This window comes from Leuciscus leuciscus (assembly GCF_965113295.1).
Source record: "Leuciscus leuciscus genome assembly, chromosome: 10".
Lineage (NCBI taxonomy): Eukaryota > Metazoa > Chordata > Actinopteri > Cypriniformes > Leuciscidae > Leuciscus > Leuciscus leuciscus.
In genome coordinates, this window is record NC_138734.1 from 5617124 (window position 1) to 5736933 (window position 119810).

The window sequence follows — 119810 nt, forward strand, 5'->3', positions numbered from 1 at the left end:
GATCTAAATGAAAAAGGGTAAGAATAATGGTCCATCATTAATAAGTAACTATGCAGGAAGTAATGCAGGACTAATGAGTAGTTCTACATTAACACTTCAGCTACTAAGGGATAGTTCACTTTGAAATTAATTTTTGGTATGTTTTAGCTTACCTCAAGGACATCCAAGATGTAGGTGTCTTTTTTTCCGCAGTAGTTTCAAATTTTTATATTTTTAGGTCAAACCGTTCTTGTCTGTCAGTCATAATGCAGGTCTATGGTCACGGTCTCAAAACACATGCACAGAGTCCAAATTAAAACAATTCCCCGTCGTCCAAATTAAACAATTCCCCATCGTAAGTACACATTGATGGCCTAAGACACGAAACGAGCGGTTTGTGTGAGAAAACGAACAGTATTTATATCGTTTTTACCACTTATACGCAGCCATGTCGAAGTGATCTGATCTGACGTGTACGCAGACTGGTGCATAGACATATACACTAGATGTCGCCTTAAAGACATTCGTTCAATGAACTGCCGTAGACAAGGCGACATCTAGTGTGTATATGTCTATGCACCAGTCTGCGTACACGTCAGATCAGAGCACTTCGACATGGCTGCGTATAAGTGGTAAAAACGATATAAATACTGTTCGTTTTCTCACACAAACCGCTCGTTTCGTGTCTTAGGCCATCAATGTGTACTTACGATGGGGAATTGTTTAATTTGGACGACGGGGAATTGTTTTAATTTGGACTCTGTGCATGTGTTTTGAGACCGTGACCATAGACCTGCATTATGACTGACAGACAAGAACGGTTTGACCTAAAAATATAAAAATTTGAAACTACTGCGGAAAAAAAGACACCTACATCTTGGATGTCCTTGAGGTAAGCTAAAACATACCAAAAATTATTTTCAAAGTGAACTATCCCTTTAACTAATATGGAAACAAGCTTAACTAATCAGCAAGTAATATCAAATTTAGGACTAAGATATAGTTACTTATTAGGTAATCAATAATTACTTAATGAGATTGGCATCATTAAGAACTAATAAGTAATTATGACAAAATTATAAAGAATTACTTATTGATTACTAATCACAACATTGAGACGTTAGCAATTGTCTTTTTTACTCTCAATGTGGTCTTAAAATGCATCACTAATCACTCAGGTGTTACCTAGTAACAACTACTAGTGATCTGGACCATTATTTTAAAGTGAAAAACATCTTTTTCACTTTAAAATAATGGTCCAGATCACTAGTAGGCTAGTTACTGCATAGTGACTAGGTAACACCTGGGTGATTAGTGATTACGTCTTGGACACACGATAATGTTCTTTATAATGTGTCAGTTAGTTAATAGTTATGAGGCTAATCTCATAACGTAATTATTGATTACCTAATAAGGAACTATATCTCCTAAATTCGATATTACTTACTGGCTAAGCTTGTTTCTTTATTAGTTAATAGTAGTAGCTGAAGTGTTAATGTTGTACTACTCATTAGTCCTGCATTACTAGTTACTTTGTAGCCTAATGAAGGACCATTATTCTAAAGTGTTACCTGAGAAAGCTCTAATGAATTATGTGTTGGCGCGTGTGCGTGTCCTCTTCGTGCGTAAGCATAAAAGCACTGACGTTATGCACGCTCGGCTATTGGTCAGCTGGTGGCACGCACTAGATTGCGGAGGCTCTGCGTTGCTCTGCCAGTGAACGCACAACGCAGCCTGCGCTATGAGGAGACACGGAGGTGTAGCGTGACGCTCACTTTAACGGAGCACATGAAACGTACATGGGATTAATAGCTTACGCTGCAAATCTACGATGCTCTGTATTCGGATATGCTGTCTTAAAACGACGTGGTGACATGGATATCATCATTTCTAAACAGTCCAAAATCCTCATGAAGGTTAAAGCTAAAATCCTTCAGCCCAGCAGCATCTTCTCAACCTACGACAGCTGGAATTGTGTGATTCGTGACATCGCATCAGCATGAGGGAAATGACTGGCACGCTGTAAAGGTAAGGTGATACAAAGAAACAAAAGATTGGTTGTTTATGATTTTAGAAGATACATATTAGCATATCAAACCACAAAAAGAATCGATGCACATAATCCCCCCTCCCCGAGGTTACATCTGTGTGGGCAAGTATTAGCCTAGTTAATGACAGAGATTTGGTGCAAGTGATGCGATCACGTATTGTGTGTGTAGACTACGTAACGCAGCGTCCTCCGATCATCGTGACATAGTTTGGGACATGCGAAATAAAATGTAAGAAAAATGTACAAGACAGTAATAGTATACGATATAAGATTAAAGTATTAAATGTACTAATAAAAAACATAATCAGATAAAACAGTCTGTATAAAATACAATTATAATTACAACATATTACATAGGCCTATATATATGCATACATTGATACATCTGTGTGTGTGTATGTATGTATATGTATGTATATGTATATATGCATACATACTGTAAATGTGTGTGTACACACACTCACTTACACACACATATAAATATAATAATATATATATACACATATATTATATAAACACATAACTTATGTTAGATGCGATTAATCATGATTAATCGATTTGACCACTAATATATAATACAATTTAAACAGAACAAAGAAAGAACAATCTTTTCGTGGTTTGATATGACAATATATTTTATAATAGTTGTAAGTATAAAAATAAAAACATTATACATATTGTATGTGTATTTTATTGAATATTACAATATTCTACAATTACAGTGTGTATATAACTATGAAACACAGTAAACTATAATAGAAATATAAACTACAAAATTGTAGTATATACAATAACAGATTAATAATTAAAATACATATTACAGTTATAATGAATGCAAGAAAATGATCGATTTCGATTTCGATTTTAATATATATATATATATATATATATATACATCCGAGTATATACACACACATACTCGGACATTGAGGACTGATGTGAACACAAGGCAAATTAATTTCGAATTAAAACGGCATAGTAAAGTAAAATTTATATGAAGACAATTTGCCATTAACTAAATTAATATTTGAGCTGGTACTTGTTTTTGTACTGACCTTTAATTATCAGATATCAAACTTACATAAAGATATATGCCATTTGTATTCCATGGCTAAATAATAAAAGATGTGATGTAACAGAAACATTTTAAGATTTTGACATCCTAAATGCCATTCTTACCCACCACAGCATCTGATAGTATTGCCCCAAGAAGAATGCTGCAACAGAACAACAACAATAACTGCTTGGAAATGGCCCATCGGGAGCTACTGCATGAATGCAGAAGAACCAATGTCTCGTTGACCAGTGCCCTTGAGTTTGGAGCCATACCCCTGATTAAAGGCCTGAGAGCGTGGGCTGTGAGTGGTGGTTACTCTAAAGCCAGGAGAAAGGCTGCTAATGGATCTCGGGCACAGAGCACATGCCAACAGCCTCCTGAAGACAGGGTGGGGCAGAGAAGCTGGTCAGGTCAGGTTAGCAGTGGCTATGGGCACACATTGGACAGTACAAATAGTGCAGCGAGAGCTCCTGGGGTCAGGCAAGGCGGCCTTGGTGCTCTTGTAACTGTGGCCACTTTGAAAGGCACTGAGGGGGGCAGGCAGACTCAGACTCGCTGCCTCTTTCTCAAGGCCCAGGGACGAGGCAGCTACATCTGTGCTGTTGGAAACCGAGGGGCTGGAGCGAGAGTCACAGGTCCACGGACTCACACTGTCATTCTGGAGGGGACAAAAGAAGAGCTTATATGTTCCTCTAGGGGGCAGAGGGTGAGCCATGATGGGACAGACGATGGAGGATTATTCAAAGCCAAGCCCAGGGCCATTAGAAAATGGAGGAAGTGCAGTAAAACGACAGGCTCAGCGGAGAGAAGAACAACAGCTCACGGCAAAAAGGAAATCGCCAATCAGCACTGTGAGCCGGAACATGGTGACCAAAAAAATGCAGTTATTACAGACACGCAGCCACTTAACGTAGCACCAGGTACAACAATAACACAATGCCAGAAAGGTACCAGTGCTAGCTATCCAAGTCAGGAAGATATCAATGAGTTGGGCAAAGACAAAAGGGCTCAATCCCCCATATCGATGAAAACTGTTGCACCCGAGAGCATGGACCCACAAACCTGCTGCTCCGCTGCCAAACCATGTGCCAAACCAGGTGAGCAGGTTGAAGCTGATATGAGTATTAATCAATCCGATAACTGTTCTGAAATAGATGAAGGATCCAGTTGTGCCAATGGTGATGCACAAGAAGACACTAAGGTTAGTAAATGTGACCTTGAATCAAATGATCACCAGAACAATCATAACTTTGTTGCTGATGTGCCAAACCTAGGATCACCTGTAGCATCTGAGGCTGCTCATACTAACTTGGAAAGTCTAGAAATAAAATCAGCCACAACAAACTGTAATAATGAGCCACGCATAGATCATTCTTCCATTAAAACTCCCTCTGAAGTCCCTGTCAGCATTGAGAAGAATCAAGAATCCAGGCCAGATGAGCGCCTAATGGAGCGTGAGAATCTACATTCGGTGGAGAATCGCGATCTCACAACTCAGAGAGACGGACCTCCAGAAACAAAGAGTACAGTCATGCCGGAGGGCCGCACTCCAGTGGGTGTTGAATGTAGCACTACGCAGAAGAAGTGGAGGCCGCCCATGTGCTCACCTCAGCATTGGGAGGAATTAATCACAGAGCATGGGGAACTTAAAGTTCAGCAGTCTGACAAATCCTCTTCACGAGGCTTTAGCACACCAACAACCAATATAACTGTAACCACTATTCACTCCCAGCCTAATCCTGCCCCTACCACCACTGCAGCCATAGCAACAGCCATCCCAGCATTAAGCAATGGGGAGGTGGGGGCTAGAGGTGGAGACTTGCTGCCTCTGGTGAACTCAGAGTCGCTATCAGAGCTGGCAAGAGTTGACGACAGGGACAAGGTGGCCACTGACGAGGGGTCTCCTGATGTGGGCGAGGAGGATGAGGATGAGTTTGGGGCTTTCATGCAGGCAGGTGGGATGGACGGGTTCAGTGACGTCCAACAGTTGGCTGCGGGAGAGGATTACAACTGTGGTAAGTAAACTGTCTTGAAAGTATGATTACATTAAGTCACTTAAGACGGAAAGTACAGTAAGTTCTCTTCTAGAACAGGAACCTGGCTTAGTTTGGGTTTGTGTGAGCAGATAAACATGCAGTTCCAGTGTTCCAGTACTAAACAGTCTGTCTGGATTGACCTGGATTCCTGCAGACCCCCTCGCTTCCCCCGACCTCATGTGAAGATATTAATTATTTAAAGCACTGCTTGGAATTCCTACCCCCTCATCCCTTCACTACCCCTGTTGCCGTGTACCAGCCTAAGGCAGGAAGCAGCATTAAAATGGCATGCAAACACAAGGCCAATGGGACAAGAGGAGAGGCCAACCTCAATAATGCCAAAGGCAGTGCGTCTAGAGGGAATGGCTTGATCAAAACAGAGGACAAACACAGCATTATTTATTCATATACTATGTCTTCTGCCCATAATTGTTGGTCAAAACCAAATACTTTTCCCCTTAATAATCTTCCGGGCTTAAATTCATTTTTGGCAGCCACTGTGCAATCATAATCCGCAGGATTAATCCTCCTCTCTAAAAAGGTGAAAACCAGGTGATTTAGGTAACATAAACAGGTTTAACCTACTTTTTATTTTTTAGGTCATGCAAGGAAATCTTTTATATGACAAATAAGTTATTTGTGGAAGGCATTTACCATCTCTTTTCATTGGAATAATGTGCCTGCCGTGACATTTTAGCAAAATGATGTGACTACTTGCACATTTCGCAATACTTTCAAGTTAAATGTTCAGTGAGTGGTGCTAAAAGCATGTTCAGTTTTAACTGAAACGGATGAACATGAATCTGGTAACGTTTTTTACATTTGCTGTAGTACGTTTCACTGCAGTGAGTGCTGCTAAAAGGTTAATGCTTAAGGTTAATTGCATTTGAAAATAACATCTACAGTACCATTTCAAAAACCACCAGCATTAAACCCTAAACCTTTAACCTAACCTATTGTGTTAACACAAGCAAGCGTTAGATAAAAACACAGTTTCTGAAGCAACCATGCCATCTAGACTGCTTATAGAAGTTTTTGAGCTCTTATCTGGGCTAAACTCGAATGCTCAAGTGCAATGCCATGTGAGCAACCAAGAAAGTTTACTATACAGAAAAGCCAAACCTATGGAGCCAGTAATGTGATGCAAACATCACAATGTATTAGTTTACAAATCATGCTCTCTATGGTAAGTGTTTTGAGTTCATAACATGCTAGAACCATGTGAAAAGTTGTTATTAATCAATGCTCTGCCCCTGTAATCATAATTTGTGTGAAATGGATTAAAATTTGTTGGTGTTTCACTGTATGTTGGTACTTGTGGCACATTTTCCCAAATGAGCCTTTGTTGTACCTTTCAACAATGGTCTAAAAATAACTAATTATTCACTTTGTTCAGAGAGGGTACAAAAACAGAGAACTGAAGAATGGTTAAACACTTTCACGTCCTGTCAGTTATTTCACATGTCAATGATGCTCGAGATTGTGAAACCTTTCCACCGCAGTTAGCAGAAGCTCTTTGCATTAACATTACACCTACTGGTATTGTTAGGAGTTTTTGCATGAGATCCAAGAAAGTGAAACTTTAAAGACTTACATGAACCCTCATCTCCTCTCAGAGGGATGCGCAAGTTCCACTGATGCAAATGAACCCGCATCCTGGGCATCTGATTGGACGGCAGACCAGTCATTCCAGCAGTCGGAGAGCACATGGATTGCCTTCAGCCAGGAGACTGTGGAGCAGAAGATAGTGCCTGGTGGCCAGTGGTGGCCTTCTACCGAAAAGCCAAACCTTTCCCTCTCTCCTCTCCATAATGTGGTAAAGATTTATATTTATATTTATGTGGTAAAGAGTTATAATAATTCTGTAAAAAAAAAAAAAAAAATTAGTGACTAATGCTGCCCTCACGTGTAATCAGAAATTTCCTACTTCCCACTTTTGAAGATTATGAGCTCGTCGCATTCAAATGCTTTGTTGTCGGAAAGAACAGGAATCATGGAGGACACCAGGTTTATTCTTGCCTGTTTATTGGGAATATCTTATTAGAGCCAAAATGATATTTAGCGTCTCATTCATTGGCAACCATATAAAAATTCACCGCTTACTGACAATTCTGGAATTTCGGTCAAATACAGGCTATTTCACTGTGTATTAAACATACAATATGCTTTAAATTATTATATGTAAATATGCACTACTTAAGGACAAGACAAGGCAATGTAGCTGTTGTGGAAAAAAACTAATGAAGAATAACAGTCACAGCATGAAGTCCAAAGTTCAAGTCCCCATGAAATCAAAATTTAAGTATTTTGGCTTTTAATATGAACACGTTAGCCTTACTGTTATCTGTGAGCTAGTGTGCTCAAAAATAACAACAAAATTCACATTTTGAGTTCAAAACTTAAAGTCTCTCACTTCCACCAATTTGGATGATGACATCACGCTGCACTTCAGCTTCTCATCAGATTTTCTGTCCAATTAAATGCTCTCTAGAATCTGAAGCTCCGCCCCCTACATTATAAAAGCTGCGGCTAAAATCAGTCACATTCACTATTTTCTACATGGTGATGAATGGCACATAGTGCACTATAGAGGGGATAGGGACCGTGTATTTCATCTCCCCTTTCCATTGGGGCGAATGAAGACTGATTTCACGTTAGTGACACTGAACCGCCACAGCGCACACAGTCTGCTCCGGTCCAGAGACACGAGAGCACAGAGCGGATCATATGTGCAAGTCGACACAGACCAGAAAATGTATCGGACCCATTTGAATTCTGCACAGAATGCTGTATTTCAAAGCGATATGGAGGAGATTAGGAGGATAAATGGTTCGAGATTAGGAGGAAACTTTACCAAGCTCAACGGCTCTAGCTGTGATATAAATTAAACGCTACTGGCTATTTAAAAAAAGGGAGGAGCTGTTCGATATGTCCCGCCCTGTCTTCCTGTTTCTGTGGAAATTACATCAACAAATTGAATAATGCTGTGCATTTTAAGGCACTTCAGTGGGCCTTTAAAGGTTATGACCCACCCAACTCAGGAACTTGGGTATCAAAATGATCCCTGAGGTTCCTAGTGGTAAATACGACTTGAGAGGGTGTTCATGTCCACTTTTTAACTAGGAAATCCATATTTACGATAATTCCCATAGCACGTGAAGGTAGCATAAGTATGTAGTGGTGCAGGGATGATGTCAGAACCACGAAGACTGATTCGCCAGTGGTTTATAATGGTTTTTTTATGGATCATTGATGACACTTGAACATTTTACTCTACAACTCTAAATTACACACACCCATATCGAAAACACGATTTCTGAAGCTGTAATTTTTATTTTAAAAAACATGTTTCTAATAAGTAACTAGATAAGAACGTTTGGGGGGGGGGGGGGGGTGCGCAGTTTACATTGTTGAGCAAAACGTTCAAGTATCATCAAGTTATGTTTACCACAGACCTCATTGTACACATAAATTGAAGAACCCTATAGTAAAATGTTGAGGGAACCACTGGTGAATTATGAGTTTTGACTGCAACCCCTTTGTGTAGGGGTCCCAAACATCCTGACATAATGAATGTTCATTATCCCACTTATTAGACTACTTAACAAATATAAATAAATGTGAAATTACTTTTTTTTATTATTATTATTATAACCACGTGATACCATGTGATATATGAAAGAAATTGTACAGTTGTACAGCCATGATACAATGACATACTATTTCTCATCCTCTAAAAACATTAATTAAAGGCTTGGTTTATGATTTAAGTATCATACTAATATATCTTTAAACTCAAGAATGTTGTTGTAAGCCTATAAATGTTAGTTAAACTCATTCAAAACTCATCACTGTTGATGCGTTGATGACTAATGATCCTCACTGTTTGTGTGTGTAGTCAAATGTCTTTCTAGAGGCCTTTCCCTCTGACGAGTCTCGCTGTGAAGATCCTGAATACATTCCTACACTAAAGCAGCTTCTGCGAGGACCAGCTGAAAACAGCAATATAGGGGAGCACAAGTATGTTGCATTATTTGTAGTTGGGCTGTGCTAATTATGGCATTATTATTTATAAAGTTATAATAGTTACTATTAGGGATTTTTCAGCTCGTCAGCTGGTAAGAAAAACATGCATAATGTGCAGTGCTTGGGAGGCTCCGGGAACAGTTTGAAAAGCCCTGACATATATAATAATCATCTATTGCCACCTTGTGGTAATACAAGATACTACTGCATTGCATCAGATATAAAACAAAGGCTTGACTGTTTTGCATGAAATTCTGCATTTCATCCTCTTGAGATGACAGAAAATGTAAAAACAAATCTTTCTTTGATGATTTCACGTATAATAATGGTATTTGTTTTTCTTGTTACATGCTTTAAAACTCCGGGTTAATCATTTTGCTTTGACCCCAAAGGGAACAGAGCTTACTTGATGGCCTCCAGGATCTGGACCGGATGATTGGTGTGAAATATAAGAGGGCGGAGTCAATGTCCTGTAAACTTCTCCTCCAGTCACTGCATTTGGAACGTCCCAGTTCTGTGAGTTTGCTGTAATGAATGATGAAAACACTGTAATATATTGCAAAAACTTGATATTAAAACCGAACCCTGTTGAGCTTTTGCCACATCAATCCCTTGTAATGTTATTTAAAGTAGAACATATTATATTTATATACAGTGTATTTACCTTAAACAGGGTGCATTTGCAGTATAGTATAGTGTAGTATAGTATATTTACTTTGTATATTTGTATGTTTTCAATATTATAACCACTAATCATCCTTTTCTACCTCAGGAATGTGTGACAGTTCGACTGAAGACCAGTTCCAGGTTTTCTCCAAATCTCCCAACATCCAACCAGCAGTTAGCTGCTAATGCTAAGAGAAGACTGTCATACGACTTCAACAGAAATATCAAGACTTAGTCTCTATATCTGCTGAAACATCTTTGACCCATGCTTCCTTGAAAAAAAGGAAATTCAGCGGAGAGGAATAATAATACGTGTTGAAAAACTGAATTTCCCTGGATTGAATTCTATTCTAGGTTTATTTAAAGTGTATCTCTTCTTTCAATGTCTGTTCTCACTCAGTGTCTGGTAGATTCTGTTTCTCATTCAGCTGTGTATCCAGAAACACAAGACTTGCGTTCAACCAAATATATGTTTTTCAGTATGTCAGCATATTAGGGTTAAATTAGGACAAATATACTCAAATGTCAAGTAAAAAAAAAAAAACTTTGTCTAATTGTTTAGTTCAGGTGTAAGGAGACTTGTGCAGCATTGAGTCTGGTTATTGGACCTATTTTTATCAAATATTACAGTATGCTGTTTTTGTATTGCTTTCAATCTATGGATTACATTTGCTAGAATAAGATTATTTTGCTGGAGCCATGGCGAACATGTAGATTAAAATATGGCCTTTCATGTCGGGAAAAAGAAATGAAAAAAAATTAAATAAACAAAAAATATATATATTTTGATGGGGGGAGAGAGAAAGATTACAAATAGCCTACTTTCTGCCCCCAAAAGGCTCACCTTCACCTGAAAATTGTCAAAAGCTAGCAAATTTCCACAAAATGTATTTTCATACACCTCCTCACAGAGAAATCCATTTTCTTGTTTCCATGTCTTTTCTCCCTGTGATTGAAGTACTAAATATGACACTGTAGTGTACCATTTTTAACTCCTGAAGAATAGAGACCATATTTTCAGAAGTGTTTTAAAATGAATGTTAACATTTTAAATTGAACCTGTAAGCTTGTTTGTTGATTGATGTAATTAAAACACCTTTGAGGACTGAATGAAGCCGATAACTGAGGGTTCAACCGTGCAATGTTTCGTAAGCGGCCTGAGCAGATGTGAACTGCATCAACCAGATGAACACAACATAACGTCAGGTCATTTTGATTATCTGCACATATTATTTAGTTCCAGTTATGCCATCAAAACACTTGAGGACATCTCCTTTGGACAGAGATGTAACAAGAGGAAACTTTGGAAATGAATTGGTTAACTTTGACTAATCAGAATGACTTGGCTGGTTGTTTACCAGGATAATAGTTCACTGTCTCCAACTGTTCACACTGCTGTCCTCATGAGTTTATATGAGGTCTGTTTATTTAAGTGTGGATATGAACAGAAATGCACTAAACTGTTTTGACTGAGACTGTAGCTATTTCTGTCCCCTCAGTGACATGTGACTCTCTCCCTCACTTCATCTTCACAACAGACTTCATCACGGGTTTGTTTTTCTTTCTGTGTTATTTTGTATTTCAAGGTCTCATTGACGTCTCATTTATTGGTCTGAACTAAGTGTCGTTGTGACGGGCGCAGTCACAGTGCAAAACATATCCCATATTGCTGTAATACACCCTATGCAAATTAATCCAAAACCCCTGCATCAGTAACTTATGAATAAACTTTTACAGCCTATCTGTAAAACCAATGTCTTCTTAAGGCAAGACACCCCAGGTGAATATGGTAAAAGGGTAACTAATAGATATCACCTTACTTCCCCATTGATTACATTTAGAATCCACCAATTTGCATCCATTTCTAGAACAAAAATCTGAACTTTGGGTAAAGCCAGGTTCAAAATTCTTGTTTCACCTGCTGAAGTGGAGATTTCTGACTCAGAGTAAGAGAAACAACTCATTTTGAGAAAACGGCCTTTAAAAATGTGCAGTGTAATTGAAATCTACAGACAAAAACAGATAAAGTGCTATAAAACATACACTTAAAATTGTATTTTGGATGTTTTCTTTCCACTAGTCAAAAAAAAAAACTATGAAAAGCTAAAAAGCTAAAAAATCTCAAGTCTCTGGAAGCTTGTTCCCGCCACAGAATAGAAAAATAAAAAAGGTAATTGAATTGGATTTTATTTTGGAAGCTTGTTTCCGCCACACTGAATAAAGCAAAGAAAAGGTAATTGCGACTTTTTATCTCACAATTCTGACTTTTTTCGTACAATTGCGAGATATAAAGTCAGGATTACGAGAAAAATTTAGAGTTGCAAGATATAAAGAGAAAAGTCAGTGATCTAAACAATGGTGGAGCGAAGAAGGGGCGACCAACTCCATGTAGAACAAAACAGCTTTTTCCTAGAAGACTGAAATGACTGAAGACTTCATCTCATGTATTTCATCATTTCATCTCATCATTTTAATGAGAAATACTATTCATTTCTGTAGTAGGTGTATTACTTTTAAAAGTACTGAGTACACCTTTAAGATTCTTGGCACTTGGGAGCACTTGATAGTAATCACACCATGTGTATAATGGATTTCTCTGCTGGGTGTAAATGAAAGAGCTCGTGTGAAGTTTGTTCTGCACTTTACAAACCCACAAAATTCAAAGCATGAACCCATGTGACTGAGCGAGTACAGTTATTTCCTGGCCACCGTGGCCAACTTTTGTCAGAGGGTGGAGGATTGTGATAGGGTGGAGTTTAATCAGCCTAACACATCACTGCAACAAATTAAGAATCACTTTCACCGCGTTCCTCTCAAACCCCACCATGTCCACGGCGTTCAGGTCCTGCTTTGTGCTCAGCGGCTTCATCCTAGCGTACATCACTTACTTGATACTGGGAGCGCTTGTTTTCTCTGCCATCGAGCGGCCCGTCGAAGAGACCCTGAAATCAGACCTGAACTCCCTGAAAGCTGAGTTCCTCAACCTGAGCTGCATCAACGCTACGGCCCTTGAAGGTTTCTTAGAAAGAGTTTTAAAAGCGAATAAATACGGCGTGTCGATCCTTGAAAATGCCTCGCTCCGTACAAACTGGGATTTGGCGTCTTCTCTGTTCTTTGCCAACACGATGGTCACGACAGTGGGTGAGTTTCACATGAACAAAGTTTGATTAATTGATGTTGCTCGTCTTTGATACATCATATTGGATATTTATACGTTTAGTAGCCCCTTAAATCTGACTCGAGTGTAGAACAACACAAACATTCGAAGTTCTGCAAAACAACGTTCCAAAGTTCGCCAGAACTGAACATCCTAGAGTCTACTGTAACTGTGCAAACAATAGAGTGGAGTAGCATTTTTATTAAGAGCCGGTTTCTTCAGTCATTCCTATTATGTAGTGCTTTTGAAATCTGTTACTTAATATTGCCTACATAAAGGTGTAGCAGACTTCTTAGGTACTTGACGACACACAACTTTTTTTACAGGATGTTTAACAGGATGGAAATGTTGGCAAACGCTTTCAGGCCCCTTTTGTGTGGAACCTCTTTCAAAAATATAAATGCAGAAATGTATTTTAATTCAACAAATAATTCATTTTTTTATTTTATAAAATTGATTAATCCCATGATTTTTTACCATTGTTTAGACTGCAGAATAAAACCTCAGCCTAACAGGATGAAAATGGAGCATGCTTTTTTTTAAAGTAATATTTCATATAAATAGGCAGTTTTTCCATCTTAGTATTGAAAATAAATAAAATCCATATTTGGGTTTGCACACACACATTTTATATACTTTATTTGGTTCCACATTACAAGTCAAACTTCATTAGGAATATTTTTTATTTTTTTTTATAATCCAACAGATTAAAACAAATCAGCACATTGTTATGGATTAAACCGTTCTAAGGGTACAGGAGGCATCGCCTTTTCCAAACAAACATGCTTCCTATAGTTGTTGAGATTGAACAGTACTTTGCCAACTGTTAGGTTGTGTGTGTTGGCGCATGCGCACACACACAAACACACACACACATATATACACAAGCTGGAATCAGATTGTAAATCAGATGTTGAATGAATGTCTTGCTTGGCACACAACCTCATTTCTATTTGTCAAATAGATACATGTGATGGATGTGTATGCAATTCATATATTGTATCCATGCCTTAAAATGTCAGTATTTCATAAAAATAAAAAAAGATACTGATGTGATGACAACTCCGTTATTAAAAGGGTTATTTTCATAATCAGTTTTTTTAAATAGGCTATTACTGGTTTAATGAGATATTGAAGGTCTGTGTTTAAAGATCAATGCACGTGATTGGTCTTGTAATGGAAATTAGGCTAGTGTGGAATTTAGAGTGCAGTGTGTACATAACTTAAATATGTTTCATGTACTTGTGAGGGGAGTTTAATTACATTAACTTACACATGTTTTTCATCCGTTTTAACTTTAGCTGTCACCTGCACCCAGAAGTGCTGCTGTTGATAGAGGAAGTAAAACAATTTGCATAGGAGGCAAATGTCAAATTGTAGTGTGCAGGAGAATCTATTACAGCTCTGACAGACCGTAGTTCCACATTTTAATCTATACGCGTTCTCCATAAAAGTGATTTTTAAGGTTATTTCATGATATTTGTTTTTGTCAAACCCACATACGTCTCTTTTGAGTTTAGGCAGAGTGCAGTTTGCTTTAACTGGGCTTCTCCTGCAAATAGTATCATGGGAAATCAATCCTTTGACCTGTTTGTCTGTATAAAGCTTTCCTTTCATCGAGCATGTTAACCTGTGTAGCTGACCCGGCTCTGTATTAGATTACACTAACAGCTTTATGCAGTCAGGAAATCACATGCGTTGCAGAATTAGCAAGATAAAGGGGATATTTCAGCCAAAAATAAAGATTCTGTCATCGGTTACTCACACTCATGTCATTTCAAACTGGTATGACTTTCTCTTCTGTAGAACACAGAAAATAGATTTTTTTTTTTTTTTTTTCATACGTCAGTGGGGTCCAAAGTTGTTTTGTATGGACATACACAGTTCAGTATATCGTCTTTTTTGTTCCACTGAAGAAAAAGTCATACAGGTTTGGAACATCATGAAAGAGAGTAAATGATGTAAGAATCTTACATTTTGGATGAACTCAAGCTCTCCCAGATTCAAGTCAGAGCATCTCTCATTAAAAAAATGCAAAATCTTTACCAAGATATAAGTAATTTTCAAACACAATAAGTAATATCACCACAATATAGTTCTTCTGGCTGAAATCAGAGATGTTACTAATTAAAATGAAAGCCAAACCCTAGATTTTTCAAAACCGTCTCTTAAATGACTGCTAATTTCATTTGGGAAATGTTATTATCAGATTCTTGTCAAAAACTCATATCAGACTCTTTTGGCGCTTTTCCACTACACAGTACCAGCTCGCCTCGCCTCGACTCGACTCGGCTCTGTTTGGTTGGTTTTCCACTGTGTAAAAGTTGTACCTGTACCTGCTTCCAGGTACTTTTTTTCGTATCACCTCCGGCGAGGTTCCAAGCGAGCTGAGGCGATACTAAAATGTGACGTGAAAACACGGCAGACTGCTGATTGGTCACAGAGAATCGTCACTATTCACTGCGTCATCATTGCACGCGCCAGACGGGGTATCCTGAATAAAAAACAGCAAAAACATCCAAAAACAGCATACACTCGATTTCCTCCATTGTCCTGTGTGTGTGGGTAGCGGGTGTGGAAAAGCGCCAAAATGACAACCAGACAACTGATTGTATATTCATTGATGCTTTTTGAGAATTGTTTACTCTACAGTGAAACTGACTGACCATTATCTAAAATCTCCTGATAACGTCAGCCTTTTCACCTGCAACATCCGATCATATTCATTAATACTTCATTAACATCACTTATCCTCAAAAATACTGGCCAATATGTAAATATCTTAATTGCCTTCAACGCTCAAACGTGTGCCGGGGACGTGTGCTAAATACAATATAGCTAGATCTAAATCACTCGTATCATATCGTCATATGGCCCAGTCATAAAACTTGCTCTATATGGTGAAGCACTAAGACATTATATACTATTATGACTTTCTGTAAAGCTGTGTATTCAAATAAATTTGACTTGACATGAAGTGTCGTTCCTGTTGGAAACATTCCTCTGCATTTCCCACTCTTCCAGGATACGGCCACACTACGCCGCTCTCTGATGCGGGTAAAGCGTTCTCCATCGTGTACGCTTTGATCGGGGTGCCCTTCACCATGCTGGTGCTCACAGCCTGTGTCCAGCGCCTCATGCACCCCCTGACCTACGGGCCGATCTCCATGTGCCAGCAGCGGGCCGGCCTGCACCCCCGCGCAGCCGGTGTTGTGCACTTCATCGTACTGATGGTCCTGGTGGTGCTCGGCTTCTTCGTGATTCCTGCGCTGGTGTTCAGCGCCATAGAAGAATCGTGGTCTTTCTTGGACGCCTTCTACTTCTGCTTCATCTCCCTCTGCACTATAGGACTGGGGGACTTTGTGCCAGCAGAAAAGCCAGGACAGAGACTCAGAGCTTTGTACAAGATATCAGTCATGGGTAAGAGACTCGAATCTCCTCGAGTTTCCTTTCAGAGACCTTTTGGTTGAGCTCAAAGACAGGTGAGGGGTGTGAAAGGCTTTAACTAAGGGCTTTTAAAGTTTTCAACAGACAAGGCAAAAGTTCCCTCATTTAACAAAACATCATATATAAACATTAAAATGTACTATATTTAAGTTATATATAGGTAGTATAAATTAATAATTTGTTATATACACGCATATATACATACACACATATATACATACAAACACACACACACACACATATATACATGCATACATATACATACACACATACACATGTATACATACATACACACACACATGTATGTGTATGAATGTGTGTATATATCCATCCATCAAAATGTCCGATGTCCAACCCGGGCTGCAGGCATTTAATATATGGTTCGTATAAGCGGCTCATGGCTATATAAAAAATGTCTAGGTAGAAGGAAAAATATTAGGTGTAAAAAGTGAATTTCACCGTTGTATCCAAGCAAGTCTCCTCTAAATGATTATTAAATATGATACATTAATACTAATTCAGCTGCACAATTAAATGTTATTCTTTGCTTATTTAATGTTTGGGTTTTATGGTTAGTGCCTGACCTCACAAATGCTCTTCTGGATGACTGGGCAAATAGTCCCACAGAAACACTCCGGAATCTTGTGGAAAGCCCGGCAAAGGGGAACCAACTTCATATAAATGTCTGTATTTAGAATGCGATCTCATGCATTTACTGTGTGTTTATCTTTTCAGCAAAGGTCTTAAACAATATTGTAACAATTTACTATAATAGTTTTTGCCTATAGATTGCTAAAATTCTTTCTTTTCTCTTACAGCGTATCTGTTTTTCGGTCCTTCGTACAATCCACAAACTTGCTAATATAATATAATCTATCCGAGGAAACTTGGATGCCATTGTGAAATTTACCTTTTACCCCTAATATTTTATCCATGTGCTTGTCAATGTTATTATTGCCATTGGAAACTTATACATATCATACCAAGTGCCAGTGGGCTGGCGTTTAATATATATTATATTATAAATATAAATAATTTTTCCTTTCTACAAAGCTCTGAAATATTTCAGCTTCCCTTTGTAAGTACTTGAAATGGTTATCTAAAATGAGTTCTCGTTCTTTTCTCTTCCAGTGTACCTGTTTGTGGGCTTGATGGTCATGTTCCTGGTCCTTCGCACATTCCACAAGCTTGCAGATGTGTACGGGTGGACCGCTTTCTTCCAGCTGCCAAGCTGCGAGGAGGAAGATGAGGATAAAGAGCCAATACTAGATCGCAAACCTGATGACGAATCGCCCGAGGCGGAGAAGGCCTCAATAAATCAGCGGGATCCCAGCTCTCAAGTGTCCTACAACTCCATAAATGGATAAAATACTAGATCTTTCCTCATTCACATAAGATCACTTATTGTCGCAGTGTCCTGCACTTGTAAATTGTCTTTACAGCAGCTCTGCAGAACCTCCGAGGTCGAGACAGTCGAGTGTGAACACGTGCAACACAACACACCTCACTGTTGGGCAGAACAGCTTCTGATGTTATCGTGGAACAAAAGCATCCGGGTGGATTGTAACATTTTCATGAACCAAATGATGTCGAAATTTGATCTTCAAGACTTTAGTAATGTTGCCATTCTTTTAGGAAATTGAAAACTTGATCATTGTGTCCTACGTGTGAATCTTCTCTAGCGTTGTTTTGTGTAGGATTTGTAACTGATTGCTATTTTCATATTCAGATATATTTCCAGACTATTCAATGTTTTGTGTTTTTGTTTTTGTTGCTTGGACCAAGACCTCTCAGTCTGGACAATAGACACAGGAAGACAATCCCGCCAGCCGTCCAGTATTGTATTGTATTCATCGATGAATTTGAAATGAAGTGAATCATTGTTTTCAGGGCTAGTTGATGGTGGTTTTTGATGTCCAGAGGTGTGGAGAACTTCAGATGCACTTTATAACTGGCTTTTTACACTTTATTATTGACAGCCACTGACTGTTATGCAGTACACAGTCTGTTTGTCTTTATTGTAGTACTGTACATTCATTCATTATTCTTTGTATCATTGGATGGTAGGGAACAAAAAGGGTGCCTGATATTCATGTCAGAACAAAAGGTGTTTTAAGAAATGCATGCACAGAAAAAAATAAAAACTGTTTTGGTACTTTGTGACTGTGTGATTTAAATGTATCATGAGTCTGTGTAGCTGTGGAGTTACAGGAAGGTTTCACTTCACACATCCTGTATTATTTCTTAAAGGGATAGTTCACTTTGAAATTAAATTTTGGTATGTTTTAGCTTACCTCAAGGGCATCCAAGATGTAGGTGTCTTTTTTTCCGCAGTAGTTTACATTTTTATATTTTTAGGTCAAACCGTTCTTGTCTGTCAGTCATTTAATGCAGGTCTATGGTCACTGTCTCAAAGAGCATGCACAGAGTCCAAATTAAAACAATTCCCCATCGTCCAAATTAAACAATTCCCCATCGTAAGTACACATTGATGGCCCAAGACACGAAACGAGCGGTTTGTGTCGCCTTGGCTACGGTTTCGTTCCAATGAACTGCAGTAGCCAAGGCAACTTCTATTGTATATATCTATACCCGCCCGCGCTCTCAGATCACTTGGACATGGCTGTGTACAAGAGGTAAAAACGATATAAATACTGTTTGTTTTCTCACACAAACCGCTCGTTTCGTGTCTTAGGCCATCAATGTGTACTTACGATGGGGAATTGTTTAATTTGGACGATGGGGAATTGTTTTAATTTGGACTCTGTGCATGCTCTTTGAGACAGTGACCATAGACCTGTATTATATGACTGACAGACAAGAACGGTTTGACCTAAAAATATCAAAATTGAAACTACTGCGGAAACAAAGACACCTACATCTTGGATGCCCTTGAGGTAAGCTAAAACATACCAAAAATTAATTTCAAAGTGAACTATCCCTTTAAGCACTTTAAATACAGGGGTTGGACAATGAAACTGAAACACTGGCCAACATAGTGTTGGAGGTTTCACACCAGTAGATGAGTGGCCTGAGTGTGAAGATTGCAATAGCACAACTGTACATGAACTATTGCAATCCACATAATGGGAAACATATCAGTGTTAATAAAAAGAGGACAAATTGTTTTTGTCATCTGACCAGGACAGCAGGTCTTAGTGGTGTATTGAGAGCTATGGTATCTAGGATAATGTTGTCATACCATTTTGTAGGACGAACCACATACGGCAGGAGTAACTGTCAATGCAAGAAGAAGATGTCTGAAAGGGATGTCCAAAGACAAACCTGGATTGTATCCAAAAAACACACATCTGCCCAACTCGACACTCCTGTTTCCACCAAAACTGTTGGTCGGGAGCTCCACAGAGTCTATATTCATGGTCAGGCTGCTATAGCCAAACAATTGGTCACTCGTGCTGTTAATTTTAAACACCTTTAACCTTATTTTAATTATTCTCAGGTTAGGTAAAGTAAGTCAAATCTGTCCTAAATAATAAGCATTTGAATTTCCATACTTACAATATTTAGATCACAGAAGACTTCTCCGTGGTCAGTTCAGCTCAATCTTTTGTAAAACAGAGACTTATGGCAGGCGAGCTTCTTAATTTCTATTATTTATATATTTTTATTAAATACAGATGAACTAGTTTACATAAAAGGTACTAATATATAAAATAAAAGTAAATCAAAACCAAATAATTTACAAGCTTTTAACTTCATGAGGCACAATGGCAAGGCATCTAACACCGGAGAGGCCGTCCTTGGTGAACCAGCGTCTGACTGGACATGTCATTCCAGCTCTCTCCTGGGAACTCCCTAAAACTTGTTCATTGGTAATCCCCTCCTGGAAACCCCCTAGGACTTGGTCATTAAAGCCTTTGCCTCTTCGTCCTCCTTCTTCTGGACCTTTTCTTCATCGCTGTATCTTCTGTATCTCGTCCGCAACACATAGACTGTAATGATTGCATCCTTCTCTTAGTATTCAGTAAAATGCTTTCTAATACATGTTACATTTCTCTCTACTCTACTTTTTTGCTTACTAAATGACTTCAACATTCAGTGTGGTATTTTTCTTTATAAACCATTTTCTCAATAAATGATTTTACAACAACAATTGCAGTGTTTTTCTTTATAAACCCTTTTCTCAATATATGGTTACATACAGTACAGTCTTATACAGTATATAACACTTTCTTAATAAATTGTTTAAAAACAACTTATGGTACCTTTCTTTATAAAACCACTTTTTAATACAGTTACAATTGTGGTTTACTATGACCCATAAGTACTTCATATACCAAAAGGCATAATTAGAATAGAATAATTGCATATTTCACAACGGTGCCAATGCCAAGAGTTGGTTTCACTGGTCCCAGCTGTGCAAATCTTGGGCTGTGGAGAACATGAAACATGTATTTCTCTCTGATGCACCTTCACTGTCTTTCCCACATCCATGGGAGTTACAGTATGAAGAAACACTCTGTTAACTGTTAACACTCAGACTGTTGCATTCCCAGAGTGAAGCACAGGCTGGATCAGTGATGGTTTGAGCTGCAATATCATGGCATTCCCTACTGTGCTTAATGGGCACTGCCAAGGACTACCAAACCATTCAGGAGGACCATGTGCACCTAATGGTTCAAACATCGAACACCCTGAAGCTGGAGCCGTGTATCAGCATGATAAATGCACCAATACACACAGCAAGACTTGTGATAATGGTTTGATGAACATCTCCCATGGCCTTCACAGTCACCAGATCTGAATATTATCGAGACACTTTGGGATATTTTTTGAGGAGTGAGTCAGGAAGTGTTTTCCTCCACCAGCATCATACCACTGTTCTGGAAGAGGAATGGCTCAAAATCCTTCTAGCCACTTATAAAGCCCTAAACGGCTTAGCTCCAGTCTATTTAACGGATCTTCTATCACCCTATAATCCATCGCGCTCTTTAAGATCACTAAATTCAAGGCTTTTGGCCATACCTAGGATATCCAGAACCACCAAAGGAGGGAGAGCATTTTCACATTTGGCTCCAAAACTCTGGAATAGTCTTCCTGATACTGTTCGTTGCTCAGACTCGCTCTCCCAGTTTAAAACTAGATTAAAGTCGCATCTCTTCAGCCAGGCATTCATATAATCCTACAGTTCAAACTACAATCCAGCCTCTAGCTCATAAATGCCAGAGGAGAACTGGCCCCCGACTGAGCCTGGGTTCTCCCAAGGTTTTTTTTTTCTCCATTAGGTCACCTGATGGAGTTTTAGGACACCATTAGGTCACTTGATGGAGTTTTAGGACACCATTAGGTCACTTGATGGAGTTTTAGGACACCATTAGGTCACCTGATGGAGTTTTAGGACACCATTAGGTCACTTGATGGAGTTTTTCGGTTCCTTGCCACTGTTGCCTTTGGCTTGCTCAGTTGGGGATATTTTGGGGATATTTAATTTAATTTTATCAATCAATAAATTCCTCTTGAAACAAACTTTGTTGTATTATTTTAATTTAATACTGTGAAGCTGCTTTGATACAATCTGTATTGTGAAAAGCGCTATACAAATAAACTTGACTTGACTGTGAAGGACCCGTATCTGTCATTCCCAAGACGAATTGATTCTGCATTGGCCGCAAAAGGAGGCCCTACTACACCATACTAATAAACTACTGTGGTCTGAAACCATGAGTTTGAGTTGTATTGTCCAACCCCTGTAGGGTTCGAAAGCAGCTGTAATAAACATGACACTTGGTAGATACGTTTACTCAATCTAAAAAATTAAAAAAAACCTTATCTCTCCTATACACAGAAAAAACAAGTTTCCTTCCTGTCCTGTTCCTTCCTGTTTTTGCTTAAGACTAATAATAGCAATTCTAATAGTGATATATGAAATAAAGCAAATTTTTTTTTTTTTTTTATGTATTTTTTTAAGATTGTTTTTAAATGTGTAATTTTTCCACCACTAATATATTTCATAAACTCTAAAGGCTAATCCTTTTCCTGTAGACTTCTAATGGCTTTACAATGGTATGGATGTCTTGTTTTGTAATTTCTTAAGCAAGTTTGTCTAAACGCCTTTCATACATGCAATCATTATTCTCATTAAAATATGTAGTCATCTGCATGGCATTTGGTTCAGAATTTCACTCTTGTGATTCACGTTCATGAACACACTTCCTCATTTAGCCACCTGATGTCACCAAGTTCAACTTTATTTGCCATATAACAATAGAATACAAAGAGAGATAACATTCACATTATAATTTCATACTGTCAATAGTAAATATTTTGCATAGGCAACTACATGTTTTCTCTGCTGAAACAGCACCAAGTATATTCACATAATGCTCATGTAAGACAATTACTGCATATTATAATATCTTTAAAGTAAAAAATATACACAATCTCATATTTTAATGACCTTAGTCCATCTAAATCCAATCTTCAGGACAGAACGACATATCAAAGCATCCATTCTAAAATTTAGGGATTTGATTTAATGGAAAAGTGCATCTCTTTGAGAACAATATCATTTCTAAAAGTAAAAAATATATCTAGAGAGAGAGAGAGACATTTGTAAAGGACTTCAAAACAACGGTTTAAAAGTCATCTGGACTTTTTCTGCACTTTGGAATGAATCTTTTCATTTCTCGCAACAGAACTAGAGATATGGCATATCTATATTTCATCAAGAGGACTAATGACTGCTATGAACTATCAGCTGACATTGAAACGAACTACGACAAGCTGGCAAACATGAGGTAGCAAATCATAATCCGGTAGAGAACAGTCTTATTCAATCTCTTGTGCTATTTCAATGGAAATGTCTTCAGTAACACCTCTAAAAACTGTTTTTATCAAATAACTCCAGCCATTACTTCAACATCAGAAACATGATATCATCATCATAATCAGCTTTGCGGGTACGTTCGCATTAGGATGTCCATAACATGCTCGATCTCCTGGATTTCCCATGTGGCCTGACCATGAGAGTCTAAAGATGAGGAAGAGGATGCTGATGGAGATTTGGACAGGGATGGTAGATACTTCACTAGATCGTCGGCCGTGACGGAGAAACCTTGCAGAAGATTCACCTCCGGTTCAAACACAGACGCGTCGATGTCCAAGAGAAGTTTATCTAAAGCTACATCCTGAGGACAACCTAGACACGCCGCCTCTGATTTGATGGACGGCACCACGTTGGACGTTCTTTCAGTCCTCGAACTCGACTGCGTGAGCCTGGCATCTCCCGTTAGATTCTCTACAGAGCCGAGCGGAGCCCGAGGAGGCGCGCAAGGCCCTTGACCGGCATCTATGACTGTATCTAGATCTTTGAGAATAACAGAGATGGCTGAAGATAAAGAGAAATCCTCCTCTGAAGTCCAGGCCATGACATCCTCCTCCATATTTTCATCATTCAGCGAGAACAGAGGAGCATTATGCTCTGTCGAAGGGGACCCGCTGGGAAAATCGGGCTCCAACCCGGAGTGAGTTTGTGATTTAGTGGGAATTTTTACGGCGGAGAGAGATTCTACCTGCGCCCGGACCTCGGACTGAACCTGCCGCAGTGTGTTGTTGATCAGAACCGAGCGTAATAAGCTGGGCTCCACGAGGGCCTGGTCACGGTGGAACTTCTCCATGGAGATGTCCAGCACAGACTGCAGCTGACTCTCCCACGCTCCTCCTCTTCCCTCGGCCTCCCGCTGGAGGAGCTTACGCTTCTGTCCTTTGGCCACCATTTCACACTCTGCAAAACAACAGCGAGTTTGAGTTTATAGTGCAAATATAAGACCGCTCTTCTGAGGAAATGTTCTGGTGAACTGCTCCTACATCAATACAAAATAGACACTTTTTACTGTAGAGTAAAATGCCCTGCTTAAGAACAACGTGCATTTACTTTTAAACTGTAACATATTTAGATACAGGTTTAGCATGTGCAGGTTGGATGATGATACATCAGCTAATGTGTTATAAAGAGAAATAAATAAATAACTTTTTTCTATTTTAGCAGGGTTTATTATAACTAAAATAAATTTAAACTGAAATCAAATAAATTTTAACTGAAAACAAAATATACAAAAGTTAAACTCATTTTATTTCAGCAAGTTGCCAAAGCAACACGTCTCTTTAATTTAGTTTAACTTTCATTTAGTTTAACTAGATGTAGGCCGACTACAATAACTAAAACTGAAATAGAACTAATAAAAAAAAACTATTAAAAATGACAAAAACACACCAGAATTACAAACACATTCAAGTTAAAACGGAAAAAAAATAAAAAAATAAAAAACGATTAAAAAATATTAAGAAAAACTATAATAGTATCTAAATGATATTAAAAATAACACTGGGAGAAGCTGAAGCCCACTTATACAGTATTCGTGACTTTTGATATCATTGACATAAAATACTGAATTAACTATTCCATTTAAAATTGTGTTTTGGCAATTTAATTGACAGAGTAAAAAAGATTTACTATTATTTTTCTATAACTTACAGGTATATGAATATATTAATATTTAATTGCCCATATTTTAATTAATAAAATAATATAATATATAATGAATTGTGAATTCTAATTGAACGATTTTTACTCAATTAGCCTATAGGTTTTAATGAACAGCAATGATGTATGAAATGAACATCTAACTCACGGAATTTTTCAAAAACAACCCAATGAATTATAATAAGTAATCAATTAAAAAATAATAACATAACAGTATTAACAACATGCCTTCTGGTCCAGTTATCTTTACAATCCAAAAAATAAATAAAAATAAAACCACAACTCTAAAAACAAATATCAATGTGACTACAAATCCTTCATTAACAAATTCACACTTTGAAACTTTGATATTCAACATAATGTCACAGATCACAATTTTCCACAGGCACAAAATTAGATCAATTAACCTCAAAACTGTTTTGACTGACTAACGTTAAATCACACGAATTCAGATAAAATAACAATAATAAATTGAGATGAGATTTTGTGCCAAGAGAAAAAAAAATTGTGGGTGGGGGGTCATTTTGACCTATAATATTTCATACAATTTAATACAATTAATTTACCTAAAACGCACCTAAACTTCCGGACAGAATGCATCATTTAAAAAAAAAAGAAAGAAAAAAAAGAATGTAACGTATCATGTTTAACTAAATTAGACTTCTTTCGAACTGTATTTCGAAGTCGACATTGGCCTGTATATTTTGCGATAACCCAAGAATCGTTTTTAATCCTGAATTTTATATAAACAGTAACTTAATTCGTTAGAAAAAATAAACTAGGCATAATAAACACTAACTTTACATCTGCCCGTTTCCAGAAGTTTGCGAGCAGAAATCAGTGCGCTAGCTTAGCATGGTAACTATCCACTATAACTGTCTGTATCACATGTTTTACTCACCTGTAAAGTATGTAAACCAACTCCAAACTCGATGTAACTATTGTAAGTTTATACAGTAATTTGACCCCTAAAAATTGTATAACGCTGCCGAAGAGTCGGAATCGTTTGCTCTGCTGGAATTTTTTTGTCCCGCCAGTGATTCAATCAGTTCTGACGTCACGCGCGAGTCCGGAATGCTGGGTATTGTAGTTGTGTAAGTACTTACTAGTTCTTAAAGGTACAAACACCGAAAAAAATTGACTTTTTTCGCCACATAATAATACACATAAGTAACAAGAAAAACGAGCACGAAAATCTTTATTTTAAAAACAGAAAATAAAAAAAAATCTGTTTTATAAGGCAAAACAAAAACAGAGAGTAATTTTTCCATCCAACCATCTGTTTTTCAGTAAGTAAAAAATAACATGTTAATACATTTCTTAACTAAAAGTACAATTATTGCTTTGCAGCATATGTGTTCATGAAAAAAAAAAAAAAAAAAAAAAAAATCTTTCTCTGTTAACATAATATGTTGCTCACTGCAGAGCCAAATGATGTCCAGCTCCCCCTCTCTGGACATAATGGGTGGAGCTTGACTTCTGTTTAGGGTTAGAGTTCTGTTTATGGAAAGACACTTTCAAGCTCCACCCATTACATCCAGAGAGGGGGAGCTGGATGTCAAGTTCTCCGCAGTGAACAGCCTCTCAAAAATAAAGTCATTCTGGACAGTGAAAAATACACTAGAATTACTGAGTGCACTTAAACAAAGCCCTGAGTAGATTAACTATATTCTCCACTAACTCCGACTGTCTTTCCATCCCATTCAGAAGTGGAAAGGCACTTGACAAAGAAATGGCCCAGGTCATATTTGGAGATGACTCTTCCTTTTAACATGTTCTCAGTCACGGTGTATTTTTCTGTCAGAGGCTTGTCATCTGGAAAGACAACAAAAATTAATCAAAGTATTTATTGATCAACTGTTGGTGTTGAAGGTCCTGGCAGCAAAATATAACCAACCAAAACAGCAATTCTAAACACAATTAAATTCTCAATTTTAAAAACGGGTTTCAAAGTGCAAGTTTCTGAAAACGATGTCCGTGTAAACAACAAAAACGTGAATCTCTGAAGACAATGACGTCATGCACATGCTTATTACATGTTCAGTCTATAGCGTTTCATCGCCATCTAATGGCCTGGCAGCAGAATACAGCGGTTTTAGTCGTTTTCACAATGGTGTCGTCTTGACTCAAAGGAAAAACTTCTCCATTCAGAAGAACTCTGATAGCGCACTGCAGGACTGGCTTACAGCAAACAATGAACCAGACTATTTAAATGTTGAGAAAGCAATCTCATTGGCTGCAGGATCAGCAGAAGCCAATCAGCTTGTGCCTTGTGGCAATGATGTGACTGCTTGCAAAAATTAATGTAAGGACCTATCAGCCTGCGCCATCTAGAGTTTCATGACTTAACTGAAATTCATATTTTAGGGATGTAGGTCACTTAATGCTAATTACCAGCAATATGTGGAGGCATGACTGCTATATAGTCCAGTCCTGACTGCTTCAGGACAGTGTACATTCTGTCATGATCTTCAGTGACCGGCACCAGACGAGGAGGAACTCTGGCACGATCCCACAGGAGGAACGCTGTGAAAAGACAAAGAGAGAGCGATGACAAATTCTTCATATGCACTTACACACTAAAAAAGGAGAAATATGGATCGAAACACCTCAGACATTGATATACCTGACATGCATGCAACAACTTTGCGGATTCCACGAGCTTTCATGACCTCCAGAATGTTCCGTGTTCCCTCAGACATCATTGTTGTGGGACCAGCAAACAAAATTTCATAGAACAAGTTAATAATGTGCAATTAGTTCACCGGTAAACACAATCAATTCCTAATGGATAAAATCAAGTCCCGTCCTACTTTTTTATTGTAAAGGGTTTGTTCACACTTGGCATCTTTTAATTCAATTCAAACAGACCCTGCTGTGATTGCTTTGTTAGTGCGTTTCTTTGAACATGTGTGAGCGCTGTCATGTGAACCCTGGTGCGCACCAAACAAGCGGACCGAGACTCCTGAAAAGATGGGTCTCGGTCCACTTCCAAACAAACTCTGGACGGTTCGAATGATAATATGAACGCAAAACGGGACATGAAGTCACAAGATGCGACCCTAAAAAAGACAGAATGCTCAAGCACACCTGTTTTTTCTCATCATAGTCACGATGATGTTGCCCATTACAGTTCAGTACAGGCATCAGAACCGCGTCTCCCAGCAGCAGATCTTCGTTTGTGTGTGACGGAGGGATTCCTGTCGCTGTTTTGACTCCTTTACACATTTTATAAGCTCTTCACGAGTTCTCAGCTGGTCAGAATACCATCACATGTAGCTACGCACACACAACGAGCGCATTTAGCCCAGCACACAGCATTGTTTTGGATGTTCGGTAAGGTCTGTTGCAAAATATACAGTACGTAATAAAAATCGACCAATCAGGTTGTGAACATAACCCTATGCCTTTAGGTTCGGTGTTAAATTGCCAATGTGAATGCTAAGCGGACCAGGACAAATTTTGTTTTGGTCCGGACCAAACGAACCGAACTACAAGTGTGAACACACCCTAAATTACATCGAATTACGTAAATAAAATAGGGTTTTCATGCTGACGTTACTTAACATTTTTAGTACAATTCATTCTTGTCTTGTAATGGTGTGTATATAAGGACAAAAACAGCTACATTACTAAGTGAATTTGTTTTTAGGTTAAGTAAACTCACTGAGATCATTTCTTGTCCCCAGAATGATGATGACTGCATCCTGACCCTCCAGGGTCTTCTTCACATCTTCTTTGTTCAGAACATCTCCCACTACCACTCTGGAGGCCTTGTGGTCTGAAGGAAGCCTTGCAGCGTCTCTCACCAGCACAGTCACACTGTAACCTGGAACCGCAAATAATCGAAGACGTGAGAAGAATCGGCAAAATAGATCATGCAAGATGTCTGTTTGGCCAGGATGATTATGCCAAAATATTAAATCCTGATTAAAACATTTTAGTTGAATGAACTATAAAAGTAGTTGAGCAAACACACTTTTTTAATTTGGGCCAACTAAAAAATACAAATTTCAAGAGAGAAATTGAGTGAACATAAACAGAACATGGAACTAGTTACTAAATAATAATTAGTTGAGACAACTTTAAATTTTTAATCATTTATTTTAAAAACCACTCTTATGAAATTGAGATTATCATATTTTCACTGAATGTTCACAATTCTCACCAATTCTCAAAATTTTCACAATTTTTTCACCAATTTGTATCATATTCATGAAAACTGAAAAAAAAAAATTGATTTTCATCTATAGTTATTTACTCTAAACAAAAATGACAATAATCCAGCTAAAGTAGAGGCAAACGGATTCAGACCGCTGCAATGTCCAGATAAAAACAGACAAGAAGGTGTAACTTATGCTTATCTTTAAAATGCATACTCTTGTGACTCAGCAGATTAGTTATTATGCATGACTAAGAGGTTTCGCAAAAGTCTCGTGATCTCAATGCATAAAGTGGGAGCAAAACAACTAAAACAAATAACTTTAACAACGAAATGCCAATCCACAGAACATGCAAGTTCAACACTTGTTAACATACAACTCATAAAGACAATGTTAATCCTGTTTTCATTCACATTTTCATTAAATTTTCATCCTGTTTTCATTATTAAATTCAACTTTCGACACAACAGTTTCTGTTTTACAAGGTCTTTGCTAGGTCAAAGCCAGCTGCTGCACTGAAATATTGTGAAGCACAGGAGAAGTTTAAAATATCAGCTGTGTCCCAGATGTCATCGTGTGTGTGAGTGTTTACCTGCGGTCACTGCGATAGGTAAGGTCGCTAACCCCGTCATCCCCGTGCAGCCGAATATTGCCACATTTTTTATAGCATCAGACATATCGGCGAGTAGAAAGGCTCTTGGTCGATTCCACTTGGAAACAGAGATTTTACTGTACACGCTCAGGCACTAGCAGTATGTCTAGCTGAAATCCTGATCTTGAATGTTATGTCAGTGCTGTCATGTAGGCTTCGTAACTCCTCTGTCAGAAAAACTAAAGGGGCGTTTTTTTGTCCCCACTAGAATTCTGATAAGACACGCCCTTGATTTGATCTCTGTTTGCTGTTGTTTCTACGGCTACATAAATGACTTCTGATCTGTCCAATCATTGAATGCTCGTAACTAGCGCTAACCAATCATAGCAAAGAATGACCGGGTTAAGGGCGGGACTTGTCGGTGGGTGGGTGAATGAATGTAACCAAACCATCTCTGATGTAACACACGCCTATAACTGAATCGAGCTCCTCTTAAAACGTTTTTAAAGGTGAAATGACTTCTAAATAGCTCACTAAAATATGACTTCGTATTTTGACTACCTTTCAGAATATAATGGGTTATTTATAATCAGTCATTAAATGTAGTGGTTTTTGGACTTTTCACACTTGTAGTTCATTTTAATACCATAATTTATAACTAGCTATAGATTAGCATAATTTTGTGTTGTCTTGTTCCTACTGTTCATACTGTCTAATCAAGGATGGGTTAGTAAATTACAATGTATAGGGTAGCCTACAATGTGGCTAAGGCGCACCTTAAAAGAGTGTTCACCCAAAAATGAATATTCTATCATTAATTACTCTCCCTCATGTTGTTCCAAACCTGTAAGACTTTCATTCATCTTCAGAACACAAATGAAGATATTTTTTGATGAAATCTGAGAACTTTCTGTCAACACCTACGCAACTGACACTTTGATGCTTCAAAAAGTTCATCAAGAGATTGATAAACTAATCCATATGAATTGAGCGGTTTAGTCAAACATTTCTGAAGAGACACAATCATTTTATATGATGAACAGATTTAATTTAGGCTTTTATTGACATTTTAACATTGATCAGCGAACATCAACAGAAGCTCAACTGAACCTGCCTGACGAGAATGAACCTCATTGGTTCTTGTGGAAGCTCAAACGTGCTGCGTAACACGAGAATGAACCTCATTGGTTCTTGCTGAAGCTCAAACGTGCTGCGTAACACGAGAATGAACCTCATTGGTTCTTGTGGAAGCTCAAACGTGCTGCGTAACACGAGAATTAACCTCATTGGTTCTTATGGAAGCTCAAACGTGCTGCGTAACACGAGAATGAACCTCACTGGTTCTTGTGGAAGCTCAAACGTGCTGCGTAACACGAGAATGAACCTCACTGGTTCTTGTGGAAGCTCAAACGTGCTGCGTAACACGAGAATGAACCTCATTGGTTCTCGTGGAAGCTCAAACGTGCTGCGTAACACGAGAATGAACCTCACTGGTTCTTGTGGAAGCTCAAACGTGCTGCGTAACACGAGAATGAACCTCACTGGTTCTTGTGGAAGCTCAAACGTGCTGCGTAACACGAGAATGAACCTCACTGGTTCTTGTGGAAGCTCAAACGTGCTGCGTAACACGAGAATGAACCTCACTGGTTCTTGTGGAAGCTCAAACGTGCTGCGTAACACGAGAATGAACCTCATTGGTTCTCGTGGAAGCTCAAACGTGCTGCGTAACACGAGAATGAACCTCATTGGTTCTTGTGGAAGCTCAAACGTGCTGCGTAACACGAGAATGAACCTCACTGGTTCTTGTGGAAGCTCAAACGTGCTGCGTAACACGAGAATGAACCTCACTGGTTCTTGTGGAAGCTCAAACGTGCTGCGTAACACGAGAATGAACCTCACTGGTTCTTGTGGAAGCTCAAATGTGCTGCGTAACACGAGAATGAACCTCACTGGTTCTTGTGGAAGCTCAAACGTGCTGCGTAACACGAGAATGAACCTCACTGGTTCTTGTGGAAGCTCAAACGTGCTGCGTAACACGAGAATGAACCTCATTGGTTCTCGTGGAAGCTCAAACGTGCTGCGTAACACGAGAATGAACCTCATTGGTTCTTGTGGAAGCTCAAACGTGCTGCGTAACACGAGAATGAACCTCACTGGTTCTTTTGGAAGCTCAAACGTGCTGCGTAACACGAGAATGAACCTCACTGGTTCTTGTGGAAGCTCAAACGTGCTGCGTAACACGAGAATTAACCTCATTGGTTCACACACGTCAAGAGAACATGCTTGAACTTTCGTTTACCACAACTGATGTGTGCATTGATGAATGTTTATTTGTGAATGAAAGTCTAAATTCAATCTGTTCATCATATACCGGTAAAGGGATCGTGTCTCTTCAGAAAATTTGGACTAAACTGCTCTTAATTATTTTTTTTTACTTAAAAAATAATAATAATTTACGGGTTTGGAATGACATGAGGGTGACTAATTAATGACAGAATATTCATTTTTTGTTGAACTAACCTTTTAACAAAAGGTGAATGTTTGTGCCATCTAGTGGTTTAAGGAGAGTTAAGTCAGTTGCTCCTTTGTACCATCCACATACTAGAGAGGATGGCTTTACAAATCAGGGTTAAAAATCATGTTTTGGTTCTTCTATATACAGTTCATAGTCAATATAGGCTATTTGATTAATATGTTGATATGATATATTAATATAGCCTACCAAACTAGAATCTGCTTCATACCTTAAATATAGTAGCCTACTATTTACCCCATAACAAAGTATGATAAAAAAGAGGACCAGATGTCAAGATGACTGATCCTTGTAAAAAAAAAAAAAAAGAAAAAAAAGTGTGCTTAATTGTATCAAATGTGCACGTGTAGGCTATACGCCAGGGGCTACGCTACTTTAAAAAAAAAAAAAAAAAGTAGCCTATGTTTAAAAACCTGTTCTTTCAAATATTATAATATTAATGGAATAAAAGGTGTACTTAATAAAATTAGACTTTCATGACTATGTTTATAAATATACCAAATAGCCACAAATATAATTTGATAGCAAATGTATTTTACATAGAAATTACTTTAAATAAGTATATTTTAGTTCACCGCATCCAAGACTAAGTTTTAACCATGTTTCAAAGACATAGCAGAAATTATGAAATTGCATACATATCGAAGTCCATGGGCTAATTTTAGAGGGATTTTGGGGCAGTTTTTTTATTTTATCTAGCCAGTCTGTGAAACCAGTATAACCCAACAAACCACATTAGGCTAGTTCATATAATTGTAGACCGATATTTTCAGAAGAGTGGTAGTCTATAATAGTAATAAGCTTAATTTAATGACAAAAGAAGGCAATGGGAAGTCCTCACAAAGATAAGTGCCTCTCAGTGTGTGTGTGTGTGTGTGTGTATGCGCGCGCGCACGCGTGGCTTCCCCATCACTGCTGTATCCTCCGCGTTATTGAGAGCGCAGAGAGAGAGAGAGAGAGAGAGAGAGAGAGAGAGAGAGAGAGAGAGAGAGCGAGAGCGCGTGTATCCGGTGCACGGGATATCCGAGCACACCGGCGATCTGACCGAGCAAGCAGATCTGGCCTCAGACACATTTTGAATGTGATGCGCGTGACATCACCCTTGAAGAAGCCGCGTACTGACCGGTGTCATCGAATGTACCGAGTGTCGTTTTGCGCCACGCATCCCCTTCTCATCGCATCCGCGCGCCGAGTACCTGACTGAAGTATGCCAGAGAAAAGACACAGCGCTGAAGCCATCCGGGATTATTCATACACCGCATGAGAAGCATCTTACTGCATTGATCTGTGGAATAATCATTCATCCTTAGGAGTGGGTGTGCAGGTAAGGACGCAGTGAATCTCATATGTCTGTACTGGAGAACAGTGATTCACACATACATTGTTGTAACGTCCGTTGATTCCTGTATGGTGAATGCAGCGACCGGCCTGTGCTGGACACACACTGCAGTCATTTCTGGGCCGTGTCTTGAGCCGATATTTCACTGTCGAGTGTCAGTGGTGGAGTGCTTATTTTAAATGTCAGCTGCGTTTGTTTTGTGTTTAAGAAAGGCCTGGTATTTATATTTGCACGGTGCTGCATTTTCCAACACACTGCACATTGGACCACACTGAGGAAAGTTGCTTGTAAGCTCAAATAAAGTGTCAGGCCTGAATGGAAGAAAACGTTCAATAGGCGGAATGAACATTAGATGTGTAAGGTGATGCGAATAAACAGCGCTGGGTGTTAACGGTGATGGGAATATTGGTCAACAATGCGGTAAAGGCATTAAAGAAATACATCATCCATGTTAAAGCTGCACCTACAGCTCCTATCATAGTATGTGTCCGGAATTAGCAGCAGTGTACTATCAGTGTAACACTTGCTGTCATGCATGACCTGTTCTGCAGCATACAAGGAAGAGTCTGAGGTGATTTACAGTGGTATTAGTTACTGTCTGAGGGGCAGGACATTTGAGTCATATTAAGGTTAAATGCAAACAGTAGGTTATGTTGCTGCTTGCATTGACCATGCATTGCTCCTGGTTGTATTGTCTTTGAAATTGATGTACTGTATATTTAGACTGCAAAGGAGGCAGGGAAGCTGCACCCAAAGCAGCACATGCCACAAAAAGGTCAATTCATACAGATTGTGAAAGTCCCCATGAAATCAAAATTAGGCTTTTAGTATGACTATGTACTGTTATCTATAAGCTAGTGTGCTCCAAAACAATGACAAAATTCACATTTAGGAGATAAAAGCTTTCAAAACGTACAGTCTCTCACTTCTGCCAATATGGATAAATGATTTTGATGACATCACTCTGCACTTCAGCTTTTCATCAGATTTTCTGTCCAATCAAATGCTCTCTAGAATCCAAAGCTCCGCCCCCTACATTATAAATAGACGCTGAAGCTGCAGCTAAAATCGGTCACTCTTCACACATTTACTATTTTCTACATGGTGAATGGCACATAGTGCACTATAGGGAACGATTCAGACAGTGTAAATATGCTTTACATTGGGGTGAATGAAGTCTGGTTTCACGTTAGTGTCACGCGAACCGCCACAGTGCACAGGGTCTGCTCCGGTCCAATGAGGAAACTGCGGCTTTACTGAACTCAACAGCTCTGGCCAAGCTGTGATATAAACTAAACGCTATTGGCTATTTTAAAAAAGGAGCTGTTCGATATGCCCCGCCCTGTCTTCCTGTTTCAGTTGCAATAGCTGCGTCCAAAATCGCATATTTCTCTTGAGTAGGTACTTATTTTGAAAAAGTAATTACTCCACGACCACTAAAAAAGTATGTTCTATATAGAATGAATGTAATTTGAATTACTACATTCACCTTGTTGCCCTTATCACATGACCTACCAGGGTCAGTTGCGTCGCTTCACTGCCATTCATAAATCCTGTCCTGTAGCCTCATGGGATAGTAAAGTGTCCATATGCACCGGAAGAAGTAGGCTTTTTCATCCGGGTACTTTTGACCTACTGTTTTATGAGTACTGTGAATTCGGACATACTTCTTTTGTCACATACTCTTTTCTTGCCTACTATATAGTAAGGAAGTATGCGATTTCGGATGCAGCCTGTGAGCTTCGATGCACTTCAGCAGGCCTTTAAATGCTGCACATACAGTAGGTGAAATAAATGGAATTATAATAGCAATAATAATGTTTTATGATTATTGGAAAATGGTTAATGAAAATATAAAATAATGCAAAAAATTATGACAATAAAAATGCATATATTAAATTATCAATCAATAGTTTTACAAATACATTTTGAAATTATTATTTGTACTTTTTAAAATATTTTGGACTGTCTAAAGGCACAATATCTCAGTTATATGAAACCAAGAGTCAGGAAATATATACATACATGTCATTATATGTTTGTTTTGTCTGTGAATTTCAAATAGTTATTTAATATAAATTAGTTGATGCACAACTTTGCTTAGACTACAGAGCTATAAAATTGTTCTATGCAACAAACACTTGTTTTTATACTTCTAAATCCAGTTGTTGTTGTTTTTTTTAAATAAGAGGTGTAGGCCTATATGTGTCTTTCACAGTGACGAGATTGAAGGCTAGCTTTATTAGCAATGGATGTTGTAACAACAAGTACATAGTGGGATGTCATTGCGCTCTCAGTGCTTATGTTTACTGTTGTACATATAACTTTGTTGTCTTTTAAAATCAATCAAATCATATTGGATTTCTGAAATTCTAGTCAAAGAGATTTGTGTGTATGTGAATATGTCCAGTGTAGTCCAGGTCTACTGATGTCATTGATCCCCAAGTTGATTTTTCAGTCGAATAAATTCATCAAGATGTCTATATTTACTTAATGTAATCAAGAAATGAAAGAAGGTGGCAGCAATCATAGAGAGAGAGAGAGAAGTCTTCTGCCCAGGGAGTGACGGCCTTCATGTTAATGCAGCATGGCATGATCTCCCTCAGGTCCTTCTCGTCTGTTCGAGGACTGGATCACTTTTTTATTCCGCTGAAAGCAACCTTACAGTCTGGGAAGAAGCACCAGCTCCTGATCTATATCTGACCTATTTGAGTTTAAATGTAGAATGTCCTTTTTAAAGGGCAATTGCCGTTCTTGTTGAGGCAGATTCTTCTGTCAGATTATCCTCGTCCAGCCCGTCTGTCCCTCTGCCTCACATTGTCTTGAAGATGGAAAGTGATTTAGGAACATGATGTCATGATTAGGCTATATCAATGCAGATTTATCCTGTTATGCTTATATATTGACAGTGAGGAGACGGGGTGGATGATACCTGCTGCTTTGATAAATTAAAAAGGTCTAATTAATTATAAGCACGCCCAGACAGAATCTGCAGCGCTTGTTGTCAGCGCCAAATGCATTGAAAAAATTATACTTTGTTTGGACCAACTTAGAATATATCTAGAATATATCAAAATATATCTCATTTTCAACCGTCATTCTGACCCTGTGACTGAAATTATCTGTTTTTAAGGGGCGGCTTGTCAGTAAACGGTCGCTGTTATGATTGGCTAACGTCATTGCATAGGAAATTGTATCAACAGCCACTCGTTGTAAGTAAGTGTTTTGAAAACATTATCCATATAACCGTCATTTACAGACAAAGCATTGTGATATCATTCCTGATGCTGATCAAATTCCTGATGCTGGGATCCTTCTGAAGTGTACAGACAGAGCTGTTTAAACTGGACGGGTCAAAGGCAGTAAACCTTCCTTTTCCTTTCCATTTACTCTTTCATTATTCTCTTGTCGGCAGACTCGGGTCTGTTCTGTATCCAGTGTAGACAGCGTCAGTGATTATAATGGATTCTATTGGCTTTAGATGCAACGAATAGTCATACATCATCACACCATAGGCCCCGCCCACTGGCATTCAGTCGCTTAACGGCTGACATATGTCTACACTGGATGCATTCCAGTGTAGACATGTCAGCCGTTAAGCGACTGAATGCCAGTGGGGAGGGGCCTATGGTGTGATAATGTATAACTATTCGTCGATGTCTTGCTCTGGAGGCAGTCATATGCAAATACATTTGCATATGTCTGCCCGTGTGACGTCACAAATCCCTCAATATCAAAACTAGCTTTGATTAATAATGAGGAGGTTTGAAGCTATGAAACTTGCAGAAAGTTTTAATGGTACAAAGACCTGTTATATGTCAAAAGATGAAGGCAAATTTGATTTCTCATGTCATGACCCCTTTAATATTAATCAAAAATATAGATTTTCCCTAAGACAAATACATGAATGAAAAGTAAGATTATTTATTATAAGCCAAAATGTTATTTAATGTAAACCAATATAATATATTTGCCTTAATTTCACCATATACAAAATCTAAATTCGAAATTCAAAATCCAAATTCGCTAAAGATAAAACTACACTATAATTTTTATTTTTTATTTTAGTAAACTAAACTTGTTTATCCAACTGATTTGGTAAAAGGTATTTCAACCTTGGGGAAGGAAGTTAAACTCAAAAAAGCCCATGTGAAAATGAAACAAAATATAACGAGTTGAGATTAGGGTTTACTTAATATAAATAATATACTTAATATGAATAAAGACTACTTCGAAAGACCTTAATGGTTATTGTGATGTCTCTTTAAAATATGCATCATATTTTCTCTTATGTACTAAAAAAAAAACAGCAGAAAAACTGTCTACTACACCGAGGAAGGTCCAGAGCACAGCCAAAGCTGTATCATAATGAGCAATGCTCTGCAAGCGACAGCAGTTGAAGAAAGGCTTCAGCTCCTTGATTTACCCAGCTCCAAAGTACTCCAATGACACATCTGCAGTCCATCAACCAGAACTACTGATTTTGCCTTAAACCTCAGAAGATAAGTGACCTAAATCAAATGTACTCGCTGTGTGTGTGTGTGTGTGTTTGGTGCGGTTGTGTCTGATTCTTCTCTGATTCTGATGCTTGCGAGGAGTGGAGTTATTTGTGAATGTGAGAACGCCTGAAGTCTCGTGCTTCTCTCACAGATGTGTTTGTTTGTCAGAGAGAAACACATGCCAGTTAGATCCTGCGGTCTGTCATGTCGGTGGACACCAGGTGCTGGGAAGGAAGAAAGCCCCGATTGGCCCAGTAAGGACAAGAGAGCTTGACACGAGGTCAAACCGTTACTACTGGTATCAGAGAAGTGGGAAAGGAAACCCTGGGTACATTATTCTGACTCAGAATGTTATCTGATACAGAGGTTGTGTAAAAGATACATTGCGAATTTGTTTCATACACTCAGAAAAAAAAGATACAAAAGCTGTCACTTGGGTGGTACCCATAGACTGTAAAAAATATGGACAAAGCGTTTGTGACGTCACCCATAGACTCTCTGAAGGACGGTTTTGAGGCCGTTTATGGGGGGTATGGGCGGCGCCATCTTGTACGATATTTCAATACAAATGTTCAGAAAGGATATAGAGGTGGTATGATGTGTTGTGTCAGATCATGGCCGAGACGTCAAATTTCAGGAATTCCACTCGGCGCAGCCTATGCTCGTTATCAGCTGTCAATCAAGCTGTCAATCGCCCTTATTTGCCCTTATTTGTTTACATTTTATATCTAAATACGATCTAAACTAACGAGTTAGAAAAAAAATTCACCCCCCTCACAGTTGTCAGGCACTCGGAACCTATCGAAAAATACAATAAAAGTCCATGGGACCAACCTGTAAAAACATGAATTTATGCTGTGAAAACGGACATTTTAACATGGGGGTGTATGGACATTTGCTCCCTTCGGATCTGCCCCTAGCGGATTTTCGATGTATTGCAGGTTTTCGCACTTCCGGGTAGGCTTCATTTTTCAGATTAGAATGTTGCCGCTTGGTGGTACCCTTTCAAAAGGTACACCTTTGTACCTTATTTACCCCCTAAGGGTGCATATTTAGTACATATTTGGGTAACACTTTATTTTGATGGTCCCTTTTGAACATTCTGTTGACTAAAAGTAACTTTGCAACTACATGTCAACTAACTCTCATTAGAGTATTAGTAGACTGTCTGCTTAATATCTGATAACTCTTTATCGTGATGCTCCTCCAACATACATTCTACTGACTTTAAGTAACTTTGTGCATGTCAACTTATTCTAACCGTGAAGGCCAAAGTATACTTCACTTTTTTCGTGTACGAGAGGGTCAGCGTGATGCAAATTGTGAGATTAGAATGCGCAGGTCGGACATGCGCATTTAAATTTTTTTGCAGTAATTACTTTATCCACTTCTAAAATCCTCTAATACTCAATTAACACTCTGTGTTAGATACTAAATACTTTGTTAGATAAAAATACTTTGTTATTAGTAACACCAGTGGCCAATAAGTGAACTGCACTTGTGCACACTTACTGAACTTTTTTTACTGAACGCGAGTCAATGCACGATATACTCATGGCGAAGTTATTTTTTGTTCTTTGCTTATAAGTAAAAAGAAGTTGGAAATACCTTTGCAGTGATACACTATTAATGAAACATCCCCACACCGTCCACGCTGCTGAGAGCGACGTTTAGATGAATGTAAATATGTGCTGTGCGCTTTCTTCAATAACAAAATAAACACACAACAAAAATGACAACGGTGAGAAACCAGCAGTTAAGAAAACATCTCATCATATCACTGTGGATATGTTCGCACAAGCTCTGCAATTCACCGGCATCATGTTGACAATGAAATGAGGTCATTAAAATTACACTGATATGCTAGTTTGAATATAAAATATGTTGGTCTTATAGTCTAGACGATATAGATCTGGCTATGTGAGACTATAGTTCTATAGTAGACACATTGACATTAAAGTACAGAATAGCTTAAATGCGTAAATCAGTCTACAATTGAATTCGGTCAATTCTCTAACAATACTTTGTCTCTCAGCCGTCAACTGATTGCAAAGGAAAAGGCTGGAATTTTTTTACTTTAACAGTGTCTTCTCTTCATTGCTTTCATGCAGAGCTCAAGCTGTCAAGTGAGGTTTGGTAGGTTGTGATGTAAACTAAAAGCTACTTGGCTGTATAAAAAGGGCAACAAGATCATATCTGATCATGGTTTTGACAGGATATAATGTAAACTAAACACTATTAGCTATTTTGATAAGCCCCGCCCCAGCTTCCTGTTTCGGTAAGAAGTATGTCAACATAGAAGGAAGCAAAATTATTTTTGTCAAACCATTTGGAAATTGATGCTTATGGACTTTGCTGATGGAACTGATGGAATAACTCTAGTGCCATAATATGGATATATGAGCTAAAGTTGTATCTTATAGACAGGGTTTCTCTCTGGTGTGCTTGGTTGTCTGTCATTCCACATTTAATCAAGTGAGGCTGCTGAAGGATCTAAGGATTCTCAAAAGCAACCTGTGTGTGTGTGTGTGTGTGCGTGTTACTTTAAGAGAGCAACCATACATCTATTTTCTTTGTTTTTTTATGATTTTTAATAATTAGTAGTCATTTATGTAGTCATTTAATTGATCATTTATTCATATTAGTCATATTTGATTACTTCATTTATCATTTTATCATTTGTTCATCATTTTATTATTATTATTAATTTGTCATTTCATATTTTATATTACTTATTATTTCCTTTCTGTTGTTTAATCTTACGATTGTGTGGTTTCATAGAATGCTGAATGTTTGTCTTCATGAAGAAGAGATGGTATAGCCACCACCCTTGTTGTATTTGTGCTGGTCAGACAAAGTCTGAGCATTGAAACATACACAACTAAGATTATTCAATAAACCAACTCTGCTCGTTTTATAACCATCACTTCGTCTCCTGATTTCTGCTCTTCTTGGCTTTCTCATTCAAATTCTTGGCTGATAGAAGACTGTTAATATAGTTTTGGGTATCAGACAAAACACTCATATTGGGTATTACCAGACCAGACTTGCTTTTAACAGGTTTTGGGTATTAGACAAAACTCTAAAGGCTTCTGACTGGTTTTGGATACCAGACAAAACAGGATATCTTCTGGCAGGGATTCGACGTCTGGGGCCGCATCCGATATTGCTGATGTGGAGATGTGATCTAACACTGCAAATGAAGAAGGAGAAAGGCTCCATGTGAATTGTTTTGAGAACGTTGTCGTCTGTACATGAAAAATGCAAAGGAAAAACATTTCTGTTTTTAGAACATCGTTGTTGTGTAAACGTACCATTAGTTTAATTGTGTTTTAGGTTGGTTTTGTTCTGTTCCTCTTTGCATGAGTGTACGTTTACATGACAGCAATGTACTAAAAATAGAAAAGTTTGCGTTTTTCACGTACAGACGACAACGTTCTCAAATTTATTGATTCCCGTACTACACAGATCTGCAAAAACAACTAAAAACGCTGTATTCTGCTGCCAGGCCAGTAGTAGGCGATATCACTTTGTAAAGAAACACTACGCACCTATACCCTGGTAAACCAGAGTTCTCGCGAGAGCGCAAGTTGAATTTGCTCAGCGAGTTACTCTGGTGTCGAGCAATGGAGCTCATTAAATATGCCCCTCGATCTGAGCTGCACCAATCACATCAGGTTATCTGATATAGGCGGGCCAGAGGCGAGCTAAACAGATGACGACAGCGCTGTGACGTCGAAGTCATTAGTAAACATTGCAAGATGGCTATGGATTAACACCAGTTGTTTGAAATGGCTTTGGCCGCTACAATGAACGAGTTAGACTTGGCTTTTTCCCAAAAGAGGAACAGAAGACGGCGCTTGAATCGTTCCTTTGCAAGAAGGGTGTTTTTGCTGTTTTGCCGACCGGATACGGTAAGAGTATAATCTACCAGTTAGCTCCACTGGTAGCTAAGCGTATGGGGTTTATTGTTGTGATTGATCATAGTGTTATCCAATTGCGTGCTGTGAGATTTTCAAATGCATGCTTGGTGCCGCCCCTCGAGCTGGCCGATTTTCATTGACCGACACCAGACCATTAATCTTTTAGATTTAGGTCTGGATTTCCAGGCTAACGCACCTATAGACTGAACATGTAATACACATACACAACGTCACCGTTTACACAAATGTGCGTTTTTGTTGTCTAGTACATGGGGACGATAACGGCATTGTTTTCAAAAACTTGCACTTTGAAACCTGTTTTCAAAAGCTTGCGTTTTCAGGCGCCCACAATGCCGTTGTCATGTAAACGTGTACAAAATGTTCTGTTTTTGGTTGAAAAGGGTTTCATTTAAACGCCCGGTGAGTTCCGTCATTAGCCGCGTTTCCATTACAGACTTGCGCAAATGTTTTGCGCTATTATCTAAATATCGATAAAAAACTATTGCGAAAGGACGGCGTTTCCATTAACCGATGTTATGCGACTAAAACATCCTTTTTTCTCTCACGATAAGTCATTTAAAAAATCACGGCAACGGACGTTGGTTTATATAATATCACAGCCACCGCATTAGACATTATTATTATTATTATTATTAATGGAAGGAGACGTGGCGTGTTATCCAAGCATTAATGGCAGGGAAAGACCCTTGTACTGCGAACGACACATATAAGGAGTTTCTGGGTGTTTCGCCCTCATTTCTGCTCCGAGGTTTTGATTGTGGCATTTCTTTGGGATTTAGAATCCAGTATTCCTATAGGCTAATTATTGTTTCTTTTATGAATTTAATAAAGAACTCTGTCTCGTATTCTGTCCAAACGATCCATGTAGGCTACTTTTGTGTCCATTCGTTTTTCCTTTTTTAACCCATAATTGAAAAACGAAAAATGAACGGTTGTTGTCTTTTTAAAACGCAAAGTTGAACACCAAAATTTTAGTTTGAACTGGCTACACCAACTGCTGCGCAAAAAAGTAAATATCGACGAATTTTCTAATTTTCGTTTATGACTTTTTGCCCCTTAATTAAACATTTAAAATATTCACAAATTAATATGGAAAACATGTCGATTTTACTGGTTTTCTAAGGCCAAATTAGAACCTGGAATTGATGTTTTTCCAGCAGTGCTGAATGAGAAGAGCCATTAATATTATTAATAAACTATTGTTTTCTAAGTGTCGGCTAAAATCACATCTCCATCTCCGCTAAGCAGATGCGCTTTTAGAGAGAAATGCACCTTTCATACGGATTACATAATCAGAAGGTATTAGCTTTCGATTCGAATTTGTTCGTTTTAAAGTGGACATTTCAAGCTTTTGCCTACATAGGCTATATTTTGTTTCAGTTCTCGCGCTCCAGTTTACAGAGATCATGAAAGTGCGTCTGATTGTTTTCTTTTATTTCTTTTACAAAATCACAACAATTTCTTGTTATTGTGAGTTTACACAAATAAAAGTAGTTGAGAATAATGTATTATTATTTTCTGTATGACCAGAAATGATAGAGTATTTTAAGTTGTTTCCACTGTTGATAGGAAAATGCAAGTGTTCGCGCCCGCGCCTCCGTGCCATGCAGTGCGCGCTCCACACTCAGATTTGTTCCTTTTTTGCATAAAAGCGTCTTCTAAATATAGCCTATTAAATGTTATAATATAATAAAATAATATAAAATTATTATTATTTGCGTAGCTATACATGGACCTCAAACACACCGCGTCTTCTAAGTCAGGTGACTGTAAATGCGCAAAAACTGTTTCCATTGCAGTTTTGCGAAATATTACTTTTTGAATTGCCTGAAAAACCACCTCATGCGAGCGTGAAAACTTTTTTGCGATAAACAGGAGTTTTTGCGAAATTGACGTGTTTCCATTGTGTTTTCCATTGCAATTTTAGGTGCTGTTAGTTTTCATGGATGTTAATGAGTTGCACACCTGTTCCCTGTTGTGTTGATTAACTTCCCTTGTGTATTTAAGCCCTGTGTGTTCTTTAGCTCCTTGTAGTGTTATGTTCAAGCGTGTAATGTTCTGGTGTTCCTGGTATTCATTAAAAGTTAGTTTGATCATATTCTTGCGTCACACGTCTCTCTTGGATTATCTACTAACAACTCTGAGACTTGTGATACTGCAGTGATTGACCAAATTCACAAAGAATTTGTTCAATGTGATAAGAAAACTTCCATATGCCTCTCACCCATTCCTTTGAAACTATCTTGGGTATCTATCTGTCATTCCTTTTGAAATAACTTGTACTGTCTCTTGGGTGATATCTCAATGATATCTCCTTCTGCTGTTTGCTTTTCGGTAGAGAGTATTTGAGAATTAAATGTTTTTTATTGTTTGTTCTAAAAATTATCTTTAGTGTCTATTTTGGGTATATTTGTGTTAAAAATACATTCATAAATCATATCAAAAGAATGGGCTGAGTGGAATGTTTTTGTGAAATTTTTCTCTTTGAAAAAAGAGAAAATGTCAACATGACTAAAAGAGATGAATTACTTTTCATGAAACACATGGCCTTTATACTGTACCTTCCCATTATATCTCACGATGTGTGAAGAATCTAAGAAATTAGGCCACCTGTGAAACATTTGAAACACTTATATGAGACAAGTGTCTATTTAAACATCAGGAGGGTTTTAAAAAAAAAAATCACATACACACACACACACATTATACTGTATATATATAATGCAAAGATATATTTAAAATCACACAAAACCAATTCTGCTTATCTCTTTCTATCTCTTGATGTGCCATTTGGAATATCTGGCAGGAGGGTGACGAAAACATTGGTGTGTGTGTGTGTGTGTGTGTGTGTGTGTGTGTGTGTGTGTGTGTGTGTGTGTGTGTGTGTGTGTGTGTGTGTGTGTGTGTGTGTGTGTGTGTGTGTGTGTGTGTGTGTGTGTGTGTGTGTGTGTGTGTGTGTGTGTGTGTGTTATTAAGGGGGATGGGGCCAGCGAGATTTTGGGTTTATGAAAAATGGGGGAGGGGAGCGCTCTGCATTTTTGTGCTGTATTCACTCAAGACAATAATGACTGACATCTCAATGAACATATGAAGAAAAAGAGCAGATCACACCTGTCAAAGAGTCTCTGTGTTTGTTTATAACCATCAGAACAGTGACCATATGGATAGAAATTCATGAAATTGCACATATGACACACAGCACACCAATGCTGGTCTGGTTGTTCACCAGCAGGCAGTGGAAAGGGTTCTGGAAGGGGGATGGGGTGAAGGATTAGCCTCCTAAATCTATTAGAAATTCATTCATACTAAATTCACTTATCAAGACGCTGAAGAAAAAAAGATCTGCTCTCTCGTATCTGTAGTGAAAAGTAGGTGAATTGACCCAGTTGTTCTGTATTCCTGTAAAAAGGTCACTTGACGTCAGGGAATCGGAACAGTTATTTGTTGTGGTTTCAAAGGAATATCGGTCTCATACAACAAATCATTCCAATCCTGGATGCTGATGAATAGTCAATATAGTGTTTCTGTGCTACAATAGACAACATGGTAGGCTAACAAATGTGACTCAAAACACCTGTTAAGCTAGCTTGCACAGCACACATAGGCCTTACCTTAGTTTACATGTCAGAAACCATGGCTACGTTTCATTTGCTTTATTGTGCCTTTAAAGGGGTGGTTGATTATGATTTCACTTTTCTAACTTTAGTTAGTGTGTAATGTTGCTGTTTGAGCATAAACAACATCCGCAAAATTACAATGCTCAAAGTTCAAAGCAAAGGGAGTTATTTGCTTTTAAAGAAATAGCTTTTTAAGGACTACAACAAACGGCTGGTTGGGACTACACAACATTCCTCCCGGGTTAGTGACATCACCAACCCTGGAATTTACATAAACCCCACCCCCGTAACACGATTTATAATTTATCAAGACAGAATATGCTAATCAATGACTAGAAGATAACTACACATAAGCTACATAAATTCATCAACTAACCATTCAGAAATGTCCAGTTGCATTCTACATGTTGTCACTTCTTCTTGAGTCTTATCTCTCTATCATTGTCTGAATCCGATTTGAACATAAAAGGCTAAAAGTTTTCGAAATTTTCAGTGCATGTCAAGTCAAGTCAAGTCAAGTTTATTTGTATAGCGCTTTTCACAATACAGATTGTATCAAAGCAGCTTCACAGTATTAAATTTAAATAATACAACAAAGTTTGTTTCAAGAGGAATTTATTGATTGATAAAATTAAATTAAATATCCCCAAAATATCCCCAACTGAGCAAGCCAAAGGAAACAGTGGCAAGGAACCGAAAAACTCCATCAAGTGACCTAATGGTGTCCTAAAACTCCATCAGGTGACCTAATGGTGTCCTAAAACTCCATCAGGTGACCTAATGGTGTCCTAAAACTCCATCAGGTGACCTAATGGAGAAAAAAAACCTTGGGAGAACCCAGGCTCAGTCGGGGGCCAGTTCTCCTCTGGCATTTATGAGCTAGAGGCCGGATTGTAGTTTGTAGTAGCATGTCAGTGTGAGTGCAAGCTGTTGAAGCTCCACCCTCTGTGCTGGGAGCAGCAGCTCATTTGCATTTAAAGGAACACACAAAACGGTGCGTTTTTGCTCACCCTCAAAAAGTGACAATTTTAATATGCTATATAAAAATATCTGGGGGGTATTTTGAGCTAAAACTTCACATACACACTCTGGGGACATCAAAGACTTATTTTACATCTTGTGAAAAGGGCATTATACCACCCCTTTAAAAAGTGGACGTCACACTGTCAGGGTTTTGAGCCATCTTAAGTGAGACTTCATCAGTCATTGCACACTACCTCACTACTACTTGAAGTGACAAAAATAACAAAAAAATTTGCATTTTTATTAATTTAAATTTGTTTACTAGACACTAGATACTTTTGTGCGAGTATAAAGTGCACAAGATGTGACCTTTACAACACAATTATCATAACCCAACAGCTGAGATGTTATAAAATCACATTTATTTTCATATGTACTTTTGTAAAACTTTAACTTTGTGTGAACTTTATGTGTGCAAAGTCCCTTTATAGGGTGAGTAAAACTGACCATATGAATTGAGGGGTTTTATACAGTCTTTTTGAAGAGACACAATTGCTTTATAAGATCTTTAACTAATTTAGCTCTTTATTCACATATTATTTACATGGATTTCATGCTCTACAGGGGCAGATTATTGATAATTAAAGACTTATTTTCACGTGGTTCTTTACACGATGCTACATTGACCTCAAAACACTTTTACTGTAGTGCATGATTTGTATGTTTGCAATGCATCACATAAACAGCTTGATACATTTGTGTATGAATTTTCTAAGAGAAAACTTTCTCGGTAGCTCACCTGGTACAGTATTATACGTGTGATGCGGAGTGCTCAGAAATAAGTCGTGTAAATGAGTAAATTATGTCAGAATAAAAATTTCCCCAGCAGCTATCTTGGTAATGCCTTATGGGCAGCTTCTTCCTAGTTATGCTACTACAGTTCTTTTCTACTTAAAAGGGAAAATAGTGAAATCTCCAAAACTGCCTTCCAAATTTACATTTAAATAACACATGACGAATCGGCAAAACAATCTGACAGCAAAATGTCAAAAATGCATTTGGCTAAAGCCGACGTTTCTGAAGTTAGCTGCAATGTTGAGTTGCCATTTCTCCCATTTATTTGTCTGTGAGTGCCCTGCCTCCTTTTACTGTGTCTGGTGTGTATCTAAATGTGTATCTTAAAGGGATGGTTCACCCAAAAATGAAAATTCTATCATTTACTCACCCTCATGTTGTTCCAAACCTGTATTTCTTTCTTCTGCTGAACACAAAAGAAGATATTTTACAGAATGTCTGTAACCAGACAGTTGATGGGCCTCATTGATTTTTGTCTCCATACTATGGAAGTCAATGTCAACTGTTTGGTTGGTTACCCATATTCTTCAAAATATATATATATTTTTTGTGTTCAGCAGAAGAAAGAAACTCATACAGGTTTGGAACAACTTGAGTGTGAGTAAATGATGACAGAATTTTCAATGTTGGGTGAACTATCCCTTTAAATCTATATCTGTGTGTAGGTCTGTGTATGTGTGCTTTTTATCAATTGGAATCTATTAGGTGTGTGTGTGTGTGTGTGTGTGTGTGTGTGTGTGTGTGTGTGTGTGTGTGTGTGTGTGTGTGTGTGTGTGTGTGTGTGTGTGTGTGTGTGTGTGTGTGTTTGGCTGTACAGCTTTTCTGTTTAGCTGGTACTGTAGATGCTGACTTTCACTACTCTATATGCAGGGCTGCTTGAGGAAGCAGGCGCGATGGCCAATGCCTCAACAGACCTGGACAATGCTGAGGCCCAGAGACAGCTCAACAACAACAACAGGCCTGCAAGCACAGGATTCTGGGAAACCGAGACCACCAGTGCCAAACTATTTGAGTGCTCCCGCATCAAAGCACTAGCAGGTACGTGGAAGATCTGCTAGTTATGTGGCTGCGTGTGTCTAGATTTTGAGCATATATATATACTACCATTCAAACGTTTGGGGTCAGTACGATTTTTGTTAGAAATTAATACTTTTATTCAGCAAGGATGCAATAAAGTAATCAAAAGTAATCACTAATCATTTCTAATGTTACAAAAATGGCTATTTCCAAAAAATCCAGTATTTTTTTACTTTCTAGTCATCAAAGAATCCTGAAAAAATGATCACAGTTTCTACTAAAAGATTACACAGCACAATTGTTTATCATTGATATTTATAAAAAAAAAAAAAAAATTTGTTTCCTGAGCAGCAAATCAGCATATTAGAATGATTTCTGAAGGATCGTGTGACACTAAAGACTGGAGTAATTATGCTGAAAATTACTGCTTTATATCACAGGAATAAATTATACTTATTATCCTAAATTATACTAGTAATTTTAATAATATTTCACAATATTTCTTTATGTTTTTGATCAAATAAATCCAGCCTTGGTGAGCAGAAGAGACATGAAACATGAAAAAAATCTTATGGACCTGTGAATGGTAGCTTATACATATTACAATTCTGTTTTATACTAACTGTAATGCTTATGCTACAAGTCATTTCAACTTAAATTGCATTAAACTGACTTTTAAAAAATGAGTTGAATTTTGTGTAACTTAAAAAAGTTGAAAATTGCTTAACTTATTTTGATGAGTTAAAGCAATGTAAAATATATGTGGTTATAACTTATTGATCATATAATTTATTTTACAGTGTACCTGATCATTATTTTCTTGTTATGGCTGACAAGTTATACATGGTGTGATAATGGTATAATAAATGAATATTAATTCTGAGATTTACATGTAAAAAAGCGTATTAGCTTATCTTTAATGATAATAATAAGTGATAATCCAAAAGATAATCCAAAAGTAAAAATAGGAAAATTGACCATGTACAATATTGATTGATTGATATTGTTTGTGTAATGTTATATTAGGGGACTACGGATGAAAAATAGCCTTTGGCTGAATCCGGTACAATACATGAAATGGAAATTTTATGTTAAAAATTGTGCATGGTCCCTTTATAAATAAATAAAAGAAAGAAAGATTAACTAAAAGCTTTAATTATGATATTGTGTATCCTTAATATACATTTTTGTTTGTGTCTCTCTGTCCTCCTACCAGATGAGAGGGACGCGGTACAGAAGAAGACCTTTACTAAGTGGGTGAACTCTCACTTGTCCCGTGTGTCCTGTCGTATCTCTGACCTGTATAATGACCTGAGAGACGGCTACATGCTCATCAGACTGCTGGAGGTGCTGTCAGGAGAGATGCTGGTGAGTTCTCCGTTTAATCATCATAAAAGCACTGCCACAGAAAACACCAGTTTAACAACTTTTTTCAATAGTCTTTTCTTCCCTATTTTGACGTACACTCAACGGCCACTTTATTAGGTCCACCTGTTCAACTGCTCGTTAATGCAAATACCTAATCAGCCAATCATATGGCAGCAACTCAATGCATTTAGCCATTTAGACATGGTCTATTTCAGAAACTGCTGATCTACTGGTATTTTCACACACAATCTCTAGGATTTATAGAAAATGGTCTGAAAAAGAGGAAATATCCAGTGAGCAGCAGTTCTGTGGGTGAAAATGCCTTGTTGATGCCAGAGGTCAGAGGAGAATCAATGGCCAGACTGGTTCAAGCTGATAGAAAGGCAACAGTAACTCAAATAAGCACTTGTTACAACCAAAGTCTGCAGAAGAGCATCTCTGAACGCACAGCTCCTCCAACCTTGAAGCAGATACAGCAGCAGAAGACACACCGGTGACACTCCTGTCAGCTGAGAACAGCAAACTGAGGATACAACTCACACAGACTCACCAAAACTGGACAATAGAAGATTTGAAAAAAAGTTTCCTGGTCTGATGAGTCTCGATTTCTGCTGCAACATTCAGATGAAGGGTCAGAATTTGGCGTAAACAGCATGATAGCATGGATCCATCCTGCCTTATCTCAACGGTTCAGGCCGCTGGTGGTGTAATAGTGTGGAGGATATTTTCTTGGCACACTTTGGGTCTTTAGTACCAATTGAGCATCGTTTAAACGCCACGGCACACCTGAGTATTGTTGCTGACCATGTCCATCCCTTTATGACTAGAATGTACCATCTTCTGATGGCTACTTCCAGCAGGATAACACACCATGTCACAAACCTCAAATCATCCGTCACATATACCCACATATAACTCTCGGTTGATTATTTTGTTCTAATACATAATGTACAAGAGGTGATTGTTTATATCATGTTTATCACATTATGTATTTTAACAGTGTCGTTCAATAAAACCATGTGATTAGTTGCTTTTGATACCTTATTTGAACAAATTATTATTGCCTCGTTGTTATTATATATGTATTTTAAGTTATTTTATTGTACATTTAGGTTTATTTTTATTACCTAAAAAAAGATCAGATTATTCGATTAATCGTCAAAATAATCGACTGATTAATCGATTACTAAAATAATTGTTAGTGACAGCCCGAATTTATATACTATTATAGTTTTTATTAATATTTTTAGCTTTATATTTTCTTTGAATCTTTAGTAATTTTGTGCTTTTATGTGCTTTTGTAAGTTTTTTTAATTATTTTTTTATTAACATTTTGATTTAATTTATTTTTATTTTTAATTCAGTTTTGGTTTATTTTCTAGTTAGTACTTTTAATGCCTCAACTTAAACTTAATTCAGTTAGTTGCAGTGACAACATTTCTCATTTTTGTTTAGTAATGTTTATAATGGTTTAGTTTTAGTTAACGATAATATCCCTGATTTAGCATCCATGCCATGCTTTATGAATTGTCTTTCGAAGGATTAATATGCTCACGTGTTTGATATGTTCTTGTTTTAGCCTCGGCCCACGAGAGGCAGGATGAGGATTCACTGTTTGGAGAATGTGGACAAGGCTCTTCAGTTCCTCAAAGAGCAGAGGGTTCATCTAGAAAATGTTGGTTCTCATGATATAGTTGATGGAAACCACCGCCTCACTCTCGGCCTCATCTGGACCATCATCCTTCGCTTCCAGGTAAGAGTTGCTTGGATTTCTCTTGACTCCTTTGGGATTTTTGAGACTGCCGCCGCCATATCGTTTGACTTTAAGGGAAAGCTCTGTGTACTGAACTCTTTTCCAGTATGCTAGTGCTGGATTTCTGTGATCTGATCTGTAAAGAGGTGGGCATCTTTTGATCTGTGGGTGTGTGTGATCCCTGTCTGCCCTTTATGGCTCCTGTTGAGTGTGTGATCACTGTCTGTGTGGTGCCTGTGTGGCTGTATAGCCGATTGTCAATACCTGCATTACGTACTGATAGATAGCAGTGGAGTTGGCAAAATACAGCAGAGCAGGGATGGGCAACTTCAGTCCTGGAGGGCCACTGTCCTGCAGAGTTCAGCTCCAATCCTGATTTAAAAAATAAAATACCTGTAGCTTTCTAGCAATCCTGAAGACCTTGATTAGCTTGTTCGGGTGTGTTTGATTCGGACTGGAGCTGAACTCTGCAGGACAGTGGCCCTCCAGGACCGAAGTTGCCCATCCCTGCTGTAGAGTCCCAAATAACACACTTCATGTGTACTTGCAATGGCCGCAGTAGACGCGTGATTGTGAACTTCACAAGACCATAGGGTGACCAATTTCTCTTTTCAAATTTCATAAGGGTGCTTGCAAGTGCCCACTTTTCAGCTGCAAACGCTTATATGGCACATAAGTCATATTAACTACTTTTATAGTGTTTTTCTGTGATCTCTCTGAGTTTTGCAGCCTCTGGTCCCTGTATGCTGTCATTGTGTTAAAAAGAAGAGCTTAGGCAGTCTGCTAGAGTTCTGTGGTAAAGTTTTGTGGTTTGGCATGAGGGTTTATAAATGATAGTTGAACTATCCCTTTACACTGCCAAGATCTGACCTGACTGCATCTAAGGCCCTGTTTACACCTGGTATTAAGATGCGTTTTGGTCGATCGGATCACAGGTGGACAACGCTAAATACAGGTGTAAACGGGGTCTGAAGCGTTTTTAGCTTGTCCACTTTCGACTACTTCCAGAGGTAGTGGAAAACACATTCAACCGGATTGCTTTCGTTGTGTAGACGCTCATGTGATCGAATGTGTTCGAACAGCCAGCCTGTACTCTCCGTCTACTGAACTAATGCATCAACATTATGGGAAGCGCACTAGCCAGACGGGATTTAAACTTTGTCGGCCGGAGACCCAAGTTTGGTTTGAAGACGAAAAACATACCAAGCACAATGTTCTCTCACCATTCCCGATTTCTAACACACATTCACCGCATTCGTTTTTAATCATTATGCATTAATCATATTTTATCCCCGTTTCTAAGACAACAGAAGTAATTATGAAATGGCATATAAAGATGTACTTAAGTCCTATTTAAGTAGGTCAAAAAAGCACTTACATTTAATATAAATTTAAACTATAATACATTTTTATTTAATTGTAAATAACAAGTGTATGAAAACATTGCATCCAGTTCACACTTAAGTATATTCTTTTAAAGTATATCATTTCCGTAATAAGTTTGCTAAAGTGTACTTTTTCACAAGATATACTAGGATCTTCTTATCTTGCTCCCATCATCTTGCTGAATATTTTAAAGAGCGCTGTGTCCATGATGTAACTACAAAGTGCTCCAGGTTTGCATTGTGTGTCAACTCCTGGTTCTGTCAGTAAAGCAGTATTACCCAGAATGCCGTTCGACTGCAGTCCAGTAAGTTGATGCTGTGGTGATTCTGGATGCAGGGACTGAGAGAGATGGAGTGTCACCTGATCCAGCAAGCGTGCCGTAGAGATCACGGGGTGGGGCTGTCGTTCACGTTCACCTCTTGTCCTTTCTTGATTCTTCCTCTTCCTCTCTCTCTCTCTCTCTCTCTCTCTCGTTCATTCTCCCGCCTTCCTCCTTTATATTCCTCTTTATTATCCTGTCTCCATATATGCCGGAACATCTCTCCGCTCCCCTATTTATCTAATTTTTTACCCTCCCCATCTCTGTTGGAGTTCACTCTGCTCAGTCAGCAGGTAAGGCCTAACACTGCAGCAGTGTGTGAGGGAGAGAGCGAGAGAGGGAGAGAGATGGAAAGGGGGGGGGGGGGGATTAGAAAGAGGGCAGATGGGAAAGCAGTAAGGCAAACATTATAATTTAGTGTTCTGTTTACATTTCCTTTCTTCCCTTTGTTTTTTGCTTCTTAACTACTCTTGTTTCTCACCCCACAGTGCAAGAAAAAGAAACTTAATTTAAGATATATTCTGTGAGGGAAAGTCTTCTTATCTAACCTAATGTTGCTTCTCAAGTAAATGTATCTTGTTTTAAGGATTTTTGGACATTTTTACTGGAAAACAAGACTAAAATACATACTTTTGCAGTGCTGTTCTTTGAGGTTGTAGATATTGATCATGTATTGACTGCATGATGCGAGAAATTCAATATGACGAATGATCTTGGGACACTCAGGAGACACTTTCGTTTTGTAATGTGCTTACATAAATGTGTTCGTGTGTGTGTGTGTGTTCCTGGTAAACCCTACATTGCGGACCAAATGTCCCCACAAGGATATAATACCAGAAATGTTGACCTTGTGGGGTCATTTTTTTGGTCCCATGAGGAACACAGCTTATAAAATATACTAAATATTTTGATAATGTAAAGTATTCTGTGGGTAGGTTTAGGGGTAGGGTTAGGGATTTTGTACAAACCACTAATTTTAAGGACTACAGATGATATAATTAATTTTGAACAAAAATATTTGGCAACGCTTTATTACGATGGTCCACTTTAGACATTCTTCTAACTATAAGTAACGTTGCAACTACATAAATCTCATTCTGTATTAGACTGTTATGGTTCAGGTTAGTAGAATAAGTTGACATGTAGTTGCAAAGATACTTATAGTTAGTTGAATGTCTGTTTGGGAGCATCGAAATAAAGCGTTAGCAGATTTAAACAGACAGTCTACTAATACTCTAATTGCAAAGTTACTTATATTTAGTAGAATGTCTAAAGTGGACCATCGAAATAAAGTGTTGCCAAATATTTACCGTAATTATACTCTCTAACCGTCACCAATAGTAATTACATAAATACGTTAAGATCATTGGTGGGTTTTCACTGAAAAACAACACAAAAAATGCTGCAAATGGCTTCATGATCCCAGCAGACATGTTAAAGACATGTAATATAAGGCTAGTTGAGAAGGAAAGCCAGTGATTGGTCTCTTAAAGAGTCTGTGCATTACAGTAACGTTTCATTGTTGTTTCTCATGCTTAACAGATTCAGGTGATTAAGATTGAGACCGAGGACAACAGAGAGACACGCTCAGCTAAAGATGCCCTACTTTTGTGGTGTCAGATGAAAACAGCAGGGTAACTATCTCTCAAACAACCCAGAGACTATCATTTCATACAGCCTTTATAGAAAAAGACAATATTTTCATGATGCTGTTCTTTGTTTCCTGTTTCTCCAGATACCCTGAGGTCAACATTCACAACTTCACCACCTGCTGGAGGGATGGCCTGGCTTTCAACGCTCTTATTCACAGGCACAGGTTAGCGGTCAGGCACTCACACTCACCTCGGACATCATACTGACTGTGCTTTCTTTTATGCCATTCACATCATTGATAGAGCCTGATCTGTGAGTTGATTTCTGCTTGTATGTTTCACAGGCCTGATTTAATTGAATTCCACAAGTTGACCAGATCAAATGCAACACACAACCTCCAGCAAGCCTTTAACATAGCTGAACAGAGTCTCGGACTCACCAAACTACTAGACCCTGAGGGTAACTAACGTCATTTTACTCTCACTAAAGACAGTTAAGGGGTGGTTTAAACATACATTTAAGTCCTCTCATCTTTTACTCACCCTTATGTCATCCCCAATGTATACTGTAAGACTTTATTTATTCAGATAAACACAAACAACAAGTAAATTATACATTTCTGTGAGTCCATATAATGCTAGTGAATGGCTGCCCGTTCAGATGAAGCTTGAAAACCACTTGTGACGGTAATCCATAAACCCCAGCGAAACGATAGATGCGTGTTAGAAAATGACTAATATTTTAACAACTCTTTTAACTATAAACGATTGCTTCCGGCCAACTCTCCTAGGCGCATTCACAAGTTCAGAAAGACATAAACGTGGCTATGGCTAGTGGTTTTCCAAAGTTACTAGCCACTCATCATTTTCTCTGGCCACAATTTTGAAATCGAAAAACTGCCATATAGATATTTTTAATATTATCTCATAATTTGGCAACAGGTATATGAGGCTGTGTCACTTTAAGACCTGACGCACAGATCCATTATACTGTAGTTTTCTTTCTCAGCTGTTTATGTTCACTTAAAACATAACACTGTGTTTACGTGAATACTCGCCAAGACCGGCATTTTGACATTATATTGTCTATATTTAACTGTTTAAGCACAATAAGCAGTGGAAAAATAACTCAATTTAGTACTGAGAGGCAGCTTTATGTGCAGTCACAAAATCTGCGGGAATGAGTAAAATAATGCGCAATACGCACAATCCCACGCCGAAACTCAAGGCCTGTAACACCAATAATATTCATCCAGAGCAAATGAAATGATTGAGTGAGAGGAGGCGGGTTTGTATGTCGAGAGAATGCGCACCTATCGTGTGTCTATTCTGCAGAAATTAAGGATTGGAAGCGTTTCAGATATTTCAGCATTTATATGTAATGAAAAATCGATATTTTGTCAACACTACATTGCACTTAGTTTATTTCAGATGCCTGGTTTTCAGATGATTATTTTACAAAAAAAAAAAATGTTTCATTTGTGTTTATCTGAAGAAAGACAGATTGGGGAATTTTTGGGTGAACTATCCCATTAATACAATGTGAACCTTTGAATGCCCTAGTTTAGGCAGAGATTTGATGTGTGTTGCTATTAATTCAGCTGAACAGCTGCACATTTTATGCCTGATTTGATCACTCAAAACAATAACCATTGTCTCCCATCCAGATGTAAACACAGAAAATCCAGATGAGAAGTCCATCATCACTTATGTAGTATCCTACTATCATTACTTCTCCAAAATGAAGGCGCTCATTGTAGAAGGGAAGAGAATAGGAAAGGTAAGAGGTTTTTGTGAACTTTTGTTTTTACCTCATTTCAATTAGCTGTTTTATTGGAGATATGCACACATTCTTCTCTTCAAACGTTTTACATTTTGTAGGTGCTGGACAATGCTATAGAAGCTGAGAAGATAATTCGGCGCTACGAGGCTTTAGCGTCCGACCTGTTAGAGTGGATTGAGAGAACCATAAGCATCATTAGCAATCAGAAGTTTGCAAACTCGCTATCGGGTGTTCAGCAACAGCTTCAAGCCTTTACCACCTACTGCACCATTGAGAAGCCTATCAAGTAAGAGAGAATAATTGAAACAGAGGTCTGAGTGTTGGCAGACGATCCATGACTGCCAGGAAAATACTCAAACTATGACTGTAAATCATCTGGTTCTTTTAGCCTTTTCCTACGCTACCATTTAAGGGTACTAGTTACTGTATTGTTGGTCGTAGGTGTGCCTACCCTCGTGAAAAAGAAGTGTGCTTAATTGCATTGAATTTGCACTTGTAGTGTACTTTAAATCTTAAAAGTATATTTTTTTAAAAACTGGATTTGCAGCTAATATAATATTAATAAAATAAAAGGCCTTCTTAACACATTTAAAAATGCATTTTGTACAGTGCGTGCAGAATTATTAGGCACAATGATTTTCTGATTATATATTTTTTTCAGGCACATTTGACCAATTCCAAACCACATTAATCGTAATAACTACAATTAATTTTGTATTTAATCATTTATATAAGCGATATATAATTGTTTATGAAGGCTGAAAATGAAAAACGCCTTATATTCAGGTGTGCATAATCATTAGCCACGTTTTCCTTTACAGATAAAACAAGCCAAAAAAGAGATTTAACTTAGACTTAAAAGTAAAAAATTATTAAATGCAATTTCTAGTAATAAAGTATGCTAATGTAGACTTCTTTTTCACAAGGGTACTGCTGGTTATTGGCAGTTAACCATAGTTATTCAATGTCTGACCACACATAGTCTGTATTACTGTGATTTTTCTTGCCACTGTCGAGAAAGTGTTTGCATATGCAGATTCATATCATCAACCAACAAAGTCTCCAAGTCTTGTTGAAAATGAAAGATTTCTCCCTTTTATAATCAGCCTTTTGCATTTGAACACAAAGTATCATAACGTCCTTCAACGGATGTGCTAATGTGTATTGGATGACTTTACTCTGTGCGTCATCATGTTTCTAATGCTCTGAGTTAATTACATTAGTCCGTTTGGCATAAAGACCTGTTCATACTGTTGCATTCATCAAATATGGCAATCAGGGAATGTGCTGAAACTTGAGAGAGATGCAACTTTCACTGCGAGTAATGCAGCTTGTTTAACACCTACTGAACCAAGGTGCCGTACATTATAGTCACATGATATGTGGAAAGTATCAGTGCAGTTTTTAATAGAAACGCACAGGGAGTCTTAGGAAAGGGATTTGTTCGACAGATGTAGTGCAGTTTGTGTGGTTATTTATGGTGTGGGTTGTTGTTTTTCCAGATTCCAGGAGAAAGGGAACCTGGAGGTGCTGCTTTTCACCATCCAAAGTAAGCTCAGAGCTAACAATCAGAAGCCATATGTGCCTCATGACGGGAAACTTATCTCAGACATCAATAAGGTATGTATTGCTTAGTTACAATGATTTTCAGCTGGTTACAATATTTATATTTATAAAACTAGCTGATTAGCTTTCTGAAAAAAGCTTCTTTTTTGCTGCTTAAAGGCACAATATGTAAGATTTTTTATTTAAAATAAAAACAATGTTATATATTTTGCATACTTGCATACTTGCATTACCCCAAATGCTTCCAACAATTTTTAAATCCAGAGAAATATTAACCAATGGCGTCAATGACGTCATATCCTGGATTTCCAGTTTTACTTGCATAGAAACCATAGAAACACCAAAGACACTTTATTGCAGTATGTGTTTTATTAGACAGGTAAACAACTGTTTGAATCTCATGTTTTCTTAATTTACCGCGATTAACATGTTCGTACCATTCCTCAGAGACAACACTATTTTGTCTAGTGGCTAATATAGCAGAATCAGAACTAGCTTTATTTGTAGGAACAGTAATACAGCATTTTCTCCACCATACAGTATATTTTAAAATTAATTACATGCCATTTAGCAACATTATACGTCATCCAGCTATTATTAATATGATAGTAAAACTTCAAAGTTACCCCACAATTTGAATTAGTCAGATAAATTGAATTAAATTATGTGAATTTAAGTGATCAAACTTAACTGTGACAAAGTTCAAGTTCAGGGAAGAAGGAGGCGAATGTTAAACGTAACTTTAATTGTATCTTCAATGATAAAATATGCATAAACAACAAAGCCAAAGTAGCGGCAGGGGCCGACTGCTGAATATAAGCATAATAAAAACAGCAACTTAAAATGTCCCAGGCTCTCGGATAGCTTTCCATCCCATTATTCCACACTCATTTACGGCGTCATCAAGCTTCTCCTTTGTTACTGTTTTGTAAAAGCGACCCTGTAGCTGCGAAACTTACATACTGTGCCTTTAATATTTTTCTGGAAACTGTGATACATTTTTTTTTTTCTCTAATGAATAGAAATTTAAAAAAGAACAGCATTTATTTGAAATTGAAATCTTTTATAACGTTATAAATGCCTTTTTCTTCCCTTTAAATCTTGCTGAATTAAAGTATTACTTTCTTTTGTTTTACTGTATTTTAATCAAATAAATGAAGCCTTGGTGAGCATAAAAGACTTCTTCCAAAAACATCTTAATTATTTGATTTGATTTTACTGCTAGTGTATAATATTATAATTTTTGGTTAATATTATTAATGTAACTTATTGTTATATTATTGTTAGATATTCACATTTTAGATTTTTAATTCTGAATGATTGAATGAATGAAATCAAATTATTATATGGTTATTGACATTGTCCCACAGAATAATCCTTATATTTTGTTTGTCTCATGAAAGGCGTGGGAGAGACTGGAGAAGGCGGAGCACGACAGGGGCGTGGCTCTTAGAAAAGAGCTGATTCGTCAGGAAAAGCTAGAACTTCTTGCTCAACGGTTCGATCATAAGACCACCATGAGGCAGGCTTGGCTGAATGAAAACCAGCGTCTCGTCTCACAGGTGTGGAGAATGGGAAAAATAAATGTTGTGTACTGTATAAGATACAATCTTGACTTAATCAGAGCTGCGGTTTTCTCAGGATAACTTTGGCTATGACCTGCCAGCGGTAGAAGCTGCCATGAAGAAACACGAGGCGATCGAAGCAGACATCTTGTCATACGAGGAGCGCATCAGTGTCGTGGTGGAGCTGGCGACGGAGATGGAGTCTGAGGGATACTATGATATCCGTCGCATCTCGGCACGCAAAGAAAACATCCTCGGCCAGTGGATCCTTCTGAAGGAGCTGGTGGTGGGACGTAAATCCCGTCTGGAGAAGAACCTCGCCCTGCAGAAGACCTTCCAAGAGATGGTCTACATGATCGATTGGATGGAGGAGATGCAAGTGGGTTGACTGCATACATTTGATTTGATCTGTGATTAACCCGCAAAAAAAACCAAAAAAACTTAGTACTGGGCAACGATTAATCGCGATTAATCGCATCCAAAATAAAAGTTGGTGTTTACATAATATATGTGTGTGTACCGTGTATAATTATTTTGTATATATAAATACACACATATGCATGTGTATATTTAAGAACAATTTGTTATTTATATATAAAATATTTATGTATAATATAAATTGTATATAAATATATATACAGTATACATGCAAATATTTCTTAAATATATACGTACATGCATGTGTGTGTATTTATATATATATATATAAAATAATTATTATTTTGTATATATAAATACACACATATGCATGTATATATGTAAGAAGTTTTTTTAATTTATATATAAAATATTTATATATAATATAAATTGTATATAAATATACAGTTTATACATGCAAATATTTCTTAAATATATACGTACATGCATGTGTGTGTATTTATTTATATACAAAATAATTATACAGTTCACACACATATATTATGTAAACACAAACTTTTATTTTGGATGCGATTAATCGCGATTAATCGTTGCCCAGCTAGTCTTTTTACATCAAGACAGTAAAATCTACTTCTATTTCTAAGCCACGGTCCTGTATTAAAACAAACAGCTGTTGTGAAGGTGACACAATCAAACACTTGTCTTGACCAAAGTGCTATGTTCTCACTCCAGATTAAGCTGCTGTCTAAGGACTACGGTAAACATCTCCTTGAGGTGGAGGACATGCTCCAGAAACAAAGTTTACAGGAGGCTGACATCTCCATACAGGCAGACAGAGTTCAAATCCTCAACACTGCAGCTCTCAAATTCACTACTGTTGAAGGTGAGTAGCATGATGAGTATAGATCCAGAGACGCTGTCTGGGGTCAAGATGTGATGGAAGATTGTGAAATAAAGGTTATTGGATCTGAGATGTCCAGAGACCTCTGCAGGGTAGAGTGTGTAAAATAGGATGACATCAGGAAGAAAATGCTCCACAAGAGGGCTGCTGGTTTGCTCTCTCTTCCATTACACTACTTGTGATTCAGGGCTCAACAATAAGGATTTTCGCAATGTGATTTCTTATTTGCTCAAATTAACAAAATGTTACGTTTTCTTTATTTGATCAAAATACAGTAAAAGTGTGAAATATTATTACAATTTGAAATAACTGTTTTCTATTTTAATATATTTGAAAATATAATTTATTCCTGCGATGCAAAGCTGAATTTTCAGCATTATTACTCCAGTCTTCAGTGTCACATGATCCCTCAGAAATCATTCTAATATGCTGAAACATTTCTTATTATTATAAATGTTGAAAACACTTGTGCTGCTTAATATTTTAGTGGAAACCATGATACAATGTTTTCCAGGATTCTTTGACGAATAGAAAGTTCGAAAGAGCAGCATTTATTTGAAATAAAAGTATTTTGTAACATTATAAACGTCTTTAAAAGTATTATATAGCTGGAAATGATACCGCTATAATGTAAATCTATAAATTCATAAAAACTCTCAGCGTATGATGCAGAACATGCCGTTTGATTTGTAGTTTTCAACACTTTCTTATTGGTGCTTACAGACAGTAATTTCCTCAAATTAGACAAAACCTCATCGATGTTAGCCAGCTAAATAACATCATCTTGGTATCAAATGAGCATTTTGATTTCATACAGTGAAATGCTCCCTTTCTTCTCGCTCAGGTTACCAGCCGTGTGACCCTCAGGTCATCTGTAACCGCGTGAACCACGTCAACACCTGCCTAGAAGAATTAAAGCAGCTGGCTGCGAAGCGGCGCTTGGAGCTGGAGGATTCACGCGAGCTATGGGCCTTTTTCCAGGAGGTGGAGGAATCTGAGGCTTGGATCCGGGAGAAAACATCCATCTTGGCCACGCAGAGCTGCGGAAAAGACCTGAGCAGCGTCCTGCGACTTCTGCAGAAGCACAAAACTTTAGCTGGAGAGCTGTTGGCGCGGCGTGCGCTACTTCAGCAGACCATGATGAAGGGCAAGGAGATCCTCACCCAGAAGAGCTTCGGCACAGCAGGAATACAAGAGAGACTAATGGAGGCCAAGGCCGAGTGGAAGAGACTGGAGGACCAGGCCACACAGAGGCTGTGTAACCTACAAGAGGCACTGGACTTTTTTCAGTTTAGCACAGAGACGGATGATCTACTAGCTTGGCTACAGGACACTTACCGGCTCGTTTCTAGCGAGGACTTCGGACACGATGAGTACTCTACGCAGTCTCTTCTTAAAAAGCACAGGGGTGTCCGAGAGAGTATTGATAAACACCGTGTGCAAGTGGTGGGGCTTCGGAAACACATGGTTGCGCTGCCGTTGTATTACCGGGAGCTGGATGAAGTGCGAGCGCGGATGTCAGAGACGGAGCAGCTCTACACAGAGGTGGCGGAAGTCGCCGTGTTGCGTCAGCAGTGGCTCCACGACGCGCTGGCTGTGTATCGCATGTTTAGTGAGGTGAACGCCTGTGAGGTGTGGATCGATGAGAAAGAGCAGTGGCTGAACAACATGGAGGTTCCCGAGAGACTAGAGGACGTGGAGGTGATCGCACACAGGTACGAGCAGGTGTTGCTTGTCTACATCGACCCCCAAAATATTTACTGCATTAGATAACAAACTTCTCTGAGCCATTGTTGCTAATCTTGCACGTTTCTTGACACTTTCAAAGTGAAATGTCCAGTGAGTGTCACTAAAAGTGCGTTCAGTTCTGAAATGTGAATCTGGCAACGTTTTATGACATCAGTTGTTGTACGTAACTCAGCAGTTCAGAAAATAAAGGAGTGGCGCTAAAAGATGAATGCTCTACCGCGTTTGAAAATACGCCCCCTACATTTTTTTGCTGATAATGCTAACAAAAGCAAATGTGAAATAAAAACACATTTGCTAAATGCAACATGTGATGTTATCAGGCTTCTTCATCACACTCTTTTATCATGACCCGCACTCGTACCCAAATGCTCCGCATCACAGGTGCAATGTTGTACCAGGTGAGCTACCAAGCAAGTTTACTACCCTGGAAAAGCCATACTATGCTGGATATGTGATGCAAACATCAACATGTAATAGTTTACAAATCATGCACTATGGTAAAAGTGTTCTGTGGTCATAACATAGTATTGTGCAAGGAACCTTGTGTAAATAAGTCTTTATTAATCAATGATCTATATTTGTAAAGTAAATTCTCTGTATTTTAGGTTTGAGAGCTTGGACCAGGAGATGAACAGCCTGATGGGAAGGATACTAGATGTTAATCAGATCGTCCAGCAGCTTTTAGACAGCGGTCACCCCAGTTCCACTGAAGTCAGGGGCTGTCAAGATCATTTAAACAGCAGGTAACTCCACATCATATGTACAGTTTGGCTCTGTATTTAATGGCAAATACAGTAGAGCAAAACAGGAAGTAAAATATTTGTATATTTTCTCCATAGAGATTTTTAAACATTGCGCAGAAACTTTTCAAGACAGACTTAATCAATGGTATATGTTTCTGTTGACCTATTGGTTAGTGTTATTTCAACAATCCTACTCGCATGAAGCACTGAAAACTTCATTCATATACACTCACCGGGCACTTTATTAGGTCCACCTGTTCAACTGCTCGTTAATGCAAATATCTAATCGCCCAATCATATGGCAGCAACTCAATGCATTTAGCCATGTAGACATGGTCAAGACGATCTGCTGAAGTTCAAACTCAGCATCAGAATGGGGAAGAAAGGTGATTTAAGGCTATTTTCCGACTGTCAGTCCAAATCCAATTTTGTGCAAATCCGATTGAAATCTGATCAGAATTGGCTAATGAGAACAGCAAAAAATCACATGAAATGCGTTTCAAGCTTCATCCATATGTGGTTTGAAATCCTATTCAAATCGCATTTCTGGAAATCCGTTTCAGTCTGACTGCGCTGATCATTTATGCGACTTTCTCACGCCACGTAAAACGTAAACGTCTGACGTTGTCATAGGAAACATGCTGAAAGTCGCTGCCGAAACAATGCTGTGTTGTTGCAAAATGCCGGACGAGCAGAAAATGACAATTATATTTATATTATATTATATAGCTACACATTTCCATGTTGTAAAATTTAAATAAGACAACATCTCTATTGCAAACCCATCCATGTTGCGGTTGTTGATGTTTTTGGAATATGCCTACCAACGCAACGTCATTGCCATAGAAACCAATGCAGATATTCTCGAATAGAAAGAGCTGCATGGACACACAAATCGGATCTGAACAGTTGCGATACACAGTGTGGACATCAATAATTTTAGATCAGATTCTAATCAGATACACAAATAATTTGATTTGGACTGACAGTGTGAACGTAGCCTAAGTGACTTGGGACTTGGCACGGTTGTTGGCCACAACACAGTATTTCAGAAACTGCTGATCAACTGGGATTTTCACGCACAACCATCTCTAGGGTTTACAGAGAATGGTCTGAAAAAGAGGAAATATCCAGTGAGCAGCAGTTCTGTGGAGGAAAATGCCTTGTTGATGCCAGAGGTCAGAGGAGAATGGCCAGACTGGTTTGAGCTGAATAAGCACTAGTTGTACAAGAACCTTGAAGCAGACACACTCAATCCAGTAGAGCTCCTTTAGGATGTGCTGGAACGGGAGATTCACATCATGGATGTGCAGCCGACAAAATCTGCAGCAACTTCGTGATGCTATCATGTCAATATGGACCAGAATCTCTGAGGAACGTTCCCAGCACCTTGTTGAATCTCTGCCATGAAGAATTAAGACAGTTCTGCATCGTTTCTTCCCAATTTTTGCTTCAAAAAAAGTTTGAAATGTGGTCTTGGAGCTCCTTGTTTTGGTTCATTGCTTAAAATTCTAAAAATTTTAAAATATCATTGCATTTTCTGTGGAGAAATGAATGGAAAAAAATACATCCATAACCAAGGCTGCTAAAAAGTCAGTGGACACTCAAACCAAAAATGCACTATCCATCCACCCATCCATCCATAATTAATTATTAAACATCATAATTGTCTGTTCAAATATCTCTGGCTAATTTTTTCTTTTTTTCTTTTACTAGTCTTTCCTTATCCTGATATATATTTGCTTTCATTTGATCCTATTTGTTTTTCATTTTAAACCCGTTTCATCCAGAAAACCCTGCACGCTTGTGATACTGCTGTTGTTCATCACTTTTAACACACAGCTCTACATGGGCGTCTTTAGAAAACGGGCTGCTGCTTTCACAAGCTTTCACTGAAGCTGGCAAGCTGTGACGTATGTGTGAAAAACTCCAGTGATCCGTTTTAGACCGTCCTTGGCATAAATAGCTTTTCTCAGCGTGCTGGCATCTGCTGTGGCTGCCACACACAGGGCGCGCCTGACCCGGATCAAAACAGAGCTCTGTGGGCCGTACCCAAACACATACGATTGTGTTCTTCAATATATAATGCCACTGTGTATTTAAAAGAATGTTTTGTTAATGCGTGCCCTGTGTTTGATTTGTGATATTGTGTCTCAGACCTTGAGCTGTGGGCCACCGGTGCGCCCTTGGACCGCTTTTTGTGTGTTTGTGTGGGTGGGTCCTTGATGTGTGTGTGTGTGTGTGTGTGTGTGTGTGTGTGTGTGTGTGTGTGTGTTATCCATGAACTGAGAACTGATTCAGACTGAGTCATGTTTTCTGGAAACAAGTTATTTTTATTATCTATCATTCAAGCCATACTCTAGATTGTAGAATAAAATAGTATGATATAGATGAACTTAATGGGATGTTGGGACAAATTTTATCTGCAAAGTTATTCTGAATTAATGCATTCCATGGTGAAAAACAAGTACAGTTTAGCATACTTTTAAAACAAAAACTTATTACAAAATAATACCCTTTAAAAGAATATAATTAAGTGTGAACTGAATATAATGTTTTCGAACACTTATTTGCATGTTACTGACAATTGAATTAAATGTATTACAGTTTAAATTTATATTAAATGCAGTTGAACATTTTTAATGTCTATATAATGTTGTTATTTTTTATTTAATTTTTAATTTTTAGTTATTCAATCAGTCACAGTTTAGATTAGGGTCAAATTCTCACTATTAACTAATTATTCATTTCTTCAATAAACTCCTAATTACTGCTTATTAATAATTAGTAATGTAGTTGTTAAGTTTAGGTATTGGGTGGGATTAAGGGATGTAGAATATGGTCATGCAGAATAAGGCATTAATATGTGCTTTATAAGTAGTAATAAACAGCCAATATCCTAGTAATATGCAGGCTAATAAGCAACTAGTTAATAGTGAGACTTGGTCCTAAACTAAAGTGTTAACAGTTATTTTAGTACAAAAACTTAAACTAAATGAGAATTTAAATCCTTTGGCAAGAAGCTGAAATAAAATTATATATATATATATATATATATATATATATATATATATATATATAATTATTAGTATTATCATTTTATTTATATATTTTTCAGTTAACATTTATTTTATTTCAAGTAATGAAAATTGGAAAGTTTTATTTTTAGTGAACTATAATAACCCTGCAGTAAACAATGAGTCATCAATATTTCCGGGCCATTTTCCCAGAAGAGAAGAGCACTTATGTGTGAAAAAAGCTATTGTTTCCAACGTTTACTAGGAGTGTACTAGCATATTGATGACCTGAAATATATCAGAGATCAGTGTATAAAGAGTCTTTAAACGCAATGATCAAACCAACAATAGTCTCAATTGTCTTCTTTTTGCGCATCACAGGTGGAACCGCATCGTCGAGCTGGTCGAGCAGAAGAAAGATCACCTGGACTCGATCCTGCGCATCCAGAACTACTTACTGGAATGTACGGAAATCAAGTCCCAGATTCAGGACAAACGGAAAGCCATAGATGCCACGCAGTATGTGGGCAGTGACCTGGGCAGCGTCCTGGCCCTGCAGAGGCGGCTCTCCACCATGGAGGGAGCTCTGGCCGTTCTCGAACCTAAGCTCCTTCACCTTCAGGAGGACGCGGAGGAGCTCGCCACATCACATCCCGACAAGGCCGTGGAAATCCTGGTTCCCTTCGAGGGCATCAGCGTGGAGTGGGAGGAACTAAAGCGCACATTGCAAGGCTGTGAGGACTCTTTAACCGTCGCTGGTCGATTGCAACAGTTCATCCAAGACTTGGATTCTTTTCTCACCTGGCTGGTTCAGACTCAGACATCTGCTGCTTCTGATGAGCTTCCCAATGTTTTAGAGGACGCGGAACGGCTGATAAACCAGCACGCCGCGCTGAAGGAGGAGATCGGAAGGTATGAGGAGGATTACGAGCGCCTCCAGTCTGTGAATGAGCTCTTGGAGTCCGAGGAAGCGCCGCTGCCTCATGGAGCTCTGCAGCAGTGGCTCCACAAGCTGGATGTGGGCTGGAATAAACTTCTGGAGATGTGGGAGAGCAGGAGGGAGGTGCTGGTGCAAGCTCACATCTTCCATCTCTTCCTGAGGGACGTCAAGCAGGCGGAGGCTTTCCTCAATAACCAGGTGAAGCCCCTCACACCTCTTATATCAGTTGCAGTTTTTCCCTAAAATTTTATTTTTTAGAGTTTGCTCTTTCATAGCTGAGAAATCTGAATGGATCGAGGTCTCATTTATGCTTCATAACACTTCTTTTGTGGAAACTGTGATACATTTTTTGTACAGGATTCTTTGATAGTTGAAATTGAAAAGAGCATTTATTTGAAATAGAAATCTTTTGTAACTGTTATGATGGTGCAAGGAGATGAACCCAAATGCAGACAGTATTCAAGTGAACTACGTTTATTACAGAAAAACAAAACCCACGAGGGGGCAAAACAAGACAGGATCGACTATATTAGACTAACAAGACTAGACTAAGACTCAGACAGAAAACTGAACAATAAACTAACAGCTAAGACAGGATCAAACTCTTCACAAGACTTTCAACAGGTTACTCACAGTTGGTATCACATAATGAATGACAATGAACCGGCACAGGACAGCAAACACAAGGGGATTAAATAGGGAGAAACTAATGAGGGAAACTGGTGACAAGGGTAAAGCAATAATGACAAAACGAGGATAACAAGGGGGCGGGGCAAGAGAACGAGACAACACAAGCACATGGCCCAAACAAAAGGCCATGTGCTTGCACACAAAACACAGGTCTGTCATGATCCTGCCTCAAGACTAAAGAAAATCAAGGACAGGAAGGCAGAATCATGACAGTAACAGTATAAATGTCTTTACTTTCACTCTTGATCAATTTAATGTGTACTTGCTGAATAAATGTCTTAATTTCTTTTCTTTTTTTAAATCATAATTACCTCTTTTGAATTGTACTGTATTACGGTTTCTACAAAATTGTGTTTTTCTAAAAAAAAGTGGCAAATAATAGTTGAGCAGCAAATCGGCATATTAGAATGATTTCTGAAGGATCATGTGACACTGAAGACTGGAGTAATGATGCTGAAAAAATCATATTTGATCGCAGGAAAAAATACATTAAATTAAAAAATGGTTATTTTAATTTGTAATAAGATACATTTCTCTGTTTTTGACCAAATAAATGCAGCCTTGGTGAGCAGAGACTTCTTTCAAAAACATTTAAAAATCTGAATTAATCCAAACTTTTAAACAAATTGCTAAGAGTGACAGGACAGATGTGAGTTTAGATGTATATAAATACAGTTACATTTAATTCCCAGATTTGTCACAAATGTTTCTCATAAAATAATTTTTTTTTTTTTTTAAATTTATTAAAATAATGGTTTAGATTTGGATCATATCATATCATATAGGATCATATTGAAGATACTTACTTTTAACTACAGAATTTGGTATACTGATATACAGAATTTGGTATATCAGTTTGAATACTGCCGTGTGTGCTTACTGTAAACCAGTTCACCCTCGGACATGAGGAAAAACTGAGGGAAAAGTCAAATGCAAATAAGGGAAAATGTGAAATGCATAATAAGCACAAAATTGGAAATAAAATCATTGAAAAAGTCTGCATTTGCTCACCTTTAGATCTCATAAGAAACAATTGATATATTAAAGGACTTCATGTATGACGTAAGCTGACAGTTAGGAGAATAGAATTGATCTGACTGATTTTTTCGGGGTCACATTTGTAAATGTCAGGAGCATCAGGGCAATTTAAGGTCATTGCTCAGTTCTTATTCTGAGACATTTGCTGCTTTTATGTTAGGTCATCACTTCATAAAAATATCTTAAATGCAGTTTAAATGTCAGAGGACATGTATTTCCTCACCCTGTCTGGGTGTATGTTAGAAGCTGTGTCTGTTCTGGTTTTGGCTTTCTGTTGCCTGCGGGCGCAGAATAAGAGCCCTGTGAATCCACACTTTAATACATGTCATCGAGCATGAACGGGTTTGTGCTAAACACACATGGCAGTGACATTCATTAGCCTCTTTTCTTTTCCTTAAGAGTGTTTGAGCTTCACCTTTCTGTGCGAGAACATTGTAAGGACAACTAAACAGTTGGCAGGTTTTAAGACTTTCATCATCAATATTGTTTTGCTTCATTCATTTAATAGATGAAATAGATGATTATATTATAAAAGGTATGTGTAAGAAAAATTTATTTAAATTGTATTTAAATTGTAATAATATTTCACAAAATTGGTCACATTAATGCAGCCTTGCTGAGCAGAAGAGACTTCTTTTAAAAACACATTTTAATTATTTTTAATTATTCCAAACTTTTGACCGGTAGTGTGTATTAAACAAATTGCAAGAAAAAAGAAAGAAAAAAAGACAGGGCTGAAGAGAGGTAAAAGATAGTTAAAAATATATTTAATATATAGTTATGGTAACTCTTTAGTTTAGAGGTACAGTTCTCACTATTAAACTAGTTGCTTATTAGCATGCATATTACTAAGATATTGGCTGTTTATTAGTGCTTATAAAGTACATATTAATGCCTTATTCTGCATGTCCTTATTCTACATCCCTTAATCCCACCCTAATCCCTAAACTTAACAACTACATTAATAAGCAGTAAATTAGGAGTTTATTGAGGTCCTGGGTAATAGTTAGTTAATAGTGAGAATTAGACCCTAAACTAAAGTGTGACCATAATTTCTAGCTTTGTCATAAATGCATCTTCAATCTGTAGAATTGACCGAGTTAGAACACATTCGTGGAGTCATCAAGTTATGTTTCCATACCCCTATTTTTATGCACATTTTTGAATATCGCATTAAAAAAAACGCTGGATGGAAATGCTAAGTTGTGCATAAATTCTAAAAATGCGCATCAAAAAACGCTTGTGCTCAATTAAGGCGGATACATTTTTTATCCTTTTAGAAGACGTGGATAAAATATGATGGAAGCACATTTACAGAATAAATTCCTCAATGCGCAACAAAAAACTTGCGTGACTTTTCCTCAACATGGGATGTGATTGGATAACTGGACTGACCAGTGGACCAATTGCATCGTACAGCATCTCAAATGTGGTTTTGGTCATTCTAAAATGCCTGAGCCAAAATCTGTCCTCAAAATGAGTTGGTGTAATGACCTTCCAGAACTGTCACACGATTGCGTTCACAAACATCAGGCATCTGAACACAAGATAACATGACAGCGTTTATTGCATTTCGCTAAATTGCAAGTCGTTTATGATGTAGGAAAAAAAGAGCGACACTTTCTCACCCGATTGCAGCAACTTCCCTTTTTATTACAGATATTTTGTGCCAATTTCCCAGGACGTGACGATTTTGTTCTCTTGAACACATGGGATGGAAACTATGGAAGCTTGTTTCCGCCACTGAATAATAAATAAATAATAATAATTGCGACTTTTTATCTCACAATTCTGACTTTTTTTCTCACAATTGCGAGATATCAAGTCAGAATTGTGACTTTTTTTTCTCAGAATTGCGAGATATGAAGTCAGAATTGTGAGAAATAAAGTCGTAATTCTGAGAAATATAGTCGCAATTGCGAGATATAAAGTCGCAATTCTGAGAAATAAAGTCGCAATTGCGGGATATAAAGTCACAATTCTGAGAAATAAAGTCGCAATTGTGAGATATAAAGTCGCAATTGCGAGATATAAAGTCGCAATTCTGAGAAATAAAGTCGCAATTGGGAGATATAAAGTCAGAATTGCACGATATAAAGTCGCAATTGCGTGTTATAAAGTCAGAATTGTGAGATATAAACTATTCTGTGGTAAAAAAAAAAAAAAAAAAAAGTCCGTCTTTTTTTCCCTTAGAATTGGACTTTATATCTCACAATTGTGAGAAAAGATGTCAGAATTGCGAGATATAAAGTCGCAATTGCGTGTTATAAAGTCAGAATTGCGTGATATAAAGTCGCAATTGCGTGATATAAAGTCGCAATTGCGAGAAAAAAAGTCAGAATTCTGACTTTTTATCTCACAATTGCGAGTTTATATCTCGCAATTCTGACTTTATAACACGCAATTGCGACTTTATTTCACGCAATTCTGACTTTATATCTCGCAATTCTGAGAAATAAAGTCAGAATTGCGAGATGTAAACTCGCAATTGTGAGATAAAAAGTCGCAATTATTATTATTTATTTATTATTCAGTGGCGGAAACAAGCTTCCATAGGAAACATTGCTTTATTCGCAAATGCTTTATGAAATATTTTGCACATAAGTTCAATTCGCAGCCTTGGATGGAAACATAGCTACCAAAGGATATGGGAGCATAGAGAGTTTATTATTGCAGTACCACCAACAGTTTGCCATTTGCCGTGATTATGGATTTGCTTTTAGTGTAATTGATCTGGCCTCGTTTTAAATGCCTTCTGTATATCTGAGCCTATCCTCCTCTCCTCTCCTCAGGAGTCAGCGTTGGCCCATGTGGAGCTTCCCACCACAGTGGAGACCGTGGAGGCAGCCATCAAAAAGCACAAGGACTTTACCACCACCATGGAGCTCAACCTGCACCGCATTAAAGCTGTCATAGAGGCGGGAGAGAGCCTCATCAGTCAGAACAACATCTACTCAGAGCGCATTAGAGAGAGAGTGGATCTACTCTCTAACAGGTAAAAACTAAAGCCCGATAATGATATTTAAAGGGATAGTTCACCCAAAAATGAAAATTAGCCCATGATTTACTCACCCTCAAGTCATCCCAGGTATATATGACTTTCTTCTTTCAGACAAATACAATCTGAGTTTATTAAATGTCCTGGCTCTTCCAAGCTTTATAATGGCAGTGAATGGCCGTTTCAGTTTTGATGTCCGTAAAAGTGCATCTATCCATCATAAAAGTATTTAATTTTTCATTTTTGGGTGAACTATTTAAGCCCCGTAGAGCTGGATAATTCTCAGGAAACAGTGCTATTTGTACCTGAATATTCCAGGATTTCATTTTCCAGAAAAAACTGCTTTATCAAGTACATTAACCTCCAATATTAGAAGTAGTGGTCAACAAATATGTTTTTCAATGGCCGAATCTTAAGGCGAGACACGGCAGGGAAAAACATCGTTTTTTTTTACTGGTCAATTTTGAGATTTTTGGTCTTCTTTCAGACTTGTGGTGAAAAAAAGTCCGAAATACACATTTAGGTCTTTATTTTACTAGGCAAGGCAAGGCAAGTTTATTTATATAGCACATTTCATACACAATGGCAATTCAAAGTGCTTTACATAGAAGAAATTAAAATAATGAAAAGAAATAAGAATAATTAAAACAGTTTAGAAAAATAAAATAAAATACAGTACTTTTAAAAAATAAAAAAAGAATATTATTATAGATCTTTCCTTCAAAGGATTCCCTTAAGACTTAAATCTTTCAACCTTCTTTTAACCTTCAATCTTCTTACGACTTCCATCTATCAACTTTCCTTTAACTTTCTTTTCTCCCTCATTTACTCACACGTTCTTTTCACTTTCTTTAGCACTGCGTTCACATTCTTTCTCAGACGAAAACTTTAATATCGTCATTTAAATACTGTTCTACTTTCAAACCCACATTAATACACGTCACTACTACACTTTGTCTGTTTGCGTCTGTAGATTTCTCATAAATTCAACAAAAGTTGGCATTCTTAATCAACATGCTGCTCCGCGATCGCTGTCTGCTCCCTGTCACCATTCCTTTTTATCAGCAACCAATCGTGAAAGTAAAAGGGCTGAATGTGCAATCTTATTGGCTGATGATAAATATTTAAAGCCCGTTTTCTCAAAATGACTTTTCTCTCATACTCCAAGTCTGAAATCTCCACTTCAGTAGCATCTATATACACCAAACTTACCAGTCGTGTAACTAGTTATATTATGAAGACATTTACAGAGGGATTTGTAAATATATTACATATTTGTAATATATTGTAAAGCCTGATTTATATAACATTTTATTCCAAAAAACATGGCGAAAATCATTTTTTTAAGGCTATTGACAGTATATTCTGATTTACAAGATAACAAAAGTAGATATCCATAAATCCCTCTGTAATTTTTTCCCCATCTAATATGTGAACACAATGAAAAACTATTTTTTAACCTGGCTTTATCCAATACTCAGATTTCATTTTTTAAATATATGCAAATTAGCACATATTTAATTAGATATCGCCTAATTTGCATATTTAAACATTAAATTACAGAAAACTTGTAATAATTTTTTTTCTCATCTTAATGTAGGTAATCAACTGGGAAAGTTTCATGGTGATATCTGCTAGTTAAATTTGTTTACCCTATTCACCTGTAGTGTCTCGCCTTAAACTATTACCCAATCCTAAATCTGTGGTTACAGCCTTACAAAGTAACACAAGTTATTAGTTACCATGTATAAGCATAATATGTATTAATAATCCATGACATTTCTATTTCAAAAGAAATGTCAACCCTGTTACATTTAAATGTTTTGGGGTTAAACGGCCCTTGTGAAAAAGAAGTGTGCTTAATTAAATTGAAAGTGCTCTTGTATTTCACTTCAAATCATGTTTTTAAAAGCTGTACTTGCAGATAATATAATGTTAATGAAATAAAAGGCCACTTTAGTGCACTTAATAGAATTCCACTTTCATGACTCTTTAACACTTTTAAGCACACCTTTTAAAAGTGCACTTTGTAATAATGTCAAATTAAAAGTTTACTTTAAAGTACGTCTGAAAACATCACATTCAATTTACTTCAATTTAATCTATTTAGATTTTTTTTTATTAAAATGAAATGGTGATAAGTGGGAAAAAATTGTTGAATTTTCAAATGGAAAAACTAATTTGGTAACACTTTACTTAAAGCCTTTATGTAATAATGCATTCTTAAAGTATTTTTAATGCATTCATTATTTTATTATGCATTGTATGGTCTCATGAATAATTGTAACCACATTTATAGGACATTATAATACACCTTTAGAAAGTATAATGCATTAAAACATGACAAACAACCAATTTCAGATTTAACAAGGAATCTGTGGATACAGTATTATAATGCATTTTACCTTTGGTTATAATTATTTATAAAAATATATAATACATTATAAAGTACATTATGAATACCTTTAATAATGCATTACACATTCAGGGCCCTATCTTGCACCCAGCGCAATTGACTTTATACACCGACGCATGTATCATTCCTATTTTGCACCCGACGCACAGCGGACTTTTCCCTCCACAGACGCACGTCGGTAAATTAGGGAATGAACTTGCGCTCCCGGGGGCAGTTCAGCGCAAAGAGGAGGCATGTTCCGGCGCAAACGTTCCCTGGTGCTATTTTGCAGGTTTAGAAAACAATTCCGCCACAGACCAGGAAAAACCTAGTCTAAAGTCAGTGGCGCGTTATTCAGATGCTATTTTAAGGACGCATGCTTGGCCATAATGTAGCGTGTGCATTGATTCTCTCATCTATACAGAAGCAGCAGTTTTCATTTTTGCAAATCATAGGCTACATAATTACAAGGAAAAATATTAACACACGAGGGAAATCATTGTTGTGTCCATGAAGATGTGAAAAAATAGGCATAAATCTAGCTTACACATTTACCCAAATTATTATACGCCTGTTTAACCGAAGCTAATTTCGGGGGGGTTTCTCCCATCCCCATACAATGTCACTTCTCTGTGTTTTACGGCCCTGACGAGAACGTCAGTCTCCTCGGCTGTGAATCGCTCCTGGCGTGATCGGCAAATCCGCCGTTATAATAGCAAGCCGCCATGGAACAAGCGCGTCTGCTCTTAAAGGGAATGTGAGATGATGCTCTGATTGGTTTATTTCACGTTACGCCCAAACCACACCTATGAGTAATGTAGCTACTTCAGACCAACCCATTTTAGATTTGCGTCGGGCGTAAGAGTCATTTATCCCGCCGGTATAATAGCAACAGCGCCTGAGATCCGCCCACAAAGTTACTTGCGTTTCGCGTTTGATACTTACGTTTCAGAACGTTAAAATAGGTAGTGTTTAAGTAGTGTTACCCCCCAAAAAAATTATTTTACCTGACATATAAAAACATTATTCTCTGACTTTATCAAATATGATGACCAAGCTTAGTATACAGTTAATTATGTATGTTATGTTAATTTTCTGTAGTAGTCATAGGGTCATAAATGATTCAGAAATGGCACCATTTCTTAAAAAAATGACCTAGTTGTTGTATTGTTAAACAGTTTTTCATTCTTCTTTATATCAAAACCTCTATTCTGTGATCACTTAGCATTTGTAATACAAATGTGTTGCGCTTTCATTGTAAAAGCAGTGCTGTTGTTCTTCTAAGACGACCTCACCACCTGACATCTGTATCTGCCCTCCATTTCACAGCGTTATAGAACGGGCACCTGCTCCTATAGACGGCGTTGAATTTAAAATGTGTTTTCCATAGAGGCATAACAAAGAAACTCGCTGAGAGTCCACAGTCACTGATCTGAATGCAGTCTCAGTGAGGAGCGTGAAATTGGATTTCGAAGCGCATTTGTGTATGGAATCGGTTATGGCACAGTCTACCTTCTGCTTTAAACAGAGACTCCGCTAAAAAAACACACTGTTACGATTAATTGATAATAGTTTATTATTCTTTTAGCACAAATAATACAAGAGTTTCTGTATTTGTGTGTGCCTCACAGAGGGAACCAGAACCGTGAACACGCTCAGCAGTGGCTTCATAAACTCAATGACCAGTGGGAGCTCCAGAGGTTTCTGCAAGACTGCCATGAGGTAGGACGAGTGCCAACTGAGCACAAACAATAAAAACTGTGCCATACTTTGTCTTTGGAAAATGTGTGAGATGTGATTTTTGAACCAAAAGATGTTTGCCTCTGTAATGATCAGTTGGCACAGATGTATGTGTTGGTACACCAGAGTGCAGGTTTTTGAAAGCAAGAAAGTATTTCTTGCAAGTAGCGTAATAAAAATATATTGCTATTACAGAGTGTCATAACCAAATGTGATGTGATAGTGATATGTGTGGGGTTTTTTTTTCCCTCTAACTGGTCAATATAGTCAAGCCACAGGACATGCTATTGTTCACTGGGTTTTAACTTCAGTAGTGTCATTCTGTGTAATCCCGCCCACAGTGAAATTTCATTGGTCGAAAATCCTGCTCCATATGTTTGCATATTAAGCATCAGATCTACAGTATGTTTGATTGACTGTGATTGACAGACTTCAGCGTGGACAAAAGAAGTGTGCTTAATTCTATTGAGTGTGCACTTGGAGTGTGTTTAAAATCTGAAAAGAATATAAAAAAACACTTTCATGACTGTTTCTTAACACATTTACGCACACTTTTAAAAAGTGAACTTTGTTATAATGTCAGATAAAAACGTTTTACTTTAAAATACATTTTACAGTATATCATTGTTTTACTCATATTTTTCATACGTACACTTATTTTGATGTGCTGACTAACACACTAAGGCACATGTAAAGTACTTGATTATTTTTAACGGTATTGTTTCATATTACATTTAAAATGTATATATTTTAAAAGTGTAACTTCATCATTACAAGTGTAATTAATTACATATATATTTTTATATGCGTGTGAATCATGACACAAGTTTCAATATAAATGACAAAGTATATTTTAGTTTATATATCATAAATGCTTGTGAGTACATTCGTCTTATTTCAAAGACAATAGAAGTAATTATGACATGGCATATGTGTTCTTATAGACATACACTTACATATGTACTTAAGTCATGGCTGTTTAACAAAATAATAATAATAATAAATAAATAAATAAATAAATATTAAAATGTACTTTAAAAATACAAATCTTGGCTTCAGTGAGGCACATACAATGTCAGCCTTCAACCACTGAACTGGACTAGATCCAAAAAGCAACAGTGTGAACACAAAGAGGTCTGTGTGAGATGCTTGTTCACTTGGTCCACTTCAAGTGGTCTGAATTCGGTTCTTTTAAAGAGAACTCAAGTGTGAAAACACCCTAGACAGATCTAATGACACGCATCCTATTCCTTTGCCAACTGTTTACATTCACTGAAGACATAACTGAGTGTGTTTACATGAATACCTGGCATCTTGACATATTTTTGTGTGTATTTCACCGTTTGGAACAGAATGCGTCACAATAATTGTTTTATCTTAATTATCTCGTCTGCATAATCGTTGGAAGCAAGAAAAAAAATGGAAACTAAAGAGTGGCATCTTGTTTGTGTCTTTGAATGATTCTGAATAGCTGAGCATTGTGGGTAAATGCTGTGTGAAAGCAGTTGTACAGTAGGAGGCTCCCGGTGTGGCCCAAACCTGCAGGTTTATTTGGGCTTTGCTTGTTCTTCCCTTCTCACGTTCAATTATTTAGCGGGTCTCCTCATCACTCATTCAGTGGAGAGAGAGAGAACTTCACCAGTGTGTGTGTGTGTGTGTGTGTGTGTGTGTGTGTGTTTGTGTGTTTGTGTTCACTGCAGGGATGAGGACGGATCTCTGCCTTCACTAAGAGCTGTCAAACACGTGTGGAGACTATAACAGCATGATCAGAGTGCATTGAATCAGTTTCTCTAATGCACTGTGGAAATACATCCAGTATATACAATGCCATATTGTTTATGGACAGCATAGTGTCGCCCTTTTCATAATAACAGTGTGTGTTCTGAATGGAAAGTATTCAGAATGTATGTAATTGTGCCATATGCTGTGTATATATACTGAATGCAAATTTTCTGTGCATTGAAAACCTGAATAACCAAATGCTTGTTAAAATCTTATACGAGAGCATATGGTATTGAATATTGTAATGCATTTTTTCCCCCTGAGATCGCCATCAAAATCAATGGATTTGTAGCATTCTCTGATTCTTTGTAAATAGTCGTGTAAATGAGCCCTGAAACATGCAACGTAGCCAGATCGTGTGACCGTTTGTTTCCCGGATAACAGCATACTGTTTGAAACGTTTATCTTTGCATAATATGTATCATATAGTAGGCTGTATCGTGCATAGTATGCATTAAACGCTTTGAACATTATGGCAGATTTAGGCTATGCTGGGAATCAACTCGGACTGCATACTAGAGTCTATGCAGTAATACACTGAATATGATTTTTTTTTGTAGTATCTGAAACAGAACATGCTATGCAACAGTGAGCATTTTAAACAGGACTACACTGTTGTCTTGTAACCAGACTGCACTGCATGTTTAATTCTGCAAGTGGCATCTAGAAATAAAACTGTTGTTTTGCATTATTAATCCAGTTTTGTGTAACAACATCTTTAATCCTTTGCAGTCCAATTAAAAAAAAAAAGAATTAAAAGAAGTCACAAAATCACAGCTGGCATGATGTATTTTTGCTGGCCAACCTGGAAATTAGCACCACCCTGGTTCTCTCGACTGAAACGCAGTAGGATTTTTCAGGATTATTGAAGAAAATAAGCTCGGTGTCAAACAAAAAGTTATGATTCTTACACGTTTTGTTCATTATGATTATCTTCACAGATGTCTTCAGAAACACTTTTATGAATTTTGAAGCTTAAATACAATCACTAGAAGCAAAAAGCTAAACGTAGGCTATAAACAAACTATACCACAACTTCTAAACTTTTGTCAGCTCTTTCAATCTTTATTCAGGAAACATTTTCCCTGAAAGTTCACATCAAGGCTGTAATTGCGGACTAGTTAGTAGATGAGTTTACCTGTTCAGCTGATGACTTTCAGGGCCCTATCTTACACCCGGCGCAAGGCAGAGCCAAGCGCGACGCAAGTGTTTTTTGCTAGTTTCAGCCCAACGCAGTTTTCATTTTCACGTCCTGCGCCATGTTGTTTAAATAGCAAATGCATTTGTGCTCATCTGTGCGCCCATGGGCGTGCTGGTCTGAAAACGAGGTGTGTTCTGGCGCATTGTTGGCGCGTTGCTATTTTGAGGAACAGAAAGAGACTGCGCCATTGACCAACTGAAACCTGGTCTAAAGTCAATGTATTTTTTTTTGTTATTTAATGAGCGTGTTAGTAATATGCACCTATAGGCGGGTCCACAACGCTCGTCCACTCTGCTTATTACACACACAGGGATGCACAGCAGCACACAAACATGCCAAATATTTAAAATAACAGGATTACAATAGAAAAGATTATTATTGTGTACATAAAGATATGGTGGAATCTGGCTTGTCCCGTAGATGGTCTGCTTGCACACTTTTACCTCACGCACGAGTGGATCCGTTTGCGCTCTGGAGACGGCTTCGGTCTTTCCACTATCAAATTCCGTCATGTAAAAAGCGAATCCGCCATGGCGCGAGCGCAACTGGCATTTAAAGGGAATGGGAGTTGAGACTCTGATTGGTTTAATGCTCGTAAATCCCAAAACACACTCATTACTCATTAAGAGAATAGGGACAACCCTTTTAGACCATGCGCCGGGAGCGCCGACCATTTTTCCCCGTCGTTAAACTAGCAAAAGTGGATTCGGACACGCCCTGAGTGAACTTGCGCCCTGCGCTTTAGACCATGCGCTTAGAGCGTTCAAATAGGGCCCTTAATGTCTCAGACAAGTCCACTTTGTTGAGCAACAAAGTTGTGTTTAAATGTGCTATATAAATAAATAAAAGTTGACGTTGAAGTTGATTTAGCCACTTGTTAGCAACCGCCTTTTACAAAACAAGTAAAAGATTTAAAAAATTCAAAAGGGTACAACTGATGAAAATATCTTGAGTGTGTTCACCACAGACCTTAGTTCAGGCGTTTAACTAAAAACCCTTTAAAAAACCCATTGACTTCAGGAAAATGGAAACAGAAATGCTACAATGATAACTAGTTTCCAGGTTTTGGTCTACAAAATATGTCATCCCATCAGCATTACACTCCAAAGATGTGCAATATACTAGTATGATTGAATGCTATTATAAACAGCTTATGTGACACTTTTTCTTATTGGCTGTCTGTTGTTGTTCCTTAGTGATGTTTGCTGATCTGAAGGATCACATTATTGTCTTTGGTAGTTTAAATGTCTCTCTGGTGTTGGTGTTGTTGGTGGTGGAGGTGTAGTTAACCATCAGATTACTGGATAATTAATTCTCGTGTCCCTGGATGGTCATTCGCTCTTCCTTGGATCTATTGCTTCTTTCCCTCCAGGGTCTCTTTGAGGAATAACCATGATTGACCTAAATGTCTTTATGAGTGAGAGCTCCGGGTGCCTCGTGAGGGCAGAGGTCACTGAAGTGTTTAGTACATTTACATTTAGTCATTTAGCAGACGCTTTTGTCCAAAGCGACTTACAATTTAGGACTAAATTAAGCGAGTCATCGTGAAGAGGCAAAAACAACGCAAGAAGTGCTCAAAATACGAAGTTCAGGCATTGGTCAGAGTAGCATAAACCCGATAAGGGAGGGAATTTGTTTTTTTTTGTTTTTTTACGAGGTTAAGTGCTCACGGAAGAGATGAGTTTTCAGTTGTCTTTTGAGGGACTAGAGAGAGGTTAAAAGCACAGTTAGTTCTAAAGTATGTATGGTTTTAAGCTGTCATCTACCAGCTAGAAAAAATCGATTGAAAAGTTACATGGATGTTAAAGGTTCTTCATGGAAACATAGATGCCAATAAAGAACCTTTATCATTCACTGATGAAACCTTTGCATTCCACAAAAGGTTCTTTATAGTGGAAAAGGGTTCTTTAGAGTATTGAAATGTTCTTCACACTAAGAAAAATGGTTCTTTTACCAGTAAAGCTGGTTACTTTGGTACTTTGGGGAACCAAAAATGGTTCTTCTATGGCATCACTACGAAAATCCCCTTTTGCAACGTTGTTGTGTATGATCTGTCAGATTATGAGCTTCTGCCACTCGTTCCCTTATTCCTGTTCCTCTGTTTCTGTTTCTCTCCCTTTCGATCAATCATTCGTATTCGCTTCCCTGCCCGCTTAAAGAGCCTGATGTTGTCCTTGTGACGCTTAGAACTACGTAGGCTCCCTTTCTCTCTCTCTTTCCCACTATGTGATTCTCTCCCCCTCCCTCGTTGTCTCTCTTCCTCTCTTCCCGTCTATCTGTCTCTCCGTATGCTTTTCTCTCACCGTGGATGCTGCAGCGGGAGAAATTGGGTCTTTCAGCTCAGGCAGAAGAGGCACCGCAGTATTGAGTCCAGCTTATATTACAAAACAGGAGGAGGAGAGAAAAGAGGGCAGCACGGACTGAAAGAAGACAATATGGATTTGTTTGAGATGCAAGGCGCTACACAAGCGGGGTGAAGAGTGTGTCTGGGTCGCTCCGAGAAGGGGAGGGGAAAACGCTCCCCTCATCCTCCCTCTCTCTCTCTCTCTCTCTGTCCGTGGCTAGCGTTTGTAACATCAATAATCACTTCTGCTGGGCTCATTTCTCTCCTCGCTGTAACTCAGTCAGGCCTCTGCACGAGCTCAAGACTGCAAGTCATTTGTACCTTTTTTGGGATTCTCTTTGTTGTTTTTTACTTAGATGTAAACCACTTCTTGTTTACTGGATTTTATACAGTCATTTAAGGATTTAGTTTGGTCCAAAAATAGTGCACGCTGAGCTGTCTGCACATGTCTTGAATATTTCATCCAGCACAGTTTTTGGACTGCTCGTGTGTGTGTGTTCTGTGAATAATGAACAATGTGGATTTGGGAACTCGACTGACAGATTCTTCACAGCCTGATTCAGGTGGTAATTATAACGTGACATAATAATGTATCTCTAGTTCACAAATAATGTTCATGAACTTTTTTTTCCCAAAACATTATTTTTATATTGCAATTTTTATATATAGCATTACGAAATATGTAAATGTTTAGGTACTGTGCAAATCACTTTTTTAATAATCTCAGTTGTTGTTGTTGTTGTTGTTTTGCAGTTCACTTAAATAGTCCTGCAATTCATTTTTAGTACAAATATGATAATTCAATTTTGTTTTAAATAGTTTTAGAATTAGTAATGCATCTCACACAGCAGGACTGCTTGACATTTACTGGAGGAAGTCAACTACTATTTAATATAGTAAAAAAAAAAAAAAAAGATTTACTGTGGTTTGTACAGGACTGATAGTGTGGTACGTTGTTTGGGATCTCTTGTGCGTAGGAAACTTTGAGGATAATTTTCTTAGTATTTGGTCAAATTAGTTTAACAGTGTTTTACTGGGTTACATTTTTTGTGTTGTTTTCTGTATGTTGTAATTTTAAAAATGATATGATCTGGTGGAAGCTCTGTGTGCTGATCATATACTGTGCATGTTTGCATTTCAGTAAGGTTATTTCAATATATATATATATATTAGAGGTGGGCATAGATTAATTTTTTTAATCTAGATTAATCTAGATTAATTTTGAAATTAATCTAGATTAATCTAGATTAAAATGGCTCATTTGAATTCTGCCGAAGGCATTCAGAATATGTGTGCTACCCAAATAATGACTATAAAAGTAAGTCTTTGAGAACGGGTTTCTCAAGCCAGGTGGTGCATTAGACCAGGCGCTCATCTCCTGTTTCCAAAATGCATCACAAACTGCTTGAGAAAGCTGTTCTACTCATAGACTGTAAAAGGTTACTACTGTACTGTTACCGTCCGTAGGCAACATTAGGTAAGCCTATGTTATTATCAACTACTATAGGCTATCAATTAGGGATGGGCGATATGGCCTAAAATCTATATTGTGATATACATTGCAGCCTCCTGCGATAACGATATACAGTATATTATAATAAAACCATTTCAGAACAGATTACACAGACCCATGCTAAACAACTGCTAAATGTATTTTTTTTTAAAGGGTGTATGTAGTTTTGAGAACATATATTGTGCAAAACTGTAAGTATACAACATAATTTTGCAGATAAATAAAATTTAAGTACACTAGCTGCAGAGACTTAAGTAGGTCTAATGTTTATTATGGCTTGGAGTTTATGAAACCCCAAATTTAAAATTAGAATATTGTCTAACTGATGTCTTTTCAGTTAAAAAGAAACACAACAACGATTCTTAAAATCGAGATGATGTGCTACACCACTAAGATATATTGGAATGGGAATAATACGCGCGCGCTGGTATTCAGTGATATCATGTTTCGTTTTGAATTTGAGGTGGTCGAACGGATTAGTCGTGTGTTAACTTACCGAACTGTTACCCCACACACTCTGGATATAGTTTGCTGCTGCTCGTCTGACGGCTTAAACCCGAACCAAGTCCAAATAATGGATGTTGCACCGATCTTTATCACCAGCTTTCACTTTCAGCCGTGTTTACTTAAGATGACGACGAATATGCGTTGCAGCCGGGTTTACCTCGCGGCCGCGGGTAGATTGCGTCATCATAGCTTGTGTAGGATAGAGCCATCTCCCAACCCAACTTGGAGAATAGATTAACGGCGATATTTTTTTTATCGCGCGATAAGAGTCTCGCGTTAACGCAGCACGTTAACGCCGATAACGGCCCACCACTAATATATATATATATATATATATATATATATATATATTATATATATATATATATATATACATTTATTATAGAAGAGGTGAATTCAAGTTAGTATATGTCTGAAATCCATTTGTATTTTTATTAATAGATGTGAAAAATGAGGATCAGATCATAGACCAGAGGATCACTTTTTTTATGAGTTATGAGTGTGATTCCTAACATGACGTGTTTATGGTTTTGTGTGTTTCACAGATTGGTGATTGGGTGGCAGAGAAGATGCTAATGGCTCGGGACACTTCCCGCGACGAGACTCAGAAGCTTCATAAGAAGTGGCTGAAACATCAGACCTTCATGGCAGAACTTGCTCAGAACAAGGAGTGGCTGGACAAGATCGAGAAAGTAAGTTCAGCTCTCAAGGTTGTGCTATGCTCACCATCTTTGCTAATAGTAGTTGATACTGTTAATATATGTGTCAGATTCTTCACTTGGCTTGAAAACACAACTCAGCTAAATGTCTTTCTCTGTTGACTCATATTAAAGTCCCTTTCAGGGAAAGTCTGTTCACTCGTCCTATCAGTGTGAATGGGGGAATCCTGGAATCTCAAAAACTGCTTGCCAAACTCACATTTAAATAACATATTTCAAAGCAGCAACAAAATCTGACATGAACTGTCTATAAATGTGGTTTCTCATGCTCAAATAGCGTTAAAAAGCGTATTTTTCAGGCTAGACCAACCAATGCACATGTGCAGTCCTAAGCGCGAGTCTCATGTGAACTGGAGCTGCAGTGACACAATGACTTTACCAGTCAGCGATTGGCTCTTTTACTTAGAAGGCGGGACGTCCTGTATTCTGCCATATTGCGCGTTGCAGTTTCTCCCATTAATAAGTAATGGGAGTGAACCGTCTTTCTATATCTGTAGTCTTTGCTCATATTCCATTCTAGTCATTGACTCATACAGAGCCAGTAATCAGAGGCGGCATAGCATTTAACCAGGGCAAATCCACTTAGTGTTATATTTAGTGGTACACACACACTTTGATTAGTAATTATTGTTAGTCATTAGTTTGTATGGAGTGTACACATTATGCCTTTAGATGCCAATCCAGCAACATTTGTGCTTCGGACATCAAATTGTGAAGCTTTCAGATGGCAAAATTATATTATATGAATTATGTTATATTATATCTTCTATAACTGAAAGTGTTTCTGAAGTGCATTTTGGATAGATGTGAAAGCCCTGATGCTCGTAGTGCAGTGATGTCTGATTGAAAGACTGATGTTGCTCAGACTCCCCATCTTGAATGATCATGGGCATCTCACAAAATCATTAATCATTATATTCTGTGGTCAGCTGCAATAACAGTGGATGAGAGTCTTGTTGTTTGTTGTTGTTATTGAATATGATTCGACAAGGTTGTGTGTGTTCGATGTATTCTGAATATGTCAAGGTTTTCTACACTAATGTGACTAGGGTCAGTAGGGTCAGTAGGGTTTTGGGGTCAGTAAGGGTGAGATACCAGAAACAATTCAGGCACCTTAACTCGTTTTAGTCTGCTTAAATCTTTATGCATCGGAAACAGATGATATGGGTGTTTGATGGTGCTTGGTGACATTACTAAAATAATGTTTTTAATATATTTAAATATTTGTGTATATGCTCTGAAATTGCAAACGGTTGAAGAGTTACGGTAAAATGAATACAGCTTGCTGGTATGTGTCGGCGACGACACAGCCGGTTTAAAAGGGTTAAAAGGCTCTTTTTTTCTCCAGAAACAGCCATTGAAGCAAAGTATTTGTGAATTTAAAACAAATTTTACTTTAAAAAACTATAATATGAGCTATACATATGAATGAACAGCAATATTTATTTATATTTAACGTAGGGCTACTGCTTATATTTTTTACCAAAACATTTTAATATATAAAAAATTTGTGCTGTCAAATCAATTAATCGCATCTAACATAAAAGTTTGTATATATATATATATAATTGCATTATACATGGCCAAATTGTCTCAGGTATCAATAGCGATTTTAATTCATTCATATATATATATATATATATATATATATATATATATATATATGAAGAGTTAAGATGCAAAAGCCTCTAAATGCCATCTTAAATTTTCTTCTAGAATGATCATTTTTATCAAGCTTGTATATTTAAATTCAGTAATTTCACTTAAATGGCAATGAAAATTACCTATTAATTGTCATTTAAGTGAAATTACTGAACTTAAATCTACGAGCTTGATAAAAATGATCATTCTAGAAGAAAATTCCAGATGGCACTTAGAGGCTTTTGCATCTGAACTCTTCATATATATATATATATATATATAAATGAATTAAAGTTGCTATTGATACCTGAGAAAATTTGGCCATGTATAATGCAATTCAATTTTGTTGTCAGCTCACCTTTTAGTGATTAATTTACGCACAGTTCAGAAATTTACTGGAGTGACAACTGCATTTACAAAAATGATACGCAGTGTGTAGAGAACCGAACTGAACAACTAGTAGTTAATGATGTTTAAACGCACATCAGAGATGTGTCTCTCTTCTGTGTGTGCGGGGAAAATGTTCAAGCCTCGACTCGTTCATGTTGCCAGATCTTGCTAGAAGAAACAGCAAACAAGAACAAGCCCATAAAAAAAACAATATATCCAAGCGCTTTATATTGAAAACAAGACCGAAATGTCACTAGCTTGATCGCTTTGTGAACCAAACCCAAACAATAAGCCCAAATATGTTAATAAAGTTGATATGACAAAAAGCAGCCTTACAAACATAAGCATCACATGACACCTCAGCAGACGGTGGTTTCATTAAAATCACAGAACATAACGAGTTTTTGGTCACTGTAATATTATTTAGTCAAAAATAGTAAAGAACTTTGCTGTGTGAGTTGTGTTACGTACACACAAGGAACAATAATTTGGGGGATTCACTCCCGTCTTTTAATGTGGTTGTCACTCCTGAAACCTTGCAGTGTGTACGTGGGCTTTGATATAGATATTGCCAGTGAAATTATTTTCTCTCTGTTCTGTCTTGACCTAGTATTTCCTGTAGACAGCTGAACACTGAGGCTCATTTCTCTGTCATATAACCTTAAACTAGTTACCAGGAATAGAAATATGCTGAACTGTGCTGCCTACATATTTATAAGAGCGCCCTGGATTCATGTACCACGCTCTTATTTTCTGCTGAATCTGGCCTGTTTGGACAGGTTTACCTTGCTTTATCTGCTTTCTAAATGAAGCACACATTCACAGTGTTCACAGGTGTATTCACAAACATCAAATTAATCTTTTGTTTGGGATTATGAAAAGAAAAAAAACTGTCCAAACTTGGTTGGTCCTATTGTTCAGCCAGGAGTGTTAATTTGCTCTGGTCATATCCAGTGTCATATTTTAATAATTCATGACTACGCTTTAGCCAAAATAATGAAACATTACAAATTCACCAACATGTATAATATCGGATAAATTAGCTTTGATATAAAATACATTTTACCTACCATTAAAATAAAGAAACGGGCAGCTGTATATGACAGGTCTAAATAGGTGGTCACATGACAGAAATTAAGATTGCTCTGTTAAAGGGATGGTTCGGAGTAATTTCAACCTAGGGTCCTTTGCACCATGACCTCGAGCCAAACACCCCCCCAGAAGCTTTTTTTCCCTTGGTCAAACATTATTAAAGTTAGAGCTTATTTAGGGATATCAGCCGAATGGCTTAGTGCAGGCGCTAATGGATCCAAGGATGTATCCCGTAAATTACCCCACTAATAATGCCCAGAATGGTACCAAACTTCTACAGTAGTACAAATAGGTTCTGTACTCATAAAACGAGGCATTGGAAAGTTTGTAAGTACATCAAACTTTCTTTAAATAACACTTGCCTGATGGCTTATGCTACCGCTAACCCGGACGTCGAGGTCACTTCCGTGATTTGAGAAAAGCCTGTAAAAGTCCTGGCAGAAAGCGATGCATAAGGATGTAGTGTAACGACGCCCAGTTCCAGGAATGCACTAATATTTTGTTTGTAGTATCAGTTTGCAACAATTATTAGTTAACACTAAGTTGTCAACACTTCGGAAAAAATTATTAATAAATGCTTTGCTTTTGGATACTCAGAGAAGTCGCGTTGGTTAAGTCTCAGTTATCTGCAATTAATTTCATATTCATTCACAATTTTGAGTGATAGTGTGTATATATCTGACCTTCACTTTAGGATAATGTTCTTTATCTTTGAGAAACTTCATGAGGTTTTTTACAAAATTGCTATTATGTTGGGGAAAACAGTTTTTTTTTTACTAAGTGTAAGAATAACACTGTTATGAAAGGGATAGTTCACCCTAAAATGAAAGTCAAGTCATTATTTACTCACCCTGGTGTTGTAATGCCGTATGCTCATTCACTCAGTTCATTACGATCGGCCAGAAAAAGCTTGAGAGAAATACAATCCATGTACCTTGTTCGTCGTAACAAGAAGTTATCACGTTCACATCTGTGAACTGACACCCGGAGTTCCGGTCCAGTGATATCTGACACAGTGAAGAAAGAACACGGATACTTTTTGGGGGGATTTCTAGGCGTTGCATTTCATGTCACGCTTTTGATAATCTTGATTTCTCACAACTTTTTCTGGGTGAGTCGGAGGGAACTGTGGCGTTAATAAAGTCTCACAAATGTGCAGTCGATCACAGAAGACCGACGGCCAAGGTCAGGATTTTCATTAAATAATACATTACATTTAATATCGTACACCCTCAGAACACTCGGAATATACGGCATGCGTCACATGGGATCATTCTGTGATACTTTTGTGTGTTTTTTAAAAAGCTTGATGCTGGTCGCTATTCACTGCCATTATAAGGACGAGCACGAGCGGGACTTCTTTAAAAAAAAATATATATCCTTTTGTGGTCGATAAAAGAAAGAAGGGCATGGCATCAGACCAACACCAGGGTGAGTAAATGATGACTTAATTTTCACTATCCCTTTCTGAAGCAAAGTCTTCTTTACATGCTCCTAGTCAGAGCTTCTGCTCATTAGTCTGTGTGTTCCAGTAAACAGTGTTGAGCAGGGATTCACCCTTGCAGTGGACACATGCGTTGTAATTACAACATGCTGTTTTGACTAGTTCTGCTCCAGTGTCACTAACCCGTCAGCTGTCAGATGGAGCAGTCATTGCCAAGTGAAGTGAAGTGAAGGGGAGTATCTGTTGCTAGGTAACAGTTTCCTCACACACACACACCCAAACCCCAGAGCTCCCATGTGTGAAGGTCATTTGTACTGTCTCGTCCTCTCAGCTTACAGGAAGTGATGAGATGCACTTCCAGGTCAGAATGAACCGGATTAATGCTGGTGCCAGAAAAGAAACTGAGACACATTATTTTTTGCAATTTTATGCAATAAAGATATCTGGTAACGCTTTGTAATAATTAATCCCATTAATCCCATTAGTCCCATTAGTTAACAGTAGTTAATGCATTAACTAAGAATTCATCTTTGTTAACATTACTTAATAGAAATAGAAATAGAAATGTTAGTTCATGTTATTGGTCAGGTCAATTAAATAATATTAACTTTTGATTTTAATAATGTATTAGTCATTGTTGAAATTAATAAATGCTTAAGGGCCTTATTTTAACGATCCAAGCACACAGTCTAAAGCGCAAGGCGCAAGTTCACTGAGGGTGTGTCCGAATCCACTTTTGCTAGTTTAACGATAGGAAAAATGGTCGGCGCGCCAGGCGCATGGTCTAAAAGGGTTGTCCCTATTCTCTTAATGAGTAATGGGTGTGTTTTGGGCATGACATGAAATAAACCACTCAGAGTCTCATCTCCCATTAATTTTAATGCCAGTTGCGCTCGCGCCATGGCGGATTGCTATTTACACGGCGGAATTTGCAAGCGGAAAAACTGAACGCTTCTCCAGAGCGCAAACGGATCTGGTCATTGCGCAGGGTTAAAGCAGACCATCTACGGGACAAGACGTATTCCACCATATCTTTATGTACACAATATTAATCTTTTACATAAATCCTTTTATTTTTAATATCTGGCATGTTTGTGTGCTGCTGTATGTGCGTCCCTGTGTGTGTAATAAGCAGAGTGGACGAGCGTTGTGGACCCTCCTATAGGCGCACATTACTAACACACTCTTTAAATAACAAAAACAAACATTGCGCCATTGACTTTAGACCAGGTTTCAGTCGATCAATGGCTCAGTCTATTTCTGTTGCCTCAAAATAGCAACGCGCCAACAATGCGCCAGAACACACACCTCGTTTTCAGACCAGCACGCCCATGGGCGCACAAATGGGCGCAAAATGCATTTGATATTTAAACAACGTGGCGCAGGACGTGAAAATGAAAACTGCGTCGGACTGTAAGGAATGTAAGGAAAATATAAGGAAATATATGATGTTTGATGATGTTTTCAAGTCTATTTGTTACGAAACCTTTTTTTCTTTACTGAGACCACATGGTGTGTTTCTGTTGGCAGATAATTAAACGATCTCATTATATAATTGGGATTTATCTAGTAAGCATGTCCAATTAACCAGACTATTTCCTGGACCTGTTTGTTTGAAAGCCTGAGGGAAGATCTGTGTGTGATCTTATCTGTCTCTCTGTGTACAGCCTTCTCCTCCCTCTCTGGCATTCTTGTTTGTTATATTGAGAATACACTGTAGATTAATGCACATGTATTTCCGGAAATTACCTTCTCTGTTAAGCGATGATGCGTTGGCCCCCATTTGATTGGCAGATGCATTTTTAACATTTATGACAGCACCATTTTTTTAAACAATATTAGGGCTGTCACGATTCCTTAATTAAAAAAATAAATAAATCCTTGATGTTGAGTAACGGGCAAAATACCGGAAGTGGTACATTCAACGGATGAGAATCCATGAACCGCATTATTAGACCATTTTATAAAGCTGCACGATGTATTAAAACCATTTAAAAACCACACTATAGCATAGTGCCCTCTGAGTATAAAATATTAAAGATTAAGTAAACATTTGAATTAAATGTGTTTGGCCAATAATATTAAACATGTATTTGATCTGCTGTAAAGTGTAACAACTCCAGGCCGTTGGCGCCCTCTGCAGGCATTTGTTATAATACATAAGTACACATGATGATTGTTAAAATACATAATATACATAATATAAATAGTTTTTCTATAAAACCATATGATTACTTGCTTTTGATACGGACTTTGAACCAAATATTATTGCCTCATATGTATTTTAAGTCATTTTAAAGGCTTAGGTCTATTTTTATTACCACAAAAAATATCCGACTGCTCAGAGAATCATCAAAATAATCGACCGATTTCTCGATTAGTGACAGCCCTAAACAATATAAACTATATACAGTGTTGTCCTTCTATATTAAATACTTCCATTTAAGTAAATCATAAAGACAAACTGTCCGTCCGAATTAGTAATTTATTACCTCTTGCCTATAAAATGAACATAGCTAGGCCTAGAACTTACTACTACAGAGGTTATAAATTTAAAACAGAGGAATTCACCAAAATATGATTATTATTTTTTTGGTCCCTCTTAAAGGGACAGTTTAAAAGACGCATCTTCAACTTTTAAAAGACGCATCTCGAGACCTTGTGGTTTTCCCCATTCCACTTCCCGCGTCTCACGTATTTTGTGTGAACCAGCCCTTAATATAGCTTCAATTAGTGCTACTCCATTTCTGAAACTTGGCTTTAAATGATTGTTTTTAAGGACTTTTTTGATATTAGCATAATTTATCTCCAGCCCTCTGCCAAAACACAGTTTCCTGGAGGGTATTTATTATGTTTTGCTCCTCTGGGAATCGTGCGAACAGCTGGGCCTGAGGCAACTAATTCCCAGAGCAATATGGTACCTCGCGAGTTCAATGTTGTGTATCTTTGGTACCTTGTGTACTCACATACACGTGATTTGCTGGTATTCTGCATATTAATTGCCAACATTTGAATAATAGGATTTTAGTCTGCCACCGTCTTGAAAGGACATGCAAAATCGCAGTGACAATATCGCTTTGATGAAACTTCAAGAGTCCTTCAGTGTGACTCATTACACACTCAGACACAGATTATGTCTTATTCCTCCCACACCAACTCTTCTCTCAAGTGTTCACTCTTCAGTGTTTTGTCACCGCCACAGAAGTCAACGCTGTGCCTTTGTGCTCATCCACTGCATGTTGGAAGAGCTCACACCAGATTCCTGAGGAGGCAGAGAATGAGAAATGCTGTCATCAAGAGAGAGATGTTACATAAAGCCGCACGCAGCACCATTTTTAACCCAGTTCTGTTGTGTGAAGCGGCTCTTCTGCAGACCAAAACCTCTACAGTCCTCGTCTCCATATCTCGCACACTCTTAAAGGGATAGTTCACCCAAAAATGTTAATTCTATCATCCTTTACTCACCATCAAGTTATACTATTCATTTTTTTATACTATGGAAGTCAATGAGGCCCATCAACTGTTTGGTTACCCATATTCTTCAAAATATCTTCTTTTGTGTTCAGCAGAAGAAAGAAACTCATACAGGTTTGGAACAACTTAGGGTGAGTAAATGATGACAGAATTTTCATTTTTGGGTGAACTATCCCTTTAAAAAATAGGGTTTTCTCGCAGCGATGCTATAGATGAACTATTTTTGTATCCCCAGAGAACCTTACAATGAACAGTTCTTAAAATAGCCATTTTTTCATAGAACATTTTAGTGATCTAAATAACTTTTTCCCACTATAGAGAACCTTTTGTGCTGTAGAAATGTTCCATGGATGTTAAAGGTTCTTCGTGGAACCATTAATGCCAATAAAGAGCCTTTGTTTTTTAGTGCAGATGCAGTGCTGCTTTCCCATGCTCCAAAAACACCCGAAAAGCTGGATCTGGAAATGAGAGGAAATCAAAAATAAAATGTTTGGATGCTTTGCAATCATGGAATTTCTTAATTGCCAGGAAATTAAAGTCAAAATGCAAACGGGAGGCTTCATGTTTAATGCAAATGCAATGTAACTGGACATGTGATTTACCCATGCAGTCTTGCTCAGCCTGTGTGTTCTGTTCTCATCTTCAGTCATACAGAACAATAAATATGTCAGTGAAACCATTTCTAATACCACAGCTAATGTAACCTTTAGAGATCACTTGTCCTATTTCACAGCTCTCTTCTCACATCAAAAAACAAAAACCCTTTGTGGCAGCTGTTGCAGTGTGACATGCATGACTGGGACAGACTCCCATCAGGTTACACATATGCAACATCACTGATAACACCACTTATAATGTGGACACTGCCGTTACATGCATCTATACTCGATCTCACGTCATCACCTCAGACCCATGTTGATAAGTAAGCTTATTAACATAAATAATTTGTTGTAATTCAATTCACATTCATTTGTATAGCGCTTTTCACAATACACATCGTTTCAAAGCGTCTACATTACGATTTAGAGTGATCTGTTATCAGAGGTAACATATACAAATTACACAGCTAAAAATGTATTCATTTAAACAATGTAATTTAATGCAGTACTAATAATTTATTCTCATTATATAACTCTGTTAGCTAAATTCTGTCTTTTGCCGTCATTCTGGGTTAAGCTGTCATTTAAATATTTTAAAAATGCATGAATATTTAATGACATAAGTTTTCTTTTAATTTAGCACTGCAATTCGGGCAGGACTCATAAAGGTGCTAACCTCTTTTAAAATTACAGATGTGAAACGTTGCTTAATCCAGTAATGAAACTGTCGGAACCCAGGGTTTAAAAAAGGTCAAGGGTTTAATTAGCTCATTCTTCTGTATATTATGTAATTATGCTTTAATTAGATAACACAGTGTTAACAGCACGCTTGTACATACACTGTAAAAAGTGCTTTTCAAAGTTGTTAAATAAAACAGATTATCGGGGGATGTTTTACAAGAACATACATTTTAGTCTTGCTGCTTCAGAATGTTGCACTCAATTCGATGTTTTTACTTGCCGTTTCTTTATGTAATGTGAAATTTACTAGCAAATCCTGATTAATTTTTTTTTTATTGTTTCATCTACACCAAAAAAAATGTCACTTCATTGTGCACAGCTACATACTTCAGTTCCATCTTCGTTTTTTTCAGACACACACCTCAGCCTGTGATGTCGTTGATTGGCTGACGGTGTGTGTGTGTGTGTGTGTGAGTGGGAAGCAGCCGGTCTGATTCTTGTGCTCACGGGCATCATTTCCATGGTCACTGCTGTATCGCTGTACAACCCCTTCCCCCTCACCCAGTCCTGACAGAGAGGATGAATTATAATGGTTCGATGTGTTGGGGGAGGGACGCTGCATGTGTGTGTATGTGCATGTGCATGTGCATGTGTATGTGTATGTGTATGTGTATGTGTATGTGTATGTGCATGTGCATGTGTGTTTTAGGATCCCGTGGTCTGTGTGGTGATCAGGTGGGGGAGGGACAATGTGTGTGTGAGTCTGCGCTCATGCCAGCTTCTGTAGACATTGGCACTGTCTGTAATATGGGAAAATGTTCCAAAAACTCCCTGTGCACAAGAGTATTCGTAACGAACGAGGAACAAAAGTATTTGTAATGAAACAAAGAAACACTGAGATATAAATAGGTTTTTATATTTTCTACAGAAAATGTGTGTGGTCCTTGACCTTGCCCATGCAAAAGTTGTCACCATTGTGCGAGGGTGTTGCCAGGGCGTTGCTATGTGGTTGGTTCGATGTTTTGAGTGGTTTTTATCATGTTCTGGTGGAAATTACAAGCCAGATCTTAATAATTAGGGTTTGTGATTTGAGTATGATCACTATCCTTGTTTAACATACAAAACTTTTTATCTTTTAACAAAGAGTACTTATCACAGAAATAATATACTTAGACAGAAAGAATAAATGGTTTATTTTAAGGTGACGTAGTTACATTGTACTAACTCAAATAAGTACTGAGTGAAACACTTACTATAGTTGTACTATAAAAGTACATGTATTAACGTGTAACATTTAAAATAAAGTGTAAGTGAATATATTAATAATGTGACGCAGCCTTGGCCTTCCCACTTCAGTCTCCAGCGCTATTTTATGCTGTAGTTTTTTAAGGTAACACTTTATTTTAGTGTCCTTAGTAGTTACTATAAACTGTGCATAATTACACGCAACTAACCCTTACCACATCCTAATCCTAACCCTATAATAAGTACATGTAGTTAATTATTATTACTCTGTACTTAAATGTATAATTACACTGTAATAAGGACACCTTAAAATAAAGTGTAACTTCGAGACAATGAAGCACACTTCTTTCACACGGGTAGTAATAGTGATAGTGGCAGTAACGGGCCATAATGCCAGATGTATCTTCTGTTCTGTTTGTATAGTTCTAACTTTTAAAGCTAAATGTGGAGCACAGATGAGCGTCTAAGAACAAAATGATATCAGCAGTTTTATAATCTGTGTGTGTGTGATGGAGCATCTGCTATCATCGTTACGTCAGCTCTCTGTCCTGAGCTGAACTGAAGTGACGCAGGTGCAGTTTTCTTTGAGATAGGATGAAGTCCAGACCTGGGCGTCTGCACTTGTGTGAATCACAGTCTTCAGCGCTCGGTTGAACTGAGCTGTGATTACTGTGATGTGCTAATGACTAGTTAATCTCTCAGAATTAGCCAGTGCTTTCTTTTTTCTTTTATTTTTTTTATTTTTTTACAGATGTGCCATTTCCTTTGTTAGAACATGTTGGCTTTCATAAGCTGTGAGCTGAGTGATTCAAGTCTTTCAGTTTAATTGAACTGGTTAAAAAATGATTCATTGATTTGATTCATGACTCACCCAATTTACTGTACATGCTCATTTTGTAGTCAAATAAAAAATTAATTGAAAATTTTGCATTTCGGCTGTTGTTCAGTTCAGTTTTGATGGTAAAAATCAGTTATTAAATTAGTTCATTTCATCTATAAAGCAGTTCTGCAAAAAAATATGACATCCTTGTTAAAAAACTTTATTGTGTTTATGTGCACTTCAAATCTTAAAAGTGTATTTTTAAAAGACTGTACTCGAAGATAATATAATATTAATGAAATAAAAGGCCGCTTGTGCTTAAGAAGAGTATTACCATGACTGTTTCTTAACACACTTAAGTACACTTTTAACAAGTGCACTTTGTAATAAAGTCTATATAAAGACTTTAAATGTGAAGACTATATAAATATAGTCTAACAATATATAATGTTAGACTATATAAAGTCTAATAATGTGAAATTACATGTTTAAAGTACATTTTTAATCATTGTTTTAGTCTCTTTTGTCGTGCTTTACAGAAGTACACTTATTTTGGTGTGCTGACTAAGATAAAGCACATGTAAAGTACTTGATTATCATTTTAACTGTAGTGAATGTAAAATATACTAAATTGCAACTTCATTACAAATATATTTAAATACATGCCATACAAGTTTCAGTTGAATTTACATTAAATTTACTGTAAATGGTTGTCAGTACATTTATATTATAAAGACAAAAGAAATATGAAATTACATATTAAAGATGTACTTACATCCTACTCAAGTGGGTCAAAGGTAAAAAAAATCACTCTTAAGTTCAGCTAATTACATATAATATACTTTTAGACAGAAATGTAATTATAAATAACATGCAATTAAGTGTCAGAAAACATTATATTCACTTTGCACTCGACTATATTATTTTTAAGTATATCATTTCCGTTTTAAAAGAATGCAAAAAAAGTGCAGTAGTATTTGGCAATCTTCTTTGGAAGATTGGCTGTCGTTATTTCTGCAGTCTCCACGAGTGGACCAGAAATGACAGTTTTCACCCTTGAATGTTGATGTTCTTCTCTCTTCCTCTCAGGAGGGCCAGCGGTTAATGCAGGAGAAGCCGGAGCTGAGCGCGCTGGTGAAGAAGAAACTGGAGGAGATCCGTGAGTGCTGGCAGGATCTGGAGAGCACCACACAAGCCAAAGCCCGGCAGCTGTTTGAGGCCAACCGGGCCGACCTGCTGGTGCAGAGCTACACCAGTCTGGACCAGCGACTCCAGCAGCTCGAGGGACAGCTGGCACACGTGGACTACGGCCAGGACCTCACCACGGTCAACAAGCAGCTGAAGAAACTACAGGTCTAGACTCTTTCTTTTACGGTCACGCGTGTCAGCAGCTTTCAGTGTTTAGCGTCAAGATGATGTTTCCTCCAGAACTTGCTTTTTATCAGATTGCTGGTTTCCAACATGCCTTTAATTTGCTCTTTATTTCTTTCCGATTCCTGTGCTGAAGACTTTTATTTTCTTATCCACTGCTGCATTTACTGGTAATATGAGCCTCATCACTGTCCACCGTATGAGTGTATTTCATGTCGCTGGTGTGGCTCTCCTCTCTGACAGCATGCCATGGCTCTCAGCTGATCTGAGTTCAGTTTCAGCTCTGTCCCCACGTCACTCCATCCACATCATCATCAGCGGTACTGTAGCATCTTCATTTCGCTTTCTTTATTTGCACACACCCTCTCATTCTTTTTCAGTTTGCTTTTACTCTCTTTCAATTCCCATCAATCTTCACCAGAATATATATATCATATGTGCATCATATGCGGTCCTATGTGTGTATGGGAGTGTGTGGTTATATTTCCTATCCTTTTATACATCAGCATATTTCAAATTGTCACTAAAGAAACATTTAGTGTAATTAAAAATGTAGCTCTTGTAGTTCGTCAGCTCTCTGTCTCTACATATACTAGGTGTGCGGGTCAGAATTAACATTTTGAGTAGTCATTATAATTCTATTTTCTTTTTAAGTTTCAGTTGTGTATTTTATAATGCTAGTAATAACTTACAGTTATAGTCTCTTTTAGTTTGATGTTAACTGTGCCTTAACTCGATGAATTGCTGCTTCTCATTTCAGAACGACATAATAATAGGTCACAAGTTTAAATCTCATTATTGTAATTATGAACTGTCCTTGATATATGAGTTTGGATTGGTCATTTACTCTAGTTCACTTCACTGTCTTAATTTATGTAACATCTTACCCGAATGGGTCATGTGTGGATCTTTCTCAGAAGTTAGAGATTGGAAAGATTCTCTTATAGTCTCTTATACTCACAAAGGCTGCATTTATTTGATCAAAAATGAAGTAAAACTGTAATATTGTAAAATATTTTTACTATTTTTATACATTTTAAAATATACTTTATTCCTGCTATAGTAAAGCTGAATTTTCATCATCATCACTCCAGTCTTCAGTGTCACATGATATTTCAGAAATTATTAAAATATGGTAATTTGCTGCTTTTATTAATATTATGTTTAAAACAGTTGTGCTGCTTATTATTTTTGTGGATACCGTGATAATTTTTTTGAATTTGATAAAAATTTGATATCTTTTTTTGGTACATTATAAATGTCTTTACTGTGACGTTTGATCAATTTAATCCATTAAAATTATTTAAAAAAATCCCCAGAAAAAGAAAACATACTGAACCCAAACTTTTGAACGGTAGTATATGAGCTGAAGTTGGTATCATACCTAGTTTGCCATTTTCAATGACCTCAACTTTTTACAAGCACATTTTAACTTTAATAACCCAACACGTTTTCTTTGGAAGTTTGAAAGGTTTATGATGATGTCATAACTCACTTCCTGTCTCCTCTTGTCTTTCTGGTGTTCTTCCTCTCCTCTTTCCCACTATCTATATTGTCATAACTGTGCTGAACTGTGTATTTCTTTGTCCCGCTCTCTTGGATGTCCACTATGTTCTCCTGACTTTCTCTCCTGTTCTACACCTCAGCCGTCGCTCGTTCATCATGTTCACTCCACTTCCACCACTCTCTTGCTTACAGACGATGGAGTGTCATATGGAGGAGTGGTATAAAGAGGTTGGAGACCTGCAGGTCCATGCGGCTTCCATCCCTCAACAGGGCGAGGTGATGGAAAAGGTGTCCGAGAAACAAGTGGGTGTGGAAACGCGAATTGTTCGACTGATTGAGCCTCTGAAAGAGAGACGCCGTATCCTGCTGGCCTCTAAAGAAGTGCACCAAGTTGGCCGTGACCTTGAGGATGAAATTGTGAGTTTAACAACCTCCTTACAACCATTAGCTTTAATATATTTTGGTATTTTCAATGTGCCTCGCAACATATCATGTACTTGTTTGTCCGCAGTTGTGGATACAAGAGCATCTTCCAATGGCCACTTCTCAGGAACATGGGACAAGTTTACAAGCTGTACAGCAACTCATGAAGAAGAATCAAGTAAGACAACCTCAAAATCTTACTGAGAACAGCTTAGATGATGCTGGTTTAGGCTAGTCTGGTGCTGGTCTAGCTGGTTGACTTCAGGCTAGAAAACACTACATAACTTTTGGCCAGATTGTTGCCCCAATTTTCAATCTGGACTCAATAGTAGTTATCAAAAGTCAGGGACAGTCTGCAGTTTTTAGGCAGATTTCACAGAAAATCACATAGTGTATGATGGCCACAGACTGATTTTTTAGCTTCCGATTATGATTCCATCCAGTCGGAGGAGATGTGATTATAATATAATTTTTTTTTCATTTGTCATGTCTCCTTGTAACAAGGCAGATGTTTCTGTGTGAGTTTGGCCCAGTTTACACCTGGTATTAAGTAGCGTTTTGGTCGATCGAATCACAAGTGGACAACGCTAAATACGTTAAATACTTTAGACCACTTCCAGAGGTAGATGAAAACACATTCTAATACACACTCACAGCATTCGGCTGGTCTTGAACAGAGATCTGAAAAAGTCCATTCATTTACATGTCCATAGACCCTCCCCTCGAAGAAATCAGGAAAGAAGTGGTTGAAAGTGGACAAAAGAGACGGATTAAAACACCATCAACAGTGCCTTAAAAGATTCTATATTTAGATCTACGAATGATATATTTAGTATATTTAGTCTTACGAATGAAATTTATATTGAAAAAAAAATCATATTTATCAAACGTGCGCACCAGTTAGTAATCATTGTTGATAAATCCCACATGTTCTTAAGCACCATGCTCGTTCACGTTCATTTGCATTCAAAAATGCCGCCAATGAACCACATATAGTTACTACACCTTTATAAATCACTTGAATGTATATGTCCATATGTATATTGTTTCGGCAAAGAGGGCGAAAACGAGAAACCTCTCGGAAAGTACTGGTGAGCCAAGTGGAAGAAAACCAAAAAGTGTTATTTGGGTCACTCACTTGAGGCATAACTAACAAAAGAAAAAATTGTATATGGGAGAAAATAACAGCTGCTGTTAATTCTGTTGGGTCAGAGGAAAGAACGCTGCCAGAAATAAAAAAGAAATGGTTTGACATTAAAATCGCTGCCAAAAAAAGGGTCACACATGCAAACGGGAAATATCTGCTACTGGAGGAGGACAAAAAACAGGTTTTCTGCACACCGTTTGCCAAGTCTTCCAGCAAAGCGAGATCAGCCATGACACTACAGCTACATTCCAAATGTCTTTTCATCTGTCTTTTATAGCTCTGTACACCAATTATGCAAATGTCTAGCTTGAACTATGAAATTACTAATTGGGTATTTGTAATTAAAGGACACAAGAAACACGCGCCGGCACTTTCTTTTTGTAGTATCATCATTCTAGCACTAGATTCTCTGCATAAGCACGCTCAGAGTTGTGCTTATATTTACACACATTCCTATGTATAAGTACACGTTGGTAGATCCCACACTTTGCGTGAAACTTCTCACACACATCTGCATACTTGTGATCAGATCAACCGAAATGCATCTTAATGCCAGGTGTAAACAGGGCCCTTGTTATCTTCGGAACTTCTTGAAAGTCTGGTAGTGCGTTATCCTCTGTTGTTTAGTGTTATGATGCATAGCTTTTCTCTGAACCATTTACGAAGTCGGCAAGTGTGTGTTTTCAAATCTGTTCTGGGCTGCGTTTCCCGATAACGTTGTCTCTTAGCGCGCTACGAAGACTCTTAAGGTATAACTTAACTAAAGGTATGCCATTGCTAGGCGTGGTCCCCGAACCATACCTTAGGAAGCTGCTTAAGAGATACCTTCTTACGTGCGACGTTACCCGGTGCTGAATTGGTTGATATCGATGGCTCGAGAATCAATTATTCTCTCGTGCAGGGGCTGCTTCACTGCATTATGTGAGAAAGCGGTGTTCTTTATAAAAGAAGCACTATTTGAATATTTGAAATTGCATTTATTAGCACTCATGGGATATTATAAAAAATAATCCAAACTATAATAGCCTAGCATATTTTAAAATTGTATAATATATTGCTGCCATGATAAGCATTTAATTTTTTTACGTGCTTTCTTCTCTTTATCATTTTTGTTCGCTGAGGTGGAGCTGCGAAGAAATATTGTTCTTGTAAATACTTTCCAGAATTTCAGTAATAAAAGTGTTCATCTTACATACGGTGCTCGGCAGTGATCAAAAAGGATTTAAACAGTGAATTTTAAATCTCTTTTTGTAAACTCAAGAGATGTGGATTCAGACGGCAATTAAATTACCACACGACCTGTTTGTCAAAAAACAGTAGCCTAGGTACTAATTTGGCCGGGGATTTTTACGCAGGTTGGGTGAGAATAAACACTGATATAATGGATTCGGACGGCACTAAAATCACAGACTCACCCCTGTAAATTTTTTGAATACCATACAAGCCCATGCGAAACAATTAGCGTCTGAATAGGACTTAACTGACAGTAGCCTATGCTGTCACTGGCCTTTAAAAGCGCTCTTTTATTAAATTAATAATAAAATATATATAAGTCAAGTCAAGTCAAGTTTATTTGTATAGCGCTTTTCACAATACAGATTGTATCAAAGCAGCTTCACAGTATTAAATTAAAATAATACAACAAAGTTTGTTTCAAGAGGAATTTATTGATTGATAAAATTAAATTAAATATCCCCAAAATATCCCCATATATATATAATAATATAATTAAAAATCTAACAACAATCAGTGTAATGAAAATTTTATTCTTAGCATGAAAACACTTAGTCTAATTGAACACTGTCTGGGTGTATTAAAACTTCAGAATTATATTCGTATAGACCTGCAACAGTGATAAGGTAAAGCTAAGAGTGGTCCAGACCAACCTTCCAAACGTATGACTTACAGAAGGTATACTTAACTAAGAACGTTTCGGGAAACACGTATTATCGATAAGGTACAGCTTAAGGTGTAATTTAAGAACGACGTAGAGTTAAGAAGGTTTCGGGAAATGCAGCCATGATGTGTAATATAATCCAGCCTTTAGTCAATCAGCATAATCTTTCTAGTGAAACAGGTTGACCAATGATATCCTGGTGGTTAGGATATCCATCAGGACATCCATTTCCCCATCACTGACTGTATTTTCCACCTTTCCAGGTTTTCACTGATATGCAAAAAAAGTTTTCATATTTTTATCAAAAAGCTGAGAAAAAAGCGTACGTTTGCATATATTGCATGTTCAGATATTCATACAACAAAATATTCTGGGGGCCTTGAAACTTTTGTGAAAATGATCAAAAATGCTGGTGCTGGCTGGCAACTTTTTTCAGAAACGTTGGTGGGGAAAGAGTCAAAACGCCTGTTAGGGACACCAATGTCCCATGTTATTTTTTCCTCTTTGAATCCTCGACAGAAAAATATAGAGATGTGTATTTCACTGAATCTGTTTCTCATGGTCTTCTCCTCTCAGAGTCTGCAGAAAGAGCTTCATGGTCACCGTGCGCGTGTGGAGGATGTTCTGGAGCGGGCAGGCGTGATCGCATCCATCCGCAGTCCCGAGGCAGACAGCATCAGGGACGGCATGGAGCAGCTCCATCACCTGTGGGAGGTGCTGTGGGTGGAGACGGAGCGCCGGCAGCTCGTGCTGGATGCCATGTACCAGGCGCAGCAGTACTACTTTGATGTGGGAGAAGTGGAAGCCTGGCTCAGCGAGCAGGAACTGCACATGATGAATGAGGAGACGGGAAAGGTAGGAGAGGAGAACAGAGAGGTCATGTGGGGGTGGGAAACTCCAGACTAGGATGATGTTTCTATAACTCTGGAAAAGATCAAATATTGTTCAAATTAAATCCTATCAAATGCATAAATAATGCTAATGAGTAAAGTGTTATCTATTTGGCTCGTATAGATAAAGTTTTTTGTCAATATCTTCCTTTACATTTATATATGCATTACATTAATACTAGGTTATATATGTGACCCTGGACCACAAAACCACATGGGTCATTTTTTTTAATTTGGAGATTTAATATTGATTGAGATTTAAAGATAAATTGATACAAATAAAGAATAAATAAGCTTTGCATTGATGTATGGTTTGTTAGGATAGGACAATATTTGGCCGAGATACAACTATTAGAAAATCTGGAAACTGAGGGAGCAAAAAAATCGAAACATTGAGAAAATCGGCTTTAAAGTTGTCTATCTATGTTCGCGATTGTGCTGCATTCACTCACAAAAATAAATGTTAGGAAATATCTTCATGGAACATGATCTTTATTTAATATCCTAATGATTTTTGTCATAAAAGAAAAATCGTGAATTTTGACCCATACAATGTATTGTTGGCAATTGCCACAGATATCCCCGTGCTATTTGTGACTGGTTTTGCGATCCAGAGTCACATATTTTATCATATACGGTATATACAGTGTATATACATATTTCTCATTGAAATGTTACATTACATTTTACATGTATCAAATGCTTTTATCCAAAGCGACTTAAAATAGCAATTCATCACAGAGCGAACAATATTCATGGTGTATATATAGGACAATGTGCAATGTATATAAACTGTGTGTGTGTGTGTGTGTGTGTGTGTGTGTGTGTGTGTGTGTGTGTGTGTGTGTGTGTGTGTGTGTGTGTGTGTGTGTGTGTGTGTGTGTGTGTGTGTGTGTGTGTGTGTGTGTGTGTGTGTGTGTGTGTGTGTGTGTGTGTGTGTGTGTGTGTGTTGAAAAATAAGTTGCAAAATAATTATAATAATTAATTAATAATGCATTTTAAATATACAGTAATCACAGTATATAATGCCAGGTTTATTAGAAAGCTAGAATAGGAAACAAAATAATGAATTATAATCACACACACACACACACACACACACACACACACACACACACATATATATATATATATATATATATATATATATATATATATATATAAATAATAATTACAATATTATGTGGTGGGACCAGTGAAAATGTTGGCAGGATAAGTACACAAGTTTAACTACTCGTCCAATTGGGTGATTAGAAAGAAACATCCTCATTGTTGAGACCTGTGTAGACAGCAGTTTTTCAGGAAGCTTTAGTTTCTGGCAAGGACACCTGCAGTAGATTATAGTGTTCTGGGCTGCTGTGATGATATAGATGATGACATTGGAGCAGGATGAGTGTATCTGAGCTGTGTCCTCTCTCTGTTAAGGATGAAGCCAGCACTCTCCAGTTGCTGAAGAAACAGCTGGCGCTGGAGCAGACCATAGAGGACTATGCTGAGACCATCGGCCTGCTGTCTCAGCAGTGTAGACAGCTTCTGGAGCTCGGACATCCGGACTGGTAAATGTTCAGCAGTCGCCTTACAGTCAAAGAGAAGCACACATCTCTTTACTGCCATTGTAAAGAAAACTGTAACTGACCAAATCAAACACTCAAACACACAACACTCTTTAGGCTTTTCACTTTTGAGGAATGTCATTACCATCAAACATTTCTTTTTATTCCAGTGATAAAAGCTTTCAAGAGTAACAGATTTCACTGATTTTTTTTCCTTTGAATGAAATCCAAGTATGTGTGTGTATGCTTGTGCCTCAGTGAGCAGATCAGTAAGCGTCAGTCTCAGATCGACAGGCTGTACGTGTCTCTGAAGGACCTGGTGGAGGAGAGGAAGTCTCGTCTGGAGCAGCAGTACTGGCTCTTTCAGCTCAACAGAGAGGTGGATGAGCTCGAGCAGTGGATAGCAGAGAGGGAGGTCATCGCCAGCTCCACTGAACTCGGACAGGACTTTGAGCACGTCACGGTCAGTTTTACACTGTTGCATCAGCTATTTCGTTTTTATCAGATCAACTGTAGCTCTTCTGTTTCCTTAAAGTCCCCATGAAATCAAAATTGTAGTTTCTTGGCTTTTAGCATGACTATGTTCGCCTTAATGTTATCTAGAAGCTAGTGTACTCCAAAACAATGACAAAGGAGATATAAGCATTCAAAACGTACAGTCTCTCACTTCCGCCATTATGGATCAATGATTTTGATGACATCACTCTGCACTTCAGCTTCTCATCAGATTTTCTGTCCAATCAAATGCTCTCTAGAATCTGAAGCTCCGCCCCCTACATTATGAATAGAAGCTGAAGCTGCGGTTAGAATTTACTATTTTCTACATGGTGAATGGCACATAGTGCACCATATAGGGAATTGGGAACGATTCAGACAGTGTAATGCTTTCCATTGGGGCGAATGAAGTCTGATTTCACGTCAGTGTCACTGAACCTTCGCAGTGCACACAGTCTGCTCCGGTCCAGAGACACGAGAGCACAGAGTGGATCATATGTGCGAGTTGGCGCAGACCAGAAAACGTATTGGACCCATTTGAATTCTGCACAAAATGCTATATTTTAAAGCAATATGGAGGAGATTAGGAGGAGAAACGGTTCGAGATTACGTCAACACATTGAATAATGCTGCGCGTTTCAAGGCACTTCAGTGGAACTTTAACACTTCTGTCCTGTCATGATGACACTTTTCCTGATCCTCAGATTCTGCAGGAGAAATTTACAGAGTTTGCAGCGGAGACAGGGAGCCTGGGGCACGAGAGGGTCACAGCCGTTAACCAGATGGTTGATGAGCTCATAGATTACGGCCACGCGGACGCAGCCACCATCGCTGAATGGAAGGATGGCGTGAACGAGGCCTGGGCAGATCTGCTGGAGCTGATGGAGACGCGGGGACAGATGCTCGCTGCCTCACACCAGTTACACAAGTTCTTCTCTGACTCTCGAGAGGTATGTAGAAATAGGAAATGCAGACCATCTGATTAATTAAAGCATCTAAAATGAGTGATGTTTGCAAAGGACATCATAATTATGACTATTGCTCATATTAAATGATCTCTGTTGCTCATGGTGCTCTTCAAATCACTGATTATTAAACTCATCCTGCACCACTTCTTATGGACGTGCATCCATCCAGAACACACTAGCACTGACAGAACATTGCATTAACAACCACTTAGAACACCATATCAGTGCCCTAGAAACCACCCAAATCACTTATGCGCAAACTTAAAATAACTTAAACTTAACTTAAAATAAAGCACTGTTTCTATCCCATGTGTTCAAGAGAACAAAACCGTCACTTGCTGGGAAATTGTCGCAAAATATCTGTAATAAAAATGGATGTTGCTGCAATCCAGAAAGCAACTCCTAAAATTACTTGCGCCATGTTATCTTGCGTTTAGATGCATTAAGTTTGGGAATGCAATCGTGTGAGACAGTTCTGGAAGGTCATTATACCCAACCATTTTGATGACAGCGTTTTTTTATGAGGTAACCCAAAATTTGCATAGAAGTAGATGGATGGAAACATAGCTAGTGTGGTGGCAACTTCTGCAGGAGTAAGCATGTGCATGGGCAGTGTACTTTATATTACTGGTGGAGTAACAGTCCTAGTTCTCCTTGATGTCCTGGGATGTCTTGTGTATAGTTTTTAATTTATTACAGTGATATTTGTGGGATAATGCTGAGGTATGTTTGTCCTTCCACTGCAGGTGTTGGGGAGACTGAGCTCTGTTTGTGTGTGTTAGTGTGTTTTCTGTGTGTACAGGATAATTAAGAGCAGGTATATGTGCTGCATCATGCTGCCACAATGTGTCCGCATGTGTGGAATAACACAAGTCTGTGTGTGTGTGTGTGTTTCAGGTGTTAGCACAGATTGAGGATAAGCAGCGGAGGTTACCTGAGGTCCGCGCATGTCAAGGAGGCACTTCAAATACCAGCACTCTACAGAGACTCATGCAGACTTTCGAACATGATATTCAGCTACTTGTTGCACAGGTGAACTAATGCAACACATCCGAATGCAAATAGTAAAGTTTGTGGATAGATCTCTACAATAAGTTTCATGACAGTTGCAGCATTTTTATTAAAAAGGGTTGTTTTCCTCAGGTAAGACAGTTACAGGAGAGTGCAGCCCAGCTCCGAACAGTTTATGCCGGCGAGAAAGCAGAAGCCATCGCCATGCAGGAACACGAAGTGATGCAGACATGGAAAGAGCTGCTCATATCCTGCGAGGACTGCCGAATGCAGATCACCACAGCAACAGACAAGTTACGTTTCTTCGGGATGGTGCGTGATCAGCTGATGTGGATGGAGAGCATCATCTGTCAGATAGGAACTGGGGAGAAACCAAGGTAAGACACATGCTGGGACACCTGCTCTATGCTTATAGGAAATCATTAAGGTGCTTTAACATTATAATGCATGAAGGTTTGCGTCAGGTCAGCTGGAGAGCAGCCACTGTGGCCGCTGGAGGGTACTATAGGTATCATACCACGGGCACAAATAAGTGATAAGTTGGTAAGTGCATGAACCACAAGAGTATTTACACATATTACAATCAAGTGTAATAGTATCTATCAAGAGTTCTGTACAGGATTTCTGTTAAGAACACAATAGATCTGTTACAAAATTTAGTGAGCTGCTTTGCTGTCTGCTGCCTACTAGGGTTGCAAAATTCCAGGAATTTTCTAAATTTGAAACTTTCCATGGGAATTAACAGGAATCAATGGGAATAAAATGGAAATTTGCAAAATTGCAGGATTGCCTATAACAGGAAATTAAATGTAGTTGATATCTTGCAGCATAATCTTGGTTAAAGCAACCAGATTTAATGCAAATTCATTTAATTTTCCACCTTGCACTTACTATTTTGAGGCCACACCCCCTGCATGCACTGTGCATTCCTCCATCACATGCACAGATAATTTCTAGAATCCTGCACACTACAGCAGGACTGAAGCCACACAACTGCATTTGAGCCCCAAGGACTACATCCAGTCATGTAAGTTTTGATGATATTACTAGGGTCAACATATTTGATCTAGAACCTAGGTTATAGTTTGATTTAGCATACTGATTGAGGAGTGTTCATCTGTTCATCTAGCCTATTTCTATTAATTTGTCCAGCATCAACTGTCAAATATTTTTACCATTCCAGAATATTCCAATAGTTTAGCTAACTATTTATATATCTGTGCATGGCATTACATTAGTGTTTTTTTTACAAGTTTTTTTTTTCTAATCTTATTCTACAGAACAATGCCACGTGCCCCATCTGATGTGTGGATACATTTCACCTCAGCCAGTGTAGAAGGAAAGACTGTGGACATTTGCAAACATGCTTATTTTATTCAACATTCATGCACTTCTGTTGTTCAGTGAAATATTCTATTAAACTTCTACTCACAAATAAATCAGTCAAAAAAAAAAAAATTTTCATTTGTATTAGTTTGCATGCATGTCTGCTTACGACAGACAAACAAAATGTTGTATTTATGTTTGTATGAGATAGTTATATTTATTGTATAAATTACCCTTAAATTTCCAATTAATTCCCTTTAATTCCCGTAAAGTTTCCAACTTGGAATATTTTCAAAATTCCCCATCTTAACTTCCCATGGAAAGTTTTTGGAAAGTTTCTGGAAATTTTCCAGAAATTTACAACCCTACTGCCTACATAGGCAACTACCTTCTTAGGCTACAACCTTACCAAAGAGAATTTGAAATGCTTTTCAAGTGGCACATTTCATGTAAAACGTACGGAGCACTTCACTTTTTTGAAATTGATTTCAATAGTCTGACGTTGCAGATTGCTAGTGTTAGCTACACAGTATGCACAATAATTAGATAAAAATAACTTTTTATTGATACTTTTCAGTATTTAATGAACAATATTTATATTTAATGACATTTTTCTTCACTCATCCACCGTTACAACCACTGAGTTTGTTGTAATGCATTCTAGGTTGGCCTTCTCTGCAAAGGGCGCATGCGTTGTTGCCTTGGAAGGTATTTTGCCAAAAGACTTTATCTTAGAAGTCAGCATAATGTTTCTTCCTACTGAAACAGCTTTTGCTGTTAAAATGCTGTCTTGGTAGACAGCTCACTAGGTTTTGGAACACAGCTATTGTGCTTATCTGAACCTATAATACTGGAAAACTTCAGGAGCCATCATGGACACTTTTCATCGTGTCAAAATGGCCTTCTGTTGCTGTTTCTTTCTTTGGGCAAACTTGGCCCATGTATTCTGGCCGGAGTAACTCTCTCTCCTCTCACTGTCAGCTCTTTCCTCAGAGCTTTAATGGGATATGGGCTCTCTGGTGCTTGCAGGGATGTGTCATCCGTGGAGGTCCTGATGAACTATCACCAGAGCCTCAAGAGTGAGGTGGAGGCCCGCAACAAGAGTGTCCTACAGTGTATCGAGATGGGCAAGACTTTACTGGCCGCCCGGAACCCTGCGTCAGAAGAGGTGACGCACAAAACATCAAGCACAACCTATTCAGGAACTATTGTGACTTTTAAATCACTGCAAGGCCCAAAACATACTCTATGCATGTTCAATTTCACACATTGTTGCAATCCGAAATGTGTCAGACCACAATTACACTTCTTCTTCTACAGTCAGTTCTCTTTTAAAAATGTAAAGTTGACATGTTTATAAGTAGCTACCTGATCCTGAATGAGTTTATTCCTCCTTGTAAAGCTGTCTTCTGTCAGTAACTGATGATGAAGTTGTTGAATGTTTCAGATTAAAGAAAAGCTGGAGAAGGTTTTGGACAAGCAGCACGAACTGACTGAGAAATGGGACAAACACTGGGAAGAGTTGCAGCAAAGTTAGTTAAATTAGACTAATACGGAACAAACATTATGCATAAATTATATAATCAGTGTCATGGTGTTCCCAACATCTCACTCTCATTCTGTGTCTTCTCAGTGTTGGAGGTGCATCAGTTTGCTCAGGAAGCAGTGGTAGCAGAGGCCTGGCTCACTGCTCAGGAACCCTTGCTAAGTAGTAATGAACTAGGCGGCAGTGTGGATGAGGTTGAGCAGCTGATTCGCAGACACGAAGCCTTCCGCAAAGCTGCTGCCACATGGGAAGAGCGCTTCAGCTCTTTACGTCGTCTTACCACGGTAACAGCGACCAGCCAAAGAAGCCCAAGGGCCAGGGCTGTCCAATTCAGCTCCTGGAGGGCCAGTGTGCTGCTGAGTTTACTTACAATATGGCCAAACACACTTGCCTCGAAGTTTTGAGTAATCCTGAAGACCTTGATTAGTTGGTTCAGGTGTTTTTGATTAGGATTGGAGCTGAACTCCAAGAGTTCTTCTCAATACTCAAATTGATGCTTCCTCGTTTCCTCGCTCCTCCAGCCTGTGACCCAGAAACCGATCGAACTCAGCCATCTTGAAGGATGTCTCAATTCTCTAATTGCACCGCGAGGAACGAGGAGTGAGGAAGCTTCCAGAGGAGCTATGAGCGAGGACGCACAGGTGTATCCTATGCGGAAGTCTTTCTTATCGAGAAACCTGCCACAACTATGAATTCTCCTCCCCCTTTACATCTGTAACAATAATTTTTATTTATGCTTTTCCTTTGCAGTTAAAATAAACCATACATCTCACATATTTCAACAGGACACCTTGCTTTATTATTATTTATTATGAATTTCTTAAATAACCAAACTTCAACAGCAGAAGGGCAGATCCCTTGAGCACAGCTGATGACGTTGTGAAGTGACACTTGTAATCAAGAATATTCCTATGTACAAATAAGATTTCCTTCAGTTCCTCTACCCTCATTTTCTTCCCTTGCATCCTACAAGGGGTGGAGCTGAGACACGAGGAAAGGAAACGAGGATGCACAAATAAGAAATGAGAAGCACCCCAAGAATAATGGTCCAGCACCAGCAGGATTGGACACCCCTGGTCATAACCACAAAATAGGTCCACACGGCTCTGTTGTTAATGACAGAAAAATTTACCAATATCAAGCAGCAATTGTATCTAACTACCTTTGACTGTTGTGGCGACTGCCATTTTGTTTTTTAACATGATATTCTGATGGTCAGGCATGAGAAGTTGGCGCTTTCAACTTAAATCATTTTTACAAGTCAAACACATTTAAATTTAACGTATCTATAACGCTTCCATAGTTCAAAAGCATCTATAGTCTACCTACTGACACTCAAAAAAGTTACAAAGAGATTAATTATGTGTATAGCATAATATCCTTTTCTTAAATTATGTTACAGTGAGGAATTGTGGATGTGTAAAATATAACAAATTCTCTCGTTTAATGGTTTAGGTAGAGAAGATAAAGGCAGAGCAGAGTCAGCTTCCCCCAACTCCTTTGTTGGGACGGAAAGTTTTCTTGGACCCTCAGGACTCTTCTCCTGCTCGCAGTAGCCCTTCCTCCATCATAAGACAGACCATTTATGAGCAGGGTGACGCCCGGTTGGAGCGCATCACTCCTCAGCCCTCTCCCTCTTCTGTGGCTCGCAGACTTGGTTCTACTGTGGCCAACTACACTCCCATCATGAATGGAGCTGCTACTTTTCGCCTTCAAGAAGCCAGGAATGCTGGGATTGTTGGCGTGGCAGCAGGACTGGGCACTGCTATGGAGCATAAGGTCACCCAATTGCGAGCTGAATTCAAGGCTCAAATTCCACAGCAGAAGATCGAGCACATCCATGAGGTGGTCCACCCCCTACTGGAGAGAGAGAGGGAGCGGTATCATGAGAACGTGATGGCAGAGGTGGTGCTTCAGGAGCCAGGCGGAGGACGGGAGCGGCTAAACAGCGTGGTGGGAGGGAGCGGGAGCAGTCGCTCGGAGCTGGTGGTGGAGCAGCATCCCCCACCGAGGGAGTCGCGGTTGGAGAGACAACTGTCTACCGAGCAGCTGATTCAAGCACGGAGGGACGAGCTGCCTCAGGAGGTGTGGAGGGAACGAGCTGAGAGGGCAGAGAGGAGGCTGGAGAGACAGACATCTAGTGAACAGGAGGGTCATGAGGTGCGGCGTAGGGAGCGACATCGACTGGAAAGACAGGAGAGCAGTGAGCACGAGGCCAAGGAGCAGTCAGACAAGCGCTCTGGAGGCGGGTGAGTGACTGCGTTTGTGACCGCAAACAACCCACCTTAGAAACAACTTCCCTTTTCAGTGTCACCTTGGATGCACTGACTATCACTTAATGTTACCCATTATTAGCCAAACCAAAACAGTTGATTTAGGCTTGACTTAGGCTTTTCCAAAAACTTGCCAATTGTAAAAATAAGTCATTTGATTCCGGTTAACCTCATTGAAATGCAAGTTACAGCAGTGATATCGCTAAGATTTAAAAAAGTGTTATAATAGTGACATGTTGATGGTGAACTTCACCTTTAGGCATCCACATGCCAATCACCAAGTCAGTTCACAGCAATAGAGGTTCAATAAAGAGGTTAACTTTTCACTTAATCCAATCAATTCACAATTGAATCCTCATTTCGTACATTGTTAAACATCCTGTTTTATTTGTCACATTAAGTAAGTAAAAGGATTGTAAATGCCTTGCCATATTGACTTTAAAGCTTTGAAGTAGTACGTTCTCTATTTGTGCAAAATGGCATTTCCAGGTCTCAGATTTCCCTTTTTTGTTGGCAGGGAGAAAAGGTCCACGCTAGCTGAGATTGTGGAGCAGCTTCAGGAAAGGGAGGCAGCACAGGTGTGTAAACAATCTAATGTTTATCCTTTTTTTTAAACTACATTTTATGCCACATGCACATTACTGTATATTTCAGGCCCGAGGAGAGATTCCACGTCTACCCAATGGTGTTCCTGAAAAGTCTTCACGACCGGACAGGCCACGGGCTCGCGACAGACCCAAACCGAGAAGAAGACCACGACCCAAGGAGACAACAGCTGGCGAAACGCGACGCTCGAGGTCTGCGCCAGCCCAGAGCAGCCCAGCAGTACCCCTGCCACCCACCCACACGGCCCAGCACGAAGGGTTCCTCTTCCGAAAAATAGACATTGATGGCCAAAAGAAGAGTTCAAACAGGTGGGGTTTTGTGGTCTAAAAATGGCATGGAATTAGCATGGAAACGGCTAAATCAAAAATGCCAATCAGTATGATTGGTTATTCAAAGCTATGCTAATGTTGTGATTAGCATTGTGTACTAATGCTTAGAGCATTAACATTTGTTAACACAAGGCAGCTCTTATTTTCTTTCACCAAGTTTCAACTCAAACTGGATTATGCTTGAACGCTTTACAAGCCTAAAAGGGTTCCTGAAGTTAAACTGAGGAGCAGCTGTTTGGCTGTCATTACTGATTACAAGTTTCATATCCAGCAATGGCAGAAAATAGCTAGCTGCTTGCCACTTGCATGGTAACACTAAAATCAGCCTGGTTGGTGGATGATGCTGTGTCAGAAGACCAACAGATGCTGGGTTTCTGAAGCCATGGCTAGCAAGGTATGAAGCCTTCGCCTTTCACAGCTTTATTCAGCCATTTTGTACAAGACCGGATACGGCACCTCGGCAGCCCAAGTCACAAAGCAATCCATTGCATTGAGTTTAAGGAACTCAAAAGAATGGCTGTCTGTTCTTTTGTAGCATGTATGTGCACATAGTTTGCCTGTAAACTGAAGCCATTTTTATGCTAGCACTTGCATTTACGCTGCAGTATATCTCATTAACCAAAATCTCTCTTCTTTTTTGTGCTCTCTTTGCCAATGACTGTTCTTCTCCCTCTCTACAAAGGTAAGCTATGGTCTGCCTATCTATGTCTAAAGGTCTTGTAATGATCTCTGCAGCAGTTTGGTCTTGCTCAGTCATAAGGGCTGGTCATCCCAGACTCCGCAGGTGAGTAGCTAGTCGGCACATGGTATCGGATGGGCCCTGATGGCCAAATCTTCTGTTTTCTTTCCCACATTACAGCAGATCTTGGGTGAACCTGTACTGTGTACTGAATAAAGGTGAGCTGGGCTTCTATAAGGACGCGAAGAACACCGTCACACCTTACAACAACGAGCCGCTTATCAACCTGAGCCGTTGTGCCTGTGATATCAACAATGGTTACAAAAAGAAGAAGAATGTCTTCACGCTCAAGTACTTCACTGGCTTTTTTATTAGCTTTACCAGAAAGATTAGCTACGTGTACAGTGTTCACTTTTCATAACATTAATTTTGCTTTATAATTTTAGAACTAAGGATGGAAGTGAGTTTCTGTTCCATGCTAAAGATGAGGTGAGTTGCTTTTTTTAAATATCCTAGTTGGTTTCACATCTGTGTATTTAAGTCATAACCAGGCCTACTGTAGATGGGATCTGCAGACCTTTTCTGCAAAGTAGACTTTTGGAGCATACAGTAGAAGCTGGTCTGTTGCTGTTTTAAGGTGGTTTACCAGCTTAAAGGGTTAGTTCACCCAAAAATGAAAATTATTTCATTAATGACTCACCCTCATGTCGTTCCAAGCCCGTAAGACCTCCGTTCATCTTCGGAAAACAGTTTAAGATATTTTAGATTTAGTCCGAGAGCTTTCTGTCCCTCCATTGAAAATGTATGTACGGTATACTGTCCATGTCCAGAAAGGTAATAAAGACATCATCAAAGTAGTCCATGTGACATCAGTGGGTTAGTTAGAATTTTTTGAAGCATCGAAAATACATTTTGGTCCAAAAATAACAAAAACTACGACTTTATTCAGCATTGTATTCTCTTCCGGGTCTGTTGTCAATCCGCGTTCACAACACCGCAGTGACGCTGCTGACGTAAGACGCTGCTGACGTGTTATCTGGTGCGCCCGAGCTTCGTTTAAAGCCTGAAAAACAGCGTCTTACCTCAGCAGCGTCACTGCAGAGTCATGAACGCGGATTGACAACAGATCCGGAAGAGAATACAATGCTGAATAAAGTCGTAGTTTTTGTTATTTTTGGACCAAAATGTATTTTCGATGCTTCAAAAAATTCTAACTAACCCACTGATGTCACATGGACTACTTTGATGATGTCTTTATTACCTTTCTGGACATGGACAGTATACCGTACATACATTTTCAATGGAGGGACAGAAAGCTCTCGGACTAAATCTAAAATATCTTAAACTGTGTTCCGAAGATGAACGGAGGTCTTACGGGCTTGGAACGACATGAGGGTGAGTCATTAATGACATAATTTTCATTTTTGGGTGAACTAACCCTTTAAACCAGCTTGGCCAAGCCAGTTCAGCAGTCAGTAGTCCAGTTGACCAACCATCTAGACCAGCTTGGAAAAGCTAATGATTATGAGGAACCAGTTGGAATCCATGTGAAACCAGTTTCCACCTTTCTTTTGGATTTCCCAGGAGGAATCGCAAGCTTATTGAAAGCAGCCATCATTAATCAAATTCAACACAATATTTAATAAAGAAACATGGTTCTGTGTGTACAAATCATTACATTGACTGGTAACTGTTTTTGTGTGAAAACAAAACATGTTCTGAGTCTTCAATCTCTCTTTGGCCTGCAGGACGATCTGAAAATCTGGATCACAAGTATAACCGCCAGTATAAGTGAGCATGAAGAGATTAACAAACAGGGGCAGACCAATCCAACTACCTCATCTACTGACGAGGGAACGCGCAGGGAGGGCAGCAGGGCAGGCGGTTCGGAAAGAGGCGAAAAGTCCGACCGAGCCGACGTGGGATCGGTGCGTTCAGACAAGGGTGAAAAGCCTGAGAAAAAGACAGGCAAGAAGAAATGAGACACCCAAAAACAGTGAGACAGGAGCCAGGACTTCGGAAATCCTGGAAAGTGCTCTGACGGAATCAGGAAGCGAAGGCGTCACTGTGAACTCCCTTTATGTCTTGCTGTCCAGCTGAGTGTGGAATCAGGCAGCGCGGAGGTGCACGGAGCTCACGTGTCAGTGAGCGCCCTCTAGCGGCTGCCGAGGACTGTGACAATTCAGGAGCTCCATATGGGCCAAAGAGCTGATAGCATAGGCAAATGGAGGATAAAAGAGAAAGATGTTATAGTAAAGTAGCTCATGAAGATTATTTTCTAATCCGTCTGTGAAAAAGATGACCCATATGTATGTGTACCCGTCTCTTTCTCTTTGTATATTGTACGTCTCGACATCAGTTCTATACAGTCTCACGCTGAAGAGAATGGAAATATGCCAAATTCTTTCTCAAGGTTGGTCTTTTTTCTGAAGAGCATGTTTTGTCTGTTTATTTGTAAGTTGTTTTGCTCTTTTATACTATTAATGTGTTGATTTGTATTCATTGGCTCTTCCACACGATTTTGATTCTCGTCTTGCCACTTTGTAGACCACGTTTGAACGCCATGACATATCAGAGCATGCCTACAAGGTTTAACTTTCAAATGAAGAACGGTATAAACGGTTTGTTTCAAATAAAAAGAAGCAGCTCATCTGCTGTGTGTATTCTCAGATCTGATTTCTAGGGTTTGTTGGTTTCCTACACAATTTTTTCCCAATGTGCAGGAAAGTCTCAATCATTAATCTCATATTATGCATTAAATGTTGAGTGTGAGTTCATTTGCTCTGTTAATGACCAAATCAGTTGTGTATGTGTCTATGCATGTACGCATTGCATACGTCATCAAGCTATTCTGAACGCGAGATCGGGTTTACATCATTTTATTCATACTCAAAAAAGTCTTCCAAGCACAGAACTCCAGAAGCCCTTTTTTATTTAACTACATGTGATGTTTCTCTCGACCTTATTTCCAAGCATTGCACTGAGGACTGAATGGATGCAGGCGTTTGACTTAACTGGTGATGTATGTTTGTAAGATAACCGAATGCCATGTAGATGTTATAATGTGACTGTCTTTCCTGATTGGCAGAAACCGGGTGAAATACGTCTTTGAATCGTGTAGTTCTGCAGGTAATAGTATAGAAAGCCCATAGCTAGCAAAAATGCAAGGTATATTGCAAGAAAAGCGGTATATGCTTTAGACAGCTCAGCAAATGATCATGACACAAATCTAATTTTGTTCTTTTGAGGTCCATCCATACACATGCACAAACTGCAGTCGAAAATGAGCTGACTACATGATGATTTTACATGCAACGTACAGGGTTGAAACTAAATGTCATAGTTTGTTCAAACCAAACGTAATGGTTTCAGGTATCATATTTGTGCCTCACTGTCCTAAAGTCTGTCAGCTGTAATCCTTTAAATGTAAAAACGGCTAAATCATGTTAGAAGCAATGGTCCTCTTTCTGTAAAGAGAAATGTAAACCAATCATTAAGAGGGGAGGAGATGATGTTCATGTAACTTTTGTTCAATCAACAAGTTGTTTTCTCTCTGCAAGTTCATGTTTGTTCCTTTATCTGAACACGGCATCATGCAAATGCTTTTGTAATGTCCCTGCTTTGAAATATACAATTGTCAGCTCTCATTTCTCTATACAATCTCAAAGTATTGTATACTGTATATATCTAAAGAGTTTTCTGTGTATCGGGTCTGAATTTCTCTTCCTTTGACGCCCTTGGTTTTGTCTCCAAGTCTAATTTTTGGTACAAAAAATAAATAAAAATAATCCTATTTTTATGCAATAGAATAACTTATACAGGCAGAGGGTATGCAGTTAAAGTATCCAACGTGGTGGCGAATGGAAATAACGTATACACTTGCAAGTAGAAAATTTATGCAACTTTTCCTTTGCACTAAATTACTGCCCCATTGCACAGTGCTATTGTGAGCAGAGGATTGGTGCTTGAGGGTCTGGGACGAGCATTACTACAAAATGCATTCATTCAGCTACTTATTTACAGAAATCTTGAGAAAATTCTGCTCTAATGCCCCCGACTCACACTTTCTGCTTACACACATTTCTACCCACATACGAGCTGATGGACATGAATGTGCAAGTTGAGTGTGTAATTGGAAACGTTTATAAAATGTTATTAAATCCCAGATGGATCTGATCCATTGAATCAACAGAAAGCACAACCCCAACAAGTAAATATTGTCTTCTTCAGCTCCTGCTCTGATCATTTTAGGGGTTTATTGTGGTGTCTATATTCTTAAAGTGCTTTAAATTACTTTTATATATAAAGTATCACACAAGTTATGTGGGTTTTATCATGGCAGATGAACCCTCATAGTAATATTTTTTATCTTCTTTAAATGTTTGGGTGTCCTGTGGATAGTGTCAGACCCTTAAGCACCACTGGTTTTAGCTCAGCAGCTCGATGACCTGTACAAATTGTAATTGCTTCTGTACAGACAAAAATGCTCTTTTTTTTCCCGCTGTGATATAAGAACATTTTATGGGTTTTAATATCAGTTTTGAATATCAGTGGGGTTATTCCTCCAAAGCTCAAAGGAAAGAAATTGAAAGGAAACTGGGCAATTCAGGTTGCATGAATAACATTGTCCCTGTAATGGTTCTGCTGTGCATGATGAAACCACTGTCATTCTCACTCACAACCACTGTACAAGGGTGACACTAATACACATGGAAACAGTGAATGAATGAATGCTGTATAATTCAGATCCTGACTGACTCTGTACAGTTAATTCCTTGATAAATACAGCTTGTGATATGTCAAACGTCTCATTTTTCATTTGTTCTTATATTGGCATCCTCATGTCCTTGTAAAGACCTTGTTACAAGTTAGAGCTGCACGATTATGGAAAAATGAGAATCATGTTTTTGTTGATTAAAGATCACAGTTAGACGACTAAAAAAACGTAATTTACTAAAGGTTCTGACAAAATGTTAATTACTGCAGTCTAATATCTAATGAATTAGATTTTTTTTTAAATCTGTTTAAATGAATGATTCAACGACTCATAAAAATGTTTAATTTCTTTAAGAATCAGCATTTTTGAACGAATCTCTTGAATGAATGATTCAATGACAAATAACCGTCACTTCTTGTCGCCACCTACTGGTGTAACGATGCAATTGGTACAATCATTATTTGACGTCAAGAAGATACTTTCAAAACGTGATTTGGATCCTATACTGTAGACATATCCAAACTATAAACTTTTATCCCAGTACTTCTGTGATCATTTGAATTATTGTAACAGAAATACTGTGTGGACAGTTTGTGAAGCAGTTTCATACCTGTACATGACAACTTTGTTAATTGTAATAGTTATCTCTGGCTCAGCTGCAGCTCGAGCACATGTCTTGAATGTTCGCTGTGATTGTACTTGTCATAAGTTTAATTGACATAGATAAATCGTTGTATAAGATCGTGCGAGTGTTTGAATCGAAATCGCGATATTTTTTATATATTTTTTATTATATATGAATGTTTATTTATTTATTTTTTACATAATTTTTATTTTATTATATAATCGAAATCGCGATATTTTTATTTTAACGATATTTTAACGTGCAGCTCTACTAAAGTAGCCTACTGTGCATGTAGCTAATTGTCTTTAATTTGTTATCAGCCACATATAGATGTAAATCTGTTCTAGAAACCAGAACATAGGCTATATGAAATGTTTTGTAGGCTAATAGGCCTATTGTTTTCCAATATATTCATAGGCTACATAGCTTAGCATTGGTAAACTCAGAAACAAGCAGACTGACGGCCTCAGATGTTTCTAGAAACAGGCATGTTGACGTGTTCTACTTCCAACTCGAAGTATACATCATAATGATGTTAGAAAATGTTAATAAGTGTAGATATAGGCTACTTCAAAAATATTTGATTAGGCCTTGTTCGCCTTAGCAGTTTTCACACATAATCTCCTATTCAG

The 119810-nt window shown here is 38.1% G+C and overlaps 5 protein-coding genes and 1 long non-coding RNA gene across 12 annotated transcripts; 3 read left to right on the forward strand and 3 right to left on the reverse strand.

Annotated features, from left to right (window-relative positions):
- Positions 1-1453: 1453 nt before the first annotated feature.
- LOC309507570 (uncharacterized protein) lies at positions 1454-10924 on the forward strand. The gene is made up of 6 exons (XM_082181855.1): positions 1454-2007; positions 3218-5101; positions 6739-6938; positions 9021-9142; positions 9541-9664; positions 9921-10924. Exons 2-6 carry the CDS (start codon positions 3244-3246, stop codon positions 10047-10049), a joined length of 2433 nt encoding a protein of 810 aa, XP_082037981.1. The 5' UTR covers positions 1454-2007; positions 3218-3243; the 3' UTR covers positions 10050-10924.
- A 1602-nt stretch (positions 10925-12526) lies between these two features.
- Positions 12527-18578, forward strand: kcnk6 (potassium channel, subfamily K, member 6). Of its 2 annotated transcripts, none has more exons than XM_082182280.1 (3): positions 12527-12955; positions 15996-16453; positions 17550-17687. In XM_082182280.1, the coding sequence occupies exons 1-2, from the start codon at positions 12640-12642 to the stop codon at positions 16439-16441; spliced, it is 762 nt and encodes a 253-aa protein (XP_082038406.1). In that variant the 5' UTR covers positions 12527-12639; the 3' UTR covers positions 16442-16453; positions 17550-17687. The 2 variants fall into 2 exon arrangements, with proteins under 2 accessions (XP_082038406.1, XP_082038405.1); XM_082182279.1 differs by having other exon boundaries at positions 12532-12955; positions 15996-16391; positions 17550-18578.
- LOC309507880 lies at positions 14011-15989 on the reverse strand. Its single transcript, XR_014209275.1, has 2 exons — positions 15567-15989; positions 14011-15216 (listed from the first exon to the last, which is right to left on the reverse strand). It is a non-coding gene; the product is annotated as an uncharacterized lncRNA (long non-coding RNA).
- Positions 18579-22606: 4028 nt separating the features above from the next.
- sertad3 (SERTA domain containing 3) lies at positions 22607-25962 on the reverse strand. The gene is made up of 2 exons (XM_082182290.1): positions 25823-25962; positions 22607-24162 (listed from the first exon to the last, which is right to left on the reverse strand). The coding sequence occupies exon 2, from the start codon at positions 24152-24154 to the stop codon at positions 23327-23329; it is 828 nt and encodes a 275-aa protein (XP_082038416.1). The 5' UTR covers positions 24155-24162; positions 25823-25962; the 3' UTR covers positions 22607-23326.
- A 140-nt stretch (positions 25963-26102) lies between these two features.
- Positions 26103-29913, reverse strand: blvrb (biliverdin reductase B). Its single transcript, XM_082182299.1, has 5 exons — positions 29677-29913; positions 28587-28750; positions 27548-27635; positions 27316-27447; positions 26103-26736 (listed from the first exon to the last, which is right to left on the reverse strand). The coding sequence occupies exons 1-5, from the start codon at positions 29759-29761 to the stop codon at positions 26582-26584; spliced, it is 624 nt and encodes a 207-aa protein (XP_082038425.1). The 5' UTR covers positions 29762-29913; the 3' UTR covers positions 26103-26581.
- A 3250-nt stretch (positions 29914-33163) lies between these two features.
- On the forward strand, positions 33164-118727 carry sptbn4b (spectrin, beta, non-erythrocytic 4b). 6 transcript variants are annotated; one of them, XM_082182131.1, is made up of 37 exons: positions 33164-33533; positions 48297-48464; positions 49660-49811; positions 51391-51564; positions 54812-54903; positions 55005-55085; positions 55206-55321; positions 56529-56641; positions 56743-56930; positions 58147-58264; positions 59614-59772; positions 59852-60154; positions 60886-61036; positions 61899-62769; positions 63409-63546; positions 66945-67701; positions 72024-72226; positions 76256-76346; positions 84257-84403; positions 96906-97169; positions 98886-99110; positions 99205-99294; positions 102737-103015; positions 104476-104606; positions 104862-105066; positions 105803-106048; positions 106964-107098; positions 107210-107454; positions 109385-109571; positions 109851-109935; positions 110037-110233; positions 111405-112198; positions 112740-112800; positions 112877-113136; positions 114017-114187; positions 114283-114325; positions 115585-118727. In XM_082182131.1, the coding sequence occupies exons 2-37, from the start codon at positions 48320-48322 to the stop codon at positions 115816-115818; spliced, it is 7851 nt and encodes a 2616-aa protein (XP_082038257.1). In that variant the 5' UTR covers positions 33164-33533; positions 48297-48319; the 3' UTR covers positions 115819-118727. The 6 variants fall into 6 exon arrangements, 5 of the variants coding, with proteins under 5 accessions (XP_082038257.1, XP_082038258.1, XP_082038259.1 ...); XM_082182132.1 differs by having other exon boundaries at positions 114020-114187; XM_082182133.1 differs by having other exon boundaries at positions 109433-109571.
- Positions 118728-119810: the final 1083 nt, after the last annotated feature.

What these genes read in the sequence shown, in the direction of transcription:
- LOC309507570 (XM_082181855.1), top strand. Translation starts at nt 3,244, where the DNA reads ATGCTGCAACAGAACAACAACAATAACTGCTTGGAAATGGCCCATCGG. An exon ending in GGGAGAGGATTACAACTGTG is followed by an intron (nt 5,102 to 6,738) that starts GTAAGTAAACTG and finishes ATCTCCTCTCAG; the next exon opens with AGGGATGCGCAAGTTCCACT. An exon ending in TCTCTCCTCTCCATAATGTG is followed by an intron (nt 6,939 to 9,020) that starts GTAAAGATTTAT and finishes TTGTGTGTGTAG; the next exon opens with TCAAATGTCTTTCTAGAGGC.
- kcnk6 (XM_082182279.1), top strand. Translation starts at nt 12,640, where the DNA reads ATGTCCACGGCGTTCAGGTCCTGCTTTGTGCTCAGCGGCTTCATCCTA. An exon ending in CACGATGGTCACGACAGTGG is followed by an intron (nt 12,956 to 15,995) that starts GTGAGTTTCACA and finishes CCACTCTTCCAG; the next exon opens with GATACGGCCACACTACGCCG. An exon ending in GTACAAGATATCAGTCATGG is followed by an intron (nt 16,392 to 17,549) that starts GTAAGAGACTCG and finishes TTTCTCTTCCAG; the next exon opens with TGTACCTGTTTGTGGGCTTG.
- sertad3 (XM_082182290.1), bottom strand. Translation starts at nt 24,154, where the DNA reads ATGGTGGCCAAAGGACAGAAGCGTAAGCTCCTCCAGCGGGAGGCCGAG.
- blvrb (XM_082182299.1), bottom strand. Translation starts at nt 29,761, where the DNA reads ATGTCTGATGCTATAAAAAATGTGGCAATATTCGGCTGCACGGGGATG. An exon ending in GGACAAGAAATGATCTCAGT is followed by an intron (nt 27,636 to 28,586) that starts GAGTTTACTTAA and finishes TTGTTTGCTGGT; the next exon opens with CCCACAACAATGATGTCTGA. An exon ending in CATGCCTCCACATATTGCTG is followed by an intron (nt 26,737 to 27,315) that starts GTAATTAGCATT and finishes TTGTCTTTCCAG; the next exon opens with ATGACAAGCCTCTGACAGAA.
- sptbn4b (XM_082182131.1), top strand. Translation starts at nt 48,320, where the DNA reads ATGGCCAATGCCTCAACAGACCTGGACAATGCTGAGGCCCAGAGACAG. An exon ending in AAGGGAAGAGAATAGGAAAG is followed by an intron (nt 56,642 to 56,742) that starts GTAAGAGGTTTT and finishes TACATTTTGTAG; the next exon opens with GTGCTGGACAATGCTATAGA. An exon ending in ACCAGCGTCTCGTCTCACAG is followed by an intron (nt 59,773 to 59,851) that starts GTGTGGAGAATG and finishes CGGTTTTCTCAG; the next exon opens with GATAACTTTGGCTATGACCT.